General features: G+C 49.3%; 2 protein-coding genes and 1 long non-coding RNA gene across 3 annotated transcripts in view; 1 reads left to right on the top strand and 2 right to left on the bottom strand.

Moving 5' to 3' along the window:
- CLVS1 (clavesin 1) overlaps nt 1–39781 on the top strand; it is a 69430-nt gene extending 29649 nt beyond the window's left edge. The window contains exons 3-6 of the mRNA XM_054179248.1: nt 571–745; nt 33651–33761; nt 34460–34695; nt 39605–39781. Of these exons, the coding sequence (XP_054035223.1) occupies nt 571–745; nt 33651–33761; nt 34460–34695; nt 39605–39692 (610 nt within the window). The 3' untranslated portion in view covers nt 39693–39781. The remainder of the gene's footprint in view (nt 1–570; nt 746–33650; nt 33762–34459; nt 34696–39604) is intronic.
- A 4551-nt stretch (nt 39782–44332) lies between these two features.
- ASPH (aspartate beta-hydroxylase) lies at nt 44333–115680 on the bottom strand. Its single transcript, XM_054179231.1, has 16 exons — nt 115545–115680; nt 102007–102156; nt 98773–98841; nt 82098–82187; nt 81473–81547; nt 62366–62454; nt 61003–61089; nt 58372–58522; nt 56128–56264; nt 53581–53679; nt 52594–52683; nt 51329–51466; nt 50086–50221; nt 49125–49216; nt 47925–48058; nt 44333–44604 (listed from the first exon to the last, which is right to left on the bottom strand). Exons 1-16 carry the CDS (start codon nt 115603–115605, stop codon nt 44454–44456), a joined length of 1749 nt encoding a protein of 582 aa, XP_054035206.1. The 5' UTR covers nt 115606–115680; the 3' UTR covers nt 44333–44453.
- Nucleotides 73044–78922, bottom strand: LOC128899623 (uncharacterized). Its single transcript, XR_008463151.1, has 5 exons — nt 78868–78922; nt 78717–78758; nt 77601–77651; nt 76783–76827; nt 73044–73130 (listed from the first exon to the last, which is right to left on the bottom strand). It is a non-coding gene; the product is annotated as an uncharacterized LOC128899623 (long non-coding RNA).
- Nucleotides 115681–130618: the final 14938 nt, after the last annotated feature.

Here is a 130618-nt window from a genome sequence, read left to right as displayed (position 1 = left end):
ACAGCCAGCCTTCCCTTGTGCAAAGCTTTGGATGGTTCCCTCTGTCCCAGCAGGAAGCCAGTTGTGTTGTAGCCATAACATTTAGATTAACTCTGTACTGCTTTATTTCCTTTGCTGATTTCCCTCTTTGTAGCTGAGAGACAAGAAAGGCAAACAAACAAGCAAACACCTGGTGAAGAACATCCGAAGGAGCAGGGATTTAAACCCATAGCCTGAATCAGTTTCATTCCACCACAGAGATTTTTTTTTTCCCCCAAGTAGCTTAGCTGCAACTTATTGTGAGCAATGCCAGAAGAATCCAAAAAAAACCTAAAAAAGCTCTAATCCAGGGTTTGTTTTATCCCCCAGCGAGCAGGAGTGAGCGCAGCAAGCAGAGGAATGTGAGTGCTGGAGCGGGAGAGCTTTAGTGACACCTCCGAAACAACTCTCTTTTCAGGAGAATCCTAGCAGAATAAATCCCTGTCCCATCCACAGCACAGCTGAGCAGCTTGAGGCTTGAAGGTAACTGCAAACATTGATCATTTTGTTGTAGTAGTATTATTATTTTCCTCCCTTCTTCTTTGGCTTTAGGAACTCCTTCATCGATATCCTTCGGGCTATCCTACTCTCCTTGGAGGTGCTCATCGAAGATCAGGAGCTTCAGATAAATGGCTTCATTCTAATTATAGACTGGAGCAACTTCTCCTTCAAGCAAGCCTCCAAGCTTACACCATCTATCCTCAAACTGGCCATTGAAGGGTTACAGGTAGGTGATGAGCAACACATCATTCCTTGCAGGCACAGGTCAGGGTGAAGGGTGGTAGAAGAAAATAACCCTGAATGCTTTAGTTTCCCATCCACTCTCAACCTAGATTGACCTTTCAGGCATTTCATTTTGACTTCCTTGCTTTTATTTCAGCTGCAAGCCAGTGTAACCAGTCTGTGTGTTACTTGCTGCAGCATTAAGAAGGCTGGTTGGAGATTGGAGGCTTAATCTGTCAGAGAATTCAGAGGGATTGAAATCCAGCAGCATCTGCCTCCTGCAGTGTGCACTCCAGATGCAGGCACATCTGTCTGCAGAGGGAGGGTGGCAGGTCCCTCAGCAGATGGAGGAGTGATGTCGTGTTCACACAGATGTGTTGGAGTTGGAGGGAAGTGAGGAAGAGGGAGGACAGGCTCCCTGTTGTGTCCCCATTCTGACTGCCTTCATTCGCTGACTCAGGATCCTGTTAGGTTGTGGCTCCAGCTGCTCAGGGGCTGCACATCCACGAGGTGCTCACAGATAAATAGGAGCAAGCTCAAACCATGTGCTGCTAGGTGGGGAGTTAGGGCAAGGCAGCTGGGGCAAGGACAAATGGTGGTGCTCAGAGAAGACAACAGTCTGAGCCCAGCTCTGATGGTAGAGCTGAGATGGATTTCTAGGTCTGAAGTAGACTGATCCAGCCTTATTGATTCAGGGAATCAGAGAATGGGTTGGGTTGGAAGGGACCTGTAAAGCTTCTCTACTCCAGCTCCTGCACTAAGCAGGGGCAACCCCAACTAGACCAGGTTGCACAGAGCTCCATCAAGCCTGACCTTGATTGTCTCCAAGGATGGGGCCTCCAACCACCTCCCTGGGCATCCTGTCCCAGTGCTCCAGCATCCTCAGAGTAAAGAACTTCCTCCTGATATTCAAGCAAGGTGTCCTTGTGCCTGGCCAAACTGTGCATTTCCACTTGTCCAGTACAGGCCAGTGCAGCCTTCATCCCATCTGCTTTCTGACCATGCATCCAGCATCCTCAGAGTAAAGAACTTCCTCCTGATATCCAAGGCCTATTTAGGTTGAAAGGACTTCTGGAGATCTCCTTGCCTAACCTCATTCTCAAAGCAGAACTGACTCCAGCCTTAGCTCAAGTTGCTTCCAGACCAGATTCCACCTCGCTAACTGCTTAAAAGGAGAGATTTTATAAGTCACTGTTTGCCTGCTATATTTTTAGCACTCCTCAGGTATCCTGCAGTCACAAACACCTCAGGAATCATCTTCCCTGCTGCATGAGTATTTTAGCTCTAATATATAGACCAGAAAGAACAATTTGTTCAACCAATGTGTGTTTTTTTTGACTAACAAATTGTCTACAATTAGATCATGATTATCTCTACTTTGTGTTATTATTCAAATGTGAGGTAGAGAAATCTGCCAGCAGTTTTAAGCCTCTGCTCTCCTTTGTGGGGAATGTTCATCTTCCTCTAGCATATTAGAAAGTCAAGCTGTGCAATTAGTCCCTAGGACAACATCTTATCTTCTCCTGCTGCTGCTATCACTTCATCTGCCTTCCTTCACAGAATAGCAATCTGTGGTTAAAAAAAACCCCTCACAACCTTCCAGGCAGAACAAAGAGAAAGGCAAGGAACATTCTTGAGGAAATCAGACTCCAGCAAGGAGTGCTTGTGCCTGGCCAAACTGTGCACTTCCACTTGTCCAGTAAAGGCTAGTCCAGCCTTCATCCCACCTGATTCCTGCTCGTGGCACTGCCAGGGACATGTCCATCCTTCTGGCAGCTTGGAATCATAGAATTGTTTTGCTTGGAAGAGACCTTTGTGATCAAATCCAACCCTTAAGCCAGCACTGCCAGGTCACCACTAAACCACATCTCTCAGCACCACATCTACATGGCTTTGAAACCCCAGCAGGGATGGGGACTTCACAGCTGCCCTGGCCAGCCTGGGCCAGGGCTTGACAACCCTTCTGGGGAAGAAATTGTTCCTCATGTCCAACCTAAACCTCCCCTGTTGCAACTTGAGGCCATTTCTTCTTGTCTTACTGCTTGTGAGAAGAGACCAACCCCCTACCTGGCTCCAGCCTCCTTTCAGAGAGTTGTAGAGAGCAAGGAGGTCTCCCTTCAGCCTCCTTTTCCCCAGACTAAACATCTTCAGCTCCATCAGCTGCTCCTGATGTCATTACTGGTCTTGCCCTCCTGTGCTGGGCAGTGTCAGAAGGTTGCCTTTCTTGTTGAGGGGTGGGCATTCAATTTCTCATTTCAAGTCACTTTAGAATCATAGAATCAATAAGGCTGGAAAAGACCTCAGAGATCATCCAGTCCAACCTATTACCTAACACCTAACACCTCCTGACAACTAAGCCATGGCACCAAGTGCCACATCCAAGCCTTTTTTTAAACACCTCCAGTGATGGGGACTCCACCACCTCCCTGGGCAGCACATCCCAATGGCCAATCTCTCTTCCTGGGAAGAACTTTCTCCTCACCTCCAGCCTAAACTTCCCCTGGTGCAGCTTGAGACTGTGTCCTCTTGTTCTGGTGCTGGTTGCCTGGGAGAAGAGACCAACCCCCTCCTGGCTACAACCTCCCTTCAGGGAGCTGTAGAGAGCAGGAAGGTCTCCCCAGAGCGTCCTCCTCTCCAGGCTAAACACCCCCAGCTCACAGGGCTGTGCTCCAGACCCCTGCCCAGCCTCATTGCCCTCCTCTGGAAAGCATTTGCTCCTCCACAGCCAGCAGGACTGTAACAGTCTCTGTGAAAAGCACAGGCTGGGTGAATGTGTCCTAGACTTTTCCAACCAGCAGCAGGCTTGATGAGCTGTAGGAGTTGTGAATGTTGCACTCTGATTTGCCAGGTTTAGAAGCAAATCATTCATGCCTACAAAGCCCATATTTAGCAAGCAACGTTGGTGGGGGTTTTTTTAGGGTAAGGGTTTCTTGGCTCTCAGCATTGCTGTGGAAATAGCTTCATTAAGACCTTGTTCTGTTACTATTTTAAAAGAGCTGCTGCTGCCCTAATGTAAAATGGATGGAAGGACTGTCACTGAAATGCACTGAGGGACTACACAGGGAGAGAAGAAGAGTGAGTGGCATATTGTGGTCACTGCAAGTGCTAAAGGCAGGTTCTGCTCTCAGGAGGTGCTGATGTCAGAAAGCAACTGTGACTGTTTGGCTCCTCCTTGTTTTTCCCAGCCCAGGCACCCTGCACACACTGATCCTCAGCCAGGCAGATTTCATGGCTATCCCAGCCCTCTTTTTCTGAGAGATTTTGGCTCATATTTAGGCCTGTGTGGGTCTAGTGAAGTGGATGGAAGGAAAATAATTCTCCCTCTCAATTTCTGGTGGGATTGAAGCCATATGTTCGTGTGCTGCTATCTGAGACAGGAAATTCTAGCCTCCTCTGTCTGTAACAGCAATTTAAATGCCATAGCTGAACCCTTTTCCCATAGCTCTGCAATCTCTCATCTGATTCAGTATCTCAGACCATCCCTTTCTGAAACACAGAGCTCTAAAACAAGAGCTAGCAGTGCACTTACGGATTCACATCTGTACTGTGAGCTTTTTTTTTCACTTCCACACTGCTTTAAGCCAATTGATCTATTGGCAGGTCCTGGGTTTGGGGTTTTGGGGTCGGTTGCATTTTCCTCAGTTTATTTGTTTTCTCCTCAACTTGCTGCTGCAGAGCACTATCATCAGGGGAGGAGACCAAACATTACAGAGATAGAAATGTTAATTCATCCTGACCAGCACTAGTCAAATCAGACAGGCCTGGCTGCAGAGGCAAGTTGCTGTTATACAGGATGCTCAGTTCCAACTGCTGTCAAGGGTGTGAATGCTCAGGGAGGTGAGGTCTGAGCTACATCACCACGTGGCTGAAGCTGAGGTCATGGTGAGGCGACATCTGGAATCTTGTGTCCAGTCCTGGGCCCTTCAGTTCAAGAAGGACCTCAGAGAACTGCTTGAAAGAGTCCAGCACAGAGCCACAAAGATGCTGAAGGCAGTGGAACATCTCCCTGCTGAGGCCAGGCTGGGCGAGCTGGGGCTTGGAGCTTGCAGCAGAGGAGCCTGAGGGCTGCCCTCATTGCTGGGGGTAAAGATGTGCAGGGCAGTGTTGGGAGGATGGAGCCAGGCTCTGCTCAGGGATGTCCAGTGACAGGATGAGGGGCAATGGGGGCAAGCTGGAGCAGAGGAGGTTCCATGGGAACATAGGGAAAAACTTTTTCTCTGGAGCAGGCTGCCCAGAGAGGTTGTGGAGTCTCCCTCTCTGGAGACATTCCAAACCCACCTGGATGTGTTCCTGTGTGACCTGCCCTGGGTGCCCCTGCTCTGGCAGGGGGGTTGGACTGGGTGATCTTCTGAGGTCTCTTCCAACCCCTGACATTCTGTGCTTCTGTGAATCTGTGGCTGAAAGCACATCCTGCTGACTGTTACTCTTTGTTCTGTTCCTATTTCTGTCTGTACTGCATCACACAAGCAGAGTTCATTAGACCTCTCTCTGGAGAGAAGCAGGCTGAGGAGGCTGCCTGAGCAAATAGCAGTGGCAGGGAAGGAGCGAGGTCAGCAAACACAGGTTTGTCCCCAGGTTTGCTTTGGTAATAGCCTGGCAGAAGTTCTGATCAACAGGGTCCATCAGGAGAGCCGCTAAACTTCTTCTGTTTTATTAAATTATCTTCAGTTTCTCATCATCCACTGAAAATTGGAAAGGGGTAGCTCTGGGAGGAGAGGGAAATGAAAGGAAATCAATGATGCCTGACTTAGGGACACTGTTGTCAGATAGTGATACTGATGAAATTCTTCTGGAGGGAAAAAAAACAAAAGGAAAGGAAAGAGGGGGAAAAAAAAAGAGGGTTTCAAATAAGGGGAACTTGGCTAAGCCTCTCCTACAAAACTCTCCAAGGTACATCCACCCAGAGCAGCTCCAGTGCTGAGATCCAGTCAGGTAACCAAGCTGACAGCTTCGTGTGGATGTGATCAGAGTTTATCCCACTTCAACATCTGGGATGAGATACAAGATCAGGGAAAACTCAGCCTGCTTGCACTGAGCTGAAGCAGTTGGAGCTTTAATATCAGCAACAGAGTTAAAGAAGCTTAAGTTGTTTATTATTATTACTATTATTATTATTATTATTACTACTATTACTACTTATTATTATTCCCTCCTGCTGTAATTATGTAGGATTGAGACACTTCCTGTCAGTTGAATTACAGCAGCAGCTTCCTTGTCTCTTGACATTGTCTTACACAATCAGATACTTTTCATGTTGGGCTTCAGGAGGAAGAGCCTAGAAGAGGAAATCCGCTCCAAAGGCAGCCTGCGAGGTAGGGCTTGAGGGAAAGGCTGCATCCAGAGGAGCTCAGAGCAGCATGACCTGGGTTAATGGGTGTGATCAAATCCTTGCTGTGGTCAAACTGGGGATCTGAACAGAGTCCAGACAGTCCTCATGGAGACTTCCTTGCTTCCAAACCCACTGTGTATGAAATGCAAAGGTATTTACAGGAATACTTGAATGAAAGCCTCTCCAATATTTGCCCACTCAAAACGTGCCATTTTTTCCCATTAAGTGCTGCTTCAAAGGTTCCCAAATCTGTTCTCCAGTTATTTTTTTCCCCTCCATGTTAGAATGTGTTCATCTTAGAGACCTTGGCTGATCTACTGAGCATGAAGTCACTGCTACTGATGAGCACTTAGCATCATAGAATCATAGAGTCAACAAGGTTGGAAAAGACCTCGGAGATCATCCAGTCCAACCTACTACCTGACACCTCCTGACAACTAAGCCATGGCTCCAAGTGCCACATCCAAGCCTTTTTTGGACACTGCCAGGGATGGTGACTCCATCACCTCCCTGGGCAGCATATTCCAGTGGCTAATTACTCTTTCTGGGAAGAACTTTCTCCTCACCTCCAGCCTAAACTTCCCCTGGTGCAGCTTGAGACTGCGTCCTCTTGTTCTGGTGCTGGGTGCCTGGGAGAAGAGACCAACCCCCACCTGGCTACAATCTCCCTTCAGGAAGTATAGAGAGCAAGAAGGTCTGCCCTGAGCCTCCTCTTTGCCAGGCTAAGCAACCCCAGCTCCCTCAGCCTCTCTTCACAGGGCTGTGCTCCAGACCTCTCCCCATCCACTGAGAGCAGGTCATTCTGATTCATTCCAGAAGCACTCATGCTATCTGTGTCCAACAGCTGTTGGGCTACGTGGAGCAAGCACCCTTGGAGCTGTCAGTGAGGATGCCTTTGAAATTTTAGGAAACAAGGAAAGGGATTGACTCATTATACATAAAATAAAGGCAGATAAACAGGCTTTGCTCCCTGCAAAAGAAAACCTGTGCTCATTGTGTGCCTCTCATCTCCAGGGAGTTGACTGCAGTGAGGAAAAAGAAAAGCACAGGAGGCTGCAGACTCCCATTTGTCACTTGAAGATTGGAATTAATTGCTTAGTAGAATTGATCAGCCCAGCCCTGTTTGCCAGTTGGAGGCTTTGGGGCTTTTGGCTGTGAGTAAAAGATAAACCACAATGTGGACAGCCCAAGAAGCTGGATGTGTTAAGTGGAAAGTTATTGTATTTCAGTGAAGGCCTCACCGAGCTGCTGATAAGAATTGGACAGGAAGGAAATTCTCAATCAGCCCTGGCCAGGAAATGGGAAAGCTTATTGCAGTAAGTCTGCTGAAAACTGAGAGCAGCTTGCTCTTCCTGGCAGCCAGCAGAGAGGCAGCTGGAGCTGCCACCAGCTGTGCTCAGGGGTGAGGGGTTTGGAGAGCAGGTCTTACAAGGAGAGGCTGAGGGAGCTGGGCTTGGTTAGCCTGGAGAAGAGGAGGCTGAGAGGAGACCTCACGGCTGTCTACAGCTACATGAAAGGATGCTGGAGTGCGGCAGGTGTTGGCCTCTTCTCCCAAGTAACTGATGACAGGACAAGAGGAAATGGCCTTAAGCTGCACCAGGAGAGGTTTAGGTTAGGATTAGGAAGAATTTTTTTCCAGCAAGAGCAGTCAGGGACTGGCACAGGCTGCCCAGGGAGGTGGTGGAGTCCCCAGCCCTGGAGGTGTGCAAGAAAGGTGTGGACACGGCACTTGGAGCCATGGTCCAGTGGTCACGGAGGTGTTGGGTAGAAGGCTGAACCTGATGATCTTTGAGGTCTTCTCCAAGCTTTGATTCTGTGATTCACTCTGGTTGGTTCCTCTCAACCGTGCTGAGCGCAGCACTTGCAACGAGCATTCCTGAGCAGCAGGGGTGCCTTGATGCAAAAATGCCAACCAGAAACATCTCAGATCTCACAATCATCCAAGGAAAGATGAAAATATCAAAAGAAAAACTCATCCTGCTTCCTGCTCCCCTCCTCTCTCCCCCTTGCCCCCTGCCAAGCTTTGATTTCGACAAATTGTTGTTTTCTGAGTTAAAAAAGCATCTCAGTGGAAACTCCTCCGGCAGCTGAGTGCCTGCCCTGTCATCCAAACCTTCCTACCATCCTTTCGGGGGGAGTTCTGCATCCCTTTCTGTTGGACACACACTAGACCATCTGAATGCCCACTCTCCTTTTTTGCTCTGAGCACACTCCCACTGCTTCCGACTGCTTGTGGCAGAACCAGCTTCAAGCGCCGGCAAAACCATTTCCATTTCAGAGGAGCCTGCCCAGCCCCACTCCACATGCAGTGAAAATGCAGCTAAGCAAAAGCAGGGCGAAGACAAATACAATTACCATGCAAATGCTCTTCAAACAGCAGATACAAATCCCTTTCTTTGTGAGAAGAAAGGCAGAAGCATGAATATGTGAGGAGCAAAATGCTTGTTCATTGCTTAAGAATTATGGAGGATAACAGCAGGACTTCCAATAAGCTGAAACTGGAATTCAGGCTTGTCTGGGCTTGTAGAGTCATATCCAGCTTATTCCATTTGCCAAGAGAATTTAGGAGCAGCTTTGGATTAGTAGGAGTGTGCTCAGGAGGATGTGTGCTCAGTCTCTACAGAGGTGGTTGCTGGTGGGCTGCTGGCAATGCTCATGTGAATGGGCATCTGGAGTGTCATAGAAACACAGAGGCCTAAACTTGTTTTGGTTGGAAGAGACCTTTCAGACCACCAAGTCCAACACTTAACCCAGCACTGCCAGGTCACCACTAAGCCATGTCCCCCAGCACCACATCTACAGGGCTTTGAAACCCCTTCTGGGATGGGGCCTCCAGCACTGCTCTGGGCAGCCTGTGCCAGGGCTTGGCAACCCTCTTGGTAAAGAAATTGTTCCTCATGTCCAACCTAAACCTCCTCTGGTGCAACTTGAAGCTGTTTCCTCTTGTCTTATCACTTGTTACTAGGGGAAAGAGTCTGGTCCCACCCTCTTGCCCCCCATCCTTTAGCTCTCGCTGAGCATTGATCAGACCCCCTCTAGGGCTGCTCTTCTCCAGGCTGAAGAGCCCCAGGTCCCTCAGCCTTTCAAAGCACCCAGCCATTGCTGAGCTGTTTCCCCTCCCCTCCCTCCCTGCTCTGTCTCTGCCTGTGCTGGTTCTTCCTCCTCTAAACATGCAGAGCCCAATAAAGCTGTGAGGCAAAGCAGGCGTGCAAGGTGTGCTTTTTGTGGTGCTGAGCCCAGAGATTCAAACACCCCAGCTCTAATTAACCATTCCAGAAATTTCCCCCCTCCAATTTGTTATCCATGCCTGAGCGAATGTTAATGGGGTCACAGAGCTCTTTGAACTGCTGCTGACAGAACAATAAAGAGTTCCTGTGGTTTTCAAGGAACAGCACAGGATAATTTTGCTTGCTTTGCAAGGGCATTTCTTAATGATATCATTATACCCTCTAAACTCCTGGTCCACTCTCTGCAACTCACAACACTTCAAATGACAAGTTCCCTTCCCTTCTCCCTGGGAGGATTGGATCTCAATTATAATTTATAATGTGTTACTTACTCAGTGAATATTCTTTTCCTGTGCCTCTGAGAGGTGCCAGCCATGGTATTTTAATGAAGCAAAAACCCCCCTCCCCTCTTTTGTACAGCCTCTCTCTTCCAAAACTGGAATAACAGCATTTAAAGGGCTAGACCTCTCATGGAATCCTTTGCCTGGAAAAGACCTTTAAGACCGTGGGGTCCAACCACCAGCACGGCCATTAAACCGTGACCCCAAGTCTGGGTTACTGGAGAAGGCAAGCAAATAAATTCCACTTGAGCTGGCTTAAAAGACAATGAAAATAACTTGGATTTGTCTCCCTTCCAGAGATAACTTATGCCTGAGCAGCATTGCCTGAGAACATATAAATAACCTCGCTGGCAAATTCCTGCCATCTGTGGTGAACTCCACTCAGAGGTTTGAAGGGTTGTACTTTGACTGCTGACACCCTTTCCACGGCGTCTGTTTTGCAGAGATATTTAAGGCAAATTAGCTCAGTAATGTTGGTTAAGCTAACAAAAGGAGTGAGTGCTGTCATTAGCTACAGCTCTTTGGTGTCTGACTCCCAGGATTGCTCAGCATTGTGTGTGTAGAGGCAAAAGACGAGCCACGGAATCACTCCAACCCCACCTGGCCCTTGTGATCCTGGGCAAGCTGCGGTGGGTGACCCTGCTTTAGCAGTAGGCTTGGGCTGGAGGATCTCCAGAGGTCCTTTGCAACCCTAGCCATTCCAGGTGGGGTGTGAGCCCCACAGAAGTGCAGTTACTGGTGGCATGTTTAAAACCTAGAGCTAGCAGATGCCAACCTGGGAAGCAGACTGGAGGACAAGTCCCCTCTCCCTGGGGCTGATGTTATCAGTGGGACTGTGATTGAAGTCTGGGAGCTCTTGCTCTGAAAAATCAAAGGAGCACAGAGCATCAGGATACTTTGCCACTGCCACTAGTGGAACCTGTTAGTCCCTTGTACAAGGGTGAGGAGGTAGCAGATGGAGCTGCTAGGAATGAGGTGTGGAGCAAACAAAGGCAGGCAGCTCTCCCTGCAGTGTGCTGTAGCCCTGACAGTCCTTGTCTTGAAGGGTGTGTGGATGCCACATGACTCCAGGAGACACTGGACAGGTTAATGCTAGAGACATGCTAGTGGGGGGAGTAAGGAGACAGGAATTACATCTGACCCTAAAAGCTGAGAACAGCTGAAGGTTGGGAGTGTGTTGGGTGAAGACACAAGTACCTGTTCCTCCTCTTCCCTCAGCAGCTGTGAGGGGCAGCTGGTCTGGGGAGAGCACACAAGGCCAGCTGGCTCTTCAGTCTGCCTGGCACAGCTGCCTTCTGCTCCAGAAGGAGCAAAACTGCATCTGTCCTCAGTGGCTCCTTCAAGCACTGCCTAGTCATGGCAAGAGTTGGTTTCCAAGAGGCCAAAAGAACTAAGCAGAAGTGCTCCTTAACTTTGCCCTGGGATGCAAGCCATGTCAGGAGGGTGGGCTGCAGTGGTGGCTCAGCCTTTGGCCCTGCAGGGCTAACCCAGATGGGGTCATGCCTTGCAGGGTTACACTGAAACACACAAAACCAGCTCAGTATTGACCCACCTGAATATCCATGCAGCCCATCACATAGACACTGCAGTTTGCTCAGTCAGCCTCTCTGTCAGTGGTGTTCCTGGCACAGCAGTGTCTCCTTTTCCCCACCAAACATCAATGTACTTCCAGTTCCTAGCATGAGGGAGGGGTTTACAAAGATCACGTTCTAGGCTTGCCTGAGTAGATAATGGTCTGATTCTGTCCAATATGCTCTAAATGAGCAACCAAGCAACCACCATCCCGCTCTGATCACCCCCAAAAGAGGGGAAAAAACACATCCCAGAATGAAATCAAAGTGTCTGAGCCAATGGTGGGCAAGGTGAGAGGAAATCATTAGATGTATAGAGCCCATCTTCTCCGAGCTAGATGCTGCACTCTGAAACAAAGCTCTGCTTGGAGGCATCACTAATTATTTCCATTTATTTTCCGCTCCAGTGAGATGTAAAAAGCTGCAGCTTTGAGAGGGCTTGCCAAGTGCTTCTGTTGATTTACATAAAAAGTTCACAGGAGGCAGAAATATTTGCCTGGAGGATAAAAATAAACATATTCAAGCAAACAAGATGCTCCTGCAAATGTAGTGGATGCTGAAATTTAGTGGGAAGCTGATTGTGCTCCTGCCCATGATTAACTGAGCATGACCACAACAGGGCTTGGGGGAGCAGAAGCATGGAGCAGCCAGACCCCCCTCACTGCTAGAATCATGGAATTGTTTGGGTTGGAAAAGCTCTCTAAGATGGTCAGGGCCAACCATCAACCCATCACCACCATGGCCATCAAACCATGCCACAAGGTGCCACGGCCACAAGTCTCATGACCACCTCCAGGGCTGGGGACTCCACTACCTCCCTGGGCAGCCTGTGCCAGTCCCTGACCACTCTTGCAGCAAAGAAATTTTTCCTCATCTTCACAGAATCCCCAAGGTTGGAAGAGAGCTCAAAGATCATCAAGTCCAACCTGTGACCACAGACCTCCTGACTAGACCATGGCACCAAGTGCCACATCGATGATCCTTGGGGTCTCTTCCAACCTTAGTTATACTGTGATCCAATCCCCTCCAGGGACGCCTCCAGGGATGGTGACTCCACCACCTCCCTGGGCAGCACATTCAATGGTGAATGACTCTCCAACCTAACCCCTCCCTGGCACAATTTCAGGCCATTCCCTCTCCTCCTATCACCTTATCCTAGGGAGAAGAGACCAACCCCCACCTCCCTCCAACCTGCTTTTGAGTTTGAAAACCTGAGTGTACTTTGGGTGCTGTAAGCTCCTTGCACCTTGGGTTTCATTCATAGATTCATAGAATGGTTTGGGTTGAAGGGACCTTGAAAATCATCTAGTGGCTGGAGCACTTCCCCTATGGGGACAGGCTGAGAGAACTGGGGTTGTTCAGCCTGGAGAAGAGAAGGCTCTGGGCAGGCTTTAGAGCAGCCTTCCAGTACCTGTAGAGGACGACAAGAAATGTGGGGAGGCCACAGCAACCCCATGCAGAGCTACAGGCTGGGGTCAGAGTGGCTGGAGAGCAGTCAGGCTGAGAGGGACCTGGGAGTGCTGGTTGATGGTAGACTGAACATGAGCCTGCAGTGTGCCCAGGCAGCTAAGAGGGCCAATGGCATCCTGGCCTGCATCAGGAACAGTGTGGCCAGCAGGAGCAGGGAGGTCATTCTGCCCCTGTACACTGCACTGGTTAGGCTGCACCTTGAGTCCTGTGTCCAGTTCTGGGCCCCTCAGTTTAGGAAGGAGGTTGACTTGCTGGAACGAGTCCAGAGAAGAGCAACAAAGTTGGTGAGGGGCTTGGAACACAAACCCTACGAGGAGAGGCTGAGGGAGCTGGGGTTGCTTAGCCTGGAGAAGAGGAGACTGAGGGGTGACCTTATTACTCTCTACAACTACCTGAAGGGAGGTTGTAGACAGACGGATGTTGGTCTCTTCTCCCAGGCAAGCAGTACCAGAACAAGAGGACACAGTCTCAGGCTGCGCCAGGGGAGGTTCAGGCTGGATGTTAGGAAAAAGTTCTATACAGAAAGAGTGATTGCCCATTGGAATGGGCTGCCTGGGGAGGTGGTGGAGTCGCCATCACTGGAGGTTTTTAGGAGAAGACTTGATGGGGTGCTTGGTGCCGTGGGTTAGTTGCTTGGGCGGAGTTGGATTGGTTGATGGGTTGGACGCGGTGATCTTGAAGGTCTCTTCCAACCTGGTTTATTCTATGTATTCTATGTATTCTATTCTAACTTTGCACAAAGGCTGGTAGTGACAGGGTGAGAGGGAATGGATTGAAGCTTGAGGAGGGCAGATTGAGACTGGAGATGAGGAAGAAATTCTTTCCAGTGAGGCTGGGGAGACTCTGGAACAGGTTGCCCAGGGAGGCTGTGGATGCCTCCTGCCTGGAGGTGTTCAAGGCCAGGCTGGATGAGTCCTTGAGCAACCTTAACAACTGAGGCTGGAAGACAAATGACCATGTTCACTTTGTAAGGGAACACATCTGCTCCTGTACTGGAACAAGGAGGTATTGAATAGGAAAAGGTCTAACTGAGGCATCTGACAGGGTTTTGTTATCCAGGTTGCCTTTGTGCCTCCTCGGCCAGCTCTTTTATCATAACAAATGGATTAATAAGGAGTATTGATCCGTGGCTGTACCTTCACTGTGCCTTGCAGGAGTAGGTGCACTATAAATTAACAACTGGGCTTGATGATCTGAAAGGTCTCTTCCAACCAGGATCATTTTGTGACTCTATAAATGGAGACTGGAGTGAATGGAGTCTCTCTTTCCCAGGATGAAAACAGGGCTAATAAAGTGATTAATGAAACAACCTCCTGCCTTTTGATTGCAATGAGAGATCTCAAGGTGGGGGGAAGGAAATGGTTCTGTGAGTATGAAGCGAACAAACCTTCCACCCTCCCCGAGAAAGGAAGAGCTGATGAGCACCACAGAGGTGCTCATCCCTGCTGTGAGGGGAAAGGAGGACAAATGTGTTTGAATTTGGTGGGAATTGCTTGTGTGTCACCCAGGATGGGCAGTGAATTTGTTTTGTGCTGCCTTGTGTTCAGCCTAGGAGGATGTTAAAGGCTCCTGCCCGACCAGAGCCGTTTTTCTGCTGAGGCAGCAGCCTGTCAGCAGGCAGCTGGGCTGCAGGGCACTCAGTCAATGGCACTGCAATTACTTACAAAGAAGATCAAGTAACCTCTAATTCTTTGGATCTTCGTCCTTGTTCACCTCCCCCAGCTTCCTTTCAAATGCAGGGCTAAAGAGAATGGAGGTAAAGGTAGAAATGCTCTCTTTGGGGTTTTAATCTCTTTGCCAAATAGACATAAAATATAAAGGGGGACAAAAAAAAATCACCTGGGAGCTTTCTCCACTTTTATTGCCCAAGTCCTAGAGGAAGAGAAATTACAGATCTGATTGTAGGTGAAAAGTAAGGAACCATAGCATAGAATCATAGAATCAATCAGGTTGGAAAAGACTTCAAAGATCATCAGGTCCAACCTGTCACCCAACACCTCCTGACTACTAAATAATGATGCTTCTGCTTTTCCTGGAATGGAACTGATGGCTTTGCATCCTTTTAAAGGACCTTTCTGGGGATCACAAACTGTGTCCAGGCTTTAGGAATCCCTGTGAGTCAGGTTTTCCCTCTGGTGAGGGCAGTGGAAGAGGAGGTGATGTGGTGGAGGAAGGTTGGCTCAGCCACCTGTGGCAGCTCCTTGAAGTGGGTGAGGAGGATGCTGGCAGATGGTTCAAGCAAAGGTGGTGGGGTCAAGAGATGGAGAGCTGAGCAGCACAGTTCTGACTAGGTGGTAAAACCTGTGGACCACTTCTGTGTAGGGTTTGGTCAGCAGAGCTCTTAAGCAAAACTGCAAGAACAAGAGGACACAGTCTCAAGCTGTGCCAGGGAAGGTTTAGGCTGGAGGTGAGGAGAAAGTTCTTCCCAGCAAGAGTAATTTGCCATTGGAATGTGCTGCCCAGGGAGGGAGGTGGTGGAGTCCCCATCCCTGGAGGTGTTCAAGAAAGGCTTGGATGTGGCACTTGGAGCCATGCTTTAGTTGTCAGGAGGTGTTGGGTGACAGCTTGGACTGGATGATCTCTGAGGTCTTTTCCAACATCGTTGACTCTATGATTCTATGATTTGACCTTCTGAAGAGGCAGCAGAGTGGGAATTCTCCAACAGACTTCACAACAAACCTGCCCAGATGGATCACAGGCACATTTTTGGGTCCAGTTGCCCTGATTTCATCAAAGCCACAGCTTTCACATTTCCTGTGTTTTGCCACCCAACATTCCTCAGGCCATCCACAGCTCACTCACTCGTTTCCCAGCTGTTTTCATTTCAAAACTTCCAGGTAACTCCACAGCACTTGATGTTTCAGGCAGTTCTCTTCTCTTTCTTTTGCCTTCTTTAAATATTGATCATCCACCCTACAGGGAAGGAAGTAAAATAATTCATGAGCTGTATTTTTCATTTGCAGCAGACACAGAAGAAATGTCCTCTTTATTTTTCTTTTAATTCAGAAAACCAAGGGTCATTCTCCCTTGCCTCCTTCCCCCTCCCATCCACTAGCATAAAGACTTTGTACCCATTTGAGTTTTGCCCACAGCAAGGTCTGAGGAGTAAATGGGCTGCTCACACCAATTCCCACAGCTGACAACAAGGGCAAAAGCTTTTGCTGACTTCAGGCCCAAGAATTTCAGCCTAGTGAGTTCACTGTGGACTATTTGCTCTTCTCAGAGTTAGGAATCACAGGAGGGTTGGCACAAAAGTGGGACTCCAGAAGGCTGCTGCTGCTGCTGCTGCTGTGGTTTTGAACTGCAGAGCCTCACTTATAATTTCCTTGGGTAATGCATTTATTACAGGCAGGAGAAGTGTTTTGCATCACTGGAGTTTGTGAAGTTTATGCATTTCTCCCCCTGTTGGCTAATCACTCTGCTTCCTTCTCTCTTGAATCACACTTTCCTGCAGCTTGCAAATAAGCAAATGCTTCTGAAGTAAGATTATTGCCATTTTGGCTGCATTTCACACGTGATGGTGAGGATTGGAAGGGACCCATCAAGTCCAACCCTTCTGCTAAAGCAGGGTCACCCACACCAGCCTGCACAGGATCACAAAGTCCAAGTGGCTTTGGAAGCTCTCCAGAGAAGGAGAACTCCACAACCTCTCTGGGCAGCCTGCTCCAGGGCTCCAGCACCCTCCAAGTCAAGAGGTTTTTCTTTCTGTTCTTTCCAGCTATTCAAAAAGGTGTGGGGAAAAAAAGCCCAAACCAACCCAAAGCAATCCCAGAGCCAGACTTGCTAATGAGCTAAAACCGTGTAACTCTAATTAAGTAAATACCCTTTCTGCTGCAAAGATGTGGTGCTTCTCACTTCCTCAGCTGTCGGTGTCTTGCCAGGGCAGGGTAGAACAGCAGGGCTGGACATGTGCCTGAGTGAAAGGGAGAAGTTGTGCAGTGGTAAGGAAGTGTTTCAGATGTCATGGGACTTCTCTCTTTTCCCTGTTGAATCATCCTGTGGTGTGAAGTTATGATGGGGACAGAGTTTTATTGGAAGGGGAAACAGGCAGCTGCTCACTGCCCCTCTGAGCCACTTTCCCTGTCTGCCAGGGCACTTGCTGGGATGTCTTACCTTTCCTCAGAGACCTGGAGGACATGGTTAAAAAATGTCACTCCTGAGAGCACAGATGCTCTGCTCTCACCACCCAGTCTCTGGCATTTCTACCAAATGCTCTGTCATTTCCTGGGCAGACCTCAAGAGCACTGAGTTCTGCTCCTGTAGCCACGTTTGTGCTCAGTGCTCCTCTTCACTTGGGCAATATCCCTCATTTTTTGCCTGGGGCTCATTAACCTGGGTTAATAAACTCTCATTATCCAAGGTTTCCTCATTCAGCTGCTGAATTGATGATGAGCCTTCCAGTCCATGGCTACATCAGAGTGAGAGGTTTCACATCATGTAATTAAAATCCCCATTATTCTGGCATGAAGGTGACTGAGCTGACACAGAGCAAACTATGCCTACTAATTCAGAGAATAATGCTGCAGAGTGAAGCACTCAGCACTCCTCTCAGCCAGAGGTCTTCCCCATGCCTGCACAGGACACAGCTAAAGGACTCCAGATGCTGGAAGGGGCAAACAAAGCATTTAAAATGGGTGAGTGAGTCAGGAGGGCCATGGTATGGAAGGGATAGATGTCTAAGATAATCATCTTGGCAGGGAGCTCAATGAGAGAGGTGTGAAGGAAGCAACTGAGGCACAGCCACACTGCCTCAAGTGGACTTGCTAACTGAGGCTGTGTGTAGTCAAGGGATGCACTCTGTGGTGAGGTGTAGTCATGGCTTTGGTACCAATGGACTTGTCTTGCTGACTCATTTCCTTCCCTTTCCCAAGTCAGTCATGGAACTGTCTTGGGAGGTGTCATAGAGCCACAGAAGCATAGAATTGTTGAACCAGTGAATCATTGAATCAGTGAATCAATGAATCATTGAATCAGTGACTCATTAAATCATTGAATCATAGAATCAGTGAATCATTAAATCATTGAATCAGTGAAACATTGAATCATAGAATCAGTGAATCAATGAATCATTGAATCAGTGACTCATTAAATCATTGAATCATAGAATCATTAAATCATTGAATCATAGAATCAGTGAATCAGTGAATCAATGAATCATAGAATCATTGAATCATTAAATCATTGAATCATTAAATCATTGAATCAGTGAAACATTGAATCATAGAATCATTAAATCATTGACTCAGTGAATCATTAAATCACTGAATCAGTGAATCAGAGAATCATTGAATCATTAAATCATTGAATCAGTTTATCAGTGAATCACAGAATCATTGAACCAGTGAATCATTAAATCATTGAATCAGTGAATCATTGAAACACAGAATCATTAAATCATTGAATCAGTGAATCACTGAAACACAGAATCATTGATTCTACAAGTCTGTGGTTCAGTGGTTCTACGTTTCATAGAATCCTAGCATCACAGAACCACTGAACCACAAAATGGTTTGGGTTGGAAAAGACCTTTAAGATCAAGTCCAAGCACAGTCCAGCTCTGGTGGCTCCACACTATCCTTTTGTTGTTGTGGTGGTCCTGCTGTTTTGTCACCTTGTGGTGTTAAAAACGAGCCAGCAGAGGCTGGAGGAGTGGAGATCCTTCACTGAGGGAAGGAGGGTTTCACTTTGCCCATGTTGCCAGAGAAATCCTTTCTTGTTTACCTGTGCAAACAATTAAATGCTCATGAAAGGATGGTTAAGTGTTTATAAAGGGCTTCCTGTGGCTTCCCAGTCTGGAGCTGCTTTACTTTGCAGCACAGATGGTGCTCCCTGGGCCAGGGGAGAGGAGCATTTAAGTGCTCCCTGCAGGCCAGAGAGAAATCTGAAGGCAGGGTGGTTGGCCTCTGGTGAGGATGTTCACATCCTGATTCCAAGGGAAGGCTGTGCCTGGGCCCATTTACCCTGTCCAAGCAGAGGAGACTCTCTGTCTTGGCAGCTTTAACCATTACCTTATGTTAGCCAGGGACTTTTACAAGCACTGCAGCCCTCCAGCATTCTGGATCTCTGCAGTGAGTTGCTTCTGCTGAGAGAGTGAATTGAAGTCCGTGGATTTCAAAGCTTGTTAGGGTTTGGGGTCTTTTTAACCTAACCCCAAAGGGCCTTCTGGATGAAACATTCTCTTTTACCATAGATTATTTTCTTTTAGTGGCTGCTTGTTTCTATCTTCACCTGTTTGGGGACCACAGCAAACATCTGGTGAGCAGCTCTGAACGTGCAGTGTTTGTTAGCCTGACACTGGGAGTTTAGAAAATACACTTCATGGCATTCCCAGGAGTAGAGACAGCTACACAAACAAAGAGCAGTGGGATAAGAGGGGCATTGTGCCTTCCAGGAGACACTGCAGTCCTCCTGACCTCTTCAGAGTCAGCATTTCACCCTAGCACTCCAGACAGCTAAGCATAACAAACTGTAAAGGATTGGAAAGCCTGAGGGAGCTTCAGTACCCTGCTCAGCCCTCTTAGTCTGCACTGAGTACTGCTTAACTCTTGGCGGTATCAGAAGAGCCAGAACTACTGCTGCAGAATCTCACAGAAGGGGAAGTGCTGAGCTCCCAAATGGTGCCTCTGGAGCACAGGATTATAGAATGGGTTGAGTTGGAAGGGACCTTGAAGACTATTTGGTTCCAACCCCCCTGCCATTTGCAGGGACACCTTCCACAGGACCAGGTTGTTCATGGCCTCATCCAGCCTTGCCTGGAACAGAATCACAGCATCACAGAATCACAGAATCCCCAAGGTTGGAAGAGACCTCAAAGCTCATCAAGTCCAACCTGTCACCCAACACCTCATGACTAAACCATGGCACCAAGTGCCACATCCAGTCCCCTCTTGAACACCTCCAGGGATGGGGACTCCATCACCTCCCTGGGCAGCACATTCCAATGGCTAACAACTCTCTCTGGGAAGAACTTTCTCCTCACCTCCAGCCTAAACCTCCCCTGGCACAGCTGGAGACTGTGTCCTCTTGTTCTGGTGCTGGGTGCCTGGCAGAAGAGACCAACCCTCTCCTGGCTACAATCTCCCTTCAGGGAGTTGTAGAGAGCAAGAAGGTCTCCCCTGAGCCTCCTCTTCTGCAGGCTAAGCAACCCCAGCTCCCTCAGCCTCTCCTCACAGGGCTGTGCTCCAGACCCCTCCCCAGCCTCGCTGCCCTTCTCTGGACACGTTCAAGGGTCTCAATGCCCTTCTTAAACTGAAGGGCCCAGAACTGGACAACAATTCCAAGCATGTGGCATCCACAGCCTCTCTGGGCAGCCTGTTCCAGTGTCTCACCACCTTCATCATGAGGAACTTACCCTTTACATCTCCTCTAAATCTCCTCTCGTTCAGTTTGAAGGCATTATCCTTTCTCTGATGCCCTTGCAGCAGGGCCAGGTAAAAGTGCACAGGTGCTAGATTTTAACTCTTTCTTCCTTCACTTCCCTGGCTTCTCAACCCCCTAAACTCACTAAAACACATTTTTTTTGAGGCAACTTAGAGAACAAACTTCGAATTTAACTTCTAATTAATAAGACTGAAGGTGTTCTCATGCTTAATTTGGGGGGAGGCAAAAAGTGACCCCCAAGAGCTGAGCTTCCAGCTGGCCCTGCTGGCTTCGTGTTTCTCCAGGAGGCTCAGATATTCCTGTGGTATGTGCTGTTTATTTAGAAGAATACTTCATAAAGCAGCAGGGAGCAGTGAAGCTTCTGACCTCTGGCTCTAAAAACACATGGGAAGTCAATCAAAAAAGAAAGACAAAGCACACTTTGAGATGTATTGTCCAGGATTTTGCTTCCACAAACTCAGCTGAAGCCAGGAGAAGGCTGTGGATGATGGGAAGGATGAAGGAATGGCAACAATAGGGGGAGGGCAAAGGCACTTTGTGAAGTTCAGGGCAGCTCTGCTCAGCCAGGGGCTGCTGCTAGCAGGCAGAAGCTGATGGGGACAGCTCCTGCCAAGAGCTGGGCTGCACAAAGCCTCTGCCTCAGACTTGCTCCTGGGCACACCAAGGGCACTGCCACAGCTTGTGCCACACCTTGGGGGGCAGCAAGGCAGAGGTGGCAGCTGTGGGGAGGAGCAGCCAGGACAGGTGACCCTCAAGTGCCCAACAAGGGATTGCAGCCCATGGATGGCATCTTCAGGAGAGAGCTGAGGGATCACCAGAGCCAAGCCTCTGCTTCCCTGGACCTGCCACGGGGAGCTGAGTCCTGCTTCTCTGCCGTGAACACCAAGGCTGTGCCAGCCCCTGGCTGCATGGGCACTGAACAGGGCTGATACTCTCCTAGGAAAGACTCTGCTGGGGCTATAACCTCTCTTGTGTGATTCCAGAGTGTTTTGATTGCAGCTGTCCTTTATCTTCACTGCCATTGCTGAGTACTGCTAACTTTTGTAGGGTGCTTGGTTGTCTGTCTGGCATCTTCTCCTTAGAAGAGAGGAGCAGGTTCAACTGCACAAACCACATCAAAAGGGGTTTCAAAGGATGGAGAAGGAGGATGAAAGATGAAACCCTGTTTACTAAACCCAGAGGCACCCTGCAGAGCTGTGATGTGGCTGGATGACTAAACCAGCTCTCCTGGCTTGCAGTGTGCTCTTTCCAGGAGCAGATGGTCTCTGATTATGACCAGGGGATCTGAAGCCAGAGTAAGTATCCAGCTGTGAGGACGCCCTTGAGGAGAACACATTTCCTAACTTCTCCTTCCTCCTTCTCCTTTCCTTTTCCTCACTGCTGCTTCCCTCCAATCTGGTCTCTGCCAGCAGTGTGGGAGACTTCATCCCATCCTGTGCAAGGGAAAGAGGCTGCTCCTGCTGCTGTTTGTTCAGGGAGATGCAAAGAAGATGCTGTTTCATCTCTCCACTCCAAGCTGTGAGCACAGCAGCAGTGGGGGTAGTAAACTGGTCATGGCTAGATGGATGGAAGAGGCCAGGAATCAGGAATTACTTGGTAATAAGTTGTTTACTATGAGGGTGGTGAGATGCTGGGACAGGTTGCCCAGGGAGGTTGTGGATACCTTGTCCCTGGAAGTGTTTAAGACAAGGCTGGATGAGGCTTTGAGCAACCTGCTCTAGTGGGAAGTGTCCCTGCCCATGGCAGGGGGGTTGGAAGATGACCTTTAAGGTCCCTTCCAGGTCAAGCCACTCTGTGACATTTAAAGGTCCTCCTGCCAGTTCTTGGTTTCCCCACAGCTTCCTTTCCTGGGCACACCATCACTGAGGATTTTAAAGCAATTCAGAATCTCAAAGACCATCAGCTCCCAGTGCTCAGTTAACCCCTGAGGTGTGCCTTGGTGTCCTGCAGCCCCTTAGCTCTCAGCTGCAAGGTCCATTTCTTCCATGGCTGTCACACATCCTAGGGCTCAGGTGCCTCAGCTGATCGACCTCCTCCACTTCCACATGTGCCCATCTGGTGCAGCAGTGCTGCTTGCACCCAGGATGAGCCCACTGCACATTGCTGTGACTGCTCCCAACCTTCAGCCCTGCCAGCATCCTCTCACAAGCCATACTGGCCTTGCTGCTTTGCTCTCTCTGCCAAAGTGACTCTGACCAGCTGGCTGACGAGCACAGGCAGCTTCTCTTCAGAGGGACCAGGGATAGGACAAGAGAAAAGAGCTTCAAGTTGCACCAGGGCAGGCTTAAATTGGATATTATGAAATATTTCTTTACCAGGAAGCTTGACAAGGCCTAGAAGAGGCTGCCTAGGGCAGTGGTGGAGTTTATATACCCCCCCTCCTCGTCTCTTTAGGCTCAGACATCCCTAACACAGAAGGTTCAGGTTGGATGTGAGGAAGCATTTCCTGCCCAACAGGGTTGTCCAGGCCTGGCCCAGGCTGCCCAGGGCAGTGGTGGAGTCCCCATCCCTGGAGGGGTTTCAAAGCTGTGCAGATGTGGTGCTGAGGCACATGGGTCAGTGCTAGGTTGATGGTTGGGCTTGGTGGTCTTAAAGGTCTCTTCCAACTAAAGCCATTCTGTGATTCCATCACTGGTGCCAGAGTCACTCCACAACATTAAACCCAGACCTGGCTGTCACCTGCAGTCCCATGCCAGGCCCCTGCAAGGTGCCCAGCTGGGCTATGAGCTTCTCTCTGGTGCTTGCAGACTTGTGTTGGGCCTGGTTGCAGTCTCCAAGGGTTTTCCAAATTGCTGGATTTCCAGCAGGCTTTCTTGACTGCCTGCCAGAAAGCACCCAGCACTGCCAGGCAGCTGTCCAGGGGGCAGTGCCAAGGCAGACCCTTGCCCCAGCTCTGCTGCCCTCCTGTGCCAGTTAGGGACTGGAGCAACAGAGGGGTTTCCATGAAGTTGATGGGCATAAGTGGGATTCATGGAATCACAGATTCAGTAAGGTTGGAAAAGACCTCAGAGATCATCCAGTCCAACCTGTCAGCCAACACCTCATGACAACTAAACCATGGCTCCAAGTGCCTCATCCAGTCTCCTTTTAAACACCTCCAGGGATGGTGAGGGCAGCACATTCCAATGGCCAATCTCTCCCTCTGTGAAGAACTTCTTCCTAACATCCATCCTGAACTTCCCCTGGCACAGCTTGAGACTGTGTCCTCTTGTTCTGGTGCTGCTTGCCTGCCTGGGAGAAGAGACCATCCCCCACCTGGCTACAACCTCCCTTCAGGGAGCTGGAGAGAGCAAGAAGGTCTCCCCTGAGCCTCCTCTTCTGCAGGCTAAGCAACCCCAGCTCCCTCAGCCTCTCCTCACAGGGCTGTGCTCCAGACCTCTCCCCAGCCTCCTTGCCCTCCTCTGGACACCTTCAAGTGTTGAACTAATATGTCTGATTAATATGCATCAGGGCATGTGTGAAATACTGTGGCAGTTAGCAGGGACTGCAGCCTCTCTGATGACTTCTGTTCAGGCAGCACATTCCTGGTAGCAAGGAAATCCTTCATTCTTGGAACAACAGGTCAATGCAGGGAGTTAATGATATAGATTTTCCTCTCCTCTGAACAGGTTATTTTCTTTTGTTTATTGCTGCCATTTATGCTCATAATATGGGTTTTGTGGCAAAGCATCTCATAAATAAGCCTAACCTTCCTGCCTCTCAGGCTGTAATAAATCCTGTGGCATATTTTAAAGATGGTAAAAGCTTCAGCTTTAAATGGAAGCTGCGAGCCGAAGCCCTGAGGAGCCAGGGATCAGGCAGCAGTGAGTGTGGAAGGTGGCTGAGCAAGGGGAAGGCAGGAAAAGTCTGACAGCTTCAGTCTAACTCATCATTGAGACCTTCTCACTCTCTAGGAGACCTTCTCATTCTCTACAGCTCCCTGATGGGAGGTTGGAGCCAGGTGGAACTTGGTCTCTTCTGCCAAGGAACAAGCACAAGGACAAGAGGGAACGGCCTCAAGTTGCACCAGAGGAGGTTTAGGTTGGACACAAGGGAAAATTTCTTCCCCCCAAAGGCTTGTCAAGCCCTGGCCCAGGCTAGTGGTGGAGCCCCCATCCCTGGAGGGGTGTCAAAGCTGTGGAGATGTGGTGCTGAGGGCCATGGGTTGGTGGTGACCTGGCAGTGCTGGGGTAAGGGTTGGACTTGATGAGCTTAAAGCTCTGAATCGTTCTGCGGTTCTACACTGCCTTACTCCCATTGCTGCATGTGCTCATGGTGCTGGGGGCCACTTTTTCTTCACAAGGTCCCACACTAATGTCTGGCTAAAGGGAAATAACCCAACAACTTCCTTATCAGACACACAACACCGAGAGCAGCTCAGCCCCCACAGCCCACCCCCAGCTCAGCTGGAGGCCAGCAGCACTGCTGCAAGTGCTGGTGTCAGGGGGAGGGCTGGAGGGGCATCACTTCTCTTGGAAAGCTGCCACTGCATGGAGCCTTGCTGGTGGTGAGAAGCAACCAAGAGCTTGTAGGTCACAGCCAGCCAAGGGCTTGGTATCCCGGGGAGAGCAAAGCATCACAGCTGACCTGTGTTCACACGCTTCAGCCAGCAACACCTCCAGGCCAGGCTTGCACATTTTACAGCTTCTAATTAAGCCCTAAACTGCTTTCAGCTTTGATGCTCTTCCTGCTGCTCTCCCCTTCCCCCATGGCTCGTTTCAGACGTTCCTGTTGGGTGAGATGCAGGAATAGAAGCGACTCAGCTTGCAGCCACCTCGCCTGGGAGAGCTGGGGAGAAGCAAGCTTCTGAGCCACAGTTTACACCAGAAACCAGGACCCTGGAGACAGTTCAGCCTGGTTTGCCTGAGCTGGCTGCAGAGATCATAGCAAGTTCCAAACTAGCTCTGAAAAATAGCCTCCAGCTCATTCATGTCCTTTCTTCTGCTGCTGCTTGTTCCTGGGACTCAGCCCACCACCCCCCTGAGCTCAGTGTCTGACTTTCCCTCTGCTGGGGTCAGAGGGGCTGAGAGCAGCCAGGCAGAAAGGGACCTGGGGGGACTGGTTGACAGCAGCTGAACATGAGCCTGCAGTGTGCCCAGGTGGCCAAGAAGGCCAAGGGCATCCTGGCCTGCATCAGGAACAGTGTGGCCAGCAGGAGCAGGGAGCTCATTCTGCCCTGTGCTCAGCACTGGTTAGGCCACACCTTGATTCTTGTGTCCAGTTCTGGGCTCCTCAGTTTAAGAAGGACATTGAGACTCTTGAATGTGTCCAGAGAAGGGCAACAAAGCTGGGGAGGGGTCTGGAGCACAGCCCTGTGAGGAGAGGCTGAGGGAGCTGGGGTTGCTTAGCCTGGAGAAGAGGAGGCTCAGGGGAGACCTTCTTGCTCTCTACAACTACCTGAAGGGAGGTTGTAGCCAGGTGGGGGTTGGTCTCTTCTCCCAGGCAAGTAGCACCAGAACAAGAGGACACAGTCTCAAGCTGTGCCAGGGGAAGTTTAGGCTGGAGGTGAGGAGAAAGTTCTTCCCAGAGAGAGTTGTTAGCCATTGGGATGTGCTGCCCAGGGAGGTGGTGGAGTCCCCATCCCTGGAGGTGTTCAAGAGGGGACTGGATGTGGCACTTGGTGCCATGGTTTAGTTAGTCAGGAGGTGTTGGGTGACAGCTTGGACTGGATGATCTCTGAGGTCTTTTCCAACCTGGTTGATTCTATGATTCTTCCTGCTCCACCAGGAGCTCCCTGCTCTGGCCTCACCTAATCCAACCTAATCTGGAGCACACTGGGGGCATCCTGCTCACATCCATGGATGGGCTGCTTCCAAATCAGTGTTCCTGTGCTCTTTGGGTTCCTGGGCTTTAATCACCTTTGGAATTCCACTCTTAGAATCATGGAATGCTTTGGGTTGGGAGGGACCTTCCAAGGCTATCTAGTCCAGCCCTGCTGCAGCCAGCAGGGACATCTGCATCTAGAGCAGGTTGCTCAGAGCCCCACACAACCTGACCTAGAATGGTTCCAGGGCTGGGGCACCTCTCCTGGCACCCTGAGCACCCTCACTGAAAACCAGAATTGTTCCCCTTAGTCCAAATCTTCCTCTGTCAGCTCAAACCATCACCCCTTGTCCTGTCACAACAGGCCCTGCTGAAAAAAGGTCTGTCCCCAGCTTTCTTCTCAGCCTCTTTACATTCTGAAAGGCTGCAATAAGCTCTCCCTGGAGCCTTTTCTTCTCCAGGCTGAACACCATTTATCTGTTCTCTGTGCTTCTCCTCAGCCAAGCTCCTGGATGAAGCTTCTCTCTCAGTATCATTTATTCCTCTCTTTTTGGGTTTGGTTTTTCCTGGAGGGAGCCTCAGTCTGTACCTCAGGTGTGTAAAACCACTTGGCAATCCACAGGAGGGAGGGCACAGCAAGTGAAAAAGCAGCACCAGGGACTGGCTGCAAAGCTGCTGCCTCTGGGAAATTCCCTGTGCCCAAGTTCTTCCAAGCTGCTTCAGCTAAGGGTTTCTCACCAAAAGGAAAAAGGCAGTGCAGAAAAATCCCCCTTTTGCCCCAAGGTCACAAGTGATTTTGTCAGGCCAGATGATGTGACAGCATGATCCTATCAGGACAAATCAAAGTTTACTGAGCAAATCTGTGTTCTCTAACCTGATTTATTGGTGCCATCTGCCAACACCCATGAACAGATGCTCTCCAGGACCTCACTGATGCTCAGTAATGACTGGGAGAAACCCACTGCAAATGCCTGGGTTTAGCAAGTGTGGCAGGAGAGACAACAAACACCACCAAGCATCTCCAGGAGAAGACACATCCCAGTGCTCATTTTTCAGTCCCACTGCCCTGACAGCAGAACTCCAGCCTGTGCTCCTCTGCACACAAGGGCAAGGGGTGTGAAAGCAATACCATGCAGGAGGTGCAAAAGCCAAGCACTCCTCTTTACCTGGGCTTTTGCTCCAGCTTTGGGTTTGGCTGCTGTTTGCTTTGGGGGAAGGAATGTTTAGGTGTGAGCAGTTATGGCCACAGCTTACCCCCCAGTTAATGAGTTTCTCCCTGATCTCCCTGATTCTTGTTAAGGTTGTACTCAGGCAGGTCAGAGCTGCCATTTGGCTGCCACTAATGTCTTTTTCCCTCCCCCCTCTAATGGTTTTGCCCCCACTCTGCAGCTCTCTCCGAGCCCTGAGTCCTCTGAGGGCATGCCAAGGTAGAAGCAAACGAGTTTGCAGTTATTGCCACTGGCAACACTCCTCTTGTAACCCTCAGAAACACAGGGGAGCACAAAAATAAATAATGGAAGATAAGGGAAGGAGGAGCAGCTTGTCCAGACACAGATCTGAAACGTGCCTGGGCTCAGAGCAGCCACCAGAGCAGGCAGCTGGGACCAGCCCTGGCTCCCACAGCCCCTGGGACTGCTCAGAGAGGCACAGGAGCATCCCAGCCTCAGGTCCCAGTGGTCCCCAGCCCTCCCACTGCCTCCTGCCTGCAGGATTTCCCTAGCTGAGGCTTCACCTCTCAGCAGCTGAGTTAAAACTAGAAGCTGAAGCTGTAGCCTTGGGGGGTGGGGGGGATGCTTTACCTTCTCTCCTGGTGCACACTGTGAGACTGCCTGCTCCATCCTTGTGGGGAATGGAGATGCATCCAGCTGCTGGCCACTCACAAGTGGTGCTCTGCAGGGCTCAGTGCTGGGACCAGTGTTGTTTAATGTCTGTACCAATGGTCTGGATGAGGGGATCAAGGCACCCTCAGTAAGTCTGCAGGGGACACCAGTCTGGGTGGCAGTGTTGATGTGCTTGAGAGTAGAAGGATCTACACAGAGGGATCTGGACAGGCTGGATCAATGAGTCAAGGCCAGGAGGTTCAACAAGGCCAAGTGCCAGGTCCTGGATTCAGGCTACAACAGCCCCATAAATGCTCCAGGCTCGGCGCAGAGCAACTGGAAACTGTCTGGTGGCAAAGGACCTGGGGGTGCTGGTCAACAGCCAGCTGAAAATGAGCCCACATGTGCCCAGGAGGCCAAGAAGGCCAACAGCATCCTGGCCTGGATCAGGAGCAGTGTGGCCAGCATGGGCAGGGCAGGGATTGTCCTCCTGTACTCAGCACTGGAGGTATTTGCAAGCCATACAGATGAGAGCCAAGGGTCAGTGGTGACCTGGCAGTGCTGGGTTAAGGGCTGGACTTGATGATCTGAAAGGTCTCTTCCAACAATGATGGTTGGCTGCTATTGTGGCATTCATTCCAACGTGCTGAGGGTTTGCAGCCCCAGGATCACTTCAGGTTTCCCTTCACAGGAGATCTCCACAGTATTTCCCTCTGATCTGCAAGCTTGGAGACACTTAGAATCAAAGAATTGTTTTGGTTGGAAAAGACCTTTAATATCCTCATGTCCAAGCATCAGCCCAACCCCACCATGGCCCCAAGTGCCATGGACATGGAATTCTTGCACACCTCCAGGCATGGGGACTCCACCACTTCCCTGGGCAGCCTGTGCCAGTCCCTGACCACTCTTGCAGCAAAGAAATCGTTCCTAACCTCCAACCTAACCCTCCCCTGGCACAGCTTGAGGCCATTTCCCCTCATCCTGGGGCCATTTCCTCTCATTATTTCATCTCTGAGCAGCGTGCCAGCATGTCCAGTCTGCTTTGTAGATCAGGTAATGGCAGTGCCCACAAATAATTAGACCTATTCCTGTGTGCTGCATTTCATTTCTACCACTGGAAGCAAAGGTAACTGAATCCTCAGGACTGGGTAATCTTTAAGAAGGAATCAGGTTAAGCAAAGGCTCCACACTCCCAGGCTCCTTCTCACAGTAGGCTCCACAAAACCATACCTCATTATAAACTGCACCTTCCCAAGGAATCACAAGCCACGAGGAATCAGAAGAGAATTCCTGAAAGCAAAAGCTCTCCAGCAGAAAATCAATTTCAGCTGCTTTCACCTTGCCCCAGGGAAAGCAGCAGAGACACTGAGCAGGGTGTGGGAAACGTCTCATACATCTTCCTGGAAGCTGCCAAGGCAGACCTCCAGATGGGAGCTTTCCTATCCAAGACAGCTCTGCTCTAATTAGGGACTTCTGCAGGATTGGTGTGTTGAGGTTCCAAACAGTGTCTGGATGATTCCCATATCAAATTTCTTTGGGTTTGGGGGAGGGGGAAAAAAAAGAAGAAATCTATATATATAATAAAATGAAAAGCTGGTCTTTGTCCTTGCTCTAACTGACAGCCTTCCAAAGGCAGGTGCACTGAGGGGTGAAGGTCAAACTGAGCTGCTTGTGCTTCACAGGGCAAGGAACAACAACAGTGAGCAGAAAGTTATGCTGGGAAAATAAATTAAGGGGGAAAAAAAAAGAGCTCTTTGGTGGCTGTTGCCTTTGTGCATTTTGGGGGCTGTGCCTTCAGCATGGAAAGGAAGCAGCTGCCTTTAAATGAAGCCATGGTGTGAGGGCCTCTCCTGTAACAGCCTCCTGAGGTACCAGCCACAAGCTAGCTTATGGACTCTGCAATCTCTGTTGGGCAGACATCAAATTCTTGTTCCATATAGGAAAGTTCATCCTTCTCCTCAGCCTGCTCCAGAGGCACTCTGCCAGTCCAGAGAATCATAGAATGGGTTTGGGGACCTCCAAAGGGCATCCAGTCCAAGCCCCCCTGCAGTCAGCAGGGACATCCTCCACTAGAGCAGGTTGCCAGAGCCCTGTTGAGCCTCACCTTGAGCATCTCCAGGGATGGGACCTCCAACCACCTCCCTGGGCAACCTGTTCCAGTGTTCCACCATCCTCACATCAAAGAACCTGTTCCTAACACCCAGTCTCAAGCTGCCCTTCTCTGGTTTGAAGGCATTGCCTCTCTCCAGCTGAAACCTCTGGCTAGCTCCTCTAATCCTCAGCTTTCAGACCTTCCTGCCTAATGCCTTGTCATTAAGGTTGGTCAACATGTTCTACAAAACCCCAGCTTCCCCTTGCAGCTGAAGTCTGTCTGACATTTCCCATCACAGCCTCTGATTAATATGGTCTCTGCCTTCCAGGGGAAAGACAAAACTATTCTTCTCCTTCTTTTTTTTTTTCCAGGTGAACATAAATCTCTGTGTCTTGAAGTTATTCCCTTGCTTCCCATCTCTCATTCCTTTACTGTTCTTTGCTTCAGACTCAGCCTCTGTATCTTCTGCACTGACCTTGCTGCTGTGGTACAACCTGGGACAGCTGCCAAAGAGCAAAGGAGCCCAGAGCTTCTCCCCTAGAGATGCAGCTTGTGGGCTGGCAGCTGGCTTGGCAAACAGAGAAATAAAGCAAACCCCACGAGGCAAATACTCAGCATCCCAACACTTCATTAGTTATGTACTTGTTTTCAGACTGTTCTCTGAAAGGTTTCAGACCTTCCCATTCTCATTCCCATGTGGGAGGAAAGCAACTGAAGGTGTGGCTTTTGCATGGGATGGGCATTTGAGGCTCTGGTTTGCTGTAATCATCAGGTTCAGGGTGAAAAAACAACAGTCACTCTGGGCTTCACTTCACAGTTGTGTTGGTCAATGCTTTTCCTGGATGCTGGCTCAAACTCTCTGTAGTTGTTTCTCAGCTGAAGCTGCTGTGATCTGCAGCAGCTGCCATCACAGAATCATAGAATTGTTCCCATTGGGGAAAGCCTCCTGGGATCAATTAGTCCAACCTTCAACCCACCACCACCATGGCCACTAACCCATGTCCCCAGGTGCCATGTCCTCACTTTTCTTGACCACCTCCAGGGATGGTGACTCCACCAGCTCCTTGGGCAGCCTGTTCCACTGCCTGTCAGTCAGAGCCCTGTGGCTCAGCTCTAGTGAATATTCCAGCAGCAATGGAGTTGTCTCTGTCACGAATGAGCACCTCAGCAGAGCATGTGTCACCCTTGAAAAGCTCAGCTCTCAGTTTATTGGGAGCTAAAATAGGATGTCACACTGCTTGGCCTGCTGTGTGGTGGCCTGGTTACCCTCTAGTCAGGTACAGATCATCCAGTATTGAGATTTGGAACGGTCTCAGGTCCCTGACCTGTCTGAGGTGTAAGTGGCAAAAGGAAAACCATCACTTAGTGCCTGGGGTTGCTCTCAAGCATTACCTGAGCGTGGTTTGAGGTGGCTGCTAGGACTATCCATGGCCAGTACTAAAGAGCACAGCCACAGAGTCCTGCCAGTCTGCCCTGGGTGGTTGGAGGCAGTGGAGTACCTACAGAAGTGCTAAATCCAGCGGGGGGGAAGTGACCTTGAAGCAGCACAGAAGCTCTACCAGGCAGGTGTGTAAGGGGATTTTCCTTGTCAGCTCACAAACCTACCCCACATCCTCACCAGCTGTGCTCAGCCTCTGCTGCTCTGAAGGAAGGTGAGAGAAAGCCCCAGGAGACCCTGTGCTTAATTGTGGGGGGGAATGAACCTGCCTGAGTCCCAAAGCCCTGAAGGAACAGACCTGATTATGCTCTGTCTTGACGTGCTGAGCCACAGGGGTTAGGAGCACAGGCAGGAGGAGGACAGCTTCATCAGAGTCTCCCTTCAGAGGGCAGACAGCAGCCCTGCTCTCACTGCTAGTGTGTGGGTTGCAAGGGAGAACTTCCCCCTTAGAGACACAGCTTGTGGGCTGGCAGCTGGCCTGAGAAATAGAGAATTAAAACAACCCATAAAAAGGCAAATATGGAACATTCTAGTATTCCTTAATGCATATTTTTAGACTATTTTGAGCCAACCCACCCCAATTCTTTACATTTTCATTCCTGTGTGGGAGGAAAGCAATTGAAGATGTGAAGAGTGGGCAGAGCACTGGATGGGAATGAGGTTTATCAGAGCCCTGGAGCAGGCTGCCCAGAGAGGTTGTGGAGTCTCCTTCTCTGGAGGGATTCCAACCCCCCAGGCCATTGTGATCCTGGGCAAGCTGCTGTGGGTGTCCCTGCTGGAGCAGGGGGGTTGCACTGGATGACCTCCAGAGGTCCCAACCAACCCTCACCATGCTGGGATTCTGTGTCTCTCCCCTTTCATCCACCTTTTAGATCCTGGTGGATTTGCCTCGGTGTCATTTTCCTCTCTGCCTCAACTCTTTCACCACCTGGGCTTTCAACCATGCTTGATGGCCAGCAGGATGGGAGCAATGCCTGTCTGTGGAAACAGAACTAACAAGGGAGAGGGAGGTCAGCTAAGGAACATGGCAGCTTTGGGCTGCAGTGGTTAACAGCACTAATTGATTTTGTTTAGAGCCTAGCTTTTAACAATCCCACTCCCAATTCCCCCCGCAGGAGCAGGGTCACCAACACGCAAACCCTGCCTGGCTCTTCCCTGCCCGCCTGCCATTTGTCAGCTGAGAGTGGAGGTGCAAAATACCACCCCCCCAACATGCAATAACCTTTAAAGCCCCACCAGCAACCTCCTCTTTTCATTAAGCAGGCTGAGCAGAGCAGGACACCCTTGCAAACACCTCCTCCCCTCGGGACGCTACCTGCATGCTGATGGCAGGGGACTGAGCGCAGCCCGCGCCGGGCTCCGGCAGTTTCCATGGTGCTGCCATGGTGCTCCCTCCCTGCACCTTCACTTATCAGCATTTCCCACCCATCCTCCTCCCCGAGGCACGCTGCTTGCTCACCCCGAAAGGTCAGCCATTGTGCGGGCGCTTTGAGCAGGGAGGCCGAGGGGTGAAGAGGTGAGCTGCGTGCGGCCGTGTGCGTGGGAACCGGGGGCTCCGCCTGGCGCTGCACAATGGGACATTAGAAAGCTTCCCCTCGAGGGAGAGATGCTCATCAACACCCCCCCCACCGCCACCCCCTCCCCCCACTTCCCATCCTGGCCAAGTCAGATGCCACGATGGAGTTAAAAATTGCTCAGGCTGGGAAGCCTACTTCAAATGCTCAGGAAGGGCTGTGGCGGTGCGCGCAGGGGAGATGGGGCTGCGCCTGCCCGGGCTGTGCCTGCCCGGGAGGGGGCCCATGCAGACCTGCAGCAGGCTGCCCACAGGGGTTGTGGAGTCTCCTCTGGAGAGATTCCAGCCCCTCCTGGCCATTGCCGTCCTGGGCAAGCTGCTGTGGATGACTCTGCTTCAGCAGGGGGGTTGGACTGGATGATTTGCAGAGGTTTCTTCCAACCCCCACCAGCCTATGAGTCTATGATTTCTTTCTCCACCTTACCCCCTCCCAGCAAACCCAGGGCTCCTTTGCAGATGGCAAGAGGCAGACTCCTTCCCTTGCCTCTCCTGCCGTTGACTGTTGCTGTAAGCACTGCACCCACTGACTGCTTTCCCTTTCTCTTTCTTTCTCTTTCTCTCTTTCTTTTCTCTCTTTCTCTTTCTCTTTCTCTCTTTCTCTTTCTCTTTCTCTCTTTCTCTTTCTCTCTTTTGCTTTCTTTTCTCTCTTTCTCTTCTCTTTCTCTTTCTTTTCTCTCTTTATTTTCTTTCTTTTTCTTCTTTCTTTTTCTTTCTTTTCTTTCTTTTTCTCTTTCTTTTCTTCCTTTTTCTCTTTCTTTTCTTTCTTTCTTTTTCTCTTCTTTTTTTCTCTTTCTCTCTCTCTTTCTCTTTCTCTCTCTCTTTCACTTTCACTTTCTCTTTCGCTTTCTCTTTCGCTTTCTCTTTCTCTCGTTCTTTCTCTCTTTCTCTCTCTTTTCTTTCCCTTTCCATGTCTTCTCTTTCCACAGGACAGCTTCCCTGCCCGTTTTGGAGGAGTCCATTTTGTCAACCAGCCCTGGTACATCCACGCCCTGTACACCCTAATCAAACCCTTCCTCAAAGACAAGACAAGGAAAAGGGTAATTAGCTGGCCGCGGGGTGGGGGAGAGGAAGCTGGAGTAGCTGAGTAGCTGCCTGCTCTCTTTTTGTGCTGATGTTCTCTCTTCCTGATTTGCTCTCTCCATTTTTTCTGTTTTTCAAATGGCTTCAGAGATTTGCTGCTGTTAGTAAAACTCAAGAGCTTGCAATGATCTGAGTTGAATCAATAGCAACCAGGGACCAGAAAGTTGCTCTTAAGGACCAAAGTGTAGGGGATGTTGGGTTGGTGGGCGGGGTGGTGTTGGGCTGATGGTTGGACTTGATGGTCTTAAAGGCCTTTTCCAACCTCCATGACTCTGTGAGTCTGTATTTTAATGGGATATGCTCCGGAACAGAGAGAATGGGAGGGGTGATCAGCCTGGCTGAGGTCAGCTGCAGCGAGGGAAGCTTCCACTCTCTATCCTCTGTCAGTAGCAGCAGCCAGGCGTTATTCCTGGTAATGGTGCTTAAGGAAGTGGAAGTGTCATGTGCCAGAAGCAAGCAAATCGTGGTTTTCAGAAGTGCTCAGCCCTGTTCCTCAGCTGCACCCCCTGAATCTATCCCCCCTTGTCCTGCCTGCCCATGGTTCAGCAATCCCCCCCTGAAGCCGCAGCTCCACACCTCGTTAGCGCTGCTGTTATTGCACTTAACCAAGTACAGAACCCTTGATGACTTGGAGCTTCCTTTCTCTTTGTTAAAGATCTTTCTTCACGGTAACAACCTGAACAGCCTTCACCAGCTAATACACCCCGAATGCCTGCCCTCTGAATTCGGGGGGACTCTCCCTCCCTACGACATGGGGACGTGGGCTAGGACGTTGCTGGGTCCCGACTACAGCGATGAGAACGAGTACACCCACACCTCCTACAACGCCATGCACGTCAAGCATGCTGCCTCCAACCTGGAGAGGGAGGCCTCCCCCAAACCCATGAAAAGGTCAGTGCTGCACTGGGCATCCTCTCTTACTTGGCTCCCCAAACGGCTTTGGAATAAATGGAGCAGAAAGGGCTCAGCCGGCTGGGGGAGCGGCTGTAAAATGGCAGATGTGGATCACAGGATGTTAGGGGTTGGGAGGGACCTCCAGAGATCATCCAGGCCAACCCCCCTGGCCAGAGCAGGACCACAGAATCCAGCACAGGTCACACAGGAGCACATCCAGATGGGGTTTGAAGGTCTCCAGAGAAGGAGACTCCACAACCTCTCTGGGCAGCCTGCTCTGGGACTTCATGGTGAGGAAATTCTTCCTCATGTTGAGGTGGAACCTCCTGTGCTGGAGTTTATTTCCACTGCCCCTTGTCCTATCCCAGGGGGCAACTGAGCAGAGCCTGTCCCTGTCCCCTCCTCCTTGACCCCCAGCCCTCAGATATTTATAAACATTGATTAAATCCCCTCTCAGCCTTCTCCTCTCCAGACTAAGCAGCCCCAGGGCTCTCAGCCTCTCCTCACAGGGCAGTGCTGCAGTCCCTTCAGCACCCTGGTAGCTCTGTTGGACTCTCTCAAATAGACCCATGTCCCTCTTGAACTGGGATGGTAAGGAGCACCTCACCCTGGTGGAGTGGTGGGAGGAAGGAGAGGGAATGGAGAGAGGCTTTTTGGTCCCTTGTGGTGGTAGGACAAGGGATGATGGCTTTAAGCTAGAGCACTCTTCCTAACACTAGGAAGTAGTTCTTTGCTCTGAGGGTGGTGAGACACTGGAAAAGGTTGCCCAGAGAAGCTGTGGATACCTCATCCCTGGAAGTGTTAAAGGCCAGGCTGGATGAGGCCTTGAGCAGCCTGGGCTGGTGGGAGGCGTCCTTGCCCATGGCAGGGGGGTTGGAACTGGATGATCTTTTAAGGTCCCTTCCCACCCAAACCATTCTGTGAGGAAAAGCAGCTCTGTGAGGCAGCCTCTCTGTGGAACTGCAATTACTCACTTGATTACTTGAAAACAAGGGGAAATTAATGAGCCACAGCACAAAGCATTCCAGAAGGTGTCTCAGAGTGAGGTGCTCTGCTGCACGGCGCAGTGTGCCCAGCAGCACCGCTGCTCCCCCTGACTCGCTGCTGCTTTGCTGCTGGTGACCTCCGTTGTCAGCAGCCAGGTTTATCTCCTCGCAACGATGCTTCTGAACGATGAGCACCACTGCCCTCTAAAGGGAACTCGGGGCGGTCTGCTCTGCTCCTGCTGCTTCTGCTCCCTCCTTCCCCACCCGGCCCTCCCAAGGCAGCAGAGCTGCTCTCCTATGAGCTCTGATTTTCAGATCCAGCGGTGGTGCATTCAGCTCTGAAGGAACAAAGCTGCACCTCTGGAGAGTACAGAACCATAGAATCGTTTTGGTTGATAGAGACGTTTCAAATCATCAAGTCCAACCCTTAGCCCAGCACTGCCAGGTCACCACTAAACCATGGCCCTCAGCACCACATCTACACAGTGTGAAACCCCTCCAGGGATGGGGCCTCCAGCACTGCCCTGGGGGAAGAAATAGTTCCTTGTGTCCAACCTAAATCCCATGTGGTGCAGCTTGAGGCCATTTCCTCTTGTTCCTTGGGAGAAGAGATCAGCTCCCCAGGGCTCTTTCCCAGGCTCAACAGCCCCAGGGCTCTCAGCCTTTCCTCCTCACAGAGATGCTTGAGGCCCCCTCAGAATCTTTGCAGCCTCCACCAGTTCCCTGTCTCTCCTGGAATGGGGGAGCCCAGAACTGGACCCAGGATTCCAGATGTGGCCTCACCAGGGCAGAATAGAAAGGGAGAAGAGCCTCCCTCCATTCTTAATGGCCTTCATGATGGTTTTGGAAGATGCTAATTAAAGATTCCATTATTATTAATGATGAGCTGTTGAGAGCGTGCCAGTCGTGTGGCTTTCCAGAGAGAAACCTTCAGCTTTTGACCCTCTGAAGCATTCAGAGCTGCTCTCAGGTAAATCTTGGCTGAGGGTCAGGTCCTCAGTTGCAGAGAAGGGAGGATCTCACCATGTCCTCAGGGGAGACCCTCAGCCTGGAAATGAGTTCAGAGCCAGACCCCCCTGCCTGGAGGCAAAGCCTTCTTTTGTCATCTGCTCACTAATAGTGAAGTGCATTAATACAAATAGGGTGAGGGGATGAATCCAATTTGTCCTCTTGCCTCTGGGCAGGCAGGGGCTAACTTTTAGCCTAATTTGGTTACTGGGTGGGTAAGTGAACCAGCTGATCTTGTAGCCCCTGGTCATCACTAGCTGCTGGAGGTGAAAAGTTCACTGCCTCCACAGATTCTCTCCTAAGAGTATTTGCTTTGATTCTTCTCTCCCTGAAATTACATTTTAGCCTAACTGGGGGTAAAAGCCCACACTTAGGAGGTAGGGCTGTGGGCTTTGTTACACTGATTAGATCAGATTTAGATCTGAAGACTGTGAAAAGGTCTACAGACTTCTGCCAGCATTTACCTGTCTTTATATATCCCCCCTCCTCGCCTCTTTAGGCTCAGACATCCCTGACACAGGAGGTTTAGGTTGGATGTGAGGAAGCATTTCCTACCCAAAAGGGTTGTCAAGGCCTGGCCCAGGCTGCCCAGGGCAGTGGTGGAGTCCCCATCCCTGGAGGGGTTTCAAAGCTGTGCAGATGTGGTGCTGAGGGCCATGGTTCAGTGGTGACCTGGCAGTGCTGGGTTAGTAGTTGGATTTGATGATCTTAAATGTTTCTTCCAGCCATTCTGTGAGCCTAACCTAACTGATGAAGAGTGAAAGGTCTGATACCAGGTAGCTACCAGTGGTCACAGCAGACTAGGACCATCCCTTAAAGCCTCCATAGGGTCCAATGTCTGCTCCTTTCAACAGCAATGGGACCAGAACATTATCTTCTCTCCTACCACAGGCTGCTTTTCCCCTGCCACTTGAAAGTGCACAGTATTTGTTGTCAGAGAAGGAGGTCCTTGTTTGCTTCAGAGAGGGGAGGAGGTGTAGCTGGGGAAAGGACTGGAAATCCTCTTAGAGCAAAACGTTGTCCCTGCCTCTCGTTGGCAGCACGATGCTGAGCTCAGACCAGTTGCTATGATATGGAAAATCTTTAATCAAAACCACTGCCACTGTCATTTTCCCACCAGCAGCCATGTGAAGCCCCCACTGGGGCAGAATCAAACCAGTGGAAATTGTTCTCTCATCTGCAGCATTATCTCACACCCTGGGAGAAATCCCAGAACCCAAGTTCTGTATGAACAGATGGGAAACAAAGGAAACCAGCTGATGACTCCACATAATGAGGCTTAATGGCCAGAGGGGGGGAAAAAACCCAACAGCAACCCAACAGTCACAAAAATCCAGTGAGAATCCCTCTGATTATTGAGCTGCAGCTCAGTGATGTCTGAAAGGGGTGAGGCAGTAAAGATGGAAAGCAGCAGGGACACAGGAACAGCAAAGTGGGTTCAGCCCAAGAGCCTGGCTGCATCCATTGGATTGTCCAGGGAGCAGGAAGGGCAGGAGACCCTTCCCCATCTCTCCCGAGGTGCACACAGGGAGCCTGCCTCACACTAATTGTTGGGTCTCAGTGTCTGGGGTCAGGGCTGGGCTGGCCTCCAGAGCAGTGCCAGAGGCTCTCCAGGAACCCTTCTGCCTTCCCAAAGGGAAGAAGGGAGAGAGACTGATGGGGTGGGAAAGAAACAAACCCAGCTGGGGTGGAAAGAAGAACGATGCCATGGAACAGAGACACAAAGCAGTGTGGAACCCAAGCCCTGATGGCAATGAGGGCACCATTGGCACCACTGCTGCTGGGGGCAGGCACTGGGCATGCTGTGGTTCTGTTAGTCTGGAGCAAAGGAGGCTCAGGGGAGCCCTCCTCACTTCTTACAGCTCCCTGAAAGGAGGTTGGAGCCAGGTGGGTGCTGGTCAAGTGGTCCTGCTTTGCAGCGGGGGTGAAGTCCATCTCTGGAGGCCCCTTCCAACCCCTGGCATTTTGTGATGCTGTGATTCTGATTCTGTGATGAGAAACAAAACTGATACCCAACAGACATCAGCTCCTGTGAGCTCATTCCCTCCAGCTCAAGAGCCTTCTGAAATCAGTGGAGCTGGGAGGCCTGCATCCACTCCTCTTAACATGGTTTTGGACTGGATTGGAGAGAGCTGCAGTAAATGACCACACACAAAGGCAGCTGCTCTGAGCTCTTGGTGCTCATACCTCTGCAGTGCTGTCATCTGCAGTGTGTGGCTGACCTGCTGGAGGAACAGCTGGAGAATGTTGATTCTCCAGACTTCCAAATATCCTTGCTGAACAGCAAAACAACCACAGGGGGTTGAGTGATGCTGTAAATGGAGCATGGAGGGAGGGGACCTCAGCTTAAGTGAGGCTGAGAATTCAGTTCTCTTCCAGCAGCAGCAGGGCAGGGATTCTGCCCCTGGCCTGGGCACTGCTGAGGCTGCACCTTCAATACTGGGCTCAGTTTTGGGCCTCTCACTGTGCCAAGGACATTGAGAGGCTGGAGTGAGTCCAGAGAAGAGCAGCAAAGCTGAAAGGTCTGGAGAACAGGGCTGGGGAGGAGCAGCTGAGGGAGCTGGGGGTGGGGAGGCTGAGGGGAGACCACATTGCCCTCTACAGCTCCCTGAAAAGAGGTTGGAGCCAGGTGGAGCTTGGTCTCTTCTCTCTAGTATCAGGTGAAAGAAGGAGAGGAAATGGCCTGAAATTGTGCCAGGGGAGGCTTAGGTTGGAGATGAGGAACAATTTCTTTGCTGCAAGAGTGGTCAGGGACTGGCACAGGGAGGTGGTGGAGTCTCCATCCCTGGAGCTGTTCAGGAAACGTGTGGCCATGGTGGTGCTGGGTTGATGGTTGGGCCCCATGGTCTGGGAGGGCTTTCCCAGCTGCAACACTTCCATGATTCCATGAGTGTGTCTCTTCTTGCTCTCAGGTCCCAGTCCGTGGTGGAAGCTGGCACGCTCAAACACGAAGACCAAGGGGAAAACGAGAACACCCAACCCCTGCTGGCTCTGGACTGAGCTCCCACCTGCCCAGCACACACAGCAGATCCATTAACAGACTTCCCCCCTCCCAGAACCCCACAGGGCACACACACCACACACATCTCACTTGATCTCCATGTTTCTAGAGCAAGTAACAACTGCCACCAGCCACCAGTCCACGCAGCCAACCAAGAGGCACGGACGCTGCTGCTGAAGCAGGGCTCTGGGCCACATACAAGGAGTTTGTTTCCCTTTTCTTTCTGGTTCCTTTGGATTTGTGACATTAAAACACTGGAAATGATGGGGCTGCATTCTCTGGTGAAAGAAACCAGAGAGTGTCACCAGTGCTCCTGAAGATTCCAGCTTCAGGATGGGAGGGGGGAAGCTCAGTCCTAGAGAGGCAAAGGTTAGAACCATACAACTGTTGAGGCTGGGAGAAACCTTTGAGACCATGCCTGGAGATGTGCAAGAAATGCAGCATGGACATGGCACTTCAGGACATGGCTTGGTGGCCATGGTGGTCCTAGGGCAATGGTTGGACTTAATCTTAGAGGTCTTTTCCAACTGAAGCAATTCTATGGTCTAGGCAAACTGCTCACCTAGAGCTTGCAGCCCCAGCACTACAGCTAAGCCACTAAGGCCAAACCATTCAGGTTGAGGGTGTCTCAAAGAAAGGCAGCTGAAAATGCCTCTCTGGCTGAGGAGGGCAGGACCAGCAGCACCCACAGAGTGCTCCAAGTTCTACAGGAGGAGTTTGCATTAAAACAAGCAAGAGAGGAAAATGAAAAACCCAAGAAAGACTCAGTGCCAGCATGATGCCACTCAACAGGCCAGCTTGTGACCACCTCACCCATGCTGCTCACAGAGGGTCACACTTCAGTATCTGGCAAAGAACTAATCCTCACTTCTGGCAGCCCTGCTCAAGCTGCCAGCTCAGTGGCAGGAGCTGTGCCAGGCAGCAGAGACACTGGTTTGAAATGCAACCACTTCAGTTTGATGATGTATTCTTCCACAGGCAACCCGGGAGTCTGTTAGATCCATGTGTGTGTGAAGTGGGGGTGCAAGGGAGGCCCATTGGACACATTCACCAGGGAGCAATGGTTTCACGTAGGTCCCAACAGCAAAGGAAAGCTCTGCAGAGCCTTTTCCCCACCTTCCCTCCTGCAGGCAGTGGGAGGTGTAGCCAGCAGGGGTCTGTTGATTGCAGATGCAGGCTGTGAAGAAGGAAAACCTGCAGCTCACTGTTGACTACAAGCTTCTCCTAGAAGGGAAGGTGAAGGGAGGGGCAGAAGAGAAATGCCAAAGATCAGTTTGTTACCTCTCTGTTTGCTCCAGCTGCAAAAGAGAGTCCCATCCCCTCCATTGCAATGGAAACCAGAGCAAAGAAATAAAAGCAACCTGGTTATCAAACTGCATGTGCAGTGACTTTATTGCCTACAACAGTCACAAACCACACCTTGAGTCTTCAGGCCAGTGGCCACACACTGACAGCTTGCTAGGACAAGCAGTTGGCAAGGACACATCCAAGGCAGCAGTGCAAACCACCCCCGTACAGTGAGATGATAATGGGCACAAGAGCTCTCCCCCTGCCTCTGGAACCCCCACTGACTCCACAAGCACACAGGAGGGATGAAGTTGTTCAAGTGGACACAGGCAGCCCCAGCAGGTGGACTAACAAAACCCTGTCTTTATCTACAACCACATTTGATGCCTGCAGAGGGCAGAGAGGGCTTTGTGCCAGATGCTAATCAACACTCTGGGGATTCACCCCCTTGGTTTTCTGCAGAACAGCCTCACACAGACTGACCTCCTGCAGCACCATGCCATGCATACAAGGCCTGGCCTCCATGACAGAGAGCCTCTAAGGCAGTGGATGGTCCCAGCAAGGCAACACAGGAGTTAGAGAAGGAAGCAGAAGCTTGCAGGAACATACAATCACAGAATGGTTTTGCTTGGAGAGCTCTAAGATCAAATCCAACCCTTCACCCAGCACTGCCAGGCCACCACCAACCCATGGCCCTCAGCACCACATCTGCACAGCTTTGAAACCCCTGCAACCCTTCTGGGGAAGCCACTGCTGTGTGCCCTGTGTCCAGCCTCAGTGTTACTTTGAAGCAGGCAACACCTTCAAGCCCCAACCATCCTGGCTGGCTGAAAGTGACTCTTGATCAGAGAGGGCTGATCAGCCACAAGAGTCACAAAAAGAGTCACAAAAAGGCAATTACAGTGCACAGCTGCAGGAGCTGGCTCCACTGATGGGTGGTGTGATCACCACCACCTGCCACGTGGCACTGCAGCATTCAACTCCCTGGGGAAATACAACCTCTGGAAGCACTGAGTGGAGGGGGACACAAAGCTCTTGTCTGTAGTTTGCTTCAGCAGAGCTGGCATTCTGCTCACCACACTCTGGTGCCAGGAGGCAGGCTCTGAGGCTCTGCAGTACAAAACCAGTGAGCATTAAACAAGAAGGTGACTCCTCAGTGTCTTCTGGATCATCAGTCACAGAATGGGTTGGGTTGGAAGGGACCTTAAAGCTCATCTAGTTGGGCAGGGACACCTTGCACTAAACCAAGCTGCTCAGGGCCCCATCCAACCTGGCCTTGAACAACTCCAGGGAAGGGGCAGGGATGAAGCCAAAGCTGTGGAGGCTGCAGGACCTCCACATCTCCTTGCTTAGTGTTTGCCTCTCACAGCCCCAAGGAGCAGTGCTGCTGCTCCTGAGGAGCCCTGAGCACCCCAGCACCACCTCCCCACACCCACTGGGACTGCAGGCCAGCAGGCACCTGCCAAACAACCTCAGGTCTCTCTTGTTAGGGTTCTTAGAAGCCAAGAGTGTGTGTGGGGGGGTGGGGTGTCCTGCACCTTGCAGCAGCCCTTACACAGACCCCAAGGATCAGCCAACTGCTTCAACAGCCAACCAGGTTTGTCTCCTGAAAACAAAAACTTCTAAGCACACAGTCCATCCTGCATGGCAAGGACAGAGCACACTGCAAACAGTGCTGGGACAGGAGCACTCCACACCTTCCAAGGCAAGGAGAACACCACGAGGTGAACTGAAGGATCCCTCCAGCACCCCATAGGCAGCTGGCAGCAGAAGTCTGGGCAGGAGACCAAGTCAGAGCTTGTCCTCCTGCCCAAGGCACAAGAAATTCTTCATCTATTTTTCTTCTGCTGAGTGACCACCCAAGAGCAGCCTGGAAGCAGCCCCTGGCAGGGGGTGCTCCAGCCCCTCTGTGGGTAGCAAAGGGCTGTCACAAGTGTTTGTAAGGACAGGAGAAGCAGCAGCAGTCCACTGCACGACCCCAAGAGCTGTCAAGCACTTGAAGATCCCAGCCTGCAGCAGTCACCTTTGCTCAGCATCTTCCAGCATCACATCACCCAGCTGGAAGGTGCCTGCTGACTAGGAGAACTGTCTTGGTTCAGAAGAGCAAAGCTTCACCAAGCAGCTCATCATGAGAGGTTCTGGGTGCAGCTCCTGGAAGGGAAGAGAGTCAAGGCCACGCTTGGCAAGAGTGAATGAAGTCTGTTGAGCTGTAGTGTTTTCCTTCTGCTGATAGCTTAGAGATACATTTGCAGAGCGACTGCCCTTTAAAAACCAGTGGCTGGGTAAGGATTTGTTCGTGGCTAGGCTAGAAAAATAGAGCTAGGGAGACAAAAATAATACTGCAGAGCACAGAGGATCTGTTCACATTCTCCATGGCTGCTAAGGCAGGGCCACGTTCCATGCCTGAAGCAGCTGGCCCCACAGCTCCATCCTGCCCTGCAGAGCTGGCTGCCTGCAGAGCTCTGGGAAGAACTCCCACACTGCAGCCCAGATCAAAGCATTCCCAGGTGGAGCACCCGGGCCGGGCAGGCTGGGGTGGTGCACTTCACACCAGCAAGGCACAAACCTCTGCGCCTTCCTCGGGCTGAAACCTCAGCCCTGGACCTCTGTGCTTGGCAAACTTGCAGCCACACAACAGCACCAACAGGTATCAGTGCTGTGTCAGCATGAAACAGAACAAAACATGGCTCTTGTTTGGTTCTTTGCCTCCTTCCCCCTCCCCTTTTCCTCTTTTCCTTTTGTTTATACTTTTTCTTCCTTTCCCTCTTCAATTTTGTTTTCTTTTTCTCTTTAATTTTCTTCCTTTCCCTAATTTTCTTCCTTTCCCTCTTTTCTTCTATTCCCTCTTTAATTTTCTTCCTTTCCTCTTTAATTTTCTTCCTTTTCCTCTTCAATTTTGTCTTCTTTTCCTCTTTAGTTTTCTTCCTTTTCCTCTTTAATTTTCCTCCTTTTCCTCTTTAATTTTCCTCCTTTCCCTCTTTAATTTTCTTCTTTCCCTCTTTAATTTTCTTCTTTCCCTCTTTAATTTTCTTCTTTCCCTCTTTAATTTTCTTCCTTTTCCTCTTTAATTTTCTTCCTTTTCCTCTTTAATTTTCTTCCTTTTCCTCTTTAATTTTCTTCCTTTCCCTCTTCAATTTTGTCTTCTTTCATTTTTTCTTCTTTCATTTTTATTTTCCTCTTTTTTTAAATTTTTTTTTTCACTTTTATCTTTTTCTTTTTTTTTTCCCTTCATTTTCCTTTTTTTAATTTCCCCCCCCCCTCTTTTTATTTTGGGAAGGTTGTGGTTTTTTTTTTTTGATTTTCCTTTTTCAGCCCAAGTCCTCTGTGAGTGCAGAGTGTGTCACGTCCTTTTGAACCTCTTCTAACCCTTAGCAATGCTCATATATCCTTTATGCAGGCTTGGAGAAATGAATCCCACTTGCACACTCCAGAGGGGTTAAAGCTTCTCTGCTGCAGCCCTCAGCAGGAAACCCTTAAATAGCAGGCAGGGTTCTCCTCTCCTGGGCTGTCAGCTCAGGGTGCCACACGTCCACGATGAAGATCAGGCGAGGAGCTGCGGCGTCCTGCCACACTTCGTGCTCAAAAGAGTCATCAAAAATCAGAACTTTCCCTTCTTCCCAGGTCCTGCAATGAAACAAAAAAAAGAACAAAAAGAAGAGGCCTGAGTGGAGTGTTTGGAGTGTTGTGGAGCAGGCAAGCTGGTAGCAGCTCTGGAGATGCTCTTTGATGCATGAGAGCGATTCGAAGAGCCTGGGCTGCAGCGCCAGGGCTTTGCTTGCCCCACAGACAGATTCTGGAGCAGCTGAGTTTGAACTGAAAGAAACTCCAGGCTGATCAGCCTCGTGGACCTTCATACTGCTGAGGGATTACTTCCCTTCTCTGAAGCAGAACTGGGGTTGGAAGGGACCTCTGAAGATCACCCAGTCCAACCCCTCTGCTAAAGCAGGGCACCCACAGCAGCTTGCCCAGGAGCACAATGGCCAGGGACGGTTGGAAGCTCTCCAGAGAAGGAGACTCCACAACCTCTCTGGGCAGCCTGCTCCAGGCCTCCAGCAGCCTCACACCAAAGAAGTTTCTCCTTCTGTTCAGATGGAACCTCCTGGGTTCCAGTTTGTGCCCTCTGCCCCTTGTCCTGTCCCTGAGCACCACTGACAAGAGTCTGGCCCCAGCCTCTTGCCCCCCAGCCTTCATCTCTTGCTGAGCATTGCTCAGATGCCCTCTGGGGCTGCTCTTCTCCAGGCTCAACAGCCCCAGGGCTCTCAGCCTCTCCTCACAGAGATGCTCCAGGCCCCTCAGCAGCTTTGGAGCCTCCCCTGGACTCCCTCCAGTAATTCCCTGCCTCTCTTGAGCTGGGGAATCCAGAACTGGACACAATACTCCAAATGTGACTTCAGTGGGCAGAATAGAGAGGGGGAGAAGAACCTCCCTTGACCTGCTGGCCACACTCTCAGTGCACACTCTGCAGAGCCATGCTCACATGCACACTCAGGCATTCAGAACCTTCATTAGTGATACACTTGGAGTGTGCTGGGGAAGGTTTAATGCTGGTGTAGTCAATCAGCTTTTCTCATCAGATACCTGCTTGAGGAGTGATGGCAACTGAGAGCAGGACCAGCAATGTGGTCAGAGTGTTTGAACACAAACCACTTGAACAAACATCAGAAGAACACAGTTAGGCTCTGACCATGCTTCAGATTTCAGGGATGTGAAGAGTCTGGTCCCATAGATCCACTCAAAACACTGAGTCTAAAGATTGCTCTTCAGAGGAAGGGTTTTTAGGGGGTGCTTTTTTTTTGGGGGGGTTTATGGTTTTTGTTGTTGGGTTGGTTTTTTCCTTTCCAAGCCAGGAAAATCCTTCCCTGAAGGGCCTGAAAGTACAACTCAGTTAAGGACAATAAAAGCTCCAAGCAGGCAGATGAAGCAGCTTGAGAGGTTAGAGCCCAGGCTCTGGTGTTTGCATCACAAAGGCCTGGGCTGTTTTGCACAAGAAAGAAGAAGTCATAAAGCTGACAGAACTATTAGCCCCTTTGGAAGAGATGACAGACCCCCACCATTAGCATGCCAAGAAATGCTTTCTGGAAGCCTTCACCCTGTGAGAAACTTCACAGTGGGACCCCAGGGATGGTTTTATTCTGCTCTGGTGCTCAGCCACTTGGGGCTGGTGTCTGCATCACCATTCCAGGTGAGACCTTGGACTGGTTTCTGCATAAAGCTGGAATTCTGCACCTCAGAACATGATCACCTTGACTGAGAGAGATGCTCAGCTTGGATAACCAGATGTGATTTACAGCACCCAGTACCTGAAGGGTAGGAAGCTGAAGAGGGAAATGTTACAAGGGTTTGTACTGATGGAACAAGGGGGAATGGATTGAAGCTGGAAGGGGCCAGATTCAGACTGGAGATTAGGAAGAAATTCTTTCTAGTGAGGGGGGGAGGTTCTGGCACAGGTTGCCCTGGGAGGTTGTGGCTGTCCCCTCCCTGGAGGTGTTCAAGGCCAGGCAGGATGAGGCCTTGAGTGACTTGGTCTGGTGTGAGGTGTCCCTGCCCATGGCAGGGAGTTGGAGCTGGATGCTCTGTAAGGTCCCTTCCAACCTAAACCATTCTGTGCTTCCCCTACCATCTTCAGTGCACTGTGCCCTACACTTTACAGGGCTGGGGCTTCAAAATGGTTCAGTGACCTCCAGTTGCTGTAGCTGCACAACAGTGAAGTGAAGCAGCTCCCAGCAGCTGCAAAAAGGCTCTTCTGTAAGTGCAGGATCCATCTTCTCATCACCAGCTGAGTTGTGTTGTGATACTGCCCCTCTAAACACTGCTCTGGGTGGCACAGAGGTAACCAAGCACAAAATTCTCCTTGTCTGTGCTGGCCAGGAGGCCAGGAAAGCCCTGGGACCTACACCACACCTCCTGCTTGAAACCACTGGTTTACCACTGCTTTGAGCCACCAGAAGGGAGGGAGAATGTCCAAGGTAGGATTTCCTCCTGGCACTATTCCCTTCCCTTCCCCAGGAGTTCCCCCACCTCCCCTTTGATGGGGAAGGGAGGTACAGAGCCCTTTCTTTGTCAGCTGGAGGGACACTTTCAGTGCTTTCATGGAAAGCCTCAACTCTGCCTCTGAATGCAGAGCTCTTGCCAAGAGCAACTAAACCAAACACATTCCAGCCCAGGCTGCAGTCAGCTCCTGAATGTTTTACATTTCAAGTGAAAGGGCTTGATGCATGAGGCTGAGCCAGGCTCAGGAGCCAGGACAATGAAATGCTCTGTCTGGAGTGCCTCCACTCCTGACTCTGAGGGAGTGTTGCTAACAAGGGGGAGGTCACTGAGTTCACTTGCCACAGGACTGTCCTTTCATAGGATCATAGAACAGTTTTGGCTGGAAAGACCTCTCAGATCATGAAGACCACTGCCAGGTCACCACCCAACCATGTCCCTCAGCACCACACATCCACAGCTTTGAAACTCCTGCAGGGATGGGGACTCCACCACTGCCCTGGGCAGCCTGGGCCAGGCCTTGACAAACCTTCCAATGAAGAAATTGTTCCTCATGTCCAACCTAAACCTCCCCTGGGGCAACTTGAGGCTGTTTACTCTTGTCCTATCTCTTGTTCACTGGGAGAAGAGACCAACCCCCACCTGGCTCCAACCTCCCTTCGGGGAGTTGCAGAGAGCAAGAAGGTCTCCCCTGAGCCTCCTCTTCTCCAGGCTAAGCAACCCCAGCTCCCTCAGCCTCTCCTCACAGGGCTGTGCTCCAGACCCCTCCCCAGCTTTGCTGCCCTTCTCTGGGCATGTCCTTCCAGCATCTCAACATCTTTCCTAAACTGAGGAGCCCAGAACTGGACACAGGACTCCAGGTGTGGCCTAACCTGCTGAGCACAGGTACAGAAGGTCTCCCCTGCTCCTGCTGGCCACACTATTGCTGATCCTGGCCCCCAGGAGCCCAGCCATACCTGTTCTCCTGGGCACAGCGGATCCTGCAGCCCTCCTGAGGGATCACCAAGCCCAAGTGCATCCTCAGCCGGCAGTTGGTGGGTCCTGTGTGGGGCCAGACGTGGGTCCCTGGGTGCATGATTGAGTATTTGATCTGCAAGAGGAGAGAGGCAGGGCTGCAACACCTTCAGCTTCACAGCCACACCTAGAGCCTCAGGCTCCCTGCTGATGGCTGGGAAGGGGCAATGTGACCTTTTGTAAGAGTCTCAGCAGCAGCTGCACTTTCTCACACCCTGAAGGCACTGACAACCACCAAACCCAAGTCTTGGGGGGTGGGGGCTGCCTCAAGGGAAAAGTGCAGGGTCTGCTTTTTGCCCCCAAACTCCACATTTCAACCTGAAAACAACCTCCTGCCTACAGTCAGACTCAGGGAGTCCAGGATTCTATGTCTTGAGTGCTGAGGCCATTCCAGTGCCACCTACTACAAGGGAGACATGGGCATAGTGGGGTAAGGCCAGTGAAGGGCTGTAAAGGTGACTAAGGGATTGAAGCACCTGGCACAGACAAGGGGAAGCTGAGAGAGCTGGGACTGCTCAGGGTGGGGATGTGATCAGAGCAGATAAATACCTGGTGGGAGCAGCGCAGGAGCCGCAGGCAGGCTCTTGGCAGCGGTGTGCAGCGAAAGGCAAAGAGGCAATGGACAGAGAGTGAATTCACACACAACAGAACATGGCTGTGCTCTACACTGCACCTGGGGGCTGCCCAGAGGGGCTGCAGAGGCTCTGTCCTTAGGGGCATTCACACAGGCCTGAGCAAGCCACTCTAGTTCCTCACCCTTGGAGCACGGGGTTGGATCAGGTCATCTCCAAAAGCCTCTTCTCACCTCGCCCTGTCTGTGATTGCACAGCCACCCAGCAGACACCAAGTGCTGGGTGACAAGTGTCTTTTCAGCTCAGAAATCTGCACAGCTGGCTGGGCTAGGGCAACTTTGGTCAGTGTTAGGGTCTAAGGGGTTGCCTGATCTCCAGAATCAGCTGCCATCACCTGAGGGCTTGCCTTGCTTCTTAGGACAGCAAGAGATCAGCTGGTGAACACGAGGTGCTGCAGTGCTTGAGGCACCATTCAACAGACCAAGGTCATGCATCCCTCTGTACACATTCCTCAGAATCATCTGCTCCCAGCATTAGGAATTTGCACAGATGAAGGAATTTTCCAGTTACCTGCCCTCTTCTGCAGCCAGTGGCTTCTGGGAACCTTTCCAACAAGGCACAAGTTTTTGGCACACTTTTACAGGCATTCTCATTCCTCCTTCCTGGAGAAAACGAGGGACAGAGCACAGGTGAGAGCACTGAGTGAACATTTCCTCCTTTGCTGCTTTGCAGAAGGGTAACAAAGCTGTCCAAGAGCTGAGTAAGCATTGAAGACCAGGCTGGATGAGGCCTTGAGCAACCTGGGCTAGTGGGAGGCGTCCCTGCCCGTGGCAGAGGGGTTGGAACAGGATGATCATTAAGGTCCCTTCCAACCCAAACCATTCCATGATTCTGTGACACTGAGGATGTGCCTTTGCCCCTGTTTCTATCTTCTCTCCAGCTGATCTGTGCTCTGCATTACCAGGCAAGGTGTTGCCAGCCTTGCCAGGAGGGCAGTGTTACAGAATGGAATGGAATGGAATGGAATGGAATGGAATGAACCAGGTTGGAAGAGACCTTTGAGATCATCACCCAACACCATCTAATCAACTAAACCATGGCACCAAGCACCCCAACAAGCCCCTTCCTAAACACCTCCAGGGATGGTGACTCCAGCACCTCCCTGGGCAGCACATTCCAATGGCCAATCTCTCTTCCTATGAAGAATTTAGTCCTCACATCCAGCCTAAACCTCGCCTGGCACAGCTTGAGACTGTGTCCTCTTGTTCTGGTGCTGCTTGCCTGGGAGAAGAGACCAACCCCCACCTGGCTACAACCTCCAAGGGATCTTTGGAAGTGCTGGAGACAGCATGGATGAGAACAAAGAACTCTTACAGACTGCTGCAGAGCTCCCAGCTGATCTGTTCTCAACTCCCTCCTTCTGGAGGCTGAAAGCCAGTAGAGGGAAAGATGGTGTTGCTGCTCCTTCTGATGCTGCATTAGCCTGAGACAGTGGAAATGGGGACAGGACAAGGAAGAGAGGAAGTTTTACCTTGTTGCCACAAGGTGAACTGGCTCCAGTCTCCTTTCTCTCTCAGGTTCTCATCCTCAGGCAGGAAGAAGTTGCCTTTTTTGTCCATCACAGTGAGGCCTTCATCCCGAATCAGCTTCCAGTTCTTTTCCAGGGACTGTTGGGAGAGCTGGGTTACTGCCCTGGCAGGTTACTGCCCTGGCAGTTACTGCATCTGCCTTCAGCACTGCTTTTAGTTTTCCCTGCCAGTCTCAGCCCTTCTGTTTTTCCCATTTAGAAAAGCACTAAGCCCAAGTGTGTCAGGTTTAGGCTATGCCTTTGAGAAGGACAGTTACTGAAACACTCTGGCTGAAAGTTGATGAACACCAAGTGTCCATCACCATTGTCAACTTCCTTTATGTTCAAACTCCCTTCTGACACATTAAGGCAGGGGTTATAAAAAACCCCAACTTCCACAGCATCCCTCAGCTTCACTTACACTAGGATCAGAAAATTTCAGTAATCCCCAACCTCTCTGCAGACTCAGCCTTACCTTTTGCCTTGCTCCTTGATCAGCTGAAGGGCTCTTTAACAGATCATTTTGTACAGCAAGCCAGCAAGAGAGCACTGATCTGCTCAAAGACAGGACCTGGAAGCTCTCCTGTGCCTAGGAAACCGCTCACATAACCTGGACCTCCAGGCATGAGCAGAGCATTGTGGTTCAAAGAGGACAAATGCAAGCACCTAAGTTGAAAGTCTGGATGTAAAACACACCGAGGCTGCCTTGCTGTGACTAATGGGGAACTCCTGGGTCTGAATTCCTGAAGTGGGGAGTTCAAACACAGCCCTGCCTTGATCTCCCTGGTTTCACAGCCTCAAGCATACCTTGAATGGTGAGAACACTAAGCTCCACTAAACCATAATGACTAAGCCCAGGATTTGGACTGCAAGCTCTTGAGCCAGGAGCTGGTATCTACAAGATGTAAACCGGCACAGGCTTCATCAAAGCAGGGATTCAAGCCTCAGGTTAGAGCAACAAATTCCTACTGCATTTGGTACAACATCCTGATTCCAAGTGAGGAATCAGGTGGCAACCAGCAGTGGGTTCATGTGTAGCTGTTTCCCAGCAGCTGGCTCCCATAAACCTCCATATGGCTTGTTAGCCACAGCTCCTAACAGCCAGGGAAGTTTACAGCTGCTTCACATCTGGCAGCAGTGTAAATTTTATTGGCAAAGAGATGACTGCATGCAGGGGGGGGGCTCCTTGGCACTGGTTCTGCCTTACCTTCACCAGGTCTGTGTAGCCAGTCTCCCTTGCTGTCCACCAAGGCTGAGCCTTCAGCCCCTTGACGTTGTAGAGGGAGCGCTGCCAGACGGAGGCGAAGTGACCTCTCTGGTGGCCCAGTTCATACCACCTGTATGCCTGCAAGATTGCAGCAGTTACCAACCAAGCTCCTGCCAGCCAAGCTCCCACAGAGCAACAACAACCAAACCACTTCCTTTGTTTTGGGGGAGGTAACAAACTGTCTCTCTGGATGCTGGAGCTGTTCTTATAATGCAATAATGAATACCTTGAAGTGAAAATAAAAAGCAACTAAGAAAGAAGCCCCAAGCCCCCAGCTAACACCCCCAAAATAGATCAACCCAACCCCAGATTAGCCATCCAGGGCAATATGCTCACAACCATTCACACCAAAGACAGGTCAGTAACCCAGGTGCTGTCCTCAGGCTTGGGAGGTCCAATTGCTTCTCATCTTGGCCATTCTTGCTTTGCCTGTTTCAGCTCTCTGCCTGTGAATTGAGGGTGAGTGCCTTCTGCTGCCAGGGATGATGAGCACACTGCTGGCTTTGTGGATCTAAACTGTTGCTCAGTTATCTAATTCACTGGAGTTTCTTCAAACATTGGTTGCCACACCAGAACTGATCACCAGAGAGAAAACCTACTGAGGTTAACTCCAGACCTTTGAATCAGAATAGAATTAACCAGGCTGGAAAAGACCTTTGAGATCACTGAGTCCAACCTATCACCCAACACCATCTGATCAACTAAGCCACGGCACCAAGTGCCTCATCCAGACTCCTCTTAAACACCTCCAGGGATGGTGACTCCACCACCTCCCTGTGCAGCACATCCCAATGGCCAATCTCTCTCTCTGTGAAGAATTTGCTTGCTTTACTCTCCCTTTCCACAACTTGCTTTGGCCATGCAGAGCAGCAAAACAAGAGCCTGCAGAGGAAGGAAATGGGATGCTTGGAAACAGAAGATCCATCATGAGCAGCACTGTGCTGAACCACAGAGAGAGAAGGTTACACATAGCTGCCAATTCCTGGCCAGCATTGCTGCCACATGAGATGCCAGGACAGCTAAACAGGGAGGTATGAAGGAGTTCTATAGGGTATGAAGAAGAGATGTAAGCAGGGAAGTATGAAAGAGTCCAGAGCAGAGGGACTGAAGCAGGCAGCAACCCCTGCTTGATCCTTAAAAGTAGTTGTGGATGCTTCAGTCCATCAGAGCTCAGACTTGAAAGCAAGGACACCTTAACTGCGTACATCTTTGTCTCCCATCCTCTGCAAGGCATCTCCCAGGTGAAAATAGAAGCGGCCATCGTCCGTGCCAGGGTCACCAGACTCCAGTCCTTCCTGGAGAAAGCCCAAAACAAACCAAAAGTGTCAGAGAAACTTCAGCAGGACTCCTCTAGAAGAGCTGATTGGGCTGCTGCAGGCAGGCTGCCAGCTCTGGGCAGCAGACAGGCTACAGAGTAGAGCCACCATGGCTGAATGAATACAGCCCTGCAGCACAGAGCCTCTGAGAAACCTTACCACTGGCCTGGCCTCCCAGCCCGCTCCCTCCAAGACAGAGCTGCATGCAGAGACTGACACTTGCTCCTCACCCTCTGTCACAGAAACATTTTGGTTGGAAGAGACCTTTAAGATCATTGAGTGCAATCATTAACCCAGCACTGCCAGGTCACCACTAACCCATGGCCCTCAGCACCACGTCTACACAGCTCTGAAAGCCCTCCAGGGATGGGATTCCATCCCTGCCCTGGGCCAGGCCTTGACAACCCTTCTGGGGAAGAAATTGTTCCTCATGTCCAACCTACACCTCTCCTGGTGCAACTTGAGCCCATTTCTTCTTGTCTTATTGCTTGTTACTTGTGAGAAGAAACCAGCCCCCACCTGGCTCCAGCCTCCTTTCAGGGAGCTGCAGAGAGCAATGAGCTCTCCCCTCAGCCTCCTTTTCCCCAGGCTGAGCACCCCCAGCTCCCTCAGCTGCTCCCCACCAGTCCTGTTCCCCAGCCCCTTCCCCAGCCTCGTTACCCTTCTCTGGCCCTGCCCCAGCCCTCTGTGTCCTTCCTGGAGGGAGTCAGTGCATTTAGGAAGCTGGCTGAAGGTTTTACTTTATGTTCTTTCTCCCCAGAGGTCTACACAAGGTCCAACTGTGATTTGTGCTGAGCATGCTTCTACCTTGCCATGCCTTACACATCTCAGCTGTATTTTCACAGGTAAAACACCTCCTCTTGGTGAGAAAAATACCTTGAGATAGGGAATGCTCTCTGCTATCTTGTTCTCTGCCTTCAGGATGAAGCCATAATGCACCTTGGCAAAGCCATCATCTGGAGCCAGGCTCAGAACCTGTTTGAGAGGAAGAGAATGAGATGTTCATTATGGATCTGTGGAAAATGACAAAGCTTCTCATTAATCAGTGATGCAGTGACACCTTCCAGGGCTGACCCCTGGTATATTCTTGCCCTGGCTGTACTGCTTTCCCCCTCATTCACTTTTGTGCTCCTCCACAAACTTCTGTTAGTAGCCAGACGTCAAAAACTCAGTAAAATTACTCCAGCTGGGACAATTCCAACTTTCTGCTGTCCATCTTTCTCCACCCTCCCTCTTGAGTCCCAGCAGGTCACATTACAGAATTAGCACCACCTCAGTTACAGGTTTGGCTAATCTGAAGGCAAGCAGCTGCTCTGGAACCAGCCTCCAGCATGGTCACAGGAAGGGCAGTGCAGGGCTGTACCTGAAGTGGTTTCAGGTTTGCTGGGTTTGTACTGGTGGCAAACTGGTGCTGCTAAGAGGAAATACACTGTGCTGTGAAGGATGGTGAGTACAGTGGAGGAGGATGCTGGGCAATGTCTGCATCACATCATGGCAGGAACCACAGAACCACAGGACAGCAGGGGCTGGCAGGGACCTCTGGAGATCATCCAGTCCACCCCCGCTGCCAGAGCAGGGTCACCCAGGGCAGGGCACACAGCAACACTTCCAGATGGGGCTTGAAAGTCTCCAGAGGTGGAGACTCCACAACCTCTCTGGGCAGCCTGCTCCAGGGCTCTGTCACCCTCACAGTGAAGAAGCTTTTCCTCATGTTGAGATGGATGTGAAGACCCTGGGGGTGCAAAGGGCTTTCTCAGCACAACAGTGAGCTGCAGCACTGTCTGGAAGAGCTTCCACTTGCCTGGCCAAGAGAAAGCTCTCAGATGGCAATGCAAGGCCTAATGCAGTAGCTGTTCCATGTGATTTCACACCACAAGGAGATGGCTAAGCTTGAGAAGTGGGTCCATGTGGACATCATGAGGATCAGCAAGGCCAACTGCAAGGACCTTCCTAGCATCAGGTGACAGAACAAGAGGAAATGGCCTGAAATTGTGCCAGGGGAGGGTTAGGTTGGAGATTAGGAAGAACTTCATTGCTCCAAGAGTGGTCAGGGATTGGAACAGGCTGCCCAGGGAGCAGAAACCTGTGGCCATGGCACTTGGGGACATGGTTTAGCGGCCATGGTGGTGTTGGGTTGATGGTTGGGCTGGATGATCTTAGAGGGCTTTTCCAACTGCAACAACTCTATGAGCTGGGGCAATAACAAGTTTTGAGACTCTCTCTGAAGTCCCTAATGTGACACATCAGCAGCAGAGAGCAAGCCAGGCAAGCCAGAGCAAGGCTGAGCTTGATCCCTAGCATAAGAATGTTCCCTCCTCATGCATCTTCTGCCTTTTGACCACAGCGCTCTGCCTGCAATTATCCTGAGCCACCAATCTGTACCTGCAGGGTGCAATAAATGACTGACAGAAATATTTATTAGCTGCATAATTTGCTTACAGTCCCTTTAACTATAGGATGAAGCTCTCTGATTAATTAAGACAGAGTGGAATCCTCTGCATTAGGGCTCATTTCAGCTACGCCGACTCGCATTAAGGTTTGATCTCCACTCAGAGCCCCTCAAGAGAAGCAGGGAGATAACAATCAGCAGAAATTACCCTGGAAGTATTTAATGTAAATTGTATTACTCTGTTGCTGTTGCTGCATGCAATATTAATTATGTTTAGAAATAAGTTTTACTAAACTGCTCACAGCCCATTAAATATTAATCACGAAGAGAGAAATTAACCTCTGGGGCTATCGGTGGCTAATTAGCCAGGGCAGAGTTACTGGGGTAATGTGGATAACTCTGCTCCTGGTACCTGAGATAGCTCAGGCAGGGCTGGGGAATGGTGCACTGAGCTGGGCAGACATGCCTCAGCCAGGCAGGCAGAAGAAGGGCTGTTAGCAGAGGAGCTGCTCCTGCAAAGGTCTCTTCTGCTGTGTTTTATCATCATCTGCAGCTGCTTGGAAAGAAAGCCAGCACCAAATGCTGCAAGGAGTACTTGGAATCATAGAATCACAGTCAGCCCCACTGACAGAATCATAAACCCATGGAATCACAGAGTTGTTTGGGTTGGAAAAGCCCTCTGAGATCATTCTTAGAGTCCAACCAGCAGGACAACACCACCACGGCCACAGGTTTCTGGAACACCTCCAGGGATGGGGACTCCACCACCTCTCTGGGCAGCCTCTGCCAATCCCTGACCACTCCTGCAGCAAAGAAAATTTTCCTCATCTCCAACCTAGGCCTCCCCTGGCACAATTTCAGGCCATTTCCTTTCCTTCTATCACCTGAGACTAGGGAGAAGAGACCAAGCCTCACCTGGCTGCAGCCTCCCTTCAGGGAGCTGTAGAGAGCAGCTAAAAAGTTCAGAGCGAGAAATCTTTAGCATGAGCACATGAATGCAACTAAGATTTCCCTAGGCTGGGAAGGAAACTCACCTCTTCATACACCTTCTTGGCTTTGCTGTTGTCTCCTATCAAGAGGTAACCGACCCCAAGGTCATTCTTGAAGGAGGTATCACTGGGGAAGAGGTGAACCAACTTCTGCAGAGTCATCAGGGAACCCCTCATGCGCCCTGGTGTGATGGGACAAGACAATTACAGCTGCAGAGGTGAGCAACGGCAGCCAGGAGCTCACACAGCACCGAAGAGAGCAGCAAGCTGGGCCAAGTGCTGCATTTCCACCTAGGATCCAGAAGCAGAACCTGAAAAGCCCTTGTGCAAGTCAGCCAGGAGCAGCTGCAGCTGCTGGCTTGTCCGTGGGGGGGTGCAGCCGGAGAAGGACTAATTTCAGCTGGCTGTGAGTGAGCATCAGGCAGTGCTGTGGTAGCCTCTAGTGGAGAACTGCTCACAGTGTAGCAGTCACAACATCACCTGAGCTTCAGCTGCTCTTTCCCACGCAGACCTCAGAGGGCTTGGCCAAAACTACATCAACGCAGCAAAATAAACTTGAACAATCAATTGGACAAATTGCCAGGGCTTGGCACTGGCTCTGCTGCAGGAAATCAATGAGGCATTGATGAAGCAGTATCTGAAATCATTCAAACTAAATGCAGGAAATGAGACCTGAAATGTAGCAGAAGGAGGAAGGCAGCAGAAGGAGGAAGGCAGCAGAAGAAGGAAGGCAGCAGAAGAAGGAAGGCAGCAGAAGAAGGAAGGCAGCAGAAGGAGGAAGGCAGCGGAAGGAGGAAGGCAGCAGAAGGAGGAAGGCAGCAGAAGGAGGAAGGCAGCAGAAGGAGGAAGGCAGCAGAAGGAGGGAGCAGCAGGAGGAAGGCAGCGGAAGGAGGAAGGCAGCGGAAGGAGGGAGGCAGCGGAAGGAGGAAGGCAGCGGAAGGAGGAAGGCAGCGGAAGGAGGAAAGCAGCAGAAGGAGGAAAGCAGCGGAAGGAGGAAGGCAGCGGAAGGAGGGAGCAGCAGAAGGAGGGAGCAGCAGAAGGAGGAAGGCAGCGGAAGGAGGAAGGCAGCAGAAGGAGGAAGGCAGCAGAAGGAGGAAGGCAGCAGAAGGAGGAAGGCAGCAGAAGGAGGGAGCAGCGGAAGGAGGAAGGCAGCGGAAGGAGGAAGGCAGCGGAAGGAGGAAGGCAGCGGAAGGAGGAAGGCAGCGGAAGGAGGAAGGCAGCGGAAGGAGGAAGGCAGCGGAAGGAGGAAGGCAGCGGAAGGAGGAAGGCAGCGGAAGGAGGAAAGCAGCAGAAGGAGGAAGGCAGCGGAAGGAGGAAGGCAGCGGAAGGAGGGAGGCAGCAGAAGGAGGAAGGCAGCAGAAGGAGGAAGGCAGCAGAAGGAGGGAGCAGTGGAAGGAGGGAGGCAGCGGAAGGAGGGAGGCAGCGGAAGGAGGGAGGCAGCGGAAGGAGGAAGGCAGCGGAAGGAGGAAAGAAGTGGAATAATTGAAATAGAAATATGAGCTGTGCAATAGCAGCACTTCCTGTACATCCCAGAATTGAGATGTACTTTCAGGTACCACAGAATCATAACCTGGTTTGGGTAGGAAGGGACCTTTAAAGGTCATCCAGTCCAACCCCCTGCAGTCAGCAGGGACCTCCTCAACTAGAGCAGGTTGCTCAGAGCCCCAGCCAAGGTGAGCTGGGATGGCTGCAGGGATGGGACTCGTGGGAACACCATAGTTAAACTGGGACTTGGCAGGCAACAATGAGAAGCAGAGAGCATGTGAGGCGTCCTGAGGGACATCATTATGCAGAACATTTGGAGGCAACAGCCACAGACCATGGGTCAGCCTACAGATTTACCCTAGATGGGGCATCCACCACCTCTCTGGGCAACCTGGGGCCAGTGACATCCCCAAGTGCAACCTCATTCTTCTCTGTCTTTACTGAGCATTTATTCTGGGCACGTTCACTCTGCATATTCCTCATGATTTCCCTCAGCTTCAGCAGAAAGAGAAGCATTTTTCCCCTTCTTTTCCTGTCAAAAGAAACATTTTTGACCAGCTCCCATCCCAGCTTCTCACAGCACCCAGGCCACTGCTGTCCATGTGCACTGTTTCCATACAGGCAACTCCATGCACCAGCAGCTCCCTAGGGAAAGGTTCAAGCAATCAAAACTGTTTTTCAGAAGCATGAAGAGATCAGGGCCAGAAGAAGCCCTACTGAAGAATCTGAGGGAAGTGGCACTTGCAAGCCCTTCAGGATCTCCTGCAGGCCTTGCTCACACAACTTCCCCCCCTCACATCTTACCAAGGAACTGCTGCCTGTCTGCTTCTCGTTTCAAGCTCAGCTTCACCAGGTCTGAAGGGACATTTGGCAGACTGACCACCTCATCATAGGTGTTGATGGCTTTCTGCAGCATCTCATTGCTTCTCATCTTCTCAGCTAAGTCATCTTCAGACTGGAAGGAACCACAAAGCCATGATTAGAACCCATCAGAGCCCACAACACTCCAAAGGAACTTTGGTTTCTCTTCCAGGGCAAGTGATGCAGTACTTAGGCTGTGGGCACACATGGAGTTTCCTTTCATTTGGAGAATTCTGGCAGAACAATGGAAAATCTTGTTTGCTTGTGCTTTGGGGTTACTTCTGGGCCTGCTGGAAAGCAGCTCCATGGAGAAGGATCTCAGAGTCCTGGTGGATAGTAAGTGACCCACGGGACAGCAATGTGCCTTCGTGGCCAAGAAGGTCAATGGTCTCCTGGGGTGCATCAAGAAGAACATGGCCAGCAGGTCAAGGGAGGTTCTTCTCCCCTCTGCTCTAAGTGAGACCACATCTAGAGTGATGTGTCCAGTTCTGGGCTCCCCCAGTTCAAGAGGGACAGGGATATGCTGGAGAGTGCCCAAGGGAGTCTACAAGGATGCTGAAGGGACTGGACCATCTGTGTGATGAGGAGAGGCTGAGAGCCTGCAGAAGAGAAGGCTGAGAGGGGATCTGATTAATGTGAACAAATATCTGAGGGGTGGGTGTCAAGAAGGGGCCAGGCTCTTTTCTGTGGTGTCCTGTGATAGGACAAGGGGCAGTGGGCACAAACTGGAACACAGGAAGTTAAACCTCAACATGAGGAAGACCTTCTTTATTGTGAAGGTGCTGGAGCCCTGGAGCAGGCTGCCCAGAGAGGTTGTGGAGTCTCCTCCTCTGGAGACTTTCAAGCCCCATCTGGGTGCGTTCCTGTGTGACCTGCCCTGGGTGATCCTGCTTCAGCAGGGGGGGTTGGACTGGATGATCTCCAGAGGTCTCATCCAACCCCTAACATCCAATGATTCTATGATTCTCCTTCCCTGCAAACCATCTGAAAGCACAGAGGTGAGAAAAATTGCACCTAAACCACACACCAAGACAGATTTTGGTGGGGGGAGGTTTAGTATTTGCTAGAAGTCAGCATTTCTGCTTTTGAAATCAAGCAGTTTGGTTTAATGATGTTAATTGCTGGACTGTTTGTGAGTTCAGACTCACACTGGCAGCCACACACAGCTTCAAACACACCACCAAACATTTCTTCCATATGTTCTGACACAAAGCTATTGACACTAGAGAAAACTGCCTGGGAATTGGCTTTACTCCTGGGTATGCTCACAGGAGCAGAGAATCATTCTGGTGGGAAGGGACCTTTAAGATCATCAATATCTACTCCACAGCTCCTTCAGAACTTCAATTTGTTCTTCAGCTCAGGAGCAGCCCAAAGGCTAGGTGAGACCTCTGCTGGCTTGCATGCATTCTTCTCAAGTACTTCTGGTTTTATTGGCTTAAGTTCTTGCTTAATTCACTCCTACAGCGAGGGCTTGACTTTGCTCATCTTGATTAACCCCAGTTCAAGCAGCCTCTCATTACACCTAGTGCAGAGGGATTATCCTACTCTTTATGGAAATACAAGGATTATTCTCTTCTGACACATCCCAACACAGCTCACAAGCATTAAGAGCACAGAGCTCATGCTCTGAGGCTTGGCTTCTTCCTCTTTTGTGTGTTTTGGTTTGGAGGGGAACAGCTGGAACAGAGCTTGCTCCACAAGAACAAGCTAATAAAGCCTCCTTGCTCTTGTGCTCTTTATCCTTTAACCCTCTCTAAAACTCCAAATCCAAACTCCCACTAGGCAAAAAGCAGTGTTTAGCTCAGTGCTGACACACACCTGCCCATGGCAGGGGGGCTGGAACTAGGTGATCTTTAAGTATCCAAGCCTCCGTCCTGCAAGCCTCCTTCCTCCAAGCCTCCTTCCAGGTCCTTTCCCACCCAAACCATTCTATGACTTACAGAATGGTAGGGGTTGGAAGGGACCTCTGGAGATTGAGCCCAAACCCCACCCCACCAAGGCAGCTTCCCCTAGAGAAGGTCACACAGGAACACATCCAGGTGGGTTTTGAATGTCTCCAGAGATGGAGACCCCAGCACTGCTCTGGGCAGCCTGCTCCAGTGCTCCATCACTTTTAAAGAAGTTCCTCCTCATGTTTAGAAGGCACTTGTGGCATTCAAGTGTGTGCCTGGTACATCTTGTGCTGAAAAAAGCCTGGTGCCACCCTCCTGCCACCCACCCCTGAAGTGTTGATTTGCCAGCTGCAGCAAACAGTAGGTAACAGCTGAGTTCTGCATGTTGCATGAGCTGGGGCTGGCCTCTGATTGTCCACCCAGCAGTTTCCATGAGCTCTCCAGGATGGGCCTTAGTTTTGCCTGGCTTACAGCATTTCCCACCAGGCTAAGACTTAGATGAAAGCTCCTGAAGTCACTGGGGGAGGACAGAGGACTGGAACAGATCCACTCTGACAGAGCACACAATCCTCTGATTTCCCAAGGAAACACCCACAGAATTAGAAGTGGAGTCTGAGTGGGGTTTGAAATTCTACTGTTGATTGAATCTTTTTGACCCTTTCTGGCTCTGCTTCAGTACCTGTGCCTTCCCATATCTTGCTCGAGGACTCTGGGGATATTGATTCACCAAAGCTTCAAAGGCCCTCAGAGCTTCTTCCACTTTTCCCTGGGAAGCAGAGAGATTTATCAACAGCTCTAGCTGACAAAAAGTGCTGCAGGATGCATGACCTAATGACACATTTGGTTCCCCACTTGAAAAATAACACCCCCACACACACACCACCACAAACAAGGCAAAGCATGCAGCCTGCATGGACAGCTTTCACCCATCCTTGTTAGGACTGGCTGCTGAGGGAAGCAACAAGTGAGTGGTGTTCAAATATTTCCCAGCTTTTATGGTTAAAATGCCCAGCTTTGGATCTATTTTACCTCTTCTGAGGGAAAATGAACTGCTGAGGTGACACTAACCTGTCTATAATATGGAAGGGTTCTACTGCTGACAGCAAAACCCAAACTGAGTAATAGAGAACAGAGAGGAAGTTCTGGACACAGATGGAAAGTTCCTCTCTGCAGATCTCACAGGAAGAACAGCATCACAACTACAGTTCTTCTAAACCTTCTTCTGGGGTTCTCCAAGAGGTCTTTTAGAGCCCTCCTAGAGGTCTTCTAATTCTTCTTCCACCTCTTCTGCTAGACTCCCTCTAAGTCTTCCACCTCTTCTGCTAGACTCCCTCTAAGTCTTCCACCTCTTCTGCTAGTCTCCCTCTAAGTCTTCCACCTCTTCTGCTAGTCTCCCTCTAAGTCCTCCACCTCTTCTGCTAGTCTCCCTCTAAGTCCTCCACCTCTTCTGCTAGTCTCCCTCTAAGTCCTCCACCTCTTCTGCTAGTCTCCCTCTAAGTCCTCCACCTCTTCTGCTAGTCTCCCTCTAAGTCTTCCACCTCTTCTGCTAGACTCCCTCTAAGTCTTCCACCTCTTCTGCTAGTCTCCCTCTAAGTCTTCACCTCTTCTGCTAGTCTCCCTCTAAGTCTGCCTCCAATTCTTCCTCTACAGTTCTTCCAAATCTTCTTCTGGAGTCCCTCTAATTCTTCTTCTACAGTTCTCCTCCCAGCTGACTTCAGTACCAAAATGGACAACAGTGAGAGGCCAGAGCTGCCCTTGCAGCCTTGCTCCCTGAGGTTTATCTCAGCAGCTCTTGCTGACAGGAGTCCCTGCTTACACTGAATACACTCAAGGGGAGCAAAACCACATGAAGAGACCTGGCCTTATGCCTTAAGGAACTTCAGCTAAACAATGAAGCAGAAATGAACCTTGAAGGCCCAACATGCTCTGAATATTAAAGTTTTCCCCAAGATGGCTTCAGAGAAAGGTAACTGAAAGCAATTCTCCCCTTCTCCAGGCTCCTTTTAGTCATTTTTCTGCTGAGGGAAACACTCAAAACTTACTTTCTTACGGAGTCTTTCTGCAGCATCTAGTTCAGCCTTAATGGTCTTGTCAAACTTGTTTAAGAGCTTTGGCTTCTTCTTCTTTTTAGCTGGAAGAGATATAAAAGCCACACAGTTGATCACTTCTTCTGTGGGGGAGCCTTTACCAAGTGACTAAGGCTGTGCTGGTGAAGTGCCTGAGTCTCAAACGTGGCACTGCCACCATTCACTGACATTGTTCTCTTGCCACAGTCACAAACTCCTGGAGGGGAGAAAAGCAATCTTCAGGTCACTCAAACTGGCACAGGCTGCCCAGAGCAGTGGTGGAATCTCCATCCCTGGAGGGGTTTCAAAGCCCTGGAGACGTGGTGCTGAGGGCCATGGGTTAGTGGTGACCTGGCAGTGCTGGGGTAAGGGTTGGACTCCATGATCCGAAAGGTCTTTTCCAACCAAACCAGCTCTGTGATTCCATAACCTCTCTGCCACCCTCCATTACCAAGAAGTATTCTCTTCCCAGTTTCAGCACAGTCCTCCATCAGCTCCAGAGCAGCAGGGGATCAATATGAAAAGCTGGAGAGGAGCTGCTCACATCAATATTACTCAGCTGCTAGGCACCACCACAAGACAGTAAACATTACATAACGAGCAACCATTTCCATCTCCCATCCTACTCCTACCTTCAAGGATTCTCCAGGGAGCATTCAGTGCAACCATCAAGCATTCCTCTATATCAAGCAGATAGCCTCCAAGCTCCCTGCAGGGCTATGGCCATAAATTACCCCTTGCCTCCTCCTAAGTGTAATAATCTTTGAGCAGATGTGACCCAATATATTAAAGCCAACGTTACAAAGCAGCAAGCTTGTCTGCTGTCAGTGGGAAACAGACCCAACAACATGGCATTTTCTTTCTGCAGTGGCTCAGGCTGTTCAGTGTGGAGCTGGAGTGAATGCAGGAGCACACAACTGCTGGGGTGATGTGCAGTCTAGGTCTGGTGGAGCATTCAAATGGGTAGAACTCTTTGACCCATCAAACTAGGCTTGAGCACCACCACCACTGAGGAGTTTTAGGTCTCAGAATCACAGAAACATTTTGGTGGGAGGTCATCAAAGCCCAACCCTTAAGTCAGCACTGCCAGGTCACCACTACCCCATGGCCCTCAGCACCACATCTCCACAGCTTTGAAACTCCTCCAGGGATGGAACTCCACCACTGCCCTGGGACAGCCTTGACAAGCCTTTGGGGGAAGAAATTTTTCCTCCTGTCCAACCTAAGCCTCCTCTGGTGCAACTTGAGGCCATTTCCTCTCGTCCTATGGCTTGTTCCTTGGGAGAAGAGATCACCTCCCACCTGGCTTCAGCTTCCTTTCAGGGCCAGTGCTGTACTCAGGGAGACTTTCATGTAAGAAGGTGGATTTGAGTTCTCTCCTATTGCCATTTTCACATTAAGGGAGCAGGCAGCATTCCCTTAATTGACAGCAGCCAAACCCCAACCATTCTGTGCTAGATCCACTGATCTGTTATGCATGGGAGGAGGCTTTTCAGCAGGGCCTGTTGTGACAGGACAAGGGGTGATGGTTTGAAATAAAAGAGGAAGGATTCAGACTTGAGAGAAGGAATATTTTACCCTGAGGGTGGTGAGACCCAGGCCCATGTTGCCCAGGGAGGTGGGGGATGCCCTACCCCTGGAACCATTCCAGGTCAGGTTAATCACAGAATTGTTAGGGTTGGAAGGGACCCCAAGGACCTTCCAGTTCCCACCCCCCTACCATGGCCAGGGACACCTCACACTACAGCAGGTTGCTCACAGCCACCTCCAGCCTGGCTGCAAACACCTCCAGGGATGAGGCTGCCACCACCTCCCTGGGCAACCTGTGCCAGGCTCTCACCATGGGGAAGAATTTCTTCATCACATCCAATCTGAATCTCCCCAATTCTAGTTTTGCTCCATTCCCCCCAGTCCTATCCCTCCCTGACACCCTCAGAAGTCCCTCCCCAGCTTTCTTGTAGCCCCCTGCAGATCCTGGAAGGCCACAAGAAGGTCTCCTGGGAGCCTTCTCTTCTCCAGACTGAACAGCCCCAACTCCCTCAGTCTGTCCTCATAGCAGAGGAGCCCCAGCCCTCTGGTCATCCTCATGGCCCTTCTCTGGACACCTTCCAGCACTTCCAGATCCTTGTTTGGGGTTGGTCCTTGGTTGTTTGGGATTCTGAGCAAGCTGCTCTAGCTGCAGCTGTCCCTCCTGACTGCAGGACTCAACTAGATGACCTTGGCAGGTCCCTTCCAACTCACTGTGAGGGTGTTGGTCTAGATGAGGTTTAAAAGTCCCTTCCAACCCAAACCATGATTCTGTGCCAGTATTTTGGGGCAGGAAGTCAATGAAGAAATTAATTTCTGGGGTTTGGCCAAAGGGTTGCTTGATTCCAGCCTTCTGAATGAAGCCAAAAGACCTCATGATGGAAAGGGAGCAGTGACTAAACACATCCCCAGACTGAAAGGATCACTCTGCAATGGTTTCTTATGACCAACATCTCTCCCCAGCCAAGAGCCACTTTAGACAGAAGACCCTGCAGAGTACTTTTTACTGCAAGGGAAATTGCTCTGGGGTAACTGCAGCTAGAGATTGATGATGGTCATTAGATTCCATGGCTTTATTAGTCCCCCAGATTTTATTGTCTGATTGCTTCCCTAGATAAGTTGATTAGAGAGGTTTTGCTTGTTCTACCAGCAGACTTTAGAAAGACCTTTCAATTATTGTGGTGCTGCTGCCTCTGAGTTGTCTGGATGCAGTCAGCTGGGTTTACACCTTCTAAGATATCATTTCTGGAAGCCCATAAAGCAAGTGGCTCACTTGCACTATCTGTCTCACCTAATGAGCTTCCCAAACAGCAGGACAATGACAGGAGGCTTTCATCATCATCAAATTCCCATTCAAGTGCTCACTGAGAAGCAACACAATTTCCAGACCTCATTTGGGTAATGATGTGGGCCCAGTGTGAGGAAGGAGGACAATTGCTTGAGCAAATTTAGCATCCCAGGTAAAAGCATCAAGTCTGCTAATGTTTGCCTGTGGTTTTCAGCTCATAACTGAAACACTCAAACTTGGACTGGGAAGGTCAGAGCATTTGAGGGGAGGAGGCAAGGGGACTCACACAGAATCCCAGCATGGTGGGGGCTGCAGGGGACCCCTGGAGACCATCCAGTCCAGCCCTTTGCTAAAGCACCCACAGCAGCTTGCCCAGGATCACAATGCCCAGGTGAGTTGAAGTCTCTCCAGAGGAGGAGACTCCACAGCCTCTGTGGGCAGCCTGCTCCAGGGCTCCAGCACCCTCACACCAAAGTTTTGCCTCCTGCTCAGATGGAACCTCCTGGCTTCCACTTTGTGTCTGTTACCCCTTGTCCAGTCACTGGACACCACTGAAGAGCCTGGCTCCATCCTCTTGCCCCCTGCCCTATAGCTTGTGATCAGCACTGAGATCCCAGTGTCATCATTGTAAGGCCAGGTTCCCAGTGCTGTTGGCAAAGCTCCACTCCTCCCCATCAAACCTCCTCTGCATGCTCCTACCTGAACTAAGGCAGGCAGAACCCCCCACCGGGTCAACACAGAATTGACAAGGACTGATTTTGGTGCCCCTTGTCTCCCCCAGCTTATCCCAGCAGGCAATGCTGAGCCCAGCTTTTGGGGCCAGGCAGCCCAGGTTGCCTCTTGCCCAGAGACAAGGTGGTGAAGCTGTGACCTCCTGAGCCCTAAACCGTGAGTACAACACTGAACATTTTACTCCTCTAACAGCAGCAGCTCTTAAGAGCAGCCTGTGACCACCTAAGAGGGGGAAGACACTGCTGCCAGCTTTGGGAATGGCTGAGTGCTCATCTACAGAGGCAGCTGCACTCTGCCTGCTTGTTCAGCCCCAGCTGACCCACAAACCTTGTACAGGAGCTAAGCTCCACCACTCCTTAGCCTGATTTAAGTCAGTCCTCCCAGAAAGCAAGCTTTGGACTTGCAGGATGTTACTTCCAGACTTACCTTTCTCTGCTTTGCCTTGCTCAGCTTCTTTTTTGCTTTTCCCTAGAACATTAAAAAATATCATTTCACTGACACTGACTTGTGTGAAGAGAAACAAGAAAATGATAGCTGAGCCTCAAAATCACTGGGCCAACAGGACTCTGAAATTGCATTTTATTCTTTCAAGCAATCACAGATTACTTTCTGAACCACACAGAGCCTTTCTCTGTGGCTGCTTCAAATATTACGTGCTTGCTTGCAGCAGAAAACAGTTCAGAAACCTTTCCCTTCAGATACTCAGTAGATTTTGGTGGTACACACGTGACAAAAGCAAGAAAAAAACCCTGTTCACTCATTAAAAATTTCTTGGAACTCTACTTCCATCTCTAATCCACTCAATCCCATCCCATCTCCAACCCACCCAATCCACCCATCCCTCTCTAAGCCACCCAACCCATCCATCCCTCTCTAACCCACCCAACCCATCCAATCCCTCCCTAACCCACCCAACCCATCCAATCCATCCCTCTCTAACCCACTCAACCCATCCCTCTCTAACCCACCCAACCCATCCAATCCATCCCTCTCTAACCCACTCAACCCATCCAATCCATCCCTAACCCACCCAACCCATCCAATCCATCCCTCTCTAACCCACCCAATCCAGCCAATCCATCCCTCTCTAACCCAGCCAACCCATCCCTCTCTAACCCACCCAACCCATCCCTCTCTAACCCACCCAATCCATCCCTCTCTAACCCACCCAACCCATCCCATCCATCCCTCTCTAACCCATCCCAATCCATCCCTCTCTAACCCACCCAATCCATCCCTCTCTAACCCACCCAATCCATCCCATCCATCCCTCTCTAACCCATCCCAATCCATCCCTCTCTAACCCACCCAATCCATCCCTCTCTAACCCACCCAATCCAGCCAATCCATCCCTCTCTAACCCACCCAATCCATCCCTCTCTAACCCATCCCAATCCATCCCTCTCTAACCCACCCAATCCAGCCAACTCATCCCTCTCTAACCCACCCAACCCATCCCCTCTCTAACCCATCCCAACCCATCCCTCTCTAACCCATCCCACCCATCCCAATCCATCCCTCTCTAACCCACCCAATCCATCCATGCTTATGTGACTAAAAGGTCAAATACACATGTGATGACAAGGTAAAAAAGCCATGATCCAATACTCCTTCCCCATAAACTTAAGAGCAAAGACTCAAAAGAGAGGCCAGAAGGCTTTTTGGTTACAGTTATCTGCATAGAATCACTGAATGGTTTGGGTTGGGAGGGACCCGAAAGAGCATCTAGTTGCAAGCCCTGAAATACTTTGGGTGCTTCCTATTCTAAGCAAGTTTTCAACAGCTCACCTAGAAGATTTAGGGAGGAAATAATGACAGCAGGAAGACAAGAGAGATTCTTCTGTGTTTTATTGCAGCCACACATGAGAACAGATTAAATACACATTTCCTCAACAGCCTGCTTGACCTTGCTCAGAGCTTGGCAGAGTTTTGTAAACATGAAGCACATTAAAAAACAACCACCAAAATGAATCACATAACCCAGGTACAAAATGCTTAAAAAGTCTGCTCACAGCATCATAAATCTCTCACAGTCCCAGGATTCTGCCCACAGGCTGCCACTTGGAAGATACAAACAAAAGAAACCCCCCCACCCCCCACCCCACCCCCCCAACGTCCTGCACTCACCACGGCTCAAATCATTCCCACAAAATATGGCTTTGGAAAGATTATTGCTCTGCAATTCACAGCTCATCTCACTAGGAAAACAACAACAACCCCACCCCCCCAGCCAAAACATCCCACCCCCAAGCACATCACAGTCTAAGAGGATTATTGCTCTCCTGAAAAGTCCAAAGGAAATCACTTTGGGACACCTGTGGCTGCCGAGCAGCCTCTGGGCCCCAGCTCACGCAGAGTCCTCCTGCAAGCCCCAGGGGGAAAAGGCCAGCACAGGATGTCCCTCTCACTGCCCCTGGAAGCAGCTGAGAACCTGACTTCAAAACAGGGGTAGAGGAAGGAGACATCTCCCTGGCAACCACAAGGCAACCACTGCCAGGGTCACCAAACTCATTTGTCTTCTTAAAAAGGATCTTATTTCTCCTCCTTGTTATCTCTCTTTCTCCTCCTTGTTATCTCTCTCTCTCCTCCCTGTTATCTCTATTTCTCCCCCCTACTAATTTTATTTCTTCCATTATTTTATTCTCCCCCTATTATTGTTATTTCTCCCCCCTAGTATTGTTATTTCTCCTATTATTTTATTTCTCCCCCTCTTATTTTCATTTCCCCCCTTTATTTTCATTCCCCCCTATTATATTTCTCCTCTATTATTTTCCCCCTATTAATTTCCCCCATTATTTTCATTTCCCCCCCATTATTCTAGTTCTCTCCTTATCACTTTTTCTTTTCCTCTTATTTTTCTTTTCCACTTATTTTTATTTCTTCTCCTATTATTTTCATCTCTCCCCCTATTATTTCATTTCCTCTCCTATAATTTTAATTTCCATCATTTTCCCCCCTATTTTCCCCCTATTTCCCCCCCTCCTATTATTTCCCCCTCCATTATTTTCTCCCCCTCCTCCTATTATTTCCCCCCTCCTATTATTCCGCCCCTAATTATTCCCCCTTCTCCTACTATTTTTCCCCCCTCCTCCTATTATTCCCCCCATTATTTACCCCCTCCTCCTATTATTTACCCCCTCCTCCTATCATTTCCCCCCTCCTCCTATCATTTCCCCCCTCCTCCTATCATTTCCCTCCCCTATTATTTTCCCCCTCCTCCTCCTATTATTTTCTCCCCCTCCTCCTATCATTTCCCCCTCCTCCTATCATTTCCCCCCCCTATTATTTTCCCCCTCCTCCTCCTATTATTTTCTCCCCCTCCTCCTATTATTTTCCCCCCTCCTCCTATTATTTCCACCCCCCCCATTATTTCCCCCCTCCTCCTATCATTTCCCCCCTCCTCCTATCATTTCCCTCCCCTATTATTTTCCCCCTCCTCCTCCTATTATTTTCTACCCCTCCTCCTATCATTTCCCCCCTCCTCCTATTATTTCCCCCCCTATTATTTTCCCCCTCCTCCTCCTATTATTTTCTACCCCTCCTCCTATTATTTTCCCCCCTCCTCCTATTATTTCCACCCCCCCCTATTATTTTCCCCCTCCTCCTCCTATTATTTTCTCCCCCCCTCCCCCTATTATTTTCTTTACTCCTCCTATTATTTTTGTTTTGGTTTGTCCTCTCCTATTATTTTTCACTCCCAAGCTCCTGCCCCAGGCTTGGAGATGTCCTTAAAAGACAAAAAAAAAATTAATTCACAGCACTTATTCCTGAGCCAAAAAAAAAAAAACCCCAACCCCAAACCAACACAACAAAGGAACATCTGCAAAACTCCACAGCATAAAATATGTCTTTGTCCTGGAGGAACAGCAGCAGAGAATGGGTTAAAAAAATGCCCCCCTGATTCTAGCAGGATCGGAAAGCACTCCAAGGCTCCACTCCAGAGGTACCATTTACAACTGCAGGCCTTCCATTCTGACATCCTTCCTTTCTGACATCCTTCCTTTCTGACAGCTTTCAATCTCCAAAGCTGTTTTTGCTTTCAAAGAAAACGGACAAGTGAGGTATTGGCACAAATCCGGCTTTTTGCTTCAGCTTCCAGCCCGTTCTCGTGGGAGGCAAACCAGAAGGAATTTCCCTGAGCTCAGCATGACCCCACTGGTGCTGCAATCCACACTGACTCCCTGCCTGCCCAGCACCGAGTTCTCAGCCAGATTTTGCTTGGAAAGGGAAAAAAAAAAGGAAAACCACCACCCCAAATCTGCCTAAATACAAACCTGGTACACAGAAAGTTTTTGCTGAATGAAGTCATTTAGCAAACTGCTCTTTTCCTAGCCTCAGTTAATAAAGTGATAGAGTCAACTGCCTTTTGCTAGTCTGAACTAACCAAATGATTCAGTCAACTGCCCTTTACTAGTCTGAACTAACCAAGTGATTGAGTCAACTGCCTTTTCCTACTCTGAATTAACCAAGTGATTGAGTCAACTGCCCTTTACTAGTCTGAATTAACCAAGTGATTGAGTCAACTGCCCTTTTCCTAGTCTGAATGGATTAATGTAGTAAACTGCCTTTTACTAGTCTGAATTAACCAAGTGATTGAGTCAACTGCCCTTTACTAGTCTGAACTAACCAAGTGATTGAGTCAACTGCCCTTTTCCTAGTCTGAATGGATTAATGTAGTAAACTGCCTTTTACTAGTCTGAATTAACCAAGTGATTGAGTCAACTGCCCTTTACTAGTCTGAATTAACCAAGTGATTGAGTCAACTGCCCTTTTCCTAGTCTGAATGGATTAATGTAGTAAACTGCCTTTTACTAGTCTGAATTAACCAAATTATTTAGTAAACTGCCCTTTTCCTACCTGGATTAATGTAGTAAACTGCCTGTTCCTAGTCTGGATTAGCCAAGTGATTGAGTCAACTGTCTGTTCCTAGTCTGGATTAGCCAAGTGATTGAGTCAACTGCCTGTTCCTAGTCTGGATTAGCCAAGTGATTGAGTCAACTGCCTGTTCCCAGTCTGGATTAGCCAAGTGATTGAGTCAACTGCCTGTTCCTAGTCTGGATTAGCCAAGTGATTGAGTCAACTGCCTGTTCCTAGTCTGGATTAGCCAAGTGATTGAGTCAACTGCCTGTTCCTAGTCTGGATTAGCCAAGTGATTGAGTCAACTGCCTGTTCCTAGTCTGGATTAGCCAGGTGATTGAGTCAACTGCCTGTTCCTAGTCTGGATTAGCCAAGTGATTGAGTCAACTGCCTGTTCCTAGTCTGGATTAGCCAGGTGATTGAGTCAACTGCCTGTTCCTAGTCTGGATTAGCCAGGTGATTGAGTCAACTGCCTGTTCCTAGTCTGGATTAGCCAGGTGATTGAGTCAACTGCCTGTTCCTAGTCTGGATTAGCCAGGTGATTGAGTCAACTGCCTTTTACTAGTCTGGATTAACCAAATGATTGAGTCAACTGCCTTTTACTAGTCTGGATTAACCAAATGATTGAGTCAACTGCCCTTTTACTAATCAGAATGAATGTAGTAAACTGCCTTTAAATAGCCTGAATGAATAAAGTAATTTAGTAAACTGCCCTCTTCCTAGTCTGAGTGAATGAAATAACTTCCTGAACTGCCCTTTTATCAGGTCTGAGTTAATGAAATCATTTAGTAATCTGCCTTTTAATAGCCTGAACAAATAAAGCCATTTAGTACATGGCCCTCTTCTAGTCTGGAGGAACAAAATCATTCAGTAATCTCACTTTTGATAGCCTGAATGGAGGAAACCATTTGGTGAACTGCCACTGACTAGTCTGGATTAATGCAATAGTTGAGTAAACTGCCCTTTTATTAGTCTGGATGAATGAAAGAGTTTAGTAATCTGCCTTTTAATAGTCTGAATGAATGAAATCATTTAGTAATCTGCCTTTTAATAGACTGACTGATTAAAGTAATTCAGCAAACTGCTTTTATCCTGGTCTGACTTAATAAAAGACATTCAGTGATCTGCCTTCTAATAGTCTGAATGCATAAAGTGATTTAGTCAACTGCCATTTAGTCTGAATTAATCAAATTATTAAGTCATCTGCTTCTTGCTAGTCTGAATGACTAAAACAATTCAGTAATCTGCTTCTTCCTAGTCTGGATGACTAAAACAATTCAGTAAACTGCCTTTGAATAGTCTGAATGGCTAAAATCATTCACTAAACTACCTTTGAATGACTAAAATGATTCAGTAAACTGCCTCTGAATAGTCTGAATGGCTAAAATCGTTCAGTAAACTACCTCTGAATGGCTAAACTCATTCAGTAAACTCACCTTTTAATAGTCTGAATGGCTAAACTCATTCAGTAAACTCTCTCCTCACTAGTCTGAACTAAACACAAACATTTTATCCTGTTCAAAGCCAGCTGAAACTCAAGGAGTGTGTTGACATAACATCAGTGCAAAAAAACCCACCACCCACCCCCAAACCCCACAACAACATCACCCCAAAAGTCAAACTTCACAGCAGGGTGTGTGCTTGCTTAGTGTTCCACAAGCTGCAGCTCAGATCAGCATTCACAAACCACTTCAAGGCAGAACAAGCCACGATTAGCACAGGTTTTGTTTGAGCCCAGGCTGCTCTGCACAGAGCCCACAACGACAGATCAGAGATGAAAAGGTGAAAGGAAAGAAAGGCAACCACAAAACAAACCCCCCCCCAAGCCACAACCCTGCACTTTGCTGCTACTTCATAAATAGGGAGAGTAACACCAGGGGCTTAGAACCAGGGGCAAAACTGCAGCTCAAAAACTGCCACAAACACAGAAGATATTAATAAAAAAAAAAAAGGAGAACAATAATTCCTTAAACTTAACCCAAGAGGAAAAACCAAACCAAACCAAAAAAAAAAATAGGATAAAATTAACATTAAAAAAAACCCCAAACAACCCCAAATAAATGACAGGATAGCAAATGAAACAGCCAAGTGTTAAAAAAAACCACCCCAAAAAAGCTCACTAACATGACAGTTGGGCTACAACCCACTTACAACAGCTTAGTGTTTTGCTCCCCCAAAGCCTGAACTGTTTGGTAATGACAGCATAGGATCTAGCAGAACCATCTGCTCCCCTCCCCCTCTGGGCTTTTTTGTGTGTCTGTGTGTTTTTTTTTGGAGAGTATGGTTTAGGGCTGGTCCTCCTGATGTAGGGATTGTTTCTTTTGAAGCTTTAAGTATCTGAAAAAATAAGGGGAAAGCTCTATTAAAGGACCAACCAAAACACAGCTTCCTCTAAAAAAAAAAAACCAACAAACCTCCTCCCCTCCCACCTCCCATCCCCCCCCCCCAAAAAAAAAGCCACCTAAAAATACCCTAAATGTTTAAAAATGAAACAAAAGACTGCAACTTTGGAGCAGAACAGTTATTTTCTAGCAGCTACCAGAATAACTCCACACCAAGTTGCTGGCTGGGGGTGGGAAATGCCAACTTTGAAGTCTTTATCTAAGCACTAATTGCTTTAATCTTTTTTGTTCAGCATATGGCACTTCCTTTACCTTGTCATGATCTTGAAGGTCTCTTCCAACCTGGTTTATTCTATTCCACTCCACTCTACTCCACTCCACTCTACTCCATTCCATTCCATTCCATTCCACTCCACTCCACTCCACTCCATTCCATTCTACTCTACTCCACTCCATTCCACTCTACTCCACTCCATTCCATTCTACTCTACTCTAGTCCATTCCACTCTACTCCACTCCATTCCATTCCATTCTACTCCACTCCATTCCACTCTACTCCACTCCACTCCATTCCACTCCACTCTACTCCATTCCACTCTACTCTACTCCATTCCACTCTACTCTACTCCATTCCACTCTACTCTACTCCACTCCACTCCACTCCATTCCACTCCACTCCACTCCATTCCACTCCACTCCACTCCATTCCACTCCACTCTACTCTACTCCATTCCACTCTACTCTACTCCATTCCATACTACTCCACTCCACTCCACTCCACTCCACTCCATTCTACAGGACATTTAGGCCATGGCACAAATACACTAAACCAATTTATTTCTTAAAACTAATGAAAATTAAATTAAAACAAATACAGTTGAGAGTGGAGATGAGGAAGGAATTCTTCCCAGCGAGGCTGGGGAGACACTGGCACAGCTTGCCCAGGGAGGCTGTGGATAGCCCTTCCCTGGAGGTGTTGAAGGCCAGGCTGGATGAGGCCTTGAGCAAGCTGGGCTGGTGGGAGGTGTCCCTGCCCATGGCAGGCTGGGTTAGAACTAGATGATATTCAAGGTCCTTTCCAACCCAACCCATTCCATGAATCCATGATTTTCACTGTTTTTTTTCATAGGTCAAGGACACTACAACTTGGACAAAAGGAGGCAGGAAATGAGGAAGGGACAAAGTTGTGAAGTGAATACTTCCCTACACATAAAGGGTTTCAGCAGCTGGCAACGTAAGTGCTGGGCTACAAAGATGTCAAAGGCATGAGATGAAAAGGGAGGGGAGAAAAACCCTTCAGTATTTTATACCTGAACACAGACAACAAGGCCCAGCAGCCAAATGCAGGGAGGCAGGGAATCCTCAAACCTGCACTAGGGCTCCCTTAAAGCGTGTCTCCAACAAGCATCATCCCATCACCGCTACAGCACGAAAGAGGATTCACCACAAATCCCAAATCAGAGCAGTTCCAAGCTGGCCTAGCACACAGAAATACAGGCTGCAGCTGAGATACACCAGGAAAGGAGCACTGGCCCTGGGCAGCCTGCTCTAGCTGGAGGTGTCCCTGCTGACTGCAGGGGGGTTGGACAAGATGGCCTTTGAGGTTCCCTTCCAACCTGTGAAGCTGTCACCCAATACAAACAGGTTCCATGAATTGATACTGCAGAAGAATGAGGACTTCATGAGGACACATCTGAGTATCTAAGAGTAGAGAACACTGCCTCAAGTTATCACCCAGACCCATCTCTCACACATGTCCAGACTGCACATTTAGAAAGCATATAGCTGTTCTTCACTCAGAAGAGTTCTTGGCTGCCTCTACTACAAGGAACTTTCACATTGTCACTGCTGAAACACCAGGAGATAACCAATTCTGCATACCTAGTGGAATGGCATCACATGGACAGAGGAAAAAACACACCACCACCCTCCCCCTACTCAATCCTCCATCACAAATAACTCATAAAAGTCCCTGGTAAATCCAAACTTCATCATCTCAGAGGCAAATGTGAGAGGAAAACAATTTTGATGGGATAGTAGGAAGAAATTCTTTCCAGTGAGGGTGGTGAGAGACTGGGACAGGTTGCCCAGGGAGGCTGTGGATGTGTTCATGGACAGCCTGGATGAGGCTTTCAGCAACCAAGTCTAGTTGAGAGGTGTCTCTGCCCATAGCAGGGAGGTTGGAGTAGATGATCTCTAAGGTCCCTTCCAACCTAAACCATTCTAGGATTCATCTCCTGCAAGGAAAGCCAAATCCCCACAGAACTACACCACCTAAGAGCTTCTCCATCCTGCAAAGATGAACTAACCCAGAGGTCCCCAGGCTAATCAGCACAGAAGCCTAACTGCCAGGGCTCTGGGACTGCAGCTGCTGCCATGTGCTGCCCAGAGATACAGCACACTCAGCACAACCACTTCCTTAGGAAGGACAAACCAGCAACTTGCAATCATTAACTCCACAAAGCAGATGAGAATGTAACAGTGTGCAGCCTGCAAACCTGGAAGCTATTTAGCCACTCTGCAAATCCTCCTGGGAAGCTCTACTTTGGCTGTCAGGTGACAGGTGGAAGAGCTCTGAAAATCAGCTGTGGCAAGAGAAACCTGATGGCATGGCAAACCAGTCCTGTCTGCACCTCAGTGCCCACAGAGCGTGCCACAGGCAGCCTCTGATAGATCAGACTGGTGCCCAGAGCAGTGCCTGGATCACACCCAGCATGGGGGTACCCTGCAAAGCAAGTCCCCACACGTTTTGAGACCCCAAGTGTTTCCATTTCCCTTTACAGCAAAAGCCCCCAGGCCTGGCTGAAATTACTGCAGGTTAAGTGGCAAATTAAAACTACTCTCAGTTTTATTTGGAATGCTTCTATCTCTCTCCTTGAGACCCTGATTCCCCCTCCTCTCCCCTGACTCCCTGACTGCCCCTCCTCTCCCCTGACTCCCTGACTCCCCCTCCTCTCCCCTGACACCCTGATTCCCCCTCCTCTCCCCTGACTCCCTGACTGCCCCTCCTCTCCCCTGACTCCCTGACTCCCCCTCCTCTCCCCTGACACCCTGATTCCCCCTCCTCTCCCCTGACTCCCTGACTGCCCCTCCTCTCCCCTGACTCCCTGACTGCCCCTCCTCTCCCCTGACTCCCTGACTGCCCCTCCTCTCCCCTGACCCTGACTCCCCCTCCTCTCCCCTGACTCCCTGATTCCCTCTCCTCTCCCCTGACACCCTGATTCCCCCTCCTCTCCCCTGACACCCTGACTCCCCCTCCTCTCCCCTGACACCCTGACTCCCCCTCCTCTCCCCTGACACCCTGATTCCCCCTCCTCTCCCCTGACTCCCTGATTCCCCCTCCTCTCCCCTGACACCCTGATTCCCCCTCCTCTCCCCTGACCCTGCCTCTCTATAACCCAGTAATTATCACAAGTATTAATCCAGTATAAGAGAAAAAAGTGAAACTTGTAACTGTTACAAGCATTGATCCCCTGTAACATAAAATGTACTGCCTCAAACCCAAGAAGCAGCTTTAAAAGGCAGCAGAGAGCTCCCTTCACTCCTCTCCACAATGCCATTTGTTTCCAAGCTTCCCAGCTAGCCAAAGATTCATTTAGTGGGGAAAGAGGGGGGAAAAAAACAACCCCAAGCCAAGCTGAACTTACCCACTGCATCATCATTCAAATAATCCTCAGCTTGAGCAGGAGTTTCTGTAAGCCAGAAGTGTACAAACAACAATTAAAACTGAGCAGTTCTCTAAGGAATCAGAAAAAGTTGTGGTGGGGTTTTTTCCCCCCACAGAAGCATGGATTGGCAGGACTGGAAACAGCAAAGAAATCCTCAGCTTCACACCCCCTGACCTGGCCACTTTGATCAGCATCAGTTTTCCTCAGCTGGGAGAACTCCCAGAGGGGTAAATGCAAAAGGCAAAGTCTAAACATTAGCTCAGGTAGCCTCCATAAAATTCTTACTCAACTGCAAGTTCCATACAGACTGACTTCATGGAACGGTTTGGGTTGGAAGGGACCTTAAAGGCCATCCAGTTCCAATCCCCCTGCCATGGGCAGGGACACCTCCCACTAGCCTAGGATGCTCAAGGCCTCATCCAGCCTGGATCTTTAACACCCCCAGGGAGGAGGCAGCCACAACCTTCTTGGGCAACCTGCTCCAGAGTCTCACCAGCCTCCAACTGAAGAACTTCTTCCTCAGCTCCAGTCTAACCCTGCTCTCCTTCAGCTTCAAACCATTCCCCCTTGTCCTGTCTCTAGACACCCTCAGGAAAAGTCCTTCTCAGCCTTTCTCTAGGATCCCTTCAGGCACTGGAAGGCAGCTCTGAAGTCCCCTCAGAGTCTTCTCCTCTCCAGGCTGAACACCCCCAGCTCCCTCAGCCTGTGCTCACAGCAGAGGTGCTGCAGCCCTTGGATCATCCTTTTGGCCTCCTCCTCTGGACTCCAAGAGTTCAAGCAAGAGGTAATTTACAAACCTGATTCCTCTGGTTCTGTGGCCACATCATCTTCTGTCTGCTTGCTTTCTACTGTGGCAAAGAAAAGAAGTGGGGAAAGTCACACATGGTACAGTCACCGTTATTGAGTTTCCTTCCCCACCAGCCACCCACTAAGTATCAAACAAGAAGGAAGGCTTCAGCTGCAGAGCAAGCAACTGGGTTAACCTCAGTGCAGACAAAAGCTGAGCTCCTACTTATTAATGACTTCCATTGTTAGGACATCCTCCCCAGAGTGAGTTTATTTGCAACTGTTGTGTCAAACAGAATGGTCTGGGTTGGGAGGGACCTCCAAAAGTCCTCCAAGTCCAATGCCCTCTGCATTAAGCAGGGACATCCTCAACTAGATCAGGTTGCCCAGAGCCTTCTCAAGCCTCACTCTGAGTATCTCCAGGGAGGAAGCCTCAATTACCTCTCTGGGCAACCTGTAGCAGTGTCCCAGCACCCTCATGGTAAAGAGCTTTTGGTATCCCATTTAATTAGATTTGAACACAGTTTTCAAATGGAAAAATCTAATGAAATCCAACATCAAATCCTGCACACTGTGCTCAGCCTTCAACTGCTTAGGGGCCACAACAGATGAGCTGAGGGCTGGGACACCTCTGCCGTGAGGCCAGGCTGAGAGAGCTGGAGTTGTTCAGCCTGGAGAAGAGAAGGCTTCAGGGAGACCTTCTGGTGGCCTGTCAGTGTTTAAGAGGGCCTCTAAGAAAGACGGGAACAGACTTTCCAGCAAGGCCTGCTGTGGCAGGACAAGGAGAGATGGGTTGAAACTGAAAGGGGAAGATTTAGATTGGACATAAGGAAGAAATGAGGGAACAGGTTGCCCAGACAAGTTTTAGATGCCCCATCACTGGCAGTGTACAAAGTCAGGGTGGATGAGGCTTTGAGCAACCTTGAAAGTGTCCCTTCCCATGGGCAGGGAGTTGGATCAGATGATCCTTAAAATGCCCCTTCCAACCCAACCCATTCCAGGATTCTGCACAGAACCTTTCCCTGCTTTGGTTGCTTTGAGGTTTTTGTTCATTTTTTTCTATTGTATTAACAAATAAGAAAGGAAGGGGGAAAAAAGCTTTCCTTCACAGCCTATAAATCTCCTACCTGGTGGCTCTTTATCAACATCAAACTCTTCAATGACTTCATCTGCAAGAGAAAGTGAAAGCACAGAGTCAGCTTTCTTTCCTTTGCCACCAGACTTCCAGATGCCTTCATTTCATCAAACACTTTGTGATCACAGCTTCAAAATATTCACCTGGCTCTGTGGCTTCATTCACCTCCTCTGGAATGTCCTCAGCAGCTAAGGAAATGTTCAGTGTAGAGCAATGATGAAGAAAACATTCGATGGAGAGAAGTCATGAACCATACAATCACTCAGGTTGGAAAAGACCTTTAAGACCATGGAGCCCAACCATAACCCAACTACCATGACCACTAAACCATGTCCTGAAGCACCACATCTACAGCTTCTCAAACTCTTTCAGTGATGCTCACTCCACCACCTGCCTGGGCAGCCTGTTCCAACCCCTCAGCACTCCCTCAGTGAAGAAGTTTTTCCTCACGCCCAACCTAAACCTTCCCTGGCACAACTTCAACCCTTTGCCTCTCATCTTGTGGCTGGGTATTTGAGAGAAGAGACCAACCCCAGCCTCACTCCAATTTCCTTTCAGGGAGCTATAGAGAGCAATAAGATCTCCCCTCAGCCTTCCCTTCTCCAGACTAAACAGCTCCCAGCTCCCTCAGCCACTCCTCATATGATGCCCTCAAACCCATAACCAGCATCATTGCTCTTCTCTGGACATGCTCTAGCCCCTAGATGCCTTTCCTGTGCTGTGGAGCCCAGAACTGAAGGCAGTGCTCAAGCAGTGGCCTCAGCAGGGCAGAGTACAGCAGCACAGTCATTGCCCTGCTCCTGCTGGACTCATTGCTTTTGATCCAGGCCAGGATGCTGTTGGCCTTCTTGGCCACCTGGGCACACAGCCAGCCAACCACCAGCACCCCCAGATCCTTTTTTCCACCAGGCTGCTTTCCAGACAGCCTGCCCCAGGCCTGTAGCACTGCTTCAATCCATCCCCTCTCACCCAAGTTCATGTAGGTCTTTGTATTATAAACTAAAATAGAGCTGTAATAATTTCCTAAGGAAGTGATGCTGAACTCTCAGCTCCAATGCCTTGAGTTTTAGGGTGGCATTTTTTGTCTTGGTTTGGGGTCAAAATTCAATGAAGCTTCAACAGAAGAAACTAAGGCTTTGGGCTGTACCTGGGTCCGGTTCCAGTGCATCTTCTAGAGACAGCTCAGAGTCACCTTAAATAAAAATATTGGGTATTTTATAGTCTAATCAAGTTTTCAACAGCTAAGTAGAACAACAGAGGTTAAAAAGATCACAGGTTTAGGTCCAGAATAACAGAACTAAACATAGGGATTTAATGCTATCTGGCACTGAGTCACACAGCAGAATAACTTCATAGAATCATAGAATGGGTTGGGCTGGAAGGGACCTTAGAGATCATCCAGTTCCAACCCCCCAGCAGTCTGACAAAAATCCACCAAAATTATACCTGGAGTCTCATACAGTTCAGCCTCCACTGCTCCAAGATCAACTGCTTCAAGATCATCTACCCCAAGCTCAGCATCTGAGAAAGAAAGAAACAAAGAAAGAAGTGTTGAGAAATGTTAACATTCTGGAAGAAGAGTCAAATTTCTAAGCAGAAATTTTCAGTCAGTGTCTCCTGATGACAGGCAGATGGTGACAGAGAGTGAAAGAAGAACACTTATCTGGTTTTCACACACAGTGTTGAGGGTTGCTCTACACACAAACTCCAGACACATTTGCTCAGCAGAAATGGCAATTCTCAGTCATGTTTTTTGCTGAGGCACATTTCCATCTGTCTGCTCTTCTCTTTGGTAACACTGAATTAATAGATTTAGTCACTCAGATACCTTTCTGAACTGAGTCTGGTGCTTCATATGCTTCTGGCACTTCACTCTCTAACCCCTGCAGCAAGTCATCTATGGCAGGAGCTTCAAAAGTTTCTCCATGTATTTCTTCCTCTGCTTGCCACTGGTCATTCATGCTTTCACCAACATCTTCATGCCTCTCTCCTAAGCAGGGACACAGACTGTTAGAGAACACAAACTCTCTGGGACATTCTCCCACCAGCAAGCACTCAGTTTTCAGCACAGCCTTCATGTTTCTCAACTAAGCTGCAAAAGGGATGAGTTGGGTGAACAGGAACAGGAGGGGACTGGGAACAGGAGGGGACTGGGAACAGACCAGGCTGGAAGAGACCTTCAAGATCATCACATCTAACCCATCATCCAACACCATCTAATCAACCAAACCATGGCACCAAGCACCCCATCAAGTCTCCTCCTAAACACCAGCAGTGGAAATCCAAAGTATCTGCACTGGCTTGCCCACAGCAGAAGCCACCTCTGCTTATCCATTCCTGCACTCTATGCCCAGGGCAGTGGTGGAGTCCCCATCCCTGCAGGGGCTTCAAAGCTGGGGAGGTGTGGTGCTGAGGGCCATGGTTTAGTGGTGACCTGGCAGTGCTGGGTTAAGGGTTGGACTTGGGGATCTTAAGGGTCTCTTCCAACCAAAATGATTCTGTAACTCGATGATTTTGAGGAAGTTTCTGTCAGCTGACTGATTTGAGCTCCTGTCCCCACTCTGGGTGAGTGGCCACAGTGTCAGGATTTGGCGATTGAGCTTTCTGAAGTCTCTTGAGAATGAGACATGAGCTGATCAGAAGGTTTTGTGCAGGCAGAAGTGCACACCAAAGCCAGGCTCTGAGCTTCACCTAGCCTGTGGCAGCATTTATGAACTCTTCAGTGATTTCTAAGCATTAATGCATTACCAGGCTGGGAGTGGAGATCTTCATGAACAAGAGACTGAATTTCCTCCTCCAGCTGCACATCAGCATTCTCGTGCTCTGCAAGGATTACAAATTGCAGTGAAGGTAAATGCAAAAGGCAAAGTCCAAACATTAGCTCAAGGCTTGGAGCTTTCAGTAGCCTCCATAAAGTTCTTATTCTATTCACAAAGTTCCACAGAGATTGAATTCATAGAATGGGTTGGGTTGGAAGGGATCTTGAAGATCATCCAGCTCCAACCCCCTGCCATGGGCAGGGACACCTCCCACCAGCCCAGCTTGCTCAAGGCCTCATCCAGCCTGGCCTTGAACACCTCCAGGGAGGGGACACCCACAACCTCCCTGGGCAACCTGTTCCTGACTTGGTGCAGCTCTGGAACTCATGCAATTACAAAACCAGTTTGGTTTTGATTGCTGTCCAAGTGCTGCATCAGTCAGATTCATTATCAACAGCCATCCCTGTTAAATAAACTGCAGTGGATAAGCAATCCCCAAACACACAGCTTCATTCTTCTACCCCCAGAGTGCATTCACATGCTAAGGAAACAGAATTCCTGCTCAACACAAGCATCACATCTCTTGCTTCACCAGTGCTTTACAAAAGCCTTACCTGATTCCACATAGGGCTTCTCATCAGGCTGGATGCTCTCCTCAGGTTCAGGTGATGCTGGCTGTGCTGGGACAGATCTTTCTTTAAGGCCTGCATTTTTCAGTTACAAAGTTAACTTCATGCTCTTTGGGATCCCATTCAATCATAAACTAAGAGAGCTGTTTCCATTAAGCTAACTGAGGTTAAGCTCTCCTAAATGTATTCAAACAATGAATCATAATTACAGGGCTGGCCTGAGAGACACAGAGACTGCAGTGTGTTCAGCTAAGAAACAAGTGTGTTTTGAAGACAGACATAGAAAGAGGAGGGGGAGAAAGGGACAGCAAACGAAGCACTTGCCTTTATTTCAAAGGAACTGAACAAATGGCCAGGGCTATTCTCAGCATTTATTCAGTATCCAGGAGGAAAACAGGCAGGAGGTTTTCTTTCCTCACTGCTTTCTCTTTGAGCAAAATGTGCTTCACATGATCAATTTGGAAGGTGTTTTTTTAATGAAGAACTAATTGGAACTTCATACAATGTGGTGCAGAATGAGAAGAGGGATTTCAGTTCCCTAACTCTCAGATGGTATGAGAGATCTGTAGTGTCTTCCAAGATGAGCACAGTCTCTCTCCAGTTTCTTCTGGCCACTAAATGACTACAGCAAAAGTATGACTGATGGAATCTCACCACTAAGATTCATAGAATGGGTTGGGTTGGAAGGGACCTTAAAGATCATCCAGTTCCAACCTCCTCTGCCATGGGAAGGGACACCTTCCACTAGACCAGGCTGGTTCAAGGCCTCATCCAGTCTATCTTAAACACTTTTGGGGAGGGAGCATCCATAGAATCAATAAGGTTGGAAGAGACCTCAAGGATCATCAAGTCCAACCTGTCACCCAAGACCTCATGACTACTAAACCATGGCACCAAGTGCCACATAAAATCCCCTCTTGAACACCTCCAGGGATGGTGACTCCACCACCTCCCTCTTCCAGTGTCTCCCCACCCTCACTGTCAGGAATTTCTTCCTAATCTCCAATCTAAATCTCCCCTCCTCAAGCCTCAAACCACTGCCTCTCATTCAGAGTCATCCTAGATCAAAATACAATGAAAAGCAAGCAACTAAAAAAAAAAAAGTTATGATCAACACCACGGCAAGAGAGAAAGGGAAGTCACAGCCTGGAAAGATCGTGACACATCCAACAACAGCACACCCTCAGGAAAGAAGGTCTTGGTCTTAGCCTAATCCTCCTCTCAAGTATCATTTAGGATGAATTCAAGTAAGACTTAATCAAGAGAGGTTCAGACTGGGAAAAATCCCAAACCACTTAGACATCCACACCCCTACATCCCACCATGAGGACAGTCAGATCAGAGGGATGGGGGCACAAAAAAGACCCCAAGCAAACCAAACCCAAACTATCCAAGAAACCCCAAACAAACCAAAGCTAACAAAAAAAAAACCCCAAGCATACCCAACCCAACCTAACAAAAAACTCCCAAGCAAACCCAACCTAGCCAAAACCCCCAAGCAAATCCAACCCAACCTAGCCAAAACCCCCAAGCAAACCCAACCTAGCCAAAACCCCCAAGCACACCCAACCCAACCTAGCCAAAACCCCCAAGCACACCCAACCCAACCTAGCCAAAACCCCCCAAGCACACCCAACCCAACCTAGCCAAAACCCCCAAGCACACCCAACCCAACCTAGCCAAAACCCCCAAGCACACCCAACCCAACCTAGCCAAAACCCCCAAGCACACCCAACCCAACCTAGCCAAAACCCCCAAGCACACCCAACCCAACCTAGCCAAAACCCCCCAAGCACACCCAACCCAACCTAGCCAAAACCCCCCAAGCACACCCAACCCAACCTAGCCAAAACCCCCCAAGCACACCCAACCCAACCTAGCCAAAACCCCCCAAGCACACCCAACCCAACCTAGCCAAAACCCCCCAAGCAAACCCAACCCAACCTAGCCAAAACCCCCAAGCACACCCAACCCAACCTAGCCAAAACCCCCAAGCAAACCCAACCTAGCCAAAACCCCCAAGCAAATCCAACCCAACCTAGCCAAAACCCCCAAGCAAACCCAACCCAACCTAGCCAAAACCCCCCAAGCACACCCAACCCAACCTAGCCAAAAAGCCCCAAGCACACCCAACCCAAACTACCCAAAAGCCTCCAATCAAAACAAACCCAACCTACCAAAAAAGCAAACAAAAGAACACAAAAACCCCAAACCAAACCCCAACCAAACAATAAAAACCCAAACCAAACCAAATAAAACCCCCACACAAACAAACAAACCAAACCCCCAAAGTATTTTAGAACCAGAGAAACTTTGGGTCATAGATACAGAATACAAAATTAACCAGGTTGGAAAAGACCTTGGAGATCATTGAGTGCACCCTGTCCCTCAATACCATCTGATCAACTCAACCATGGCACCAAGTGCCTCATCCAGGCTCTTCTGAAACACCTCCAGTGATGGTGAATAGATTAATCAGAAACAGAACTCACTGCAAGTTTGACTCCCAGCCACCTCCAAGGGGTGAACACAAGAAGTGATCTGCACTGCACCGCTGTGCAACCCTTCCTGAGAAGTGTGATGGGAGAGGTCCTCTGTCAAGGATGTGTCTTAGCACAAAACAGAGATAAATCAACACATCCATCAGCACCAAAACCTACCAGAGAGAGCTCATTATGCAAGCTCATTTAATAGACCTCCATCCTGTCAGGTGTTTTGCTAAGCAGGATTGTGTTTAGAACAGCTCGGTGGATCACCTCTGCTCCTTGTCACAGCCAGAGGCTTAAGCTGCTGGACCACTGTCTGTGGCTTTCAGTTGTGAAACACAGTTCACATTTCCTTGAGAACAAAATCAAATCAGATGGCACCTTCCTCTGTTAGCACATCCTACAGCTGAAGGGATCAAAGCATCTTGCACAGACATAGATGTGCTGTACTTAAAGAGATAAGCACGATGCCAACTGTTCCAGGCAACACTTGAGCAAAACCACCACCAGAACCAACCTCCAGGCTTTTAACCTTACACCAGCACCCCCAGGGCTTCGTGCCCCTCCTCAGCTCTGCTTTCTTGAAGGCAGGACAAGAAGAAATCTTCCACTTGCATTACAAATTTGGTTCTGAATCTTGTGCAATTTTATTTGTGCAATGAGTATTTCAATAGAAGCAAAACCATTTGTCTAGCAAGATCAGCAAGCACTCAGCCCCCACATGAACTGGCAAGCAAGCAGAGATGCAGTAACAGCCCCAAAAGATCTCTGCAGAAACGTTTTGGTGACTTGGTTTTTTGTGCTAGAAGAGCCTGCTGGAGCAAAATAAATAAACACCAGTCCTCAGTGCTCCAAGTGTGGAAGCTATGAGAGCAAGCTAACACAGGAGCTTGCTTACAGAAGTACCATGGGCTTGAGAAGTGTTGTTGGAAGAAAATGAGAGCTGCAAATTAAATGCACAGGCTGTTCTCTAAGCAAGGTCAAGCAGAATACAGCAGCAGAAGCATAATCACTTCTTAAAATGGGATGGAAACTCCAACCATGGTGAAACAGGCAGCTTAGCTTCCAGCAGTATTCAGCTCAACTTCCAGCAGTATTCAGCTCAACTTCCAGCAGTATTCATCCCTAATTTCCAGTAGTATTCATTGTCAGAAGCTGCTCAGGAAAATTAGCACACAGTTAACTGAGAAGTGACAATGAATCAAGTCTTCAGACCTTAGAAAAAGGAAATAATTAAAGGAAGGAAGGGAGGAAGGGAAAAAAAAGCAGAATGTATTGTCACAGGATGAAGAAATACAAGTGGTGTGACATTTTGATTGAGTATTGATGGAATGATTTGGGTTGGAAGGGACCTTAAAGCTCATCCAGTTCCAACCCCTTGCCATGGGCAGGGACACCTCCCACCAGCCCAGCTTGCTCAAGGCCTCATCCAGCCTGGCTTTGAACATCTCCAGGGAGGAGGCAGCCACAACCTCCCTGGGCAACCTGTTCCAGCATCTCCCCAGCCACGCTGGAAAGAATTCCTTCTTAATCTCCAGTCTACATCTCCCCTCCACAAGCTTCAACCCGTTTACAGCAGCCTCATTAATAAATGCAACACTCCAGTTGACTTGAGTTAGTGCAAAATGATTTTCTCACATCTAATCAGGAGAGGGGGGGAAAAAAACCCCAAAGTTTAGCAGGGAATAATCTACATTTCCCTGCCAAATTCCTATGACAATACATTCCACTAATGCCCACAGATTGCATCAGGTTGAAGGGGACCCTCATAGGTCATCTTGTCCAACCCCCTGCAGTCAACAGGGACACCTCCAACTAGAGCAGGCTGCCCAGGGCCACATCAAGTTTGCTTCTCTTGGGTGGTTGTGTGAAGCAGAAATATTTCCTTGTGAGTTTGCACCCTGTGTGCCCAGCTAATGCTCTTAACACTGCTTTGAAGTTAGCATTTGATACACAACACCACACTTTCAGCCCAGCATCGAGAAAACAGCATTTGAGTACAAGGAGGGGAGGGGAACAAAGGGGAAAAAAAACCCCAAACCACCAGATTCGGAGTCTGCTTGGAGTCCCTGGCAGCAGTTTGACCTGGTTTCAGTACACATTGGTAGCCAGGGGCTTGAGCTTAGGTACACATCCCAGTCCTGCAGCAGACACTTGGGCTCTGTGTTTACAGCAGCACACACTTACACCAGCCCTCAGGAAACGACTCTGCAGAACCTTTGCTCACACTCATTGCCAGAGAACATTAGCTTCTTATTGCCATAGTTACCACACTCAGACCAACACGCTGAAGCTCTCTTTTCTTGAGGGCTGTTCCTCCTTTAGCAGAAGCAGAGCTCTGGTTATTCCTTCTCTTTCTTGTCTTCCTTGGATGGGTTTTTAACTACCTTTTTTGTCTCTCTGTCCTTCCCCGCCTGAAGGGCACCATCCTTGTCACTGGCTGCTTTTTTGGCAGTCTCCTTGGATTTGGCATTTTTCTCTAGGCCTTTTTCCTTCCCTCTGTCTCTTTTAGCCTTGTCAGAGTCTTTCTTTCCTTTATCCACATCAGCAGCTTTCTTGTCCTTTCGATCAGCGGCATCCTTGGCTCTCCTGGCTTTCTTTTTTTCCACCTCATCTTTGACTTCCTCCTTCTTGGATTCCTGCTTCTCCCTCAATTTCTTGAGTGGTTCTTTAACAGCTTCTTTGACTTTTTTTTTTTTGTTTGTTTAAGTTTTATTTTTCCATATTTCCATTCAAAAAAGAGGAAATGTTCAATAAGAGAACCATTCTCAGACCACAAGCCATCTTATGAGCAGCTATCTAACAGTGCTGATCAAAAGTCTCAATGTTAGCTGCCAGCTTAAACTTTGATCATTAATGATTTGAGCTTTAAGCAATTCAAACCAATTAGTTTGGGCTTTTAACAATCTCTCACACCATGCAGCCACCCAATGGCCTCAGCTTACTGCAACTGCAGCCCAATGAAGCATTAATTTAAGGAGAAACCATCCCAAAGAAGCATTCATTTAGGGAGAAACCATCTCCAGGAAGCATTAATTTAGGGAGAAACCATCCCAAAGAAGCTTAATTTAGGGAGAAACCATGCCCCTACTAGCTCATTGTCAACAAACCTCTGCAGTTTGGTCTATGAGCATAAAAATCAAGAGTAAAATCTGGGCTCTCTGATAGTGGAATGACAAATGGAGGCTCTAGAAACATCAAGAGCATCACCAAAAGAAATGTTTTCCAGCATTTTCTTAGCTTTCAAAAGCTATGAAGTATGAAGACAGCTGAAATGTACCCCACAACTCACTGATATTGCTACCAAGGCTTAAAAATGTATCTGAGGTAGGGCTTTTTTCCCAACAGTAATTACCCAGGGATTAAGAACAAACAGCAATGCCCTGGTGAGTTAAGTCTACTCCAAGAAAAGCTCCCTGGGTTTGACCATATTCAGTGAAACCAAGGTTAAAAACTCCCTGGGCAACCTGTGCCAGTGTCTCCCACCCTCACTGGAAAGAATTTCTTCCTAATCTCCAGTCTAAATCTGCCCTCCTCCAGCTTCAATCCACTCCCTCTCAGCCCATCACTACAAGCCCTTGTAAACAGTCCCTCCCCAGTTCTCCTGTAGCACCCTTCAGGTACTGGAAGGCTGCTCTAAGGTCTCCCTGGAGCCTTCTCCAGGCTGAACAGACCAAACAACCCAAACAAAAGAATGATTCTATGCTTCTAACTGAGCACATCTGAAAAGTGAAGCACCTGAAAGCCCATTTTGTGCTTTGGTGTTTTGTTGGAGGGTGATTTGCCTTCTTAGTCTGTGTTGAACTGAACACACTTAGAGGATCTTGTCCTGCTCCAACAGGAATGTAAAGATCAATAAATATGTGGCATACATCAGCTTCAAGCTGTCCTCTTGCTTTTGGGAAGCTTCTAGTATCAGTCCTGCAAATAACTCTATAGGGGAAGTTGTTGGATTGTACTTCAGAAAGAGATGAAGCTGTTTTAGTCCAGACTTAAGCAGAAATTAAGGTGCTCAAGTCCAATTATAACTTAGTAGTGGCATCATGAGAGGTAACTCCAGGAGGATTTCACACAGGGCAAGAATCTGCACACACACACACACACACACACAGAACCTTTATTAAACATGCAAAATATGAAGTTATCACAAACTGCTCATGACCCAAACTGCTGTAAAAAAAAACAAACCCAAGGTACAAACAGACCAAATCTCTGGTTAGGAGAGCACTCACATTGCCATTAAATTACAACTGGTAGTGAAAAGAAAAAGAAAGAAATCTCACTGAGAAATGGAGAGGGAAATGGTTTGCTGCACCATCAGCCAGTATTAGTAAACAGGATTATGTCCTGCACTCTGTGCTTGCCAGGCACATGCATTGCAGACAGCATCATCTGCAGGAAGTTCCACAAGAGGAATGAAAACCACATCCAAAAACAAAGAATACCTTTGGCTTTAGCTTTTTTCTTGGCTACCCCTCCTGGCTCCTCACCTGATTTGTTGCAAAATGGAAATAGGTTATGGACATATCTGTGGTGTTCAGTAAACATAATATCAGAGTTCTCCAGTCTGCCAGGCTTATGGCAAAAGCTCTCTTTAGGTGGCACACTGCAGTGCTATGGAGAGACACCAAACCTTAGCTGAAGAAGAACAAAGCCTCCTCTGTAAGCAAACCACCACAGGACTGGGAAGAAAGATGAGTTAAGACAAGAAAAGCACCACATTACCAGGTGCTTAACTTAGAGCTAGCTCAGTTCTCTCCAGCCAAGGTGATGCCCTGTGACTATGACCAGTATCCCACTTTACTCCTTGGGGACTGTGCCAATTCCCTCTCCAAGCCACTAACTTCCATTTCTATATCATTTCAGATTTCCAAAGCATATTAACCCAAATGATCTTCAAACATGCATGGATCATATCCATCAATTCCTTACAATTCATTCCAACCTGTGTGTCTTTGTAGAATGGGAAAGATGTGTCTGGGCAGAGGTTGCTCTGATTCCCTCATTCCACTTCTTTCCAGTTCAATACTTACTGCTTTGCTTCAAACCAGTTCAGACTGCTAAGGGTTTGATTAGAAAAATCAACTTCCATCTCCAAAGCCAGGGGCTTTCCCCACCAAAACTACCAGATTGTGAGGTCATTCACCAGCCTCATTTTTACCTAGGTTTCATAAAGCTTTTAGACAGGTTTTTATACCGAGATATTTTACACCTAGCTCCATAAGAGGCATGAAGGCAAAAAGCCTTCCCCAAACCCACAAATTACAATTCATCTCACCTCTCTAACAGCATAAAAAAGAAGCTGGATTAGCACCACCTTATTGCTGTGGATTAAAGACTTAAATCACATGAACACAACACCTTGAACCACCCAGGAGCATGTACACTGATACCCAAAACCCAGCTGCACAGTCATGGCAAATACCATTATTTCTTTTCAACCATAAAGAATCTTATTAAGCTAGAAAAGCTGTTCCCATGTCTCCACATTATATATATACATGGGTATATATATATATAGAGAGAGAGAGAGAGAGAGAGACAGAGAGAGAGAGAGAGACAGAGAGAGAGAGAGAGACAGAGAGAGAGAGAGAGAGAGAGATAAAATATACACCCAAAACCCAGCTGCACAGTTATGGCAAATATCATTAGTTCTTTTAAACCATAAGTAAACTTATTAAGCTAGAAAAGCTACTCCCATGTCTTCACATTATATATATATATAGAGAGAGAGAGACAGAGAGAGAGAGAAAGAGATAGATAGATAGATATAGATAGAGATATAAAATATACACCCAAAACCCCAGCTGGACAGTTATGGCAAATATCATTAGTTCTTTTAAACCATAAATAATCTTATTAGGCTAGAAAAGTTATTCCCATGTCTCCACATTATATACACATATATATATATAGAGAGAGAGAGAGAAAGAGAGAAAGGGAGAGATATAGATATATACATAGATAGATATAGATATGAAATATACAGCCAAACCCCAGCTGGACAGTAATGGCAAATATCATTAGTTCTTTTAAACCATAAGTAAACTTATTAAGCTAGAAAAGCTACTCCCATGTCTCCACATTATATATATATATATAGAAAGAGAGAGAGAGAGAGAGAGAGAGAGAGAGAGAGAGAGAGAGAGAGATAAAATACACACCCAAAACCCCAGCTGGACAGTTATGGCAAATATCATTAGTTCTTTTAAACCATAAATAATCTTATTAGGCTAGAAAAGTTATTCCCATGTCTTCACATTATATATAGAGATAGATAGATAGATATAGATAGATATATACATAGATGGATATAGATATAAAATATACACCCAAACCCCAGCTGGACAGTTATGGCAAATATCATTATTGCTTTTAAACCATAAATAATCTTATTAAGATAGAAAAGTTATTCCCATGTCTCCACATTATATACACATATATATATATATAGAGAGAGAGAGAGAGAAAGAGAGAGCTATAGATATATACATAGATAGATAGAGATACAAAATATACAGCCAAACCCCAGCTGGACAGTTATGGCAAATATCATTAGTTCTTTTGAACCATAAATAATCTTAAGCTAGAAAAATTCTTCCCATGTCTCTACATCATATATATATATATAAACATAAAATATACAGACACACAGATACACATGCATATAGAAAATACATATCTGCTTTAAACAAAAAAAGGAACTAAACTAAACTAAACCCCTTCATGTCCAAGTGAGAACTTTCACATACTGCTCAGTGGCAGAACAAGGAAGCAACTCAACTGATTTTTCTGAAGCCCAGATGAATACAAAGCACTCCATTTCTGCAACAAAATCCTGCCATCTCCTTGATTTTTTTCCTTCAGGAACGACCTCCAGAAAAAAAGAAAGCCCCAAGTGAGAGCCCAGCTTTAGAGTTTCAGCATTGCAAGGAACACAGCTGAACACTCTTTGTATTCAGCAAGAGAAGCACAGCAAAACAAAAATAGAATCAATCCTAGAATGGCTCAGGTTGGAAGGGATCTGAGAGATCATCTACTCCAACCTCCCTGCCGTGGGGAGCCATAAAACCAATCAGAGCTTTCCTCTGCTAAAATATTAAGGACTTCCTCAAGGGAATCAATCTTCTCATTACTGCCATGGGCAGGGACACCTCGCAACTAGATTCAGCTGCTCAAGGTCTCGTCCACCTTCAAGGAGGGGGCATCCACGACCTCCCTGGGCAACCTGTTCCTGTGTCTCACCACCCTCACTCTAAAGAATTTCTTCCTTATCTCCAGTCTCAATCTGCCCTCCTCAAGCTTCAGCCCATCCCAGCCCTTTGTTCTATCACTCCCAGCCCTTGTCAAAAGTCCCTCCCCAGCTCTCCTGCAACCCCTTTCAGATACTGGAATTCTGCTCTAAGGTCTCCCTGGAGTCTTTTCTTCTCCATGCTGAACTGCCCCAACTCTCTCAGCCCGCCCCTGTAGGAAAGCTTCTCCAGCTCTCTGATCACCTTCCTGGCCTCCTCTGGTCATGAATGGATGTAACCATCACCCATTTCAGAACCCCTTTTAGACCCTGACACAAGCTGCAGGACACAATTACCAACTCCCTTTGCTGCATCAGTAACGGAGAGCAGACAGAATTCATCCACCTGAGCAATTCTTAGGACCAACTGCCATAAAAGAGTTCCACAGGAAGGAAAGATTCAACTTTACCAAGCCTGCTGGAATTCAGCAAGGAATAAAAGACATTAAAGAAAACAAAATAAATATATATATATAAAAATCTAATTTCCAATTAGCCTTTAATACATTCAGGATTACAACTGGAAATACATCAGCACAGCTTCCCACCTCCATCAAAGGCCCACCTCAACCACAAGCAATCATCCAACTCAGAACAGCCCTTGTGTTGTGATTGTCACATTAGATAAAGACATCACTAAATAAAGGCTGGACACTTAGCTTGCAAACAGAGCAAACCACACCATGACATCACAAGTCTTTCTGAATACAGCAGCTTTCAGCTAACAGAAGTAAATCTTTCTGCCCAAGTTGCGAGCACTTTGCCCAGGAAGCTCTTTGGATGTCGCCAGGTGGAAAGAATCTAATCTGAGAACTCAGGGACTGACAAAATAACTGATTTATTAAAAGTTGGCTTTCAGGAGAGAATTATCATTGTCTCTAGTGAGGATTAACAGAGAGAGAGAGAGAGATGTATTTACAGGAAGCAGTCATGCCAGGGTACTGTACAATCAAAGCTGGTACAGAACGCTCGAGTTCGTGTTGGCTAGGAGGACAAACGCCACCGCGTTAACAGCAGAGGTTATTACACTGAGCTTGGTTAAGTTCTGGGCACAAACTGAAGCACACACAGAAACCAACTACACAATGGCAGGTACAGGTTTTATTCTACATATTTACACAGCTGTGGGAGGATTTCTCATCCTGTCACACACACACACACACAAAAAAGGTCACTGGAAAGCTTGCAACTAGCGAGACTACATCGCATGGCTGGCTTGAGTTCAAGCTTTAGAGCGTCCGCCTGGGAGTCTCCCCTCAAGGCCATCAATTCCTGTCACATTAAGACTGATGGTTGCATGGGCATTTTCCTTTTCAAAGCCAATCAGATTAGTCTTTCAGTCACTGGTTCTGTAAATCCAAAATAACACAGGTCTTTTTGCCCTGAACCCCTTCATTCTGTGACGTCCCATCAACATCATCTGCGGCTTCGCTCTCTTCTTCTTCTAGTATTTCAAAAGGAGTCAATACATCATAGAGAAATGAGAGGAAGCCATAAAACCAATCAGAGCTTTCCTCTGCTAAAATATTAAGGACTTCCTCAAGGGAATCAATATTCTCATTACTGCCATCTTTGGTCAGGCCTACACAAGAATAGAGGAAAGAGAGAGAGAGAGAGAGAGAGGGAAGGAAAAAAAAGAGACAGCAGTTAGGTGGAAAGAGGAAACTGTACAAGGAGGCTCTGTGAAAGACATCAGTCTTTACAGGAATGCTAATTAGGAAACAGAAAGATGTTAAGAGAGTTGAACCTTTCAAAGTACAGGCTGCAATTTGCACAACAAACATGCACAGTATCGTGCCCAAAGAGGCATCTTTGCTTTCCCTGCCTCCTAGCCCTAAACCCAAATCCCTTTGCACTCCATTTTCTTGCCACAGCATTTACCTTCTCCTGGTTTGCTCCTCAACAAGAATCCTCCACTACTTCAAAAGGTCCAATTGCCCTTTTTATTGACTTTTTTTTTTTTTTTTTAATTAATAAACCCTCATGCTTAAATTTGAGAGCTTGCAACTGGTAGCTGAGAAGGACATTGAAAAGCAAATGGTACTCAACCAAAGTCATCACAGACATCCCATGCAGAATGTTGATTTTGCTTAGAAGTGAGAATTTGGATTGCTGGTGCCAGGGTTGGGGGTGTCTGTGGGTTGGTTTGCAGTTTGCTTGCTTGGGGGTTTTAACCTGACATTCATTCTGTATGATGTATTTGATCCTCAGGAAAGCTGGGGATATACAGAAGACCAGATGAAAAGGAATGGCAGCCAATACAAAGGGTGTATGAGCTACAGAGAACATCTACGGCAGGCTGAAGACAGCCGAGATGGTCAGACCAGGTTGCTCAAGGGCTCTTCCAGCCTGGCCTTGAACACCTGCAGGGAGGAGGCAGCCACAACCTCCCTGGGCAACCTGTGCCAGTGTCTCCCCACCCTCACTGTCAAGAATTTCTTCCTAATCTCCAATCTAGATCTCCCCTCCTTAAGTTTCAATCCATTGCCTCTCATCCTATCACGGCAAGCCCTTGTAAAAGTCCCTTCCCAGCTTTCCTGTAGCCCCCTTCAGGTACTGGAAGGCTGCTCCAAGGTCTCCCTGGAGCCTTCTTTTCTCTAGACTGAAGAGCCCCAACTCTCTCAGCCTGTCTCCATAGGGGAGGTTCTCCAGCCCTCTGACAGATGTCACTTATTGAAACTTTAAAGCAGGAGATGAAGGCAATTCCCCCACTTCTAACCAGAGCAAACCTTCATTTATGCTGGTAGGAGAAGCAGAAGAGTGGGCTGAGGGTGAAGACAGATTGTTGAGACACAAAATTAAGTGAAGGTGTTGCACATGCAGACTACAAAGCAGTATTAGGTGCAGATCAATGAAGCATTGCATAGAGGAGCTCATGGCAGAGACACTGAACACATTTCCACAGGTTTTTCTTACAGCACACCGTGAAAGCATCAATGATAATTCTGAGGAAACCTCCAAGTCCATGATGTTCCACATCCTTCTACCTGGATGTCCAGAACCTCTACTTGAAAGACCAGCCATTCTCTTTAATGTCTCACTGGATAGCTCAAAGGTTTAAACAATGACAGCCTGAATCCAGGAGGCAACCAAGGGATTATCAATACCTCTCTCCAGCTTCTTCCATGGCTTAGCTCTATAAAAATTAAATTTCAGAGGCTTTACTTTATGCACAGCAATCAATTTCTGTTCCAAATTTGGCCCCAGCCAGATGTGAAAGCCCTGAACCAAAGTGAATATGCTGACTGAAGGAGGAACTAATTTAAAGGGAGAACACCTGAATCTAAAATAAACAAACAATGAAACCCAAGCTGTAAACATGGAAATAGTTGTATCATTCTAGTCTGCTGGAATCTGGCACGACAGAAAAACAGACATCAAAACAAAGGCAGAACTCATAAAAGCCCCCAAGCTTTAGGTGGCAATTCTGTAAGCAGATGAAGGACCACAGAGAAGCAAGCTCCTGCTCTTGCACCAAGTCAGAAAGAAGACTCTTGGGCAATCATCTTTGTAAAATCATCATAGAATGGCTTAGGGTGGAAGGGACCTTAAAGACCATTTACTCCACCCCCTCCTTGCCATGGGCAGGGATGCCTCTCAACCAGACTTAGTTGCCCAAGGCTTCGTCCAGCCCGGCCTTGAACACCCCCAGGGAAAGGACATCCACAACATCCAAGGGCAACCTGTTTCGGTGCCTCACCACCCTCACTGCACAGCAATTCACGCCAAGAACTTGAGATCCACCAGGATGCAATAAGGAGAAGGCATCACTGGGGCAAGAGGTGTTCTTTGGTGCTCAGGGGTGGAGCAGCAGTGACAGAACCACTATAAGCTTCCCAAAGGCAGAGGCAACGTCTGTGATGGACCTCTGCTGGCTTGGAGGGCATTGCATAGGGGAAGGGCAAGGGCAGGTGGGGAAAGGACCTGCCTTGAAGGACACTTCTTGCACATGGTCCTAATATGATGCAAATATCTCAAGAGAATTTAATCATCAAATCTCCTTTGAGGACAAGAAGAATCAGGACAAATTACCATAGCTCACAGGTACAAGAAATCAAACCCAGAAGAGTTAAAATGCATTAGAAGAGTGCCTCAGGAGCAGAGAAAGCTCCTAAGCCATCAGCAGCTAAACCATCCTTGCAAATGAAAAACAACCTCATGCGGCTAGAAGCATTTCCCCAAATTAACTTCAATTCAATTCATATTTATCATTAACATAGCAATGAGATCTTTATCCTTGTAGCAAAACCTCAGGATTATGGAAGTGGACAACATTAGCCTGCTGTACAGTCCAGAATTTCAGTACCCAGGGCTTTAGAAAGAGCTGAAGAACAGAAAAGAGAAAACCAGCACATTACTTCCTAGCATTACATTTCAGAGCTGTCTCCTTTTTAAGTCAATATTAACCTAGGAGACAAAATGGTAGTTTGACCTAGACATCACCATAGAATGGTTTGATTTGGAAGGGACCTTAAAAGGTCATCCAGCCCAAGCCCTCTGCAGGGACATCCACACCCAGAGCAGGTTGCTCAGAGCCCCAAAGAACCTGACCTGGAATGGTTCCAGGGATGAGGCATCTCCCACCTCTGGGCAACCTGGGCCAGGGTCTCACCATCTCCAGTGTGAAAAATTCTTCCTTCTGTCTGGTCTAAATCTTCCTCTTTTAGTTTCAAACCATCATCCCTTGTGCTTTCACAACAGGCCCTGCTAAAATATCTGTCCCCAACTCTTTTACTGTCCTGAAAAGCCACCAGAAGGTCTGCCTGGAGCCTTCTCTTCTCCAGGCTGAACAAACCCAACTCTCTCAGCCTGGAGCAGCAGAGGGCTTCCAGGCTGTGACCTCCTCTGGCCCTGCCCCAACAGGCTTCCATCTCTGCTGTGCTGAGGACTCCAGAGCTGGCTCCAGCATTGCAGGTGGGGTCTGAGAAGAACAGAAGGGCAGAATCCCCTCCCTGCCCCTGCTGCCCACTGCTCTGCTCAAGGGAGGCAAGGCTGGGAGGTGACATCCTCGAGCTCCAACGAGATTCAATCACATTTCTAAGCATGCCTTCAAAAATAACCCAACCAACATTTCATCCATGACCTTCTGACATCCCACTTGAAGTGTGAGGTTGAAATGCATGATAAGACCAGCTCATAATAGAAACACTGTCACCAACTGGCAGAATTCCCAGCAACATCAAGCTGCACCAAGCAGGCATGTCACAAAGCAGCAGCATGCTTCCAGCCACCACCTTGGCAAGCTGCATCCAACCAGCGTGACCCCCAGGAGATGGATAACCACTTTGGGGCTGGGGGTTCTGTTGGGGTTTTTTTTCCACACTACATCACAGACAAAGAAGGATTAAGGTTATAACCATTCAAAGTGTCACCTTATGCCCCATTTTATAATTAAGACCCAGTTTGTAACTCTGAAGTCACTCAGAGAGCACTTGGGAGTGTCTGAACACTTTGGGGTGTCTCTCGCACTGCAGGCTGGCTCAGGGATTTTGCTTGCAGGGGTGCTCATGAGCCATAAAGGGATTGAACAAATGAAACACCCCCCCAGAAAAAAAACCAAAACAAACCCAACCTTGCTTATTTCTGCAAATTAAGTGGGGAAAAAAAGAAACTGATTTAAGGAATGGGAGTTTCAAAGAGCAAAGCAGAACACCCTGATACACTCTTGATATATTACAGGTAGCTTTTGACTAATTGGAGGCATTCCATTCTGCCCTCTGCTCAAGCTATGGGGTTTTTTACTATGCTGGGGGGGATGTTTGTTGTTATTATTCTGTTTATTTAATTTGCAAGGGTTGTGTGCTCCTACAGGTCTACATTTGAAGAAATCAATTGAAGGAAAGCAAATTTTCTGACACCAGGTCTTCGAGAAGCCTCTCTCCAATGCCTGATGGGGAAGCTGCAGGTGGCGGTGCTTTAACTGCTAGAAGATGTAGGCAGAAGGGCAGTATCACAAAGGACATCCAGTGATGGAAATTACTTTCTTGAAGCTAAATGGTGAGCAGAAAAATAGTCACCCAACCCACAGGGAAGAGAAGCCTAAAACCAGTGTTTCAATGCTCAAAAAGAAAAATCCACCTCAGGTAGGATGTCTGAAGGACAAAGAAAAGGTGCAGATCTGTGGAAGACTCAGAGGAGGGGAAAGACAGCACTAAACAAAGAGTCACCTACAAAGTAAAAAGGCCTGTTGGAAGTCATCTGAAAATGAACCTGGCTTAACATCTCAACAGAAACAAAGTTTTAACTCTTGAAGCACCTTAAACCCTGCATCTGATCAATTTTCAACAGCCAATGCAGCAGCAACCACCTCACTTCAAAACCATCCTGTGAGGAATTCAATTGTACCTTCCTCTGTGAGGAGAAGGAGCACAACCTGCTCCAAGTTCAGAGAATTCATAGATTCATAGAATGGGTTGGGTTGGAGGGGACCTTAAACATCACCCAGTTCCAACCCACCACCATGGGCAGGGACACTGCCCACCAGCCCAGGTTGCCTGGCTGTGAACACCTCCAGGGAAGGGACATCCACAACCTCCCTGGGCAACCTGTGCCAGTGTCTTCCCACCCTCACTGGAAAGACTTTCTTCTTAATACCCACTCTAAATCTCCCCTCCTCAAGCTTCAACCCATTCCCTCTCATCCTATAACTACAACCCCTTGTAAAAAGTCTCTTGCTGGCTTTCTTCTAGGTCCCCTTCAGGTACTGGAAGGCTGCAAGTTGCAGATACAATCCTACAGCTTGCATTAAGGAAAACCTCACCACAGTTATGTCTGAGCTCTCCATCTCAGAAGGCACAGGAACCTTGTTGTGACATTAAACAAACCCAGAACACAGATGTGCCAACTCAACTACACAGATCATTCCAGCTGTGGTTGTACTTGCCTAGCAATACTTTAGCATCTTCCACATCAAAATCTCCATCTCCATCAGCATCATATATCCCAAGCTTGCCTGAAAATGCAAAGAGAGGAAGAAGAGGGAATTAGGGATTCAGCTATTCGTTTCCAGCAGTGTTTTCAACATGCAATGGCTGGCTGCCAAAGCTCATTTGTTATCAATGTCACCCTTGCTCTTCTTCACCACATTTTGAAGTTCCAGGAAAATCACAGGAATATTCTAAGTTCCTTCCTGCATTTCCTAGACTCCAGGCTGGACACAAGTTAGTCTTTTTCTTTCCCACAGATTTATTTTGGTGCTCACAGGCTGTAAACAAATCTGCAATTAATTGCTGTGCTTTATGCCAACAGGCTTTGCACAGAATAAAATCTAAGCTCATCAGGAACAACATTCACTATGTTTGAGGGAGAAGTAATAAACCATGAAGTAATTAAACAACCCTTTGCTTTCCAATTATATGGTTCTTGACATTCTAAGTCTCAGGGGAAAAAAAGGTAGGTGCATCATTTTTAATGTCAGGTTAGGAAGAAGGTCAGGAACCTTTTTATCAACTGGGTAACTTAACAGGATCACAGAAAGGTTTGGATTGGAAGGGACCTTAAAGATCAGCCAGTTCCAACCCTCTCAAAGGAAGGTTTGGATTGGAAGGGACCTTAAAGATCAGCCAGTTCCAACCCTCTCAAAGGAAGGTTTGGATTGGAAGGGACCTTAAAGATCAGCCAGTTCCAACCCTCTCAAAGGAAGGTTTGGATTGGAAGGGACCTTAAAGATCAGCCAGTTCCAACCCTCTCACAGAAAGCTTTGGATTGGAAGGGGCCTTAAAGATCAGCCAGTTCCAACCCTCTGCCATGGGCAGGGACACTTTCCAGTAGCCCAGGTTGCTTAAGGTCTCATCCAACCTGGGGCCTTTGAACACCTCCAGGCTTGGAGCCTTCACAACATCTCTGGGCAACCTGTTCCAGTGTCTCACCACCCTTATGGGATGGAATTTCTTCCTCATCTCTAATCTAAATCCAGCTTCTTCCAGCTTGAAGCCATCACCCCTCATCCTGTCACTCCATGTCTTTGTACAAAGTCTCTCTCCAGCTCTCCTGCAGATACCAGAAGGCTGCTCTGAGGTCTCCCTCCCTGGAGCCTTCTCCATCACTGCAGACAATGTAAGTTGTTCATCCTTTTATTGGTGCCTACTACCTCACACTTCTCACTGATTTTTGAAACTGCAGCTCTACCAGACCTAGGAACATGCACAAAGAGAACCCAGTTTCTACTCACAAAGACTTTTTAGCACAGAACCCTGGTACCCAGGTTTAGAAGTGTCCTGGGATCAGCGAGGCAGCAGAGCGCTGCCTAATTCATGTTGATAAAGCCCTGACACAACTTCTAACAACAGCAGAACCCTGCACAGTTGGCAGCAGAACTTCAAGCCCTTACAGCTTGCCAGTTTATCCTTGCATTTGCTGTTCTCTAAATGAAAGCAGGACTTGGGACTGCCATTAAAATAAACTTCAGTTCTTAATGCAGTACTTAGTTCTGAGGAAGCAAAAGTTCAGATTTGGGTCTAGAACAGACAGACACAAAAAAATGAGGCCCTCAGCACTGTATGGAAGCAATCCATTAGAAAGGATCTTCACTGACTGATGGTTCAACACAAGAGACTGGTGGAATAAATGCAAGTTCTCTAGGAATCAGACCTGCATCATCTTCAAACCCGTGAAGAATGAGACAGAGGAGAAATGGCTAAGTAGGGAAAAAAATTCATTCCCTAATGAATTAAAGACATTAAAAAAAAAAAACAAACCCACCAAATCAAACCAAAAACAAAGCAAAAATGTTCAGCCAAGGGAGTGTAAAGCAAAGGTTTTTTCTCCAGTCTCCTACCTTGTAGGACCTCTGACAAGTTATAACGGAAATCCTTGGCCTTGGCTGCGTGCATGGTAAAAATACAGAGACCATTAATTGCATCCCTATAGCCCTGCACACCAGAAGCTGCTCTTCAAGTCAGTCCAAACAAGAAAAAAAACAACAAACCAACAACTATTTAGCAATAGATGGATAAAGCTGTAAAGCTTCCATACAGGGCAAAAGTGTGCATTGAATCCTGCACCACCAGGGGCCACAGCTCTGCTCCTGGACAGACAGCTTGGAATGGGGACATGCACTTCTCACCTTCAGGTATCCTCTCATCAGCACTACCTTCATGTGCTCATGCTGAGGTACAGCTGGCACTGTTAAGCTCATCAGCTTAAAATATGATCATAGATTTATAGAATGGGTTGGGTTGGAAGGGACCTTCAAGATCATCCAGCTCCAACCTTCTGCCACGGGCAGGGACACCTCCCACCAGCTCAGCTTGCTCAAGGCCTCATCCAGCCTGGCCTTGAACACCTCTAGGGAGGAGGCATCCACAGCCTCCCTGGGCAACCTGTGCCAGTGTCTCCCCACCCTCACTGTCAAGAATTTCTTCCTACTCTCCAGTCTAAATCTGCCCTCCTCAAGTTTCAGTCCATTGCCCCTTGTCCTATCACTACAAGACGTTGTCAGAAGTCCCTTCCCAGCTTTCCTGTAGCCCCTTTAAGGGACTGGAATTGAGGTCATTCACCAGCTCATGAGTGGTCAGCTGTCCTGGCTGTGCAGGCACCCCAGGCCATCAGAGCAGTGCATTAGCTGCCACTTCCAACCTGAGAGCTTTAGTCAAATCAATGCCATATTTAGCTGACATTTCAAATGAACTTCAGTCAGCATGTCACAGACAGAGCCTACCCTTGGAGATGTCATTCTTTAATACATGCAGGATCTTAATAACCTTTTTCAGTCACAGGAGAATCTCATTTTAGCATCATAGAACCATACAGTGGTTGGGATTGGAAGGGACCTTAAACATCATCCAGGGCCATGAGCAGGGACACCTCCTACCAGCCCAGGTTGCTCAAGGCCTCATCCAGCTTGGCCTTGAATAGATCCAAGGAGGGGGCATCCACAACCTCCCTGGGCAACCTGTTCCACTGTCTCACCACACTGACTGTAAATAATTTCTTTCTAATGTCTACCATGATAGAGTTCAGCATTACAATACACTTTGTGAGCTGCATTGCTTGTTCTTATCAGGTAGCTCATTTGCAAACACTGCTGTAGTCAAGTGGGCTCTCTAGAAGTTCAAAATGCTCCCCATTTCATACAGATAACAATCATTAAAAGCATCTTAAGCTTTAAAATTCTTACCTAGAACTTCTTCATAATCTACCAGCTCAAACCAGACAACTGCTACTGATGTCCAAACTCCCAGCAAAGCAATTACCATAAACCAGGTGAAAAATGAGCTTCCAGAGAACCCATCTTTCTTTCCATTCCTGCTTCCTCCATGCTTAGTCTCTGTTAAAACAGAAAAGAGAAAGCCATTATGAGAAAAGGATTGGTGAAAGGATGAGACAATGATGGCTGAGGATACAATTATCAATCATCTTTTTCAGGACTGCAGAGGATACAAGCAAGACATTGGGGCAACATTTTGTTCTTTCCTTTTTAAACTTCATAGAATGGCTTCAGGTTGGAAGGGACCTCAGAGATCATCGACTCCAACCTCCCAACCATGCCCAGGGACACCTCTCAACTAGACTCAGCTGCTCAAGGCCTCATCCAGCCTGGCCTTGAACACCTCTAAGGAGGAGGCATCCACTACCTCCCTGGGCAACCTCTTCCAGAGTCTCACCACCCCACAATGAAGAATTTCTTCCCAAGTTCCAGTCTAACCCTGCTCTGCCTCAGCTTCAAACCATTCCCCCTTGTCCTGTCTCTAGACACCCTGATGAGAAGTCCCTCTGCAGCCTTCCAGTAGGATCCCTTCAGGTACTGGAAGGCAGCACTAAGGTCTCCCTGGAGTCTTCTCCAGGCTGAACACCCCCAGCTCCCTCAGCCTGTGCTCACAGCAGAGCTGCTCCAGCCCTTGGATCACCTTTGTGGCCCTACTCCAGACTCACTCCAAGAGCTTCACCACTGTCACCTTCCACACCACTGTGAATCATGGTGGGAAGCTCAGTGGTGATCTGAGCAAAAGCTCCAAAATCCCACATGTCACTCATCTTAACAGCTCAGCTGGGAATCCCCCCAGCACACACACTCCCTCCCCTTCCCTGTGTGTTTACACAGAGCTTAACATTTTTGAGATGCTTTGCATTGGTGCCAGCAGCTCTCAAAGTGCCACCAGAGGGCAACAGGACCAGCAGGAACAGACTGGGAGACGAATTCCGAAGCTGGTTGAAATGAGCTGATAGAATCCACATGAAAATTCAAATAGCCTGAGAGGGCTCAAAAAATCTAAACCATAGGAAGGGTAGGACTCCAAGATCAGACACTCTGCCAACTAAGTATCTTCCCCGTTGCTCTGAAACAAGGGGAGGTTGACTACGTGCTTAATACCTTTAGACTTCAGTCAAACGGAACATACAAGTGAAAGATTCATGGATTCCATTGCTCCTTGTCCTGTCACACCCAAGCCTTTGTCAAAAGTCCCTCCCCAGCTCTCCTGGAGCCCTCTTCCAAGTTCTGGAAGGCTGCTCTAAGGTCTCCCTTGGAGCCTTCTCTTCTCCAGGCTGAACAGCCCCAACTCTCAGCCTGTCCCTATATGGGAGGTTCTGCAGCCCTCTGATCACCCCTGTGGCCTCCTCTGGACCCACTCCAGCAGCTCCATGTCCCTCTTATGCTGGGGCCCCCAGGACTGGAGGCAGTGCTGCAGGTGGGGTCTGAGCAGAGCAGAGCAGGGGGCAGAATCCCCTCCCTGTGTTGCTGCTCTCCCTGCTCTGGCTGCAGCTCAGCACACACAGAGAAGTGACTTGTGTCAGCTCTTACTGATTAAAACCCCAGCCTTTTACTAAGATAGAGAGACCAAACACCAACTCTTTAGGCTCTTTTCTAGATTCTTTTCTATACTCTTTCCAAATATTGCCCAGTGCCTTGGCATGGGCCACAGTCAGAGGCACTGAGCCAGCTCAGCCTGACATCAGGCAGGGTGCTGCGCAGATCCCCTGGTTCCATGTGCAAGGTCCAGACTCATAACTCATCACAACACCTCTGCTGTGGGAAAGATGGACAGGTAGCTCAGGTAGCTCAAAACCAGAGACCAAGACAGCCTGTGCCAGCACATGCAGAAAAAGGATCAACTGTTAAAATGCCATCGAGGTGGCAAAGTCAATACTCTGAGAGGCAAAACTCGTCCTATGGGCCAGCAGAACTTTGCTGCTCCAGTGTGCAAGGGAAGCTCTGTGTGCACTTGAAATGAAACCCTGAGGCTAAAAACATTTTACATGAGTCCAGATTGCACCCTTCTCTACAGCAAAGTAGGTACTAGAAGAGGCAAACAGGAAAGAGTATTTCACAGAACAACAGGAAACATGGAATGAGAGAAGGGACCTCTGCAGAGCCTCTAGCCCACACTTACTCACTTACTTCACTCATTTTCTACTGCTCACTGCTAACTGTCTCTCAAGAAAGGAGTTTAACCTACTCTAATACCATGACAATGAGGGAAAATATAACTTAAATAATCAAGCACAGCTGATCATCTTTTTTCCCCAGCTTAAAAGGCTACTTCATGCATGTCCCTCAGCAATCACAGAATTGTCAGGGTTGGAAGGGCCCTCAAGGCTCAGCCAGTCCCAACCCCCCTGCCATGGGCAGGGACACCTCACACTACAGCAGGTTGCTCACAGCCTTAAAACCCTCCAGAGATGAAGCTTCCACCACCTCCTTGGGCAACTTGTGCCAGTCTCTCACCACCCTCATGGGGAAGAGCTTCCTAAGGTCTAACAGTCAGATTCTGCTACCAAAATATCACTCAGAACATGGTATGTTTTAACTCCTCAGCTTCCCATCTCACAGGAACATTTTCTAAAGCCTTGAAAAGTTCTGCTAAGCATCCAACCACGGCAGGCAGGAGCCAAATGGAAGTTGTGCAACACAGCCCTCAGCTGCGGGCTGCGCAGCTCACCCGGCACACGGGGTCAGAACACAGCACTGCAAGGGCTGAGCCTGCCTCAGAGCTCATTGCCAAGAGTTAATTCTCAATTCAAGCCCTTTCCCTGCCCATGCTGCAGAAGTAGGTCACTTGCCATATCTGGTAAGCCCCTGCTCACATCACCAGATGTCTTTCTGCAGACATCAGAGAGCCTTAAAGCAGGCTCCGTTCCTCAGTGGCGAATCCTTAAACGCCCCACCACCTCCCCCACCCCACATTAAGGTCATGATTAGGTAAAAACCATATCAAAACCTTTTTTCCTTTGGCTTAGAGTGGAGGCTACTAGCAGTTTTACATGCCCCCCCAAATAAACTTTGAAGTCAAATATGGAAGACAAATCATCTCTTACTGCAACAGCTGCGCTCCTGAGGCAAAAACTAAGTTACAATTAAGCACGAACACGAAAAACCTCTACTGCAGAGAACATTTAACCACACAGAGGCAGCCTGGAACGGCAAACTGGCTAGAAAACACCCAACACACCACACTGAGCCACTTGTCTGGCTGGTTACAAAACCAGAGCTAGGCAAGTGCTTGCAGCCATGCATTTCCCTTCCGTTCCCGAGGAGGTGAGGAGGGTACCTGTGTCGTCAGCCATAACATCAGTGCTCCACTTCCAGACACAGAGAGAGGCTTGGGATCCCCAGAAATGAAGGCTGAAGGCAGAGTGAGAAAGGATTTATCCTTGCTGTAGTCCTGCAGTGGGAGCAAACAGGTTTCCTAAAGCCAGCTCAGCTGGAACCCGAAACTGGACCCAGGAGCAACTTCTCTTCCAAGTCTATTTTTGGAGCAGCTATCCTCAGGAGCCAAAGGCTCTGCAGAACTCATATGGCAACCCAGTTCTGACGACAAGCACATCCACTCACTCCTCCTCACACGGCATCCTGGGTAGCTGATCCCTTCCCCTCCCCTTAATCCTCCAAAGGCAGCAGCAAATGAAATGGAGCACGCTGTGCTGGAGTATTTCTGCTGCAATTTATGCTCCAGTGCCTGGGCTCTAAGGACATCAAATCCACCGGCTGGAACGCAAGCCTGGACACAGGGCTTGCCTGCTCGCGTTTGTTAGGCTGGCCCTCACCCAGGAAAGTTGCTCCATGCTGGCATTCCTCTGCCAGTCTTCCTGAGGAGCCTGCACAGGCTGCTCCTGTGCCACTCACCAGCTATTTTAAGAGGAAAAGTCAGCTAATTTCTGAAAAGGAGTTTGGAGGCTTCTGAAAGAGCTGCCTGGAGGCAGCTGCACACGTTCAGGCCCAGAACTGCCCTCCCGGCACGCCTCACGTTCGCTCCTAGCACACCCAAAGGAGGGTTACCAACTGTTTTGCCAGGGCAAAGCCTGCATCCCTGGAGAGCTGCACCAGGCATTGGTCCTGCTGGGAGCCAGACCAGAGCTGATTCTGGCGGCTGCTGTCCCTCCCCAGCTCAGCCTCTGCTCACTGAGGCACTCTATGAAGTTCAGGGCAGCTCTGCTCAGCCAGGGGCTGCTGCTAGCAGGCAGAAGCTGATGGGGACAGCTCCTGCCAAGGGCTGGGCTGCACAAAGCCTCTGCCTAAGACTTGCTCCTGGGCACACCAAGGACACTGCCACAGCTTGTGCCACACCTTGGGGGGCAGCAAGGCAGAGGTGGCAGCTGTGGGGAGGAGCAGCCAGGACAGGAGACCCTCAAGTGCCCAGCAAGGGATTGCAGCCCATGGATGGCATCTTCAGGAGAGAGCTGAGGGATCACCAGGGCCAAGCCTCTGCTTCCCTGGCTGATGTCCCAGGTGGGCTCTCTCCCTTCTGCCTTCCATCCTGATCCCTGTGCTCCTGAATCCAGTTCCCATCTGCCATGGAGTGCAGTCTGGGGCTTGCCCTGTGCCTGCCCCCAGCAGCAGTGGTGCCAATGGTGCCCTCATTGCCATCAGGGCTTGGGTTCCACACTGCTTTGTATCTCTGTTCCATGGCATTGTTCTTCTTTCCATCCCAGCCGGTTCGGTTTCTTTCCCACCCCATCAGTCTCTCTCCCTTCTTCCCTTTGGGAAGGCAGAGGGGCTCCTGGAGAGCCTCTGGCTCTCCTCTGGTGGCCAGCCCAGCATTGACTCTTGACACACACACACACCAAAAATCAGAACACATACTTGGGAGCAATCCACTCTCCAGAGAAGCCTCACAAAAATGCCTGCTGTGCTGGGGGTCACGGGGAAAGAACAGAAAGAAGCAAAAACCAAAGAAACAACCCAGCAGTTTCTTAGCTCTTAGAGAAAAGCAGTCACAGATTAAGGACAGAAAGCAACTTAATGAGAATCTGTGTCCTGGGAGGCTGCTCAGCTTGGCAAGATGGCAAAGGCATTTTCCCTCAGCACAGCTCAAGAGCGAATGCTGCTCCCAGCGCCGGCGCGGTGCGCGCTGGAGAGAGCAGCTGCTGGCCACCGGCAGAGCTGCTGCTGGGAACAGCTCTCCTCTGGAGTGCTCTCTGTCTGATGGTGGCTGCTGAAGCCAGAGGAGCTACACACTGAATGCACCGACAACTGTGCAAAGCAAACCCTGCAGCTGCAGCTGCTCCTCTCCTATCCAGCCCAGAAGGATGAGCGCTTGCAAAAGCCAGCCTGGTGTTGTCCCAGCTGTGGTTGGGGTTTTGCTTTCTGGTTGCTCAGATGAACATTTTTGTGAGCAGTTTTTCAATGTGGATTTTCTAGAACAGAATCAGAATAGAATTAACCAGGCTGGAAAAGACCTTTGAGATCATCAAGTCCAACCTATCACCCAACACCATCTGATCAACTAAGCCATGGCACCAAGTGCCTCATCCAGACTCCTCTTAAACACCTCCAGTGCTGGTGACTCCACCACCTCCCTGGGCAGCACATTCCAATGGCCAATCTCTCTCTCTGGGAAGAATTTCTTCCTAACATCCAGCCTAAACCTCTCCTGGCACAGCTTGAGAGCCTCCTGGGCTCCAGTTTGTGCCTACTGCCCCTTGTCCTGTCCCTGGGTACCACTGAGCAGAGTCTGGCCCCAGCCTCTTGCCACCCACCCTTTAGCTCTTGCTGAGCACTGCTCAGATCCCTTCTGGGGCTGCTTTACTCCAGGCTCTCAGCCCCAGGGCTCTCAGCCTTTGCTCCTCACAGAGATGCTCCAGGTCCCTCAGCATCTTTGTAGCCTCCTCTGGGCTCTGTCTCTTGAACTGGGGAGCCCAGAACTGGACCCAGAAGGGGTCCAGAAGGGTAGAAAGGGAGAAGAACCTCCCTCAACCTGCTGGCTACACTCCTCTCAACACTCCCCAGAAGACCATTTGCCTTCCTGGCCAGGATGACTTAAACTATCCTGCTGCTATTTTGCTTAACCAGCTCTTACAAAGAACAGTTGGAAAATCAGATCTGAAGTGACACAATCTCCCTCTTTTGTATTTGAATGATTCCATGCAGCCAATAATCCCTACACAACTCCTGGGTTAACTGAATATTTGGTTGCAGTTAGGACAGGGCAGAGCTCAGGAAAGGTTAACTGTGGAGAGGAAATACAAGAAATACTTAAGCCCAGAACATGCAAATTTTGCTGGTGGTGACCTTTAAAAGAAGTTTCTCTTACATAAGGTTCAAAATCCTCATCTGTGCAGAGCTGCTGGCATTAATTTTAGGTGGTTTTTTTCCCCCCTTGTTCTACTTTCCTATCCTGTAATGTGGGTCACAGCAATTTGTTTTAGCAACAAGTCCCAATTAAGCCACACAGACAAAGGAAAAAGAAGAAGAAAACAAACCAGCTGATGTTTCAGATCTTTCAGTTCTTCTCATCACAGGATCATGGAGAGGTTTGGGCTGGAAGGAACCTTAAAGATCATAGAATCACCAAGGCTGGAAGAGGCCTCAAGGATCATCAAGCCCAACCTGTCACCACAGACCTCACAACTAAACCATGGCACCAAGTGCCACGTCCAATCCCCTCTTGAACACCTCCAGGGATGGGGACTCCACCACCTCCCTGGGCAGCACATTCCAATGGCGAACAACTCTCTCTGGGAAGAACTTTCTCCTCACCGCCAGCCTAAACTTCCCCTGGCACAGCTTGAGACTGTGTCCTCTTGTTCTGGTGCTGCTTGCCTGGGAGAAGAGACCAACCCCCACCTGGCTACAACCTCCCTTCAGGTAGTTGTAGAGAGCAAGGTGGTCTCCCCTGAGCCTCCTCCAGGCTAAGCCACCCCAGCTCCCTCAGCCTCTCCTCACAGGGCTGTGCTCCAGACCCCTCCCCAGCCTTGTTGCCCTTCTCTGGACACCTTCAAGTCTCTCAATGTCCTTCTTAAACTGAGGGGCCCAGAACTGGACACAGGACTCAAGGTGTGGCCTAAGCTGAGCACAGGGCACAAGGACTTCCCTGCTCCTGCTGGCCACACTATTCTTGATGCATGCCAGGATGCCATTGGCCTTCTTGGCCCCCTGGGCACACCGCTGGCTCATGTTCAGCCAGCTGTCAATCAGCACCCCCAGGTCCCTTTCTGTTTGGCAGCTCTCCAGCCACTCTGTCCCCAGATCATCCAGTTCCAACCCCCCTGCCATGGGCAGGGACACCTCCTGCTAGACCAAGTTGCTCAAGGCCTCATCCAACCTGGCCTAGAACACTTCTCATGGTCTGAGGGAGTTTCCAATAAAGCAAATACCACTCTGGTTGCCATGCAAGTGCCTACAGCTCTGCTAGGCACAAGTTTCTGCTCATGGTGGGGATTAGTGGGGGGAAGAGGAGGAAAAAACAACAAAACCCCAAAACCATTATAAAATCCTTTATTCAATGCCTAAAACTTACCAAAGTTTGCAGTCTGAATCGATTTATTTAGGTGTTAGTTGAGAGAGGAGCAATGCATCTGCAGCTCCTACAGAGCTCCACAGAGTCTTTAGGTGTCTTATACCTACAGTCTTCTAAATGGTTGTTAAAAGTATGTTGCTGGGAGAGCTCAGTTGCAAAATTATTGCTCTTTTGACAACTTTCTTGCTTCAAAAGACACGGGAGGGAGCAGTACCACAGTTACAAGTGATGAGGCTTTAGTTAGCACTAAACCAAACTCCAAACCAAACAAACCCTAAGGAAAAAAAAACCCAAGTGTAGTAGGTGGCAAATGTTATATTAGTAATTCATTGATCAGAATCAAACAGAACCTCAGGAAGCAAAACTGTGCAAGAGCAACACTGCTACTGGGTAGTGACAACAGCCCTAGCTAGGAAACCTTCACACAAACAGCTCAGTAGTAGCATTGGTTACAGGAAGTGCAGTCCATGCATAGTCACAGTGCAACTCCAGATGAAAGAGACTTAGTCTGTTTCAGTTCAGGAGCTCTACCAGGGCTGGAGCATACACTGCAGCCTGTTCAGCCTCAGTGGATGCTCATCTGCATGCTTCATTTCCAGCACGTTTAAAGGGTTATCATTTCCACTTCAAAGCACAGCTCCCACAACTCCTCCCGTGCAAAGAGTGAGCCCCTAGGATGCAGTTAGGAGAAAAGCCTGCTGCAGGCAATCACACAGGTTACCAGCTTGTGATCTCCATCAGGGAAGAGCCACTCAGGGCAAGTCAGAACTTCCTTGCTCAAGTTCTCTACAATGAAGAAGTCGACAGAGGAATTAGCACAGGAATGCTTCTGACGTCTTTCAAGGTGCTTCAGAAAGCTCCAGCTGAAAAGGAACTTTTATTCTTTTCACACAGCAAGGGAGGTTTCAGTTTAAAGAAGGAGCAACATGAAAACCTCAGCTCTTTGTGCACTCTGTAATTAGAAACCATCTTAACATCCACACCTGCTACTGCTAGGAAGTCTTTACTGCAGCCCTTACACATCCAACCCGACCATTCACCCTCTGTGTTCACACCACAGCTCCAGGATCAAACACAGAATCACACAATGGGTTGGAAGGGACCTTAAAGATCATTCAGTTCCACCTCCCCTGCCATGGGACACCTCCCACCAACCCAGGCTGCTCAAGGCTTAATCCAGCCTGGCCTTGAACACCTCCAGGCAGGAGGCAGCCACAACCTCCCTGAGCAACCTGTTCCAGTGTCTCACCACCTTTACATGAGGCTCCAGATTCAACCTCATCTGTCCTCAATGCCCAAGCACTGTGTCACCTCTGTCCTTTCATCCAATTGACTTTCCATCAACCTGTGCAGAGCCAGTCTGGGGAACAAAGCAGAGTCAGCTTCTGGCTTCTCATTTCCCTGTGGTGTTCACCTGCATAGCAACTGGGTCTGGTACAGAGAAGGGGAATTGAGAAGAGGAAGCCTGGAGAGCAACCTCAGACTAGATTCAACTGCAGACCTAGAGCACTGAACTCTGAAAATACATCAACTCCTTAATCCCTCAATGGGGTAAACCTCCCTGGAGTAGCTACCACCTGGCTGGGGAATTGTCCTGTGTGTTCTCAAAGTGCCAAAAGCTGAGACAACACAATGGTTTTGGTAGGAAAAGCCCTCTAAGATCAAGTCCAACCATCATCTAGCTCTGCCAAGTCTGCTGCTTAACCACATCCCTCAGCACCACACCTCTGTGTCTTGTAAACACCTCCAGGGGGGGTGAATCCACCACTATTCCAACTTGCTGTCTCCTGAGATGATTAGTGACACTTTAGGGCCTCAGCCTGGCATTTTACACAAGCTCTGTCCTCAACAGGCTGTGGAAAAGGTTACTACTTATGCACCATTTAAACCCTTAGTGAAATGCTCATAAAGGGAATGAACACAGACATCCTTGCAGATGTCATGTCTGAAGGACCTCACCAGTACCCAGACCCCTGCCCTGGTCCTGCTGATAGAAACCAAGGTGTTAAAGTGTTCTGCAGAAAGGCCACCCTGACCAAGCCACAAGGCAGACACAGCTGAGCCACACAAGAGGCTGCCTGGCTTTTGGTGGTTTTGCTACTTTTACTAGCACATTTTAGGGTTTCCTGAAGATTTAGGGAAGAAACACACACACAGAGTTATCATTTTGATACTCTGTCACTGTCATGAGCAATCCATTCTTTGAAATGAAACTTTGCAATCACAGTCAGCTATTTCATTAGAGTGGCTTAGGTTGGAAGGAATCTCAAGAGATCACCTTTGAGGTCTCTTCCAACCTTATTGATTCTACCTGCTGCCACCTCCCTGGGCAACCCATTCCACTTGTCTCACCACCCTGGTACTGAAGAGCTTCTTCCTAAGATCCAATCTAACCCTGCTCTCCCTCAGCTTCATACCATTCCCCCTTGTCCTTGTAATCATTGGAAGGATTAGATTAAGGAAGTTTAGAAGGTCCAAAGGATGAGTAAAAGGAGTTAGAAGTTTTGCATTTGGGTATAAGGAAACTACATGGTTAAACCAGGAGATAAACATCTTCTAGGACCCGGCAGAAAGAAGTAGGGGATGACAGAAGATAACCTCTATCAGCCTGGAACTTTCTCAAAGACTTCTTGGACTTTAATCTGTGTGCTGACAGCACAGCCTCAGAACCAGCAGAGGTAAGATTTGGGGTCTGTCAGCTTGTGGTAGAAACCTGGGGTCTGTATGGTGCCTACTTGCTGGAGCAGTGCTCTCCCCCTGGCCATTAGAAACACAAAGATAACAGACAGCCATTGCTGCAGTGAGAGTTGTATTCAGGTAAGTCCTTGCTTACTACAAGACCAAAGACACCCCCACAGCACCACAACAATAGATGCCATCCCATCTTCACTCTTGCTCCCACAATGAAGCACTGCTTACAAAACAAGCCACCTGCACTTCAGGAGTAGCTGGGTGAGCTGATCTCACTCCTGCTGGAAGGATTCTCCTCCACCACCTGCTAATGCCCAAGACACTTCCACATCTCCTGTCTCATTAAATCTGGGGGAGTTAATTCCTGGCCAGGTAACATGCACTTGTTCCTCTACCACAACTGGTCCTCATCTAATGAGGCTTTCAAGTAGCATTCCAGCAGGTATCTGTTACTTCATCTGGCTTGCTGAAAATCGAGGCCACTTTTTACAATGGATTCTGGAGGCTAGTGACAAGAAGCCAAACTTTTCCAGCAAAGATAATAACAAACAGATGTTTCCCTCTCCAAGCATCCCCAAACTGTCTAATTTTGACCCAGTTTTTTGCTTCTGCTCTCCCAATGACATCGCTGGCACCTCCACACAGTTCTGTGGATGCCACTTTCAAGGAGGTGTCCAGCAGCAGCAGAAAGCTTAAATACAAAGATTTGGGGGTTTAGTAGGACTGATTTCACAGCTTCCAGTAGATGACTTCTGAAACTGAAAGATGTGCTGAGAAATGCTTAGCTCCACATCTGGCACTTTGATGAATCTGAAAACATTGACAGCAACCCCAGCTAGGACTACTCCAGACTGAAGCTGCTGCTAAGACTACTGTCAATATTTTCTGAAGTGGAAACCCCAAAGCAGATGACTCCCTCCAGAAGCAGGCATTGCCTTCAGCTCACAGACTTTCAGGTCTGAAACCACTGAGGTTGACAGCACATCTATGAGCAATGCCTTGGCAAGAAGCCACATCCTCTGCTATGAACTGCTGTGAAAGTGAATACTACATTACCAAGAGCTGCCTCAGATTGAGGTTTCCATACCTCAAAGCCATCTCAAATCTACCTCCCCTTGAAATGTGGAAGGCTTTGCTGGCTGCTTTGAAGACTCTGCTCCAAGCTTTTATTCCCTCAGGAGTAATCATCCATTACCTCCTCCTGCAGCTGCATCTATGGAAACAGCATCAGCCTCATGCTGTAATTCCTCCTGTTGTCCAAGGGATTCTAACTAGGAGCTGCTGAAACTAACACAACAATTTAAGAGCTTACATCTTAGCAGAGTGCCTAAGACATTACTCATATTGCTTCACCCCCTCAGATAACAGTAAACAGAGTCCCCAGTGCAATGACACAAAGCAGAAATCTTCTGGTACAAAGAGAGATTTTACTCAGAGTGAAAATAAAACCCCACAGAATACTTTTGGATTTAGGAAGACATTTGGGTTCCTGATGAATTCATGGGTTTAAACCTTGACAAACCTTTCAAGTGGTTTTAAAACCACTAACAGAACCATGTCTAGTGTTCAAAATCACATCAGGGATGAATGTTCTTCATCCATCACCATACTTAGTAGGCTTCATACTGCCTGATGACGATCAGAGCACCTCCAGCCCAAGACAGAAGTCCAACATAGACTCTGCATAGCAATGGAAAAAGAAGGATTTAAAAGAAACTAGGAAAAAAGCCAACACCACCTCTCTGAGCACTGCAGTATCATCTCTAAACCCTGGTATGCTTAAGTATATTTGAAATCCCTCTCTTAATTCATCATGTGACAGGCAAACTAATCCTGCAGGGTTCACCCTTTCATTACCAGTGCTCTCCATGTTATTGCTATGCTCCAAGATGAGCAACAGATACTACTTCAGTGCTGCCAGCACATTTCAGCACTGGAGCTCTGTGCATGTCAAGCTCAAAACCAAAGAAGTTAGAAGGAGAGAAGATTCAATCTCTGATGACAGCACTTCCTTTCTTGACTGCAGTGTGTAGGGGTGCAGAGGGGCTCCAGAAGAATGTATTTCTTTCCTCTTGGAAGCATTGTTTTGCAATGCTTAGAAATGCTACTTGCACAAAAGCTTTCTCTACCTTATCTGCCCACACACACAGTTGTTTATGAACAGCCAGGTTTGCTAAGGTGTTCTGTGTTGGGGGTGGGGAATGGCTGTCTCAAAAACCCTTCTGCTTCCATTTTTGCCAAGATCATTCTTCCCTGCTTCTATACTCACAGCAACCATCAGCTTGGATGCTCCACCTACAGCAAATATAATAGCTTTAGATCAGAGTTGATAAACAGGTCAGAACACAGGAGTAATGACTTCACTAGCGCCAAATATAGGGCATCTCAGTTCTGCCCATGGCTTCCAGAGCTTTTCAGCTCTGAGAGCACTTTCCCAGGGTATCTACAAGATGCTGAGACCTGCCCTGGGAAGATGACCTGAATGACACTCACCTCAACCCTTAGGGGGAGCTTTTATGGAATCACAGAATTGTTTTGATTGGAAGAAACTCTTAAAATCGTGGAGTCAAACCCTTAACTCAGCACTGCTAGGTCACCACTAAACCAGGTCCCTCAGCACCACACCTCCACGGGTTTAAACCCCCACACGCACCCAGGGATGGGGGCTCCACCACTGCACTGGGCAGCCTGTTCCAGAACTTGGCAACTCTTTTAGGGAAGAAATTTCCCTTTTCTAGGATCCAACCTAGAGCTCCCCTGGTGCAACTTGAGGTCATCTTCTGCTGTCCTGTCCCTTGTTCCTTGGAAGAGTCCAATCCCCACCTGGCTCAGCCCCTTTTCAGGGTGCCTCTTCTTCTCCAGACTGAACACCCCCAGGTCCCTCAGCTGTTCCTCCCCAGCCCTGTTCTCCAGACCCTTTTCCAGCTTCCTTGCCCTCTCTGGACAGGCTCCATCCTGGGTCTTTCCATCTCCTAGGCCCGGCCACGCAAGCCTCTCTCTCCACGTGAATCCCAGGAAGGGGAAGGGCGGAAACTGGAGGTTTAGACCTGGGTCATCCATCCTGCCCCCCGGCCCGGCGCCCGCGGTGCCGGAGGAGCGCAGCCCGGCAGAATGGGAGGGGGACGCGGCGGGAGCTGCTCCACCGGGAGAGAACGAAACAACAGCCCTTCGCTTCGCCCGGTGTGCGGCGGCATGGGCCCCATGATCGCCCCACCGACTCCTCCAGCGCCCCGAGGAGCCCCCCGCCCTTTATCCCTCCGGCTGCGGCTCCGCTCCCACCGCCGCTCACCTCTCTTGGAGCCGGGGCTGGGACTGCCACCAGTGCCTCGGGAGCTCTTGCGTGAGGCCATGGCACTCCTGTCAGGCAAAGAGGAGGGGGAGGAGGAGGAGGAGACGGAGGAGGGGGGGCGGCGGCGGCTGCGCGCTCGGCGGTGACGGGGCGGAGCCGCGGCGAGAACGAGCCCGGGACCCGCCGCCACCACCTGAACCCCGCATGCGGCGGCGCCCCGCGGCCGCAGCGGCGCAAGTCCCGCCCGCCGCCAGCCAATCGCGGGGCGCTGGGGGTTCGGAGGTGGGGCGGCTCTCGCCCCCCATTGGTGGGTGGTGCGAAAGGGGGCGGGGGGTTCCCGGTGCGCGCACCCGGCACTTTCCCCGCCGCCGGCGCCTTTGAACGTGGCAGCGCGGGGGCGCGCGGAGGCCTCTCGCGAGGGTTGGGCGGTGGGGTCACGGAGCCATAGAACCAGCCGGGCTGGAGGCGACCTCCGAGCTCAGCCAGTCCAACCCATCCCCCAGCCCTGTCCGATCAACTAGGCTAGGGGGTCGGTTCGCCGCCACCGCCCCCCCTTCCCCTCTCCGCCGCCACCGCCTCGCTTCGTTGCCCGCTCGCAGGGGAAGGGGCCTGAGGCAGGAGCCGAGCCGGCGGGCGAGGAGCAGCCGCTGGGGCTGCGGGCAGCCGAGGCCGCGCCCTCGGCGTGCGCTGTCGTGAGGGACCCCAGCAAGCCGCGGGCAGAGCAGGGAGAGCAAAGGCGGCTCAAGGGGAGTTGGCTGCGCCAACTGAAACTGCTGAAACCATCCTGCCCTGCCTCTCCAGCCGGCCTCTGCCGTGTGCAGGCGCTGCTAATGCATCCAGTTCAGTGCCAGAGGGATGGGCAGTAGCTCCGTAGGCTTTCCAGAAAGGCCCTCTCCAGCCGCCGTGATAAGAGCTTGAGACAGGTCACATCAGTTCTCAAACGAGCTGTTGAGGCTCTAGGAGTACTTGCCTGTTGGACAAGATCACAGTATCACAGTATCACAAAGGTTAGAAGAGACCCCAAGGATCATCAAGTCCAAGCTGTCTCCACAGACCTCACGACTAGACCATGGCACCAAGTGCCACGTCCAATGCCCTCTTGAACACCTCCAGGGATGGGGACTCCACCACCTCCCTGGGCAGCACATTCCAATGATGAATGACTCGCTCGGTGAAGAACTTTCTCCTCACCTCGAGTCTAAACCTCCCCTGGCACAGCTTGAGACTGTGTCCCCTTGTTCTGGTGCTGGTTGCCTGGGAGAAGAGACCAACCCCTTCCTGGCTACAACCTCCCTTCAGGTAGTTGTAGAGGGCAATGAGGTCACCCCTGAGCCTTCTCCAGGCTAAGCAATCCCAGCTCCCTCAGCCTCTCCTCACAGGGCTGTGCTCAAGGCCTCTCCCCAGCCTTGTTGCCCTTCTCTGGACACCTTCAAGTGTCTCAGTGTCCTTCTTAAACTGAGGGGCCCAGAACTGGACACAGGACTCAAGGTGTGGCCTAACCAATGCAGAGTACAGGGGCACAATGACCTCCCTGCTCCTGCTGGCCACACTATTCCTGATGCAGGCCAGGATGCCCTTGGCCCTCTTGGCCACCTGGGCACACTGCTGGCTCATGTTTAGGCGGGTGTCAATCAGCACCCCCAGGTCCCTCTCTGTTTGGCAGCTCTCAGCCACTCTGACCCCAGCCTGTAGCTCTGCATGGGGTTGCCGTGGCCAAAGTGCAGCCCCTGGCACTTGGACTTGTTAAATGCCATCCCATTGGACTCTGCCCATCTGTCCAGTCGGTCAAGGTCCCTCTGCAGAGCCTTTCTGTCCTCTAACTGACTAACATCTGTTCCCAACTTGGTGTCATCTGCAAACTTGCTGATGACTGACTCAACCCCCTCATCCAGATCATCAATGAAGATGTTAAAGAGGATGGGGCCCAGCACTGATCCCTGGGGGACACCACTGGTGACTGGCTGCCAGCTGGCTGTGGCACCATTCACCACCACTCTCTGGGCTCAGCCTCCAGCCAGTTCCTAACCCAGCTCAGAGCTGCTGTCCAAACCACGAGCTGACAGCTTAGCCAGCAGTTTACTGTGGGGGACGGTGTCAAAGGCCTTGCTGAAGTCCAGATAGACTACATCCACAGCCTCCCCACGTCCACCAGACGGGTCACCTGATCATAGAAGGAGATCAGGTTGGAGAGGCAGGACCTGCCCTTCCTAAATCCATGCTGGCTGGGTCTGAGCCCTTGGCCATCCTTCAGGTGCGCAGTTATTGCCTCCAGAATAATCTGTTCCATCACTTTCCCTGGCACTGAGGTCAGGCTGACTGGCCTGGAGTTTCCAGGTTCCTCCATCCAACCCTTCTTATGGATGGGCACCACAATGGCCAGTTTCCAGTCACCTGGGACCTCTCCAGTGAGCCAGGACTGGAGGAAAATGATGGAGAGCGGCTTGGCCAGCTCATCTGCCAGCTCTCTCAGCACCCTAGGATGGATCCCATCCGGTCCCATGGACTTGTGAGTGTCCAAGTGGCTCAGCAGGTCCCCAACTAATTCCTCATGGATTTCCGGAGTATTACACTGCTCCCCTCTGAGGGTCCCTTCCAACCCAGTGCAGTCTGTGACTGAATCTTGTCCCTTGGTTTTAAGGGCAGGCTGGATGTGGCTCTGCGCATCCTGCTCTAGTGTGACATGTCCCTGCCCATGGCAGCCCCCCGGATGATCCTTGAGGATGTTTCTACCATCACCTAAAAATCAACCTGAGTCCCCCAGCACAGCAGCTTCTATCTGTATCTGAAGGAGGCTACAAGAAAGCTGGGGAGGGATTTTTGAGGGTGTCAGGAGTGATAGTACTGGGGGGAATGGAGCAAAACTAGAAATGGGTAGATTCAGATTGGATGTGAGGAAGAAGTTCTTCCCCATGAGGGTGGTGAGAGCCTGGCACAGGTTGCCCAGGGAGGTGGTGGAAGCTTCATCCCTGGAGGTATTTGCAGCCAGGCTGGAGGTGGCTGTGAGCAACCTGCTGTAGTGTGAGGTGTCCCTGCCCATGGCAGGGGGGTTGGAACTGGGTGATGCTTGAAGTCCCTTCCAGCCCTGACAATTCTGTGATTCTATGACAGTAATGTTCATTTGATTTAAATTTGCCAGGGTGGCTGTAGCAGCAGAGGCTCTGATGATCCCTTCTGATCTGAAATGTAATGAAGATTGATGCAAACCTATAAAATGCCATTCTGGGAAAGATGATGGAGAGAAAAGCAAACACTGTGGGTAGATGAATGCACATGGGAATGGCTTGTCAGTGTGTCATCTGCTCAGTTAGTTTAGAGCTTGTGTTTTAAGGGTACACTGTAATCCATGAGAAGATAAATATATTTGGGATTTTTTTGTAGGAGGCAGAAAAAGAAAGGCAAGAAAAAGAGGCAGGAAAACAAAGCCAGAAAAAGCAGGACAAATAAATCATAGAATAGCTCAACCACTGCCCTGGGCAGCCTGCTCCAGAGCCTGGGGGAAGAAATTGTTCCTCATCTCCAACCAAACCCCCCCAGTGCAACTTGAGGTCTTTTTCCTCTTGTCTTGTTCCTTGGGAGAAGATACCAACCCCCACCTGGGTCCAACCTCCTTTCAGGGAGCTGTAGAGAGCAATAAGGTCTCCCTTCAGCCCCTCCTCCAGGCTAAACAACCCCAGTTCCCTCAGCTGCTCCTCACAAGACATCCTCAAGACCCTTCACCAGCTTTGTTGCCCTTCTCTGGACCTGCTGCAGCAATTCAGTGTCCTTACAGAAAGGTGCCCAAAACTCAACTCAGTACTTGAAGTGTGGCCTCACCAGTGCTGAGTTCAGGGGGCTGATCCCTGCTCTACTGCTTGCCACAGTGGTTTTGATCCATGCCAGGATGCCATTGGCCTTCTTGGCCACCTGGGCACACTGCTGTGGGTGTGTTACCCACTGAGTGTGTGTACAGAGCAGTCTGGGCAGGAACAAAGGCAAGCTCAAGAGGCATTCAAGGCAGGGAGTGGGAGGCAGAAGTGTTTGATGTGACCAGAATGGGAACTGGGAGCTGGAATAGGTGTGTTTGCTCAGAGCCTGTTTGCAGAAGGTCTTTGTGGAGCTTTGAGTTGCCAGCTGTCAGTTCCATCTGGCAGGTATGCGAGTGCCTTCCTCTGGGGAGCAATAATTCACCTGACAATGAGCATCCTGTGGGTGTGGTGGTCATGATGGTGCCTCCTGCCAGTTATGAGGAGAGGCTTTGCAGCAGAGATGTGCCATTGTCCTGGTGAAAGGTTCTGGTTTGTGGCTCTAGGAAATCAGCTGCACAGGAGGGTTGTCACTCACTCAGTAATTGATAGCACTGTGAACTTTGACTCTGCTCCTTTCTCCATCCAATTAGTCAAGCTGGTCAGGTTTAAGACTACAGCCAGGAAGACTGCTGTTTAAAACAGCAACTTCAAAACTCCTAAAATAAATAAGAACCTCAAGCAGAATCTCCCAACCTTACACCTGCTGAAGTTACTTCATTTTTCAGGGCCTTCAGCTTCCCTTGCCTTGCTTGGTGTGGCATGGAGGCAGGGTGCCAAGCCCTGTCTATTGTGCTGTCAAGAGCAGCAGGCTGGCATTCAGGGTGTGAGTGGGGCCCAGCTCCACAAGCTGGCAGATGCCTGCCACTTGTCTGACATCTGACTTTGCCTCTCAGGATCATTGTTTCTCATCAGCTCAGAAGATGACTTCATTTGCCCATCTGTTCCAGTTTATAATAAGCACTGGTGTGCTTTCTCCCATGTTTGCCTTGCTCCTTCACGTTCCACCTCAAAACTCTCTTGCCCACCAAAAAGCAACAACCAATGAGGGTGAGGACTGGTGCACTGCTGCTGTTTCTTACTCCTCCTTGACCATCTGTATGTGGTCCTCTGTGCTTCCTTACAGTTCCTCTTGGATTGGGGCCCATCTTTTGTTGTGGCTGTGTAGCTCCTGCTGTTCTCAGCTGCTCCAGCAATATGGGTGAGAAATGACTGCATGGAGTACTGCCAGCGACAGAATTTGGCCTCTGTGGTTCCTTCTTTGTTTTCCACATGAAGTTCCTGAACATAGTTGCTGTAATGGCTCCAAGATAGCATCAAGCAGCTGGATCATGCCAACAGTAACTGCTTGGTTCCAGTAAAGCCTTACTGATTTGGCTCTGTAAATGCTCAGGCCCTAGGTTCACAGCCTTCTGATTCTGTTAGCTGGTTTGGAATGTACTCTTCTGGGGAGTCTAAGAGAAAACTGCCATTAGATCTTTCTTTGGGGTAGGAACTTACAACTCTGGTGCCTTTTCCTTAAGATTCTTTGTGTTTGATTCATAGAGTCATAGAATGGGTTGGGTTGGAAGGGACCTTAAAGATCATCCAGTTCCAACCCCCTGCCATGGACTTGGACAACTCTGACTAGCCCAGGTTGCTCAAGGCCTTGAACACTTCCAGGGAGGGGGATTCCACAACCTCCCTGGGCAACCTGTTCCAGTCTCTCTCCACCCTCACTCCAAACAATTTCTTCCTAATCTCCAGTCTAAATCTCCCCTCCTGAAGCTTCAAGCCATTCCCTCTCATGATCCAAACTTGCACTCATTTGTTAGTGAAAAACCCCTTGCACTGACTTCCCTTTGTAAAGTCATTACCCTGGAGGAGTTTCAAAGCTGTGTAGGTGTGGTGCTGAGGGCCATGGTTTAGTGGTGACCTGGCAGTGCTGGATTAAGGGTAGGACTTGATCTGAAAGGTCTCTTCCAACCAAAAGGATTTCACCAGGCTGTTGCCTTCTTTGTGATGAGCTGCTGTATAAACCATGCCAGCACCTGCTGCCAAGAGGTGGAAGGTGGTGGTGTGAAGGTCCCATTGCACTGCACTGGGGGAGTGAAACACAGATGTAGAGCAAGATGATGATCTGAGCCTACACCACCTATCACAACACATTAACTGGACTGAAGGAGTGGTAAGCCAAGTGTTGAAAAGAAGGTTTCTTCCTTCAGGAACCTGTTTGCTTTCCTCATGACTGGGCACTGAAATGGCATGAATGGTGATGGAGAAACACAGCCTCTGAACCTGTTGCTTCCTTTCTCTCCTACCCAGCTCTGTAAAGTACCTGAGCATCCTGGGGAGATTGCCAAGCTGCTCCTTCTGCCCTCCCCCAAGGCTGTTGAGTAGCTGGGTTTGTGTGGGGGTTACCACTGGCAGTTTGTAATCTGCAGGGAGTGGGAGGGGTTGTTTACTTAGTTACTGAATGCTCTGGGCTGGTCTGGGGAGGGTTTGTTGTCTCATGTTTTATGGGCAGCTTGGAAAAGCTTATCAGTGATGCCTGCAGCATCGAAGGGTGGCTCTGGACTCATGTTGTCTAGCAAGAAAAATGCAATGAAATGATACAAGGAGTCAAGCTGCAATCAAAAAATCTGTGATAATTGTAATATCGTGGCTTTATGATGCTGAGCTGAGCTGATTTACTGTGGTGTGCTCATTCACAGTGTCTAATGGCCCATGAGGATGCTTAATGTAAAGGAAGTGACCTTGGAAGGCACCTGCACATTAAAGTCTCTTAACAGCAGTGTTTTCTGTTTCACTCAAGCAGCATAGAGAGCAGAATAGGATTTGGTGTAGAGAGGCAGTTCTGTTGTGTCCCTAATCTAGAAACACTGATTAAACATCTGCTCAAGTGAAAGGTTAAACCCCAGTCCTCTGGATGTGTGATACACAGAGCCAGCTGCCCAGGGGTACACGGGAGGAACATTCCTTTCTAATCTTTGTAGGTGATCAGGTTGTGCCCTGACACGGGGCCCTGGAGTGCTCACATTACCTTAAGCTGGCTCAGCAAGTGACTGTTCTGGAGTTGCCACTTAATCATCCAGCTCCTTAAAGAAAACCTTGTGGTCTGTTCATGTGGTAGGGAATATGTTACTAATCTAAACCCCTATTACGCTGCATTGGATCTAGGGAAGGGCCACCAGGATGAGCAGAGGGCTGGAGCACCTCTCCTATGAGCACAGACTGAGGGAGTTGGGGCTGTTCAGTCTGGAGAGGAGAAGGCTCCAAGGAGACCTAATTGTGGCCTTCCAGTATCTGCAGGGGGCTCTAAGAAAGTGGGGAGGGACTTTTGAGGGTGTCAGGGAGTGATAGGACTGGGGGGAATGGAACAGAACTAGAAATGGGGAGATTCAGACTGGATGTTAGGAAGAAGTTGTTCCCCCTGAGGGTGGTGAGAGCCTGGCACAGGCTGCCCAGGGAGGTGGTGGAAGCCTCATGCCTGGAGGTGTTTGCAGCCAGGCTGGAGGTGGCTGTGAGCAACCTGCTGTGGTGTGAGGTGTCCCTGCCCATGGCAGGGGGGTTGGAACTGGCTGAGCCTTGAGGTCCCTTCCAAGCCTGACAATCCTGTGATTCTTTAGTTTGAAAGGTGATTCATTACTTGTAGTTCCACAAAGCAGAAGTCTGTTTGCATTAGGAGCTTCATCATTTTCTGGAAATGTGGCTTTATGGTTTTTCCCTCAGGCAGACTCTGCTGTTCATTATTTTTTACTGTAGGAAAATCTTGCCATTCACTCCCCTGCCTTTGGTTTGGGTCTTTGCTCCTGTTGAGCACTTACTGATTTAAACCAAAATGATCAGAATGACCCTGTGTAGGCTTGTGTGTGAATCATAGGGTGCCTGAGGTTGGAAGGGACCTCAGAGGTCATCTACTCCAATCCCCTTGGAGCAGGGTAGATTTAGGTTGGACATCAGGAGGAAGTTCTTCACAGTGAGGGTGGTGAAATGCTGCAACAGGTTGCCCAGAGATGTGGTTGAGGTCCCAGCCCTGGTGACATTCAGGATCAGACTTGATGTCTGGAGGTGTCCCTGCTGACTGCAGCCACTCTATTTAAAATGTCTCATCTGGTTTGACTTTACCTGATTGTTTTGCCTGATTTTCTGAGAGACTCTTTGAAGTGCCTGTGCTGTCCAAAACCCCCACCAAAAGCAGAGGACTGCTGCAGTCACAAGGTTTGTATTAACAGGAAGGATTTACATGGGGCTGCTGCATGCACGGGGCTGAAAGATCAGGTGCTGTTCTGAGGTACACCTATGTGATGCTGGGGCATTGGAAAGTCCTTCTGCACTTCCTCAAACCTTGGCTGAGATCAGAGGGGACACCTGCTTCTTGAGAAGTGAGGCACAGTGCAGAGATGCAGCCTGGCCTGGTAGCTTCCCAAATGCAGTGCAGCATTTCACAGCCTTAGCAGCTCAGCTTTGAAGGCAGCGTGTGTAGAAATGAGCTTAGCACAGCTCCTGAGCTAATGAGCTCTGACTCCTGCTGCTGCACAATAACTGGGGCACAGAGCAGCACTAATGCAGCTTTGCTGCTCTGTGGCTTGGCCTTCTTTATGTTTCTGTGTGGTGCTCTGGCCTCTCGCCATGTTCAGAGCCCACCGAGGTCTGTCTGCACTCAGTGGTTTGAAAGGTTGCCTTCAGTGTCCTTTGGGTGAGTCCCACGTGAGTCTGCTTGCTCTGTTCTACAGAGCCCCTCTTGGTAACTTTCTGGATTGGAAGTGGAGTGTTCTTCAGCATTTGGTAAAGAATAAAATGGCTTTGCTCTAGAGAAAGCTGAGTAGAAGACACCTTAGAGAAAGCTGAGTAGAAGACACCTTACTGTAGGCCTGTTGTGGTAGGACCGGGGGCAATGGTTTGAAATGAGAGCAGAGCAGATTGAGATTGGATGTGAGGAGCAAGTTCTGCACCAGGAGGCTGCTGGAACACTGCAACAGGTTGCACATGGAGGTGTTTGAGGCTCCATCCCTGGAGATATTAAAGGTCAGGCTGGACAGGGCTCTGAGCAAGCTGCTCTAGTGGAGGATGTCCCTGCTGACTGCAGCTGAGGGTGGACTGGATGAGCTTCGGAGGTCCCTTCCAGCCCAAACCATTCTGTGACTCTGCAACAGTGACAACAGCTGGTTTAAGCCTTTGGGAGGTGCTCTGGGGTTAAGTTTTGGGTGGTTTGGGTTTCTGTGTGTTTCACCTCCCCTCTCCGCTGTGAATTTGCCGTTTGGGGCAAGGTGTCGTTTTCCAGTTCATTGCCTTGGAATGCCACGTGAGAGGTGTGCATTCACATCACAAACAGCTTTCCCTGGGTAATTGGATAAGTGCAATTTAATGAGAGGAATGAAATGTTTGAAATCAATGTTGGTGTAATTAATCTGTCAAGAGATTACCCTCGTGCTGTAACGTAGCATTAAGGGAGACAAAATCAGGCGAGGAGAGGAATAAATTATCATGTGCCAAACGTTTGTGTTAGAGGTGCTCTCTCTCTCTGCTAACCCAGCAAGCATTCCTGCTTGCTCTGAAAGGCTGAAACTGTGTCAGGGAGAACTTCTGTGGCTGCATTGCTTCTCTGTAAAGGCGTGAGGAGTTCAGGCAATGTGCCGGTTGCTCATTAGAGGTCAGTAGTGAAGCACGAAGCGAAGTGAGAGTTGAAAAGTCCCTTAAGGAACTCAGTTCTCTTCTGCTCCAAAGTTACTGTATTTGAGACAGGAAAAATTAATCCCGTTCCCCAGGTGGAGAATTTCAGTTCCCCAGGGGGAGAAATTTCAGTTTCCCAGGTGGAGAATTTCAGTTCCCCAGGGGGAGAAATTTCAGTTTCCCAGGTGGAGAATTTCAGTTTCCCTGGTGCAGAAATTTCATTTCTCCAGGTGGAGAATTTCAGTTTCCCTGGTGGAGAAATTTCACTTTCCCAGGTGGAGAATTTCAGTTTCCCTGGTGGAGAATTTCAGTTCCCCAGGGGGAGAAATTTCATTTCTCCAGGTGGAGAATTTCAGTTTCCCTGGTGGAGAAATTTCACTTTCCCAGGTGGAGAACTGACATATATTCTCTTAAGAGATTTCGAGTTCAAATGCATGAGGAGATAGCTTCTGAACATTGGATTCAACATAAAAGCCATCAGTCCCTTGGTAATATTTCTTTAATGAGCTTAGCTGATTTTTCCAGGCAGAATGGAATTGAGCAGGTGAAAATTGCAAGTTAAAGGTGTAATAATGCACTCTGTGTGCCTCCAAGCAGAGATGCACCACGGGAGAGAAGGTCAAAATGCTGCCTTAAGGACAGGCTGTGTGATTGTCATCTTCAGCTCTGACAAAGCAGTGCTCCAGGGCTATGGTGAGCACAGGCTGGAAGGTTTAGGTTTGGAGACCTCCAGTTGTGTTTTAATGTGGATGCCAATGCAATGCAACACTCACATGGTCATCAGTCTCTCTGATCCTCCAGTTTCAACACACATGACTGAGATCTGTCTCCTCTAAGGCCCATTGTGGCCCCAGTCCAAACCTTTCCATCTTAAGGCTCCGCTGCCTCCTGCTGCCCCTGCAAGAGTAGTCCCCAGGAGACCAGCAGTGGAAATGGTGAAGCAGTTGAACAGTTTCAAACCAGTGCTTTCCAGCATTCTTGAATAATGAACATCACCTAAAAAAGCCCTGAAATACCTCTGCAGACATCTCATTCCAGAGTGAGGGATGGCTGTGGCTCTCCCTGCCGTCGCAGGGATGGACTTATGAATGCACTAAATCAAGTAAATGAGACATCATGCAAAGCTGGGGGATTTGTCAGGGTTTAATAATGCCAAATCAATAGAAGCATTCATGTTCTGCTGCCTTCTGAGCATGAGGCAGGTATTCAAAGGACAGCTTTGCAGCACTTGGGCTGAAGGCAAGTTCCTTGTAAACCGCTCCCTCCCTCCATTTGGAGTATAGGCCTGAAAGGGAAACCTTGATTAATGATCCATGGGAATTACTGAGTGGAATTAATGGCTTGCTAGAATTGCTGACTTGAATGTGATCCAGAGGTACTTCCTCACACCTTCCTTGAGGTGCTGCTAACTTGGGGTTGGAGAGAATTTCACATCGTCATTGGAATGGGCTGCCCGGGGAGGTGGTGGAGTCGCCGTCCCTGGAGGTGTTCAAGGGGAGATTGGACGTGGCGCTTGGTGCCATGATCTAGTTGTGAGGTCTGTTGGAACAGGTTGGACTTGATGATCCTTGAGGTCTCTTCCAACCTTAGTTACTGTGATACTGTGAATGGGTTTGCATCCCACACTGACACCTGAAACACTCCATAAAGCCGCGCTGTCCCATGGCAAGTGCTGCAGGAGACCCTGCCACCCTGAGCTGCCCAAAGAAATGGTGAGGTCAGAGTTGGGTTTGAGTAGAGAGGATGAGCAGGATGGTTATAGAAACAGGCTTTCCCCTGCTGAATTTTCTGTGGTGTAGATGTTAAAGATCATCCAGTTCCAACCCCCTGCCATGGGCAGGGACAACTCTGACTAGCCCAGGTTACTCAAGGCCTTGAACACTTCCAGGGAAGGGGCATCCACAACCTCCCTGGGCAACCTGTTCCAGTCTCTCTCCACCCTCACTCCAAACAATTTCTTCCTAATCTCCAGTCTAAATCTCCCCTCCTGAAGCTTCAATCCTTTCCCTCTCATAATTACGACACCAAGTTGGGGGCAGGAGTTGATCTGCTGGAGGGTAGAGAGGCTCTGCAGAGGGACCTCGACAGGCTGGGCAGATGGGCAGAGTCCAAGGGCAGGAGACTGAACACATCCAAGTGCCGGGTTCTGCACATTGGCCACAGCAACCCCATGCAGAGCTACAAGCTGGGGTCAGAGTGGCTGGAGAGCAGTCAGGCTGAGAGGGACCTGGGGGTGCTGGTTGACAGTAGACTGAACATGAGCCTGCAGTGTGCCCAGGCAGCTAAGAGGGCCAATGGCATCCTGGCCTGCATCAGGAACAGTGTGGCCAGCAGGAGCAGGGTGGTCATTCTGCCCCTGTACACTGCACTGGTTAGGCCACACCTCGAGTCCTGTGTCCAGTTCTGGGCCCCTCAGTTTAGGAAGGAGGTTGACTTGCTGGAAACTGTCCAGAGAAGGGCAACAAAGTTGGTGAGGGGTTTGGAACATAAGCCCTACGAGGAGAGGCTGAGGGAGCTGGGGTTGCTTAGCCTGGAGAAGAGGAGGCTCAGGGGTGACCTTATTACTCTCTACAACTACCTGAAGGGAGGTTGTAGACAGACGGATGTTGGTCTCTTCTCCCAGGCAAGCAGTACCAGAACAAGAGGACACAGTCTCAGGCTGCGCCAGGGGAGGTTCAGGCTGGATGTTAGGAAAAAGTTCTATACAGAGAGAGTGATTGCACATTGGAATGGGCTGCCTGGGGAGGTGGTGGAGTCGCCATCACTGGAGGTGTTCAGAAGCAGACTTGCTGGGGTGCTTGGTGCCGTGGGTTAGTTGCTTGGGCGGAGTTGGATTGGTTGATGGGTTGGACGCGGTGATCTTGAAGGTCTCTTCCAACCTGGTTTATTCTATGTATTCTATGTATTCTATGTAATGATCCAAACTTGCACTCATTTGTTAGTGAAAAAACCCTTGCACTGACTTCCCTTTGTAAAGTCTTTACCCTGGAAGGGTTTCAAAGCTGTGTAGTTGTGGTGCTGAGGGCCATGGTTTAGTGGTGACCTGGCAGTGCTGGGTTCAGGGTTGGCCTTGATGATCTGAAAGGTCTCTTCCAACCAAAATGATTCTGTGATTCTGTGCTTAGCTCCCATTTGAAAGGTTGGTGGTGTGTTTGCTGGTCTGTGTCTGTTGCTGACACCAGGTGTCACACTAAGAATGTTTCTGCAGAGAACAGACCCCTTTGCCAGTAAAGGAGAAGCAGCTCTTCCCAGCAGGTCCTTCTCAGCCCCTAGGAGTTTTTGCATTGATCACTGGGCACCACTGACACGAGTCTGGCCCCAGCCTCTAGCCCCCTGCCCTTTAGCTATTGATCGGCAGTGATCGGATCCCCTCTCAGGCTGCTCTTCTCCCAGCTCAACAGCCCTAGGGCTCCTCACAGAGATGTTCCAGGCCCCTCAGCATCTTTGCAGCCTCCACTGGACTCTCTCCAGCAGTTCTCTGTCTCTCTTGAACTGGGGAGCCCAGAACTGGGCACAATACTCCAGATGTGTCTTGACTAGGGCAGAGCAGAGGTAAAGGAGAATCTTCTGTGCCCTACTGGCCACATGTTCTTAATGCTCCCCAGCACACCAGTGGCCTTCTTGGCCAGGAGGGGACGTTGCTGCCCCATGCTGAGCTTGTTGTCCACCGGCACTGCCAGGTCCTCCTCTGCAGAGCTGTTTCCCAGCAGGTCACCCTTCAGCTGTACTAGTGCAGGGAGTTATTTCTCTCCAGGTGCAGGACTCTACCCCTGCCCTTGTTGAACTTCACGAGGTTCCTCTCCCCCAGCTCTCAGCGAGACCTGGGCAGGCTGGAATGGCAGCACAGCCTGATGGGGTGTCAGCCACTCCTCCCAGCTTTGTATCATCCGCAAACTGGTTGGTGATACTCTCCATCCCTTCAGCCAGGCCATGGAGGAGGATCTATTCTAGCTCTAGAAATAAAGGCACTTCTCAAAACAGCAGGTTCTGTCCAGCTTCACATGCTCTAAAAGGCACTGAAGCAGTTCAGGGACTTTGCCTGGAGGATGTGCATGATTTTGTGCTTCATGCTGAGCCCTCAGCCCCTCCCTGTGGACCCCTTCTTTGCAGGGAGTTTGATGGGGCACTCCTGTGGCACACAGGGCAGTGAGAGAAGTGGAAGAACTGGGGCAGTGGGAGCAGATCCTGCAGTAACTGCCAAGTGATTAGACACTGTGTGGGCATGAAAAGCCAAGTCTGTGCCTGAAGTGTTTGCAGTTGGGAGCAGAGGATGTGGATGCAACAGAGGACTGCAGAACTTGGGGTTTATTTTTCATTTGAGCATTTCTCATCTGAGTGAGCAATTTGTTCACCAGCTGTCTTATGCCAGCTCTTATAGATAAATGCAAGAAGTTTGCTTTGGAAGGCTCTGAAAGCTTTCAGAGATAAAGCCTTTCATTCATTCATTCATTCTTCCAGGCTGATGTTCTGAGAGCAGGGTTTAAATCCTCAGCTCCTGCAGTTCTCCAGCAACGTGCCACAGGCTGGGCTGGAAGGCACTATAAAACTTGTTTACAAGGGCTCAGACAGTGAGAAATGGTTTCATTGGAAAATGCTGCAGAGGAAGTAGGATCTGACAGCTCCAGAGCCTGATTTGGGTTTTTTCCCTGCCTCACAGCAGGGCTAATCCACCAGCATGGGCACTGCTGTCACCTCAGGAAGCCCTTACACCTGCTGTGCACGTGTGGGCCAGGCAGCACAAGATGGATCCAAGGCAATGGATCAGTCCATCAACACCATTTCCACCCCATCCACCTGCTTCTTCCTGGGGTTTGTGGGTTTAAATGCCACAGAGGAAGGGCTGCTCCAGTTTTCCTTCCATCACTGTCTAGCCAGTGGTGAGAGCAGTGGTAGGACAGGCAGAGCCATGTCCTGTGTTCCTCCTCCTGATGTAAGCCAGGTGGCAGCAGTAGGGCTGGCCCCCTGTGCTGGGCACTGGTGAAGCCACACATGGAACTTTTGGTTTAGTTTTGAGCTCCTCACTCCATGAAGGACATTGAGGTGCTGGAGTGAGACCAGAGAAGCAACAAAGCTGGGGCAAGGTCTGGGGAACAGGGCTGGTGAGGAGCAGCTGAGGGACCGGGGGGGGTTGATCCAGAGACAAGTAGGCAGAGGAGAGACCTCCTTGCCCTCTACAGCTCCCTGAAAGGAGGTTGGAGCGAGGTGGGGACTGATCTCTTCTGCCACATCAAAGCTCTAACTCAGATTCCATTCCTGAGTGGCAGCAGCTACCTGGCAGCTGCTCATTCCCTTTCTGATCTAGAATTGTTCTGTTTTCTCCTGGCATTGCTTCACATTTGTCTTTATTGAACTTCATTTGCTGTTTTATTGCTCAGGATTGTGAAGTCCTTCTGCAACTCCTCTTAGCCAGCCTTCATTTTTATCCTGTGAATGATTTCAGCTTTGTCACTTTGATGTTCATGATCATTTATGAATGTGCCAAGTCACATAAGCTTGAGTATGTCTCCTATGGAGACTCCATTAGTGAGTCCTCTCTGCTGTGGGAAGAAACCATTTGCTGCTGCCTTTAGTCCATCAGCTGCAGGAAGGCTTTTCCTCTTATTCCAAGGCATCTTTCTTTTTCTAGCAGCTCTTCCTGGG

The sequence above is a fragment of the Dryobates pubescens genome, chromosome 3, assembly GCF_014839835.1.
Source record: "Dryobates pubescens isolate bDryPub1 chromosome 3, bDryPub1.pri, whole genome shotgun sequence".
NCBI lineage: Eukaryota > Metazoa > Chordata > Aves > Piciformes > Picidae > Dryobates > Dryobates pubescens.
Note: the sequence above shows the minus strand (reverse complement) of the source record. Positions and strands in the feature narration are given on the sequence as shown.

What these genes read in the sequence shown, in the direction of transcription:
- ASPH (XM_054179231.1), bottom strand. Translation starts at nt 115,605, where the DNA reads ATGGCCTCACGCAAGAGCTCCCGAGGCACTGGTGGCAGTCCCAGCCCC. An exon ending in AGATTATGAAGAAGTTCTAG is followed by an intron (nt 98,842 to 102,006) that starts GTAAGAATTTTA and finishes TTGCATTTTCAG; the next exon opens with GCAAGCTTGGGATATATGAT. An exon ending in GTTCACCTTGTGGCAACAAG is followed by an intron (nt 49,217 to 50,085) that starts GTAAAACTTCCT and finishes CGTTTTCTCCAG; the next exon opens with GAAGGAGGAATGAGAATGCC.